Here is a 144,179-nt window from a genome sequence, read left to right as displayed (position 1 = left end):
GTCATAATCACCTTCCCGCACCCCTGGTGAACAACCCCTCCTTCCCTGCTTCCCGCACACAGTGAAATCTGGAGTGTTAATTAAATCCAGTGGTTCTTTTAAAAAAAGAAGTTTTTTACCCATTCAATCCGGGAACACATAGGCTATTGTGTCATTTTGCTATAACCATTATTTTGTACTTCAAAAATAGCAGATATACAAGCTCATAGTGCGGCACAGAGTGCCGCGCAACAAGCTTGTAGATCTACTATTCTTTTTAGAGAAATCGTGAAAATGTGTGCAAATATATTGTTCCAGGGACCTCCAGAAGCAAAGACTTGGGTTACAAAAGGATATATTTATGTATATTCAAAGATTTGCACAAATACTCGCGATTTTTCAAAAATAGCAGATCTACAAGCTCACAGCGTGGTACTCGGTGCCGCGATATAAGCTTGTAGATCTGCTATTTTAGAATAGCCAAAGAAATCTAAAATGACACAGATGCGTTCCCGGATTGAATGGGTTAAAGACCCGCATAACTCTCAGAGTTAGAGACCTATAAAGGTCCATTTGGAACCCTCTCAAGGAAGGGTTCCCGGACCCCACTTTGAGAAACCACTCACATGAATGAACCCTATAGCTTCCCATAACTCGTTATACTGTAAGGGTCCATCTGGAACCCCCTCAAGTAACACTGCAGGTCCCTGGACACCACTTTCAGAACCACCGGTGTAGAGGGAAAACATTAGGGGGCCTATTATAGACCCCTGGGGGACTCCGGTCAACTAAGAAAACAGGGTTTAAGTGGTTAAACTCTGAAAGTGTCAAACTGGACCTTTCTTACGGGTCCATTTTGACCCTGATTTGGCCGTGAATGGCAGAGAACAGTACATAATGGTATCTGCACTGGCTGTTTTTCTTTTCCACCGCTCAAGTCAAGTAGAGGAGACGGGCGGAGGAGGCGCTGGCCTCCAGACACACGCCATGGGAGCCCAGCCGCTCCTCAGCTATAGAGGCCCAGGAGCTGTGCTCTGGATGGAAGCCTCATCGGAAATTAACCTCATGGATCGCCGTCGATTTCAAAGGGGGGGGGGGGGTTATAATTTTAACCCATTAAGACCGGGAACGCATCTGTGTGTCATTTTTAGATTTCTGTGGGCTATTCAAAAATAGCAGATATACAAGCTATACAGATATACAAGATCTACGAGCTTGCAGATCTGCTCATTTTGAAAAATCGTGAAAATATGTGCACATTTTTGAATATATATATTTTTAAAGCAACATGTGTAACTCAAATCTTTGCTTCTGGGGGATTCTGTTAGGATTCTTTCAAATCCTAACAGTTTTTTGAAAAAAACTTTTCATGCCAAGGACCCCCAAAATTATATGTATTTGGCCTCGGACCCCCATCTCAAAATATGTTGTTCCAGGGACCCAAAAATTTGAGTTAAAAATGTTCGCCTTAAAAAATATATATATTCAAAGATTTGCAAAAAAATCCAGATAAAAAAAAATAGCAGATCTACAAGCTCATAGCACGGCATTCGGTGCCGGGCTATGAGCTTGTAGATCTGCTATTTTTGAATAGCCCAAAGAAATCTAAAAATGACACACAGACGCCTTCCCGGTCTGAATGGGATAAACCACATCAATGCGAATGAAGTCACAGTCTTTACTATGACGATGAATAGCATAATGTCACTTTGTGCGGACATAAAACAACACAGTGTAATAACAGGATAATAACAGCCTGCTTCCCTGTGGATCTATGACAATGTTGATGATGTCATATTGACGATGTCAGTCTTGCCCAAATATGGGGGGAAGGGGGGACGGCACATCTTAGATATTCATTGAAACAAAAACTAAAAGTATTTGCAATATGTGAAAAATATTCAGAGATTTACTTCCTTGGTCTACTGGCAGCATGCACAAGACATATCAGCCCAGTGGTTTGCAAGATTAGCCGCGGATAGAGACAGACAGACAGACAGACAGACAGACACACACACGCACACGCACACTGAGAGAGAGAGAGAACTCAGAGAGTGTCGGGTTCATTTGGTTGCATTTGTACACGCTCAGATTTAAGTAAACACTGACAATTTTACAGTGTAGATTAGGGTCCCAAAGATTTAAAAAAAATCTCATCAAATGGCAGTGTGGAGCCTAAGGCATATCAAACTGAGGGTCTTTGAAATGAAAAAGATTGAGAATCGCTGGTTTAGGACCCACGGCGTAAACATTTCAGCCGGTGCTTACGGTACACAGGATGTGTCAAAATATTGATCAAATATGGAGCTAGACTTTGGGGGCAATGCTTAGCGTGGCATTTTTCTGTTACTATAGGGACAGGGTCAATGCTTTTTTGTTTTCCTGTTTACGTAAGACTTTGGAAGCTCTTGCTTTGATTTCTAGACTGTAGACATTCCAGTCTTGGCAGAATACTCTCTCCATTGTTGGGAGTTTTTAAGGAAGATAAAACTGAGCCGTCTTTTGTGTGGACGAGGTTCCATTAAATATGAGAATGTGCTGTGGTGGATCTTTAGAAAGGAAAAATAGATCACCATGTCCTATCACTACCTCATTTGACCATATGTTCCAAACAGAAAAAAAAACACATTGATCCTATTCATATAAATTAAAACCTTGGATGCATTATTCCCATTTGGCCCCACTAAAACGTTCCTGTTCAGACTTGAATACTCTCCCGAGAACATAAGGCACCCACTGGCTCGTCCAAAAACCTCCCCGAGCCAAGATTTTGGATTAAGGTGAAACGGCTGTAATCTCAGCTCTAAAACATCAGCGGACCATCAACTCTCCCTCAGTCTGCTATCTCCATTCTGTCTGCCGCAGCTGTCCGGTGAGAAGAGTGCACCGCAATGCATGTCAGGTGCTGTTAGGATCAGGCATCTTCTCCGTACTCTCCTACTGTCTAACAGCCTGAAATAATTACGCTGTAGGGGAAAAGAAAAAAAACACACTAAATTGTCCATCTACTGACCCTCTGTGATTTATAATAGAGCACAACGCAGTTATAATGTGGTTCATATTACTGCCGGTGAGGCTGTAGCTATTGACAACTACATGATGGAACAAGTGAACATCATTAGTGTGAATGAGCTAAGACCCTAATAACAGTACTGGACTATTACAGTAGTTGCTGTACAGCAGGCCACGTCACATTACTGTAGTTGGTGACTTATTACTGTCAATCATTAGTCACTCCTAAAATTGCATGTACTTGTTGTAGGCTACTTGTACTGTATTTTATCCTTGTACATCATGTGTGAGGGAGTTTTTTATTCATTTTTTTATTCATTACAGAGCATAATTGTGAACTTACAGTACTTTTCCATATAGGCTAATATACGGGAATAAGGGCACTGTATCGGTAAGTGTTGCCCGGCTGCCAGTGTTTTTGTACGTTGCGATGTGGCGGGGCGGGGCGGGGCTCTGGGGTGTTATGAGAGGTGACGGCCCTGATCCCGTTGGTTATTTTATTAATGCAGAGAGTGTGAGACGCAGCAGGAGAAACGACACGGTTGTTGTTGTTGAACGAACGGGAGCCAGAGTTTGCTAACCACAGGAGGAACTGGCAGCGAGGCTCGCTGGACAAACCCCTCTAGATCCCTTGTCCAAATAAACGAGGCCGGTGGATTAGCCAGCTTAAACTGTGATGAAAACACAACAGGCGTGCATTGCCCCTGGGACAGGGGGACACTTTTATATGACTACTATGAGAAGTCAGGGGTTAGGGGATGGGGTTGGGCCTAACACAGGATGGAGGGCTTGGGGTTGAAATAATAATACAACATGGTTCGTGTTCTTTGAAATATTCTTATACTCACCTGACCTGGGTTTGACTTTGCTGTCTCCAAGGATGACGTCTTTTGGTTCAAGCAAAAGGACAAAGGAGGTGTAGGTTTCTATAGCAAGCAGACCTAAGCCAAGTGGTATTTGCATTTCTTTGGCCTGGCTATGGGTGGGGTATACACCACAGGACAATACAATTGTCATTGAAAAGAAATGGTTGTTGGAGGACAACTCTTAATGCAGTTAAACTCCAAACCACCGGTGCACCCTGCAGTTTAAGATAAATGTTAATAATTACTTGTAGTTTACCAATTGACCCACCTAATTTTGTAGCAAATACAGGTGTAGCAATTGTAAACTCTTACTTTTTTTGCCATTTGCTGCAATGCTGTTGCTCTCAGCTCCATTCTTGGGTATAAAGTAATGATCCAGACAGACTGACATCTAATAAGAAGAATAAGTAACGAGGATAAGAAGCTTTTCTTAAAAGCATTTTTATTGATAAAAGAAACATCTTTATCTCTCTCTTCCTTATTGCGGTTAGTATCCGTACATATGTGCAGATGTTCACAGAGTAAAAGAAAACAAAAGGACAATCCATAAGAAGGGGAGCAACATATAATATATAGTCATATTTCATGAGGGATTAGAGCTAATGCTGTGAAAAAAGGAGATGATTTAGTGGAGCTATTCCCCCTGCGAGGATTACCTGAAATCATTTTTATCCATCAATACGTGGGCGGCGAGATCCCTCCCATTATGAAAAGTAATCCAGCCATCTTATATCAGCGATGCAGAGATCTGGAGGACAACTCGACTTGCGTTTGTCTAGAAAAAACAGCTGTGAGTGCAGCATTGCAGCCAACTGAACATGTGGAATGGATAGAAAGGGCACTGTACCGTTTAATATTTCTACTCAACCTACACGCACACAAGCACAAGAACGCCTACGCACGTTCACACATTCACAGACACATGCACATACACATTGTCATGTGCAATGGTAGCAAAGGGAGAAGTCCCCCATGTTACATCTGGTGCTGTACTGTACTGCAGGACTTTCCAAACAATTCCTCCACTGGATGCAGTAACTAGGCAGTGTTGCAAGCAGGCGACAGTGCATGCATGCAGTGAAGTGGTGCGTGTGTGCTCTACATGAGCCTAGTGTTTCCATTGTTCATCTCTTCTCAAAGGGATAGTTCACCCCCAAAATGACTTTCTATTGATTAGTCACCCCATGGAGACTTGAATTCATATATATTTTTTAGTTTGTGTCGCATTCTTAAGCCAATAATTTGATGACCGGCAGCGGTGCCGGTAGGAGACACAAATAGTCTCCTTTGTATCTCCTACCGGAACCGCTGCCTACCGGTCTGCTGGTCATCAAATTATTGGTTTAGAAATGCGACAAAAACAAAAAATATCTAGGGATTGATAGAACAAAAGTATCTTTTTGGGTGAACTATCCCTTTAATATTTATCAAAAGGGCTTTTACGGTTTCTTAATGTTTTTATTTCACACTGAACCAATTTAACACGTTTCCTGTTGTTTCATTCGATACGATTGTGTCTTCAGTGTTACGTGAAGTAGTCTATAAATGTAGTTTTTTAAAGATAAAGATGAAGATAAAGAAAACTTTATTGTCCATTAAATTGACATAAAATGGAAATGTATTAATCTTTTAGACTTGAATGTACTGTATACCGTTCATGCTTGCAGAAGGACACACATACGTGTATGACTATGAAAAGTGTAACTTATACAATACTAATACTGCAGGCACACACACACACACACACACACACGCACCCACACATCCACACACATGCACACACGCACACACACACACACACACACACACACACACCCTCCAACCATGGATCAATCATACCTTGTAAGAGTTTAGGGCCATTTTACAGTACAAGAAGCCTTTTCCCATCAACCACCAGCAGATGCGCACTGAAAAACCAAACCAAACCAAACCAAACCAAACGTAACAAAGAAAGAAAGAAAGAAAGAAAGAAAAAAAAAGCAGGGAGGAATCTGAAATCCATCCAGAAGAAATGAGGCATAAACATCATGGCTTTATTCATCAGGGGAGTGCTGGGCTAATCAAGCCGGGGGGCGGGGGGGCTTAGCGGGTGAAGAGGGCACAGAGTCCAAGCAGGACTATGACCAGGCCATGTTGGTGTGTGTGTGTGTGTGTGTGTGTGTGTGTGTGTGTGTGTGTGTGTGTGTGTGTGTGTGTGTGTGTGTGTGCACATGCACATATAAAAAGAATTTACAGACAGTTGGGGAGGGTTTTGTCCTGCCGCGCTGAGGCAGTCAGAGGGATTTGGAAACTGGAGAAAGACAGCGGGTTGCTGCAGACGGTGCCCAGAAGCAGACCACCATGCCAGGGTCTTAAACCGTATATATATAAATCTGGGGCAGGAAGTAGTAAAAAAAAAGAAAACAACAACACAGGAAGCAAATTGGGAAATAGTAAAAAAAATAACAATGGTGTCTTGCAGGACACAATGCTCTGACACCGCCTCCTAGTGTATGATTGGTTGTTCAAAAAACAATATAAACAAATCATTGCATCCTACATGCTGTCAGTGCTGTGAGTTGAGTCCACCAGGCTCTCGTTGACAAGCATTCACAGTAAAATCCTCTGTGTTCATTTATCCATTTGCAACTCTGAGGGTTAACAAATGGAACCAAACGGACGGGTCCAATTTGGTTCCATCATGTGTACACCCTCAGAGGTAAAGAGTTATACAGTGTTGGCGGAGCAAAGTGAGTGGCTGACAGAGGGGTCTCTCTCTGACCAACTACACAGGGCCGGCTGAAGCGTTTGGTTGAGCGCTCGATTCGACCCACAAGATGTGGCCGGTGAATTCAAAGTGGCTGGAGCTCGCCTCCTGTTTGCACAGGACTGCTCCAAATAGAGAAGTACATAAAAGTGTAGTTTGACTCTGGCGCTGTGGACAGGACATGAGAGGAGAGTGAGAGCTGCCAAAACCCTAATCACTAGCGCAAACAAACAAACAGCACACAGCGTGGTGGAGGTCCTTCATAAATGGCATCCCTTCTATAAATCAATGTCCCCTGTGTGTGTGTGTGTGTGTGTGTGTGTGTGTGTGTGTGTGTGTGTGTGTGTGTGTGTGTGTGTGTGTGTGTGCTTGCGTATGCATGTGCATGCATGTTTCTTAATATATATTATGTGTGTCTATGTTTGTGTGTGTGAGCGTGCACATACGTACATTTGTATGTGCATGTGTGGAAACAGCCCCCAATACAGATAGATTACTTTGGCTGGCCATCAGTCAGACATGCAGGCTTGTTGAAGCACTGGTGGCACTGGAGGCGTTTGGAGTGCTGATAGGGCCGACTGGACAGACCACACACAGGTCACAGACTGCTGCGCTGACCCCCTGTGGGAGAACAATGCAATGACAGGAGACAATGGAAACAAGCAAGCGGTTCCCACCATTTCTCTGTCTCTAAACTGTGCGATTAGTGTTTTTTCACCTTGTTCTTGATAATGAAACAGAAAAAGCACAATTACACTTGACCAGAGGGTTGTGTACGAATACAAGAACGCTCGTCCCAAAACAAGAGTCAAATCCACCACCAGGTATTCCTAAACGTAACCTCAGTAAAACTATGCCTAAACCTAACCTTATTCCTAAACGTAACCTCAGTAAAACTATGCCTAAACCTAACCTTATTCCTAAACTGAACCTCTGTAAAACTATGCCTAACCCTAAACTTATTCCTAACCTTAAATTAACCTCAGTAAAACCAATACAAGAATACAAGAACCGCTGGGGGTGAGCGGTCCACGAAAAGTAAAACAATAGGGGTGAGTGTGTTTTGGGACGAGCGTTCCGATAATCATAAGCTGCCTACAATAGAATTTCTATTAAGAATTAGTAGGGGAGCAACTGTTTGGGAACTGTTTGGGATTCTGATACTCCAATTATTTTTTTCAGCATTTCACTGTCAGTGAATGAAATGTAGCAACTCAAATAGTCCCCCCAGCTCGTCAGTAAAATGGGGCCCGTCTCCCTTTTGGAATAGTATCATTTATACATTATACAATACGTTGTATCACTTGTGGCTGGAATAGCCTCTTTTATAGAGCAATACTTAAAACCCCGCGATGAGCAGTTTTTGTTTTACTAAGCTCTGTTTTTACGAGTGCTCTTTTCGTAAATGCAACCATATGCCCGACTGGAATGAGATCCAAGAGACGGAGAGAGAGAGAGAGCGCCCGGATGACAAGTGACTTCAAGGAAACACCCTACAGAAAATGCTTTGGCAAAACTAAAAACTCCAAACCTTAAAATGACTCCTCATCACACACTAGAGCTTGTTTTCCTTTTTTTATTTTTTTATTTCTGCTTTATTCTTGATAGTGACGGTGAGAGAGACAGACAGGAAAGGTGGGAGAAAAGATGACATGCAGCAAAGAGCTTTGGGTTGGATTTAAACCCAGGCCAGCTGCAGGAAGAACTATAGCCTTATTTACGGGGTATACACTCTTACCAGGTGAGCCACTGGGGCACCTGAGTTTGTTTTTTGTTTGCGTGAGAGGATGTGTGAGCAATTGCTTTGGCAATGCACTGCACGCAGTTGCAGCAGGAGGACAATAACACAAAACAGACCTATCAGATGACTAGCTGGGAAGAGCAGTGGAAATTAATTAATTCTGATTAGTATTTGGGCTTCAGGCCCCCCAAAAATGCAAACATGTTTTGAGGCCTGAGACAGGGAGGGAAAGAAATATTGAAACATACTGCACATGAACGACAAATGTGTGTAATGAAAAGGCTTGAAGGATACGACGTGTCCTAAATCTGAACCTAAGTCTTATTTATAGTGACTGTGTAATGTACCGCTCAGTTGTTTGTTTGTGGGCATGTTTTTGTAATATTTGTGTAGTTGTGGTTGTGCAGTGCACATACATATGTGTGTGCTTGCAAGCATGCAAGAGAGAGAGAGAGAGAGAGAGAGAGAGAGAGAGAGAGAGAGAGAGAGAGAGAGAGAGAGAGAGAGAGAGAGAGAGAGAGAGAGAGAGTGTGTGTGTGTGTGTGTGTGTGTGTGTGTGTGTGTGTGTGTGTGTGTGTGTGTGTGTGTGTGTGTGTGTGTGTGTGTGCGTGTGCGTGTGCGCGTGTGCGTGTGCATGTGTGTGCGTGTGCATGTTCAAAGCAGGACAGAGCTGCGTGAGTGACAGTGATAGTGGTTAGCAACAGAAACAGCCGAGAGAACAGAAAACATCCCCCTTAGTTCCGAGAACTTCCGATACTGACAAGCCTGGGAAACACTGTCCAATTAGGCCCCCTCTCAGTTGTCTTTGAAAGACAACTCACTGGACACCTCAGAGTAAACCTCCGGTTCCGCTTTCCGCTCAGAGTCCCCTCATCCCCGAAGTGACACCGCAAACCATGCTCGAACCTGGCTCTCTGTGAGCAAACAAAGTGATCTCTGACTGAAACTGTACTTGGCGGAGCCTGGGTCTTAGCAGCTGACACTTCCAGCAACCAACTCCCAGTTCAACGCAGGGCTCGGTCGGTGACGTTCTCCCCTGTGAGTGGTGTGAGGTGAGGGGTGAAGCGAGCGTATCTAAGACAAACAAGGGAAAGGCCTCTCAGAGCACATTCATAAAGCTGTCTGCCCGTGATGAGTTCCTGCAGCAACGAGTGTGAGAGGGGAAAGGGAGAGAGGTGGAGAGTGAAAGGGGAAAAGGAGAGAGGGGAAGAGTGAAAGGGGAAAGGGAGAGAGTGAGTAGAAAGGAAGAGAGGGGAGAGTGTGAGGGGTACGGTGGAGAGGGAGAGTGAGAGGGGAAAAGGAGATGGTGAGAGGGGAAAGGGAGAGAGTGAGAGAGCAAGAGAGGATGGAGAATTTATTCTCTACAGCTATAATAACCCATCTAGTATAATTTTCCTGTACAGTTTTTTGGGGGGATTTAATATAAACATTATAATACATGGCCAAATGCTGGAATATTGTCAATGTATGGCAGTCATACCAATGAATGCATTATTATGCACTATTACAGATATGGGCAGACATGGAAGTCCAACCCACGTCCTTACCATGACCGTAACCACATCAAACCCATAGGCTTTTGCATGAAGGCCAGTAGTGTTATATCTCCCTTGACCAAGGGGGGATTCCCCTTTGTGTGAGTGGTAGATCTCTGCTTACCAATGAGGGAGACCCAGGTTCAAATTCAGGTGGTTATACTGTACCTAAACATGTGTTTTTAACTACACTTAACCATCTGGTCTGGTGGGCCAATAACAGTGCTTCTGCCCACAACAATGGTGGGATCCACGATTCTATGTTGCAGCAGACAGGAGCCAGGAGGGGTCACACACAGTAAAGAGTCTGCTAGTGACAGTAGGAGGGTGAGAGAGAAGAGAAGGGAAAGAACACATTGTCCCACAAATGAGAAAGACATAATAACAAATTGGGGGAATGAGAGACGGGAAGAATGACGGACGAGGTAGGGAGACGTAATTGAGAGAGAGAGAGGTCAGAGAACATACAGAAGTCTGCAAGGACTCATCCCTGTTGCTGTTGTGATGTTTGGTGAAGGAGACAGAGAACTCTCATCACACTCGCACACTGATGCATGCACGCACGCGCATGCTCGCATAATCTTTACGCATGACAACATTTTCAAAAACTGTATGCAGACTTGACACAGATGCACATGCATATGCACACAGTCACCATTTCACACGTAAACTCTGACATGCGCCCCCCCCACACACACTCACGGTCACCCAATCTTACACACGCTGCCTAGATCTCAGTGGCTCATGACCATGAGGGTCCAATCAGGGAGTCAGCAAGCCTTTGTCTGTGCTGAAACCGGATCGTTGATCCTGGCCTTGTCCTGTCAGAGGGACATGTCTCCCTGCTAGAAACAAGTGGATACACCAGGATGTGTGGTTATAGCTAATGACAGCCAGAGGGACTGCAGATGTGCATAATGTGTCAGATCAATAAGCGTTACAGAATGAATAATGTTTTCATTTGGATTAGGTTAACTGTCAGCGTTTGGAAACTCTTACAGTAAACGAGACCATTCCTCATCACAAGTGGGTTTTTTTTTGTGGGGGGGGGGACGGTTTTAATCATATTATCAACAGATGTTTTTGGCTTGGTCAGCCCACTGCTGTCAGTGACCCTCTGTTTGTTTCTCCCTGACAACACATGCACGCTCAAACATGACAGAGTCAGAGACACATATGCAAACAGAACATACAAAACTATATATATAATCAAATTTGCAATCTTAATCACCTCCACACAGACAAGGGCAGAATTTCAGCCACTGAAATGTGCACGCACATGCATACACACGTGCGCGCACATGCACACGCGCAAACCCACATACAAGGAATGCCGACTGACTTTCATTGACCACACCGATTACCTTACCCCTAAACCCGAGCTACCCACACCCACACACATGCACCCACACACACCCACATGCACTCACACTGCCCCCAAAGCTGTCACTTTGACTTGCAGCTGCAGGCAGATAGGAGTGACAAGCCCAATGTGCTGCTCTGTTGTCCATGGCTTGAGTCCTGCTTCACTGCTATGTATACATGGTTTCTATAGCATCCACTCACCGCTCATTACATGGACAATTTACAGAAATCACAACATTCCAAACTGCTTGCAGTCGACCAGAATTGTGTTTAGATGTACGAAGGAGATGGGGTGAGTATTTCCTCCCTCGGCTATTATTGGTTCCCTTCATTTTCTGACAGACGGGGCTGATAATCATCTCTGAAGCATATCATTTTGTATTTCTGTTTCTTATAAACACCACAGCACAGTCAAAATCAGGCATGGAATCTAAATTAATTGCAACGGAGCCTTCATGTTTATCTGATTGGAACGGTAGATAATGATGACTGAGAGCATTTGCCATACTGACAGTTTTTTCTGGCTTCTCCCACAGTGGTGCTTGTGGCTGGAACAGGGAGTAAATTATGGGAGGTCCCCACAGCCTCTCACAGCTCTTCCTCCAACCGCAGTAGCAGCTCGCAGTGGGAGCCGTACTGTCAGTATCGCCACCTACAGGATGGGGTGAGGATCACAGCAGATATCCCACCCAGGCTGGAGGGTACCTGGGTGTCAACAAGGTGAATTTACTGCCGTATGAGAACGGCCTCTGCAACCTACTCTTCAATTCACAAACAAGAGTGGTCTATCCCAATGACGGAATCGTTCCTAAATTGCATGTTGTATAGAACCACCAGCACTGTACTTCTAAATGTGACAATGATATAATTGGTGGGTTGTATCTTTCAGTCTGGGCCATTACGATTAAGTGAATGGGACCATGGTAGAATGGTATAGACAATGATTGACTGCTCACAGGTGCCTAAAATCCCAAATTCAACATTTGTCAAAAACAATAAAGCCAGTAGCAGTCATTGCTGGCAATGAAATGCTTGGACTTTGAGCTTTTCTCAACAATGTAAAGTAAAGGATAAAGATGTGGTGGTTTTATGGCTTATGGGTGGAAGCTGTCTCTAAGACTGTATGTACCGGTACCGGTTGCCTGATGGTAGCAGATATCAGTCAGTTGCTCGGGTGGCTAAGGTCCCTGATGATCCTATGCGGCTTCTTCCTACACATTTGTGTACAGAGAGACTGCATGTCTGGCAACTCAGTCCTGGTGCACTGTTTTAACCACCCTGGCCTCTGTAGAGCCTTGCGGTTGAGCATGGTACTTCATGCAAGGAGGTGAAGGCGGCCATAATACACTCAGTGCACCTGTAGAAGTTGCAGAATATCCTGGAGTCCATGCCGATTGGAAACCAGAGGAACCTGAAGCTGCTCGCTATCTCCCCTGCAGTGCCATTGGTGTGAATGGGGCGTGTGCGCCCATGCAGCTTCCTGCTGTCCAGAATCATCTCCTGTGTCTTACTTATGTAGAGAAGGTTACCTATTCCACCTAATTTTAACCATATGCCTTTTCTCCCTCTGTGGTCAGGTGTGAGGTTCGGCCAGGGCCGGAGTTCCTCACCCGGTCCTACACCTTCCTCCCAAGCCGGCAGTTACGCGCCCTGCAGCACTATTATACAGACAGTGGCTGCGTGGATGCAGCCTACTCGCTGATGATCAGGGGGAAACTGCGTTTGCGGCAGGCGTCCTGGATCAGCCGCGGTGGCACCGAGGCAGAACACCACCTTAGCAAGGTGGGCATCGTGGTCCACAGCCCTGTGGCCATGCAGAAGCTTGCCTCTCGGCTACCTCCTGTCTGCGCGAGTCTGGGCCTGGTGCAAATGGTGCCGGGGAAGCTGTATGAGCTATACAATGTGCGGGCAGGCAGGGCCTGTCTGACGGCCCTGGGTTTCTCCATGATGGAAATGGGTCTGATCCGAGTGGAGAACCAGCACCACAACCATGGAAGGAAGATCCAAGAGCTGTTCCTGGGGGACATACACACTGACTGGATGCAGAGAACCCACTACAGACCCACAGGGTATCAGCAGCCACTGCAGAATGCTATGGTGAGACCCTTTTGTGAATAGATTCACAATTCACTTGCAAAGCTTCCAATCTCTCTACGTCTTTTAGAACTGCTAAATTATTGACTTGTCTTGTACCCTCTTCAGCATTTTGACACAGGCTGCAGGTAATCATGACAGGCTGACAAAAGTCCAAAACCAAGCCAACTATAAATGCTCCAGTTTTTCAGCATCTTTGTGTGCTTTAGACTTCAGATTTCTCTGATGACAAAGTGTTTGTAACATATAATAACATCATTCTTTATCCCCAGCATCACCTCCATCCCTGTGCTGTGTGTGCCCTGGTATACCGCTCCTCTGAACACAGAGCCCCACTGCTGCCTCGTACTCCTGTAGCCCCTCTGACCCTGCATGGCCACTGGGTCAGTCAGCGCTGTGAAGCCCGGCCCGCCGTCCTCTTCCTCACCCGAGACTTCACTTTCGACCCTGACACACATGCCTGGGTGGGCGTGTACCGCCATTACTCTGACCCTAATTGCTCACAGCCCACTTTCACGCTAAGAGCCTCAGGCCACTATGCCCAGGGAAATCCCTCCATCAAAATCCCAGGGGCAACGGAGTTCGTCTTCAAGGTGACCCAGGTCAATGTCACAGCCTTGGAGGAGGCCACGGCAAAGGTGCTGAACGGAACGAGGCCGGGCAACTGTGGTCAGGCGGGTGGCTGGGAGGTTGGCGTGGAGCAGGACTTGACCCCCACAGATGGGTGCACCACCCTGGGTATCAAACTGCCGCACAAGGAGTATGAACTCTTCAAGATGGAGCTGGACCATAGGAAGAACCCACTGCTGTTTACTGGAGAGAGGCCAACCGATGGCTCGAGCCCTGATCGGCCGCAAAAGAGGCCCACTTCCTTTCAGGCTCCCATGGTGCTTTGCAGCGGGGGTCAGATGATGCCCTCACATCGTTACAGATCAGGTTCAAACAGCAAGCAGCTCCAGTCGGCAGGCAGCGGGGCAGAAAGGTTGGCACACCTGCTGCTATTGGTAATGGGATCTTTGCTGTACAGCTGGCTCTGTGTGTATTAGAGACATGTTGAGAATCAATACAATCCTCAATGGACACCATCTTTTGGCAGCTTTCTTACACACTCTCTTTCTACGTAAAATGGACCTTATGACTTATTGTCAAGGCAGTTCACAAAAGTTAGAGGAGAGCTAAATGCTTTCTGATGTCATTATGTCTCCCTGATGTACCAAATGGTTTTGCATCTGGATGTTTCTATGATGCCTGTAGGTACATTTTTAATGACTCTTATTTCAGTGGAGCACGGCATATTCTATTTCTACTTAAAAGTGATATGTATATAAATTATCATTATCCACATGTGCCTTCACCTCAATATTTTTAAAGCCATGTTTTTTTTGGTTATTGAAATAGCTCTTATTGCTTTACAGAGATCATTTCCTTTATATTATCCTAAATGAAAGCTGTAGGCTTACTTTTGTTTCTCCCACTAAAACAAAATCACAGCATTTAGTGTAGACCAATTATTTCCACATCAAAATGCAAGCGATGGACATTCCAGAGGACTTCACATGTTGCTCTCTCCTGCAGCAAAAGCTGCAGTACAGGCTAAGCCCAATTTACTCTTCGCTGCACAATGGTGCTGCGCAGAAAACAGCCAATTTACAAGCTCACAACGCATCACAGTTGCAATGGGTTGTGAGTTTGTAAATCTGCTATTTTCCGCTATGGAGCATAAATCAAGCATTAAAGTGCTTTGCACTGAACATTGTTCTCTCACCATATGGAAAAGATGGAAACCACAAAGTACAAAATGTGTAATCAAAACCATAATGACTAACATCTCCATTGGTCCAATGCTGCTGTAACATAAAGTACAATGTTATGCTTGGAGGGTAGCAATATATGATTTATTCCTCTATCCTCCTCTAATTATGTACAGAACTTATTTCTTTTCATGCTTTACAACTTATTACTGCCAATCAACAGTTGATCTAAAATTGAAATCTGAGAGAATTCAAATAAATATTTATTTTAACCATTTACATCATTTTGATATGGAGAGGGAAGATTTTATTTTTCTTGATTGAAGTTTGTAATCTTATCATTTAAGTACCACAGTCCTTTTCTATTAAAATGTTCTTCCATAATGTACCATCCATGTTGTATTTAATAAAACTACTCGGGGAAGACGCAAGTCGGGAATTATATAAGTTGGGAACGATGCAAGTTGGGAATACTTTGCAACTAAATTTGTATAGAAAAGCCTAACCAGGGACAGGGTTCGCAAATTAGCCTCGACTAGAAACCCCACATGCAATGCAACGGTTTCATGTTTTGATAACTTGATACATTTTTTGTATTGTCCCTGTCAAATAAACATATATACACAACACAATAAAAAATTGTATCAAGTTATAAAAACATGAAACCGTTGCATTGCCCTGTAAAAGAGTGGAGTTCTACTGTACACTGCACGCTATCGCTTATATTGATGCAGCTGCTGCACAAACGTGGCACTAACGCAGCCAATCTGTGAAGCCGATGGGTTGTGTTGGCCAATCTGGAAAGCTGATGCCTAGTTGCCTACTACACCCCCCAACAGACAACTGATACAGACATATATGGTTTTTCGGCTCTGGACAACCACTGGTCTGACTCTATATTCCCATAGTAATCATTGCTATAGACTATAGAGTGTTTGTTCAGCAACAGTGGTCTCCCCTCTCTCCAGCTATTTAGTGAACAGAAAATATATTTTCAATAATAATAATAGCCTACATTTAACCCAAAACGTACAGCACCTTTAAACATTGCTTTACGAATACAGTATGTGGATGCTGTGTTCTGCTTTGTACAAGAACCAAAAAAAGGAGCAGTTTTAGTGGAAATCATTGAGAGGAACCCAGCGCTGGATTCTGTATCGGGGTCCCTGGCGTTCATTCCGTGGTTTGATTCAAAGCCCAGATAGTGGATTAGTCGTTTGATAAATAACTGTCATATAGCTCACACATTACAAGAGACATTCCAACACCACTCCGAGTGATTTGAATACATGCACAAAGGGATATCTGATTGTATTTCATAGTATTTCATTAGAATCCATCACCACCGGCCAACAAAGTTCACTTTGCTTTATGGCTGCACAGACAATAAATGAGCAGCGAGGACCTGTGGTTAGGAGACAGGCAGGGCCAGGAGAAAAATGCTCAGCTGTTCATTCTCAAATGTACACTGAGAGAAAATCCAGCTTTAACATCACTGTTATGACTGGAACCACTGAGGTGTATCGTTCCAAAATGAGATGTCCGGCCATTTGTATTCTGCGACAATTTCTCTTACAGAAGGCCTTCTGGCATTAAAGTTAAACAGGCTATGGAACATTGAAAACACTAACTGTTATGACCTTAATAAACACAACCTGTTATTTGGGGGAACAATGACAAATAAGCATCAGGTAACTGCTGATCATAGAACATTGAGAAATGAGAAACCTTTAAATGACATTACGCCATTCTTAATCCCCAGGTCTCATTTGTAGGGTTACATCTAAATGAGGAAATAAAGGGAAAATGTGTGCTTTCCGAGAAAAGAAAAAAATTGTTAGAGATGATGGTTTTTGGCTCTCTATTGTAGAAGTTGCTAGGACACGGAAGGGGGGGGGGCATGTAGAAAGAGAGAGAGAGGCACAAGTCCTTTCCAGAGCCTGCATGCTGTTCCTATTAACTCCTGTGAGAATGGCAATGGCAGCCGCCAGCGCTATTAGGTCATCCTTTAGGGTCTGAGCAAGTGTACTTCAGGCTTGGATGAATGAGGAGAACATGACCTTGGGGTTGGAGGAGGGGGAGGGGATGAATGGCATTTATCTGTACGCTAATGACGCAGATCTGTCATTAAACTTACTCTGAAGCAGTTGAAATCCAGCCGATAATAACATACGGATCCACCCAGGTTGTGCATCGGAGACGGCTGGGGTGGGTGATGACTGGGGGTAGTTTTTCATAGTCTGTTTGCGGTTTCTATTGCACGCCACATGCACAACCAGGCGGAGGGAAGCGCAGGGTCAACCTGTTTGCAATTAAGCCTACTGGCTCGTTAAAGGCATCCGTTCAACACCAAATTATAAAGTCCTGCTCCAGTTTTGTGAAACAATGGAAAAACCAAGCGTGACTGATTCCAGGACATGTTTCTGTGTGTTCACGCTGGGCTACTGATCGAATGCTTTATATCAGCATGAGGAACATTGGGACAAACCGAGTGCCAGGGCAGGCAGTTGAGATTCTACAGCCAAGGTGATCATTCCTCACCTATTTCAGGAGTTCAGACACATTATGAGAAAATATACACGTGATGGTGAGCAGAACAGTTTGAAACTTGAAGTTAAGTGAAGCTTACTGTTCTCACAGCAAGCCAAGAGCTTACCAACACTGATGCAAAAATGTAATGACTCTCTGGGGGCACATGTAGTCATGTCAGCAAATAGCCAAATTGTGAAGGGTTGAGACTAGTAGCATTGCTCTGAGTATTTGTCCTGTAGTCATTGTGCTGTTTCCTTAGGTGCAAAAGTGCCCTTTTCAGATAGTAAACCAAAACCGGTTCTTTTTTTCTTTTTGCCTCACATGTTGGCTGTGTCTATTAAATGGCTGAGGAAGGAATGCCCTAAAATTAAGGATTCCAATTTTGACAAAAGGTCATAACAGAAGACATTTGTGAGAGACCCTCACCCTGACCTTCACTTTTCCTTGAGTCTTCATAGGGTATGACTCTGAAGACCAGCGAGGTGACCCTGAACCTGAAAGAGTGTGTGTAGTTTAATACCACTCTGACAACAGAACACGGATACATGTCTGATTCAATGTAGCTCAATATATTTGTCTTCTAGCCAGTATAAAGTATTGTTCCTTATGTTTGTATCTAACCATGTTAACTGAAACAAATGATGGATTACATCGGTGGAACCAAGCGTGAACAAAAAAAAACACCAGTGGTTGCCTTGCCTTTAAGGAAAAGAATGCTTCTTTAAAGAAAAGAGAAAGAAAACAAAACAAGTCCTTAAGAATTTCCTTTCAGAGAAAGTGAGTTTCCAAACCACTAACAATGTGGAGGGTATGCCTGACAAATACCCTGGTAAAAAAAAAAGTGATTCTGGACTGAGGCCGAGGAAAACGGGATGGAGTCGAGGCAACAGAGGTATGTTTTTCTATCCACTGTTTCTACTTTACTATTTCCAGTCTCCTCATAAAAAGCTTACAGTACAATGCAGCCTACAGTATGAGCACCACAACACAAAACCACAGTACACACACGGCCGTTTGGAATGACATCACTGCAGTAGTAACAATAACATTCAAATCAGCTTGCCCTCTCTCTTCCTTTTCATTTAACAAGCTCTGTTAGGAAAATGCCATTATTTATATATGAATTTGAAAAGTATAAATAGGGAACATCATCCATAAGTGGGCTGGCTCGTTTGAATGAACGCCATTAAAGAATGCCTGGTCCCGTGAATCAAATGAACAAGGCAGTGTGTTGGAGAGCAGGACTGCAGCGTGGGGCAGTGCTTTCCTGCTTGATCTCGTGCCAAAGCCGAGCAGCCTCAATTCTGTCATGACCTCATACTCATCTGGAAAAATAGGGCACAATGTTTGGCTATTCTCAACAAATTACCAGATCCCACATATTGAGCAGCATGTTCAATAGTCCACTGTTGAATAGTCTTACAATGTTTGAGCTGACTCCTCATCCATCAGCATAATATACTGATGGGATGGGACATATTATGTCCCAGTTCCCAGGCAAATCACCAGCCGTAATCTATTCCGTTAGAGACTTAATATATAGACATTATTCATTTGCAAAATATCAGCAGATGAGGCAACCTCTAATATTCAATTAGTAAGCCCTTAATATTCAAGTGGCATGTAGGACATACTTGACAGAAGGAGATCACCATATACTGTAGCAATTATAGCAATTGATCAGGTTCTGGAGGCCTGTCGAATCTGGGTCATGTTTCTGTTCTAAGGTTAAGATCACACAGGATTGAAAATGCTATTGCTGGAGAGAGCTGCCACAGGGCTATTCTCCCAGTCCAGTGTCTGCCAGTTGACATGCCTCCAACCATTTTGGCACACTGACTGTCCTGTTCCCAGTAACAGTATGGACCCAAACATTTCACAACTCCCACACAGAGCTCTTTGCTTGACCATGCCCATGGGCTGCAAGTAGATTTTCAAGATGATTTGGCTTATCTAGTATGTGCCAAACAGGTCTGCCTTGATGGCCATACAGAGGTAAAACCAATCAAATGTCTGCATGTGCCAGTTTGATTTAAAAAACTGTTGATGAGGAGGAAGACGGATCGCTTTCTCTGCGGGCTTCTACGACAGTTTAAAACAATACACATCAGTTTGCCAAAAGTAATTACAGCATACAGTTAACACCAAGAAATCTATTCTTGGGGGAGAGTGTGTCGGCCTGATGCATAGCTGAATGCAGTGAACTCGGGGCTGCAATGTTTTATATGTTTTCCAACTTCGAAACACAGCCAGACATCAAGTTTATGGCGCAGACCTCAATGAGGACCAGATCCATAGAAATAGGGTGGGATAGAAGCAGAACGGTTAAACAGCAGTCACAATCTCTGGATAAGGGAGAGGAGAAGCCTGCAGCCATTGGAAGTCATCCAGTTTAAAGGTGAGAGATCAACATCTGATGTGGTTTCTCTTGTAGTCTCGGGTGACAATGAGAACCATCATTTAAAATGGATTCATAGAAAAAGTATAAACTTACACTTGCATTTGTTGCATGATCGTTTACATCCCTTTCAACAACATATTTCAACACAATCAAAAGGCATGGAAAACGCTACAGGGAAAGACCTAGTGGCACAATTCAGCATGCAGTAGAACCGGCTAGACATGTTTATTGGCTGTTAATATGAAAGGCAATGAAGCGATGCCTCATCAATCAGCCAGCTGCTGTCTGAGGTGCATGGGATTGCATCACACCTTTGGCATTTCAAACAGCTGCAATAATGTACTTTGAACATCCATAACTGACTCTCTGACCTTTGCTTCAGGTGAGGAGCAAACCCCAAGACCCCTTGAATAATTTGGATTCTCTCCGTATCCTGAAGCATTCCTCTGCGATTTACTTTGGATATGGAATATTTCCCAGCAGGACGTAAAAATATAAATGAATATTGGTTCTTTTCCACCACTGAGCATCCTCCAGCTGTATCTCACCTTGGCCAAGCCAAACAGCTGAGGCGCTACCGAGCCCAGGTGCACACTGGTTGCGTTTTCCAGAGAGCGTACTTGTCCAGTAGCACAGCTCTGCTGCCTCCACCATGAGGTGTAGACAAGCAAGGTCCCTGGCTGTTACAGATACAATAACATTGGACGAATCAACATGTTTTCATTCAACACCACAGCTACAGATGTCAAAGCCAAACGGGTAATTAATTACCTGCCAACAATATATTTTAACACGTTTTATCCCACTGCAAATATTACTTCAGCCAAATCAAGCAAGAGACGAAGGAACTAATGAGCAAACACGGCTGTGGATTTGAAGTTGTGGCTGTGTTTCTGCCTGTGATGTGAGTGCTAATTGCAGGCCGTGACAGCTTTCTGCCTCAAACTGCCAGTGGTTATTTGGTGACAGGGAGAGTGCTGTAATTACACTGTTGTTCTCCAGTGACGATAATGAGACTGACCAATGCAAAATGTCAGACAAATTACAAACTACGGTAATGTGATTGATAAAAAACCTGTTAGCTAGCACGGCCTGCTTCTGATGGGGAGATCAAAATTGTTTATACTGTTGTGCATGCGTCTCATTAAGCAAACAGGAAATAACTTCACACAGAGTTGGGTAGGGGCTTTATTAATTTAATTTATTAAGATGCTACATAGTCCAACAAGGTTGGGTTGTTTTTTTATACACCAGAGAGACTACTAGACTAGGAATATTAATCATCTCAGATAGACTTATTTATTTATTTATATACATACAAAACAGTTGCCTGACTGCTTACATTGATCACGGTGATGGTCAGAGACTCCAGGATAGGTCAATGTAGTGTGTTCACAAGCAGACCAGGATTCATACGTATGTAAAAAATAATTCTCCTTCGCGTTTCTTGTGACCTGCCCGAGTACAAACTGTTGTATTTATTTGTCAATCACAAAGTACATTTGTTTTTAGTTTGATTACTTTTCTGTCATTGCCTGTCTGAGTCTTTCTGGTACTCAGAAAGATGGGTCACATGAAACCCCATCTCCCTCTGGTGCTCCCAAGCAGGTTAATAAAACGGAAGTCTGAGATTTATTTTTCAAACAATAATGGACCCAGGTCTCTTCACAACCCAGGATGGGACTGTAGCTCAGGCCTAATCTGCCCTCCCTCTAAGCAGCAAGTCATCCTCAACCCAGCACGCTGACAGAGGTACAGTAGAAATATACAACGCCTGACTGTGGTTAGCTCCTAGCCTCCTACCCTCCAGCTCCATCTGTCCACCTCTACATAAACTGTAAGTGTTCCTTTAAGAGTAAAACTTTTCACACTCAAGTTAATCTGACGCTTGTGCTTAATTTATGCGACGGTATCACACGCCGAAAATAGTCGATCTACAAGCTCACAATGCATCGCATGTAGTTTGGCTATTTTCGATGAGGGACGCGGTTGTATGATTAAGTATAAGTCAGGCTTTAAGATTTTACACTTTACAGGTAGTGGTACAGTAGAATCAATTAATCACTTCTCTCTTTCAGAAATTGGGAGTGAATATACTCCTCCCTCTTCCCATACCCCACTTATCACATGTACATGTAGGTACAGCAAATTCTCCCCATTTCTCTCCTTCATCCAAAATAATACTCCTTATCACGGAACCGTTTATTGTCTTATCCACAATATGCAAATTGTGAGATGAAACATTTTGAGTGTATTGTCTTCCTTTTTTTATTAGTATTATTTTTGAAACAAAAACCCAAAACAAGAACATAATGCTTGAACAGTACAATGTGGTCCCTTGAGGACGGGTTATACGCTCTTCTCCCTCCCCCTCACGGGTCAGATACATGAACAAACAAAAAGCAGTCTAAAATACAGTATATGTTGCATTCTTTCAACCTTAGTGCATTAAAATGAGCAACTTCAAGTGGATATATTGGGAATAGTCAACTGATGAATGCAAATCAAACCAAGACTGTACACAGCAGTGGAATAAAACTTGGGACAGTGTGGAGAGCTGGAACAGGACAACACAAACTCTGCAGACAGACATATATTTGCCCTGTCATAACAATGCCAACAAATATATGGCTTAATAGGACAGTATGACAAAACAACAGGAAAAACAAACAGGAAAAGCACAATATGCTTGACATGGAACAAGATTTGAGATTATGTATTGCACCTCAGTGTAGTTAACGGCGTAAAATATTCATTTGACTCTACATGTACCTTCTTTCAACTTACTTAACTTTCGCTCACTCTCTCTCTCTGCCTAAGAATAACTTGCCCAAACAGGTCACAAGGCAAACGGCTTACATCCAGAAACCATTTAGAAAAATAACCCAATCCTACCAACCTGGAGCTGATTTTAGTTTTAGTAACAACAAAAATCATAAAAATGCGAGAAAAAAAACAAAGATAAATCAGAAGATTGAGTTGTGCAAACCTACAGCCAAAACAACATCATTATCACAATAATAAAAGCATTTAAATTAAATTCAAAAGTCCAAATCCAAACACGCTCTGTGGAGGCATGCAATCAAGTATCTCTTCTGTCAACTGGGAAAATGGTGATTGAGTTCTAGGGTAAAGGGAATCAACCAGACAGGTGGGTGGTTGGGGGGGATTATGGTGTTGTAGTATTGTGTACGATATAGTCGATCACATTTTGTCCAATCAAAGACAAGCCGGTCTATACAAAGCCTCTGATTGGAGGAGTCATCTTGATTGACAATAGCCCTGTGTTGACTAACGCCTAGCCTTTCTCTGGAACATCTCGCTGCAAATCCCACCTTCCTGTAAAGGGGGTTTTGCTGGAAGGAACACGGCAAACCTTGAAATACTGTATACTGTACAGTCGGGGTGGGGGGTTACGTATAGATATACGTAGGCTCAGGCCTTTGTCACTTAGAAAAAGAAACCACAATACGCTTATATGACATTCACACAATGCAAACTGACTCAGTCGCACCACTGCCATCAATACACCACCACTACCACAGCCGCCACCTGCTCGCCAGTGTTAGAAAATCCGTCTGAATCACTAGCAATAAGTCATGTTACCAACCCCCCCGTCCCACCCCAGCCCTACCTAACCGTTCCCCACCCCACCCTAGCCCCCAGAAATGGTTATCTGTATAACATGAAACTTCAGGAAGAGGGGCCAGAAAAGGATTATGTAATGTTTACGTAGAGGCAAGATCTGTAACAGTTTGGTTGGTTTGTTCATAACACAATGACTCGATTTGCAATTGTACATCTCACCTTGGAATTTGCGTTTGTTTGTTTCATAACCACCCGCCCCCCCCCACCCAACCCCCCCCCCACCCCCAAAAAAGCATGCTGTGGGCCGACTGGACCGAACCATACTGTGCTCTACAAGACCAACTTGCCCACGATGACGCCCACCACGAAGAACAGCACGATGAGGGCCACCGTGCGGGCACTCAGGCCCTCCTCCTTCACCATGGCAACTGAGGAGGAGTGCTGAGATGACATCACGTTGCTCTTCCTCATCCGCAAACCGTCATCCTCCTGAGGTCGGTGGGAACACAGAGGTGAGGAAGATGTCGGAGGGGAGATGGGGTGGAAGAGACATGGGGGGGGCGGGGTTGGTTAAGAAACGGCAAATCGGGGGGAGGAAGTTAGAAAGTGAAGAAGCAAGTAAAAAAAAAGGATGAAAGGAAGGAGGGAGGTGGAATATAGAAAGGGTGAATTGATGCAGGAAACGGAGCGAGACAGATAGACAGATGAGGAGATTAGGACAGCAGAGGGAGAGAGAGGGGTCAGTGTATCAATCAGTCACTAAGATAAAGTTATATTCATTCATTCATTCATTCATTCAAAGAAAAGGGATATGCTTAAATCTGCATTTGACCCAACCCTCCGAGGACCACAAAAAGGCGCCAGGCTTTAACACTCTTGATTTCCCAGCAGCGGGAGGGGAGGGGGGACGGGGGGTCTCTCTGTTAGTTTAATCTGAGCCGCAGGAGCGGCCAACAGTCGTTCTGCCTCTGGCAACACTTAAAGGGGAGGTAGTGGTGGTGTGTTGGGGTGTCTCTCACTTGGCTGTCAGTGGTGTGTGTGTGTGTGTGTGTGTGTGTGTGTGTGTGTGTGTGTGTGTGTGTGTGTGTGTGTGTGTGTGTGTGTGTGTGTGTGTGTGTGTGTGTGTGTGTGTCTGAGAGAGACACGCAAAGTGTATATGTGGGAGAGGGAATGTGAAGCGTGTATATGAGTGTGTGAGTGCATGTGCGTGTGTATGACTGTGCACACGCTTGTGTGTGTGCGACTCATCGCCAGCCAGATATTTAAAAGCACAAACTCTAAACCCTACTTCAATGATGGTTGTGATTGATGACATGCTCATCGACGGACCAAAAATGCCTTGGGAGCTTACAAGACTGAGGTCTGCCGCTGATTAAGGATCAATTCAAAGTATAAAGGACCAAAGGAGGGGTGGGGTGGTGCTGCAATAGCACTGGGGGTTTTCAACTTTGAATTAATCAGCCCTCCCTTCTATTCTACTTGTTTTAGGAGTGACTGTCTGACTCACTGCTCAGTTCTTCCGTTTAGAGCAGCCCAAGATGCCCTTTCGAAAGCTTATTCTCTTTAGAATGTAGGTTTAAGGGGCTTGGTTTAAAAACATCAAAGGGGGATATATATTTTACATGGACATCATGTGTTTGAGTCAGACTCACAACCCTTTGATACACGTGTCAAGCTTTTCTTTCTACCATCTATTACTGGGCTGACAAAGGACATGTGAGGTTTGATACAACCCTATGATAAATAGTGTACAATAAAACAAAAACAGAAATGCCATTGTATTAATATTAAAGTTACACTCCACTGTAAAAATGTATGCATGTTTTGTCACTTTCTTTCCCTACTGTGTGTACTGCTGCCAACTCCCATTGTTGACCCGGGAAGGGTGTGGAGTCTTTGGACAACCAACACACCTGGGGACAGTGAGGAGGTTCATGGGGAGAGCATACAGTAACTGGTAGGGCGGGGCGATATGGACAAAAAAGATTGCGCCATATCATGATATCCAAAGTCCTATACGATATATCCAGTCTCAAATCACAATATCAATACTATAATTTACAAAATCTGTTTGTGTGTAGTTGACTAGGCGACTACTATAACCAATAGTCGAACTCGTCGAGGATTTCTTTAGATTATAATTTTAAATGTTATTAACATTCCTTTTTTTAATTTATAAATCAGTGGACTTGCCTTGCATGGTTTTACCTATGTGAACTATGTGGATTTACCTTTCCTTGTTGCACAAACTGGTCTAGTGAACTGCACCTTAAGAACACTGCACCTTCTTTTTTATCTCGCCTCATGTATGTAAATGTTCATACTGTATCTTTTTGATTCTTTTACCTGTATCTATCCATTTTTTTCCTTTCCTGCTCTTAGCCTATTCTATCCTCTCCCTTCTCACAAAAAGCTACAAAATGATGGAACGTGCTTGAAAAAACGATTTTGATATTTTCTCCAGCTTTACTGACTGCATTCTGAACATGGCACATTGCTCTGCAGTAGATTTGAATAATAATATAATAATATGTTTTTTTGTTTGTTTTTTACCCAGGGTAGTAGCTGAGCACAAGTGCTCATTTTCAGCAACGCCCTGCACATAGAAACACACAGACAGACAGACACATTAAAACCTGGGAGCTGACTAGTACAACCAAAGTCTTATACTGTTGGCCACTACGCAGCTCCACTGGAGCAGTTGGGGTTCAGTATGTAATATGTGTTTCCTGTTCAAATCTGCTGCCGAGCCAAATAATGGGAAAATGATGGTATGAAACTGGTATGTCACCTTCTGGAAACCTGGGACTACACTTATGCACAGAGCCTATACTCAGAATTCATTGTGAAGGCTTTGTTCAAGAGTAGTTCAATACAATACAATTTGTTTGCTTTTGTTTTCTGTATAGGACTGTCTTTCCTATTTCATGGATCAGCTGTTAGTCACGTCCTTTTGTATTCACACCTGTATTTAATTTCAAGCTGGTCTGACTCGACATGATCGGTACTTTGACCGTCTTTAAGAAACTTTACACAGGGGAAAAAAAAAACTCTTGACTATGAAAGCCTTTCTCACCCACCCGGATCTGTTTGTTCTCTTCCCGTAGCCTCTGCGCCTCCATCTGCAGCCTCTTGCACTCCTCCATGATCTTCTTCACCTCCCCATCGTCCAGGGTGGAGCTCATGGACTTCATGGACAGCGTGGAGGACTCCGACTTCAGCAGGCCGGATGACATCATCTTGTTGGACTCCATGTCGTGCTGTTGGGTGTGTTTAAAGAGGAGGTGAGATGTCAGGTACGCATTGGGTGTCACTGATAAGCAGTTCCCTGAGCGACAGGGATGCGAGGGACTGTGATAATATTTTATTGCCCGTGGTGATGAGGGCGCCGGTACTAGGCACAGAGACACAGCGCCATAAGTACCGTGTACTTGCACATTCAAATACAAAACACATACACATGTGCAAACACAAATACATGTGCACGAACGCACACATACATACATACATGCACCCAGCACACACAAACATTCCAGCCTCCTATCATGTCAGTGGGAGAGTTCATCTGGGGTCGTCCCTTCATAAGTGGATCAAGCTGTTTCCTGCCTATCAGCTGTTATCTCTTGTCCAGCAGATATTGTGGTGCACTGCGCCGACTGGGAGCCATGTGGATGTATCTCACAGCTCTTAATGAATTGAAAACAGCAACAAGAGGCAATTTATCCCCTCCTGGTGTTTGTGGAACCTGCACAACTGGGTTCATCCAACAGGGAGCTAATGTCTGCAGCTGCATGTGGTTTGGGAGAAGTCAGAACTATAATAAACGGTGTGTGAGAAACGGAGAGAGAGGGAGAGAGAACGTGCAAGAGAGAGAGATAGAAAGAGAGTGCGTGTGGGAGTGTGCACGCACCCCCCTGATGGGTTGTTGATAACAATGCCTGGACAGAGAGAGCTCGCACTGGGGGTCGGGATGATAAGATGGAGGCAGAGATGGAGAGAGGGAGAGAATGAGGACAAACTAAAAGAGAGATAGAGAGAGATAATATGTGGGAGAGACGATATTGTGTGGGTGTGTGTGTGTGTGTGTGTATTTTTGTGAGAAAGGGAGAGAGAATAGAGGGAGTGAAAAGGAGAGAAAGATTGAGTGAGAAAAAGAAGGCAAAGGGCAGAGGTGTGTGTGTGTGTGTGTGTGTGTGTGTGTGTGTGTGTGTGTGTGTGTGTGTGTGTGTGTGTGTGTGTGTGTGTGTGTGTGTGTGTGTGTGTGTGTGTGTGTGTGTGTGTGTGTGTGTGTGTGTGTGTGTGAGTGAGAGAGAGAGACAGAGAAAAGTAAAGGAAGGTTGAGTAAGACAGGAAAGAGCGAGTAAGAGAGAAGGAGACAGAACTGGACTCAGCAGAGCGGTAAAAGACACAAGGATGCTGGGAGAGCAAAAAGAGGAGACAGAATGGAGAAGGGGGGGGGGTGAAGGAGGAAAGTAGAGAGGAGAGTGCGTGTGTGCTTACCGTTTTCTCATTTTCCACAGGCAGCTCAAACATACACCTCAGCTTGGAATCCATCAGTTCATCTGGCTTGGCCTCCTTCCACTAGATACAAGCAGTATAACATGACAGTCTCATTGTTATTGCGCCTAGGCAAGGCAGCACAGAATACTGCAATACCAACAGACAACGGAAATATTGAATGATTGGATTTCATGATGTATTTCACAATTTGTAATAATGTGCTTATGTACTGTTTTTATGTGTGTCATTTCCGACTATGGATGAATAAACCATGGATAGCATCTACATGATGCCCTTCAAAACACTGGTGTTGTTGAAAAACACTTCTGCTACACGCGTATGTACAAAGCATCAAACACATTTACATGGTATCAAGTTTTCACTGCCCCCCCCCCCAGATCCTGTCCAGTAACACAATGGTAAAATTTTCTTTGGGCTATTTTTGAAAAAAAAAATTGCAAGTGAATGTTTGTTACTAAAATCTTTGGTTCTGGGGATTCTACAAATGTCTTCTAAATCCTAACAGTTTAAAAAAAATGTATTTGGCCGTGGACCCCCATCTCAAAATATTTTGTTCCACGGACCCCCAGAAGTTGTAACAGAGTTAAAAATGTTTATTCAAATATATATTCAAAGATTTGCTATGCACTATTTTTGAATAGCCAAAGAATTCTTAAAATGACACAGATGCGTTCCCGGTCTTAAAGGGTTAAGAGCTGACAAAGTGTCTTTGTGCAAGTCCAAAGTAAACCTTATTAGCTCCATCAAAAGAATAAAAGAAAAAAATGGGAGTAAGACAGTATGAAGTTCAACTTCAATCAGTGGGAGAGAAACAAATAGAGGAGGTTATCTGTCAAACATTGTGGTACATTCAACCAAAACAGAGAGAGCTCAGAGAAGCCAAGAACCCCTCCTGCTGAGGCTGGGTGTCAAGATGACCGCACAGAGGGCTCATCCTCAGACATCTGATCAGATACAGATGAGACACTACAACAACAGAGAGCAGAAACCTCCTGTCGACATGGGTAAATTACTAGCAAAGTTGAATACTGCTTGACGAGTTTTGTCCAAAACTCTGCCCTCCTCCGTCAGCTGTGCTGGTGAGTCAGTGACACAGTGATAGTGGTACCAGTTTAAGAATGCATGGTAAGTTTGCAGACGTAAAAGCTAAAAAGAAAACAGCGGATATCTTACAAGTTACGAGATTGAGCTAACAGGGAAGTTTTGTTTTTCTAATCACGATCTCTATTTAGCTCATTAGCTCAAGTTGGCTGGCTCATGGCTGAGTCAACAGGTTCTAGTTCATGCCTCAGTCAGACTCCATGAATTTCCAGGGAAACAGACAAAACACTAGCTCTTTTGAGAGCGAATTGCCACACAATATGAATACGTTTTGAGTACATGTTTTATTTTGTTGGTAACCATTGTATAATCACAATACACTTGAGGGTGTCAGTGATGTCAGTGATGCTTAGAACTCAGAGTAAGCGCCTTGTTCCTGACTGCATCAATGTCCTGTCAATAATGACGGCAAAGCACGACCATGAGTGTATATTGCTTAATTTTCTTCTGATATCCAAACATATTATCAGTGCATCCCAAGTTCACCGGGGCATTGACAGCCTAAATTGTCTTATGGTTCAAATAAATGGATGGGGCTGGCCAAGGAAATGTGCTTGAATAATGCTCCAACGTCGAATAACAAGTGGTATTTGTTGCCTGTTTGTACACAGTCTAGACTCTAGTAAATCCTGTACAGTATGTGCATGTACTTAGATGGTCAGCAGTCCCTGTGTTCAGTGGCTTTGTTGGGTTGTCAGAGTACCACATGCAAAAGAAACATTCCTTGCACAAAACGTCATACTTGGCAATATTCTGACTCCGATTCTTCAAACTACCCTAGTGGATCCCCCTCCCCCCGCCAAGTGCTCCCAGAGGCCATTGGTGCAAATAACTGTGTTGTTAGTCAACCTGCCTATATGGAAAAAAAATCTGGTCTTGTGTATTACCAGTGGGAGTTCTGTTCATTGTGTTCTGGGTCTACAGTTGTTGGGCCGTGAAAGAGGGGAAACTACAGTGGGTAGAGATCGACCACAAGCAGGGCGCTGCAGGCTATTCCTTACACTCTCAATCTGCTCTCAAGTGTTGCGAGAACCTCACATTGGCTTACACAATAACCCACTGGGCTTCACTCTCTGCCTCTGTACAGTGTCTCCTTTGTAACTGTTCCACGGGATGTGTGTACTGTGTGCAATGTCTGTGTGTGGTATACGTAGGCCTACACGATTTTGTGTGTGTCACAACACAATACCAAATTCCCAAGTGTCACGCCAGCGTGTTGCAGTTAATTTACGACTGTATGTGAGCATGTGATAATGAGAGCGCCAACGGGACCACACACACAGTCGTCGAGATAGGTCCTCGCCCTGGCTGGGAGTTGCCCTAACTTGCGATGCGATGCGCTGTATGCTAGATTGTCTAATTTCCCTATTTTTGAAAAAGAAAAATGTAAGAATAAAATAAGGCTCAAGTGTTTCAAACAGGTCAAAGACAACACTTATGCCATATCATGACATCCAAAATCCCAGATGATATCTCGTCTCATATGACAATATCAATATAATATCTATATATTGCCTAGCCCTAACATGGAGAAGTGTGTACTTCTAATCATTTTTGTAATTGTTATAGCAGATTCAGAGTATATACTGTATGCCTATTCATGTTGCTGGACATCTATGTGTGTATATACGCGTGTGCATGTGTGCTTCTCAAATTCTGCCCGAATCCAACCCTGCCCGACCCGGGGCTGAAAAGGTATGCTAATTGAGCTGGGCTTGGGTTGCGTGAAAAGAAAAGATTTTTCTTTAAATATATTTTTTATTAATAATAGCAGATCTACAAGCTATATAAGAAACAAGTGCGCACACTTAGTTGTGGTAAAGAAGGATAACGAGAGCGGAACGGACAACGGAGGGTGGAATGTTTTGTGTGTGTTTTGTTCTGCGTCGAAGAAGATCGACGCTGTGCGCTGACTTCCAAGTACATGAACTCCAAAATAAAATCTACTGACAAGTCATCATTGCGAGTTTTATTCTGAAGTTCTGCTCCCAGCTCCAGGAATCTAGTTGAAGCTATTTGTTGATGCTTGTCGTGCAAGACGAACTGACAACCGATTAATTAAGTGGCCAAGTTTTTCTGTCAGAAAGCTTGGGGGGAGACTTCTCCCTGGGCAATGGATTATAAGTTGTTTGCTCGCTCTCAAATTAACCTTTTTACAAGAAGGAAAGTACAGACCTTTTTCGATCGTCTAGCCTAGCGATGACTGGTGAGTCTTTATCATGTCCATTCATGGATGTTTGTTTTCTGTGTGCGCATGCGTGTGTCCACTACACAGAGTCACAGCGAGGATATATTCACCTACTAGAAGTTGATTAGATGCGACCATATCACGTCTCTTTCTCTCTCTCTCCCTCTCTTTATCACTCGTTCTCTTCTCGTGTGAATTATGTGACTCACTCTCTCTTTCTCGCTCTCATCCCGTTACCCGTAGCCTACTGTGATTTGAGCCAGCACACGCAGCCATTTCAGGCATGAACTCGTTTTTTTTTTTTACTTTCAGGCGGCCGGTCTCAGGCCTAAAAGTATGGTAATTGCTCGGGCCGGGCTTCGTTCGAGCCGGACCAGACATTCATTTTCAGGCCTGTTTAGAACTATAGTTAGTGTGTGAGTGTGAGTGTGAGTGTGAGTGTGTGTGTGTGTGTGTGTGTGTGTGTGTGTGTGTGTGTGTGTGTGTGTGTGTGTGTGTGTGTGTGTGTGTGTGTGTATAGGATGTCAGGGTACTCACAACTCCCTCCATGTCGGTCATGTCTGGTGGTGCCAGCAGGGACTGGACCATAAACTTGTGTTTGCTCTTTTCATTGGGGTCATAGTCAAAAGGCTGCAGCATAACTGCAACACAACAAGACACACAAATAAAGTCAGCATTAACCACATGAACCTAAGCGTCCCTATCCTGGGCATGTCATGTGAACATTCGGCAGAAATAGCCGAGCTTGTAGATCGCCTATTTTCGGCTAACAGATATGGTGTAAACAGAATAAAGGAGGAGACCCAGTAGTATAAAACCCTGGGGGACCTGGTCAACAAAGTATTTAGGGTTTAAGTGGTTAAAATATTAAATATTAAGTTAAAATGAGCAAATCCTTGTCCTATCTACAGCAAGGAAACATTTATAGTTGTTGCTTTTAATTCAACTCTAACCAACAGCGACAAGTCAGGTAGATAATTGCATTAACATCATCCAAATCACAGTAGATAGGCAGGATTTGATTTGCAGGTGAAGTTAAGCAATAAAACTTGTCCCTCCTGAACGTGAACACTTATGGAATGTCAGCGATTAGGCCCTCAGCACTCTTCGTCAGCGACTTTCCCCACTCTTAACTCAGTGTTCCAGATCAGTCCAAAGTATTAAAAGGGGAATTAGTGAGCGTCAAGCGCCCGTATATTTGTCAAAACGGTAAACTAGGGGCCTAGGCAGCTCTGAGGCTCTGCGCTCACCCCTGCTGCTCGGAAATATGGCGGAGGTGATTTATTTCCATGTTAGTGTTACCATGACAGCGAAACACTGATGGATCTACAAATACCCTGGGGGGTAATCTTTCCAACAGCTTCTAACGCCGTTGTTTTTCATCTCAACGTTACATATCGCTCTAATAAAAAGCAGGTGTGGGCCTGGAATGGTACTTTTTAACCCATCACCACATCAGCGCACTTGAGTCGTGGTGTGTTATTTGATGTCATTCCAGTGGCCGAAAAGGTATTTTAAAGCTGTAACGATGATTTACAATGATCACTTTCATATGTCGGTTAAAAAAAAAAACATTCCAGTCAGAGCTTAGGGGAGCCTTGCAGTGGAGAGGGGATAAAAATGACTACTGATGCGTGATCTTTTTCTCTCGTTTGTTGCAGTTTAAAAAAAAAACTTTTTCTTAAAAAGAGCCAGGCTGGAACTCAAAAGGCAAATCTTAAATATCAGTGCCAACTCTGAGCAATGCGTGATTCTTTGGCTTTGGTTTGAAACAAATGACCTCTTAATTTCAAAGCCAGCAATGGTTGCTCTCAGATGTGGCTACCAGGATGGTTCTTGTATATGGCACATGCCAATTCTCCCCGGAGTGGAAAAACCTCAGAGTTGTAGTGCGCCATTACAGCAATCAAGGCAGTTCAATATAGCAAACCAGAACCAGACGGCGGGAACAGATTGAGAACGTCCTGTTTCAGTCAGGCCCAATTTGCACGGCCATCTACCTTGGGTCTGAGGGGACAGCACCGGAGAATGGAGGCAGGAAGGCGTGTGAAGCCTGATTTATACTTAGTTGCGTGCCTGTGTTGTGCATCAAAAATAGTAGATCTACAAGCTCACAACGTGTCGCCCTGTGCCATGTTGTGAGCTTGTAGATCGACTTTTTTTTTCGGTGCACGACACAATGCACAAGTATAAATCGGGCGCGAGTTCTTTCAGGAACACAAAGAGTAAGCTAAATGTCTTTGATCTGCAGTCTTTAAAGAGGAAACACTTCTTCTGCCAATAGCGTGATTTAGTATTCTGACTTCACACTGGGCATTCATTCATAAAACTGAGATTAATTGTAATCAACACGGTTGAGCAGGATTGTAATCTGCGTGTTTGCCTGCTTGTTGTTGATGAATGGAACTATCAGAAGGGGAGAGGTTGGGTTGTAAAGCGAAGTTTCCCTTTCCTGTCGCTAATTAATTGGGTCCCTTGAGAAGAGAAGTTAACTACAGAATTAATTAAATACCCATCTTTGAGTGTTTACAGCAGTCTCCCAATGCTTCTGTTCCATTCACAATACAGTGCTCTCCAGCCGTCTATAGACCATATTCATCCATCAGCATCCATTTTGCCGTTACGTCATACTCGCGGGTCATACTCGGTCATACTCGCGGCGACGACATTATCCAAAACAAGCTTCTCTATAATGGGAGCCTGTTTACAACGCCTTTTTGAGGAAGACAGCTTATCATCATGTCTTCCTTGCTCATTACCGTTTGTGAGGAAAAATTGGTCAAAGATCAGCAGACCTACTGAGGTGCTTGACACTGGGAAAGAAACGTGGGAAAGAAAAGTAAATAAGGGTCATAGGCCTAGCGGGAGAACTCACAAGGACCTACAAGCTATATTCATAAAGCCCCTTTATATTCAGGTTTCTCAGAGGAGCCATGCAGATCTCACACTACTACTGAGTGTGTTCTCCTGGGTCCATCTTATTCAATATAATTCAGAGGTTAGCAGACTTGTTCCAGTGTGGGAACTTACCACCTACTTCTGGCCTCCAGCCAAATGGTGGTAGACTTTGGCTTTTGGCAAGTATGTCTACTCTACAAGACAATGGCAGGCAACACATTTCTTTTTAAAGAAACGGCTGCTTAAATAATGACAGTATGCGGTGAATTCTGGATCAGCCGCTGAAGCCATTCAATAAAAAGGTTAGGCTTCCTGCTCTGCTAGTCTGAATGTTTTGTAAATATGGTACTAGACTTACATTTGGTAATTATATCACAAATCAGGAGATTATTATTTATTTATTAACATCGGGAGATGGGTGCCCACTTTAATCTGCTCATGATGACGATATTCCTATGCTGTCATAATGTGGGCAAACTGGAATTGTGCTCTATGGAAAGTTGTGGCTATTGCACTGTCAAGTTAATGATGATAATTGCAACAAAAGAATGTTATTTAACTTTTGGAATACCCTGAGAACATTGACATGTTCTGAGAGATTAGCAGGCCCACTTGAGACAATAAAGAACTTTTGACTTCCCCCCAAAAGCAGATCAATATTTGTTGAAACAGGGATTTTTGAGGCCAAAGATTTTTCCAATGGGTGCTGGATAACACCAATCAAGCTCAGCACCATTCCTGTGGTGTGGGCTACATTTAACATATAAAGTTTCGGCCGGGTTAAGCTTCAAAAGCACTGTTTGTATTCTCTGCTTAGCCAGCAAATGACACATCAGGGGTTTGTAGGTATCCTGTGGCAGAGCCTTCCCTCTCGTTCCGACAAGACGTAAATTTCCATGTAAATTTTATGCTGCTCTGTTTACAATTACTGACTAGAGACAGACTAGACGGGAAGAGGTTACTACTCCTGTACGGTGCTTGGCAACGTGGGAAATTACCACCAGCAAAATGCTGGTAAATTTTGGATTAAGGATTCTATAGCTGCTCTGATTCCAATTAGAGAGCTGGGGCTCTCACTCAAGACAGAAAGAGGTTTGAGTTCCTTAGGTCAATGGTGATTCAATGTGTGAACTACAATCCTGGTGGGACCAAAACATGATGTGACCTTTATCAGCCTAATGAGGGTGACAAATGACAGCAGTTAACAGAGTAGACTGGAGCTAGTTTGTTGCTCGCTACTGACCGCTGTCCCATGTGACACAGTGTGCAGACTGTGACACCAGATCTGGTGGGTTGTAAATGGCAGAGGTGATGTAGCCTGGAAACCCTAGCCCGTACTTCTGTCCTTCATAGAGCCCGGCTGGGGTTGGGGAGGGGGGAAGGGGAATAGGTCAACTAGCAAGGAGGAGGAGTAAGTTGAGGATGGAGGGGGGGGGGCAAATGTAGGCCTGGCTGATACTGTAGCTAAAATCATAATCAAAACAGACAGTTTAATTTATTTGACCAGCGTTACTGTTGAAATGCAGGATGATCAAATCCCTGTTCCTAAATTCCTCCCATTAAATGAAAATAAAATAACAAGGGTGAATGACAGCATGCATACAGGATTTAATAGTGTATTTTTCTATTCTCTCCTGCTACCTTGATCTTTATATAAATATATATATATTACGTTGTATTTTTTATTTATTTAGATGGACAATACTGAAAGCTGAGACAGAAACAGGCAGCGAAGGAAAGCAAAACAGGTACTGTACATATGGCTCTGGAGATGGCTGCTTTAACCACTTAAACCCTAGATACGCCCCTAGGGGTCTATACTCGGCCCCCTCCTTTTTTCCCTCTACACAATGTCTTTTCTGAAGAGATTTTTGATGAATGTTCACCCCAGATTAGGGACGCAAGGGTTCATGAGGTTAACTACATCGGCGTGACCTCTCACTCACTTATTACCTGAGACGTTGATGGAGGTGCCTGCATCGATGATGCCACTGTTCGGCCGGACACAGTACCGGCGCGGTGCTGTTGTCTTTACCTTGAAACACACATTCCTGTCTGTAGGGTTGGAGAGCTTGAGAGTCGTGGTGATCACGTCTGAGAACGGACCTGCGGGGAATGGGAGACAAAGTGGCCACTTTTTAAGAATGGGTCATCTGTTCGTTTTGTACAGATATTTTCTTTAGGCAAATTATTGCAACTTTTAGATTGATTGAAAATCCCAGTTTATGAATAGACAGAACGTGAGAACAGTGCAGTGAGACAAAGAGGTGTGCTTACTCCAGGAATTGAGTACCTACCAAGGAAAATTATGAGAGGACATAGAAAACAGAAAATCCATCAAAGACCATAGCATGTCAGACATAGTGCACTGTTTGAGACACATTTAAGTACTGTCAATACTTCAAATTAACACCTCGGCCTGTTGCCTCAACCAAGCACTGCTTGTAAACCTAACTTTGAGTTTAACCATCCCACTTAGCTGCTTAACATCATAAGCAACACTTCACCTCAAGAGACTGAAAGAGTGAATTGTGCACATGCAGTAATCCACTTCACAAGCTTATGACTTCTCCTTTATAAAGCAGCTGATTCTCTTAGGCCATAGCGAATTACAGCTAGCATTGTAAATACAGACCACATCTCTGAGGCACTGGAAGGCCAGATGCATTAATGTCTCAACAACACTCATTCATCAACAACACTGGAGCCCTCATAATATAAAAAAAAAGCAAGGGCGTTACAACAGTGATTTGTTTTATTTTACACCAAGTGCTGAGAGAGGTAAACTCAGGTTAAGTGGTGCTGTGGGCACTACACAGCTGACTGATGCTGGAGCATACAACACTGTCAAGATTCAAAATAAAATGTGTGGTAAAATGTGTGCAGCGATACATTTCGATGCACATGATGGTAAAAAGGTCAATATCAGGATACAGTAGATTGCGCATATCTGAGGACATAGGAAAACAGTACAATATTTGTAATATTGAAAGTAATTTTCTTGGACATAAAACAATGTGTGCAATCAAATATTGCATAAAACAGCCGAAATGGAAACATCAAGTTTAGATCAAATTCCGCAAGAGTCATAAGAACGATTTTACGTTTGTTGTTACCAACAACCGATGTGATAGTGTTACATAAACACATTTATCACATAAATGCACTGGCAATATGTTTGTTTCTTGGGACTGCAGTTCATTTTCGAGGCACAATCTGAATCTGCTCAACTAATGTCCCAAACATGTGGGCCAAAGGGATCAAATAAATATTTATATTAATAAATACGTATTAATAGTTTGGGATGGGGTTTTAACTTAATTAAAAGGTTTTACTTATAGCCTAGTCGATATTTGGAGAAGGTTGGTGAGCTGATAGGCCTCATATCGCCCAGTGGTCTGTCACTTACTTTGCCAGGGATAGAATGACATATGACAAGCAGTAGTTGGTTGGGATTACATTTGGCATTTGGCAAGCAGTCATTGGTAGACAGACATAAGTAAATGGCTAATCAGAGTAAAGCAAGAGGAGCGGTGGCACTGACTTCACATAGCACAATACCTACTCGACAACGCGTCTCTGTACTTTTTTGTGTCCGTTCAGGTGGACTTCCAACAGGTGACAAGTAACGCTGCTGACTTCCGATTACTCAGAGAATTCTCAACAGTGAAGCAGTGAGCAGAGACAAACGCATTGATCGATGGATGGACAAGTTAACAAGTTGTAAATTACAACCATCCGTTATTGTTTTATGTATGTATTTTTGATTTTCTTAGTGAGGATGTAATTGCTGGTGTAGACTGTAGAGTGTACGGATGTGATCAAATGGACCCTTATATGCCTTGCACAACAACAGTACTACAGTTTTCTAATCATTAATTACATTTAATATGCATTAATGACTAAACCACCAATCCATGGATGGATCCTGTGTGTTGTGCTGACCAGGTCTGCGAGCGGCCCTTGTTGTCTTTTCTTGTCTTGTCTTTGTCTAGCGAGTCTGTTTTTGCTTTATTGAAATAATCAAACTAATCGATTTAATCTATTTAAAACAATATTATCTGTATTCAACTTTGGGCGGGACGGTACAAAAACTGAAAAGAAAAAGCTAAAAGAAAAAAAAACAACAAAAAATGTACATGGTCAGCCTTCTCCAAATGAAATTTGATCTAAGTCTTGTTTTTTCATCTGATCATTACCTATTGGAATGTCTTAGATCAAAGTGCACTCTATTGCAATCTATTTATGTGATTATTTACCTCGTTGTTTATTGACTTGAGTTCATGCTTACTCTGCTTATTCCGACCTCCACTTGTAAGTCACTCTGGGATAAGAGCGTCTCCTAAATGCCAAAATTGTAAATTGTAAATTGTATTGTGTATTCCAACTACTAAGTATTGTATTTCTATCTAAATCTAAACAAGTCTAGAAATAAAGGCTGGTTGGCCCAAGTCAGGTTTCTTACAGGACAGCTAGGAGTTAGGACACTGAGGACAACTAGAAGTTAGGTGGAGTGGGGACATAGGACAATTTAGAGTTAGGATAAGTGGGGAGATTGAGGATAACTAAATTAAGTTACTATATTACTTAGATTTGTTTATTTAGACAGTACAATGCACATTAATACATGAACGTGAATTCAATCAACGGAACATGATCTCATGTAAACATGCCGGATTTAGCTAGAAGCTCATTTCCATCCGCAGTCTCCACACCACAATAACAACAAGACAAAAACAGAAGAGAAGATACAAGAGCCTAAAAATGTATTTTAAGAATACAAAACCTAGTTTAAACCTAACAAAAAACCTAAATACCTACTATAGGATAAGGATAATTCCTTTTAACAGGTCGTTCATGAAAGTCCTGGCGGTCTTGTTTCCAATGAGAACCTGTGAGCAATTAGGGGTTAAGAGTCTTGCTTACGGACAAATTTCATTTCATCGACACATATGCTGGCTGGCGTGGCCTGGAATCGAACCAGCGGCAACCAGGGCCTCTGGCTCCCTAGGCGCACTCACTAACCACTCAGCTATGGCCGCCCCTAAAAGTCTAATACCTAAACAATAAAATATCTAAGATTTAAGTTATAGTTGTGTATAGTTGTATAAGCCCTATATGGGTTTCCTTTCTCAGTCTCACCTGCAATTATTTCTGTTCTTTTAATAATTGTTACCCTATGTACTGTTTTTATTGTGTAAAGGAGGTAAGATGAGTGTGGACATTGAGGACAACTAAAATAAGTTAGGATGAGTGCTAACAACAATGAGGACAACTAGGAGTTAGAATGAGAGTGGAGACATTGAGGACAACTCGGAGGTAGGATGAGTGTGGGGTCATTGAGGACAACTAAGAAGTAGGAGTTTGGCCCTCTCTCTGCATAAACACTCTTAGCCCTGGTGAAGTTATCAAATGCACAGCGTCCCTAAATAGGAATACAACGTCCCGGTCCCCCATCACAACAAACTACACTTTTGGCCGATGACTTTAGGCTCTATTGATTAGCGAAGCCTGGGATGCACTTTTGACAAAGGCAATTCATAGATTTGAATTTGTTTGAAGGGAAACATGCTATTAATATGCAGATTTCAGTTCATTCTTGAAGATGACCTATAGAAATTATATTTATGATACATTCCATAATGACAGTATATTCCCCTTTCCCTCCATTATCTGTTCCTATAATTCCCATTATGCATTTTGCAGGCAGGCACTGGCATGGCACACCCATATAGTCTGTCTATGGCCTCCATTACATCAACATGATTATGTTTTCTTAAGTCAAGACAGATATCTTTCTACGAACAAGGACAACAGTCACTGATGTTAGCAGCTACATGTAAAAAGCAAGAAAGTAAGGGTTATAGTTTTTCCTATTCACAGATTTGACCCTAGTGACTACACTGGGGTAAACTTATCAGCACAACTACTTCTGTTTCAGAAAGAAAAATATAGAGATGTTATAAAATGTGTTGGTTTCCCTTTAGTTTAAATACATCATTGTCTAAGACAATATGACCAGATTAATACATATTATTGTGTATTATTTATTTGTCTATTATAAGTCTACTTTAACCCTGTCTGTCTGTCTGTCTGTCTGTCTGTCTGTCTGTCTGTCTGTCTGTCTGTCTGTCTGTCTGTCTGTCTGTCTGTCTGTCTGTCTGTCTGTCTGTCTGTCTGTCTGTCTGTCTGTCTGTCTGTCTGTCTGCGTGCGTGCGTGCGTGCGTGCGTGCGTGCGTGCGTGCGTGCGTGCGTGTGTGCGTGTGTGAATATGTGTGCATGCATGTGTGTGTGATGGGAGGTTGGGTGCGTCTGTGCAGAGACCTGACTATGCATGCATAGGAGACTGGTTAGGCTAATAGCCTATTTATTGCCGAGAAATAGTCACTTGCATCTTAATTTCAGGGGTTATGAAGCTGAACCACTGCATACCTTTCATAGCATTTGTGATGAGACTGGCCACCCTCAAATTTAAACCACAAATGTTGTTTCCCATCTTTGAATGGTGCCAGGCTGCCAGTGACCTCATACTAGTTTAATAAACTCCCATAACTCAGTAAGGCAATGTTATTTTTGTGAAAGCCATTTGACAAAATCCAAAAGGCTTTTAGACCAGGGCACCCTGCCTGCAACATAGCAATATTGGGCCTATACAGTACATGGCTGTACAAATGGCTTTAATATTGGGGCTTAAACATTCCATAGTAGGTACTCAAGATTAAATTATAGCTGAGATCGGTTAGACACTTAGGAAAACAATGATAAGATCTAAAGGTTGGGTATTTGTGTGGGTCTGGGAGATTTAGTTTAGTCTACCAATAAAATAACATATTACTATGCCACAGTAGCTAGTGTAGACAGGAGAAATAGTCTGCCTTTAAGGGACAGTGGTACTCTGTAAAAAGCTAATGTGGAAGTGAGCTGTTTCAGAATTAGCACATACACCAGATTCTAGATAAGGTTTCACCCCAGTAAATGTCCAGAGCAACTGACACTTCCCTTCCCCATTGAGCCAGCACAGAGAGGAAATTCAGACCCTCACAAACTTGGCTCAACATCTGAGAGGGCTTCAATCTTCAATGAAAGGACTCGCGCCAGTGACTACTGTACACCTGATCTACAACTTCCTGAAAGTACCTCGGGACAGTGTCCAACTCACAGAAACCACAAAATTCAGTTTAAAAAGAACTCTGTTGGGCAGACACTTGATGCCGTTGCTGTTATCTGTGAAGGACTTATAAATGGACTTATAAATAGCAGATCAAGTGTGGCGAGTTGGATGTGTGTTGAAAATATTAGTTAAAATTAGCCATGACAAAGTAGGATAAGCGATGCAAAGAAAATAATGAATGTGTGAACAAATCCAGTCCCTCCACATCTAACAGCCTTAAGTTCAAGGCTAAGTTTGCACCGAGAGCTTCTCTATGGCCTAGATAATGTGTTAATTTAACTCTGATAGTGTACAAGACAGGTTGTTACAAGACCCGCGTGCCTAAAGGTGAATCTCTATAGTGCACAAGGTATACTCACTCTCTTCTGTCCAGCTAAAATGTGTGTAATACCAGTTACACTGGCATTACTAAAGGACAAAAAAAACAAAATAAAAAGAACCTTACTAAACCTTAATTTGTGCATTAGATTTATGGTAGAGCCATTACAGCTGTTTTCTAGATATTTTCATTTGCTGTCTGCAGTCACTTACATTGCATACTTAGAGAACGATAAGTTTTAATCTGTCGCAAATAGCAACACACAGCCTAATGTGTGTGATATCTGGAGTATGGGCAATGTGCTCAGTGAATGCAACACACACAACAATGTTATTATAAGCTGTAAGTGAATGCAACACAACAATGTTATAAGCTGTATAAGTAAGCTATTCGGGGATGGATGGATGGATGTTGCAATCCTGTGACACCTGCTACTGCTCTCAACGCCCATTAGTTCCTCGGAAACATTAATAATCATTAGTTCCTCTGAGACATAAATCACGATGGTGGTGGTGATGTGGCCGTGATGAATGGATAGCATATAAAACGTGATCCCATCCTGGGATCACGTTTTATATTGCCATCATCACGACCACATCACCATCCTGTGTCAAGTTGTTTAATGACAGCTGGCCAGCAAGGCAGGCAGGCAGAGCGACACAGCCAATCAGAGAGCAGCAAAGCTAATGCTAGCTAGACAAACCCCAGTGCTAAGGATGTTGCAGCTAATGCGCACTGTTAACTCTAAGCTATCAGAAAGACAAGTGTCATTCATTCATTCATTCATTCGTCTGACTATTGTCCTGCCGAATACAGTTCCCTTTAGTCCATTTCCACATTGCTTTAGTGACTGACTGACTGTCAGCTGCTGCAGTGCCAAACGTCTCTCTGACAGACTGCCTGGGCCTGGCTGGCTAGCTTTAGCTAGCGCAAGCTAATCCGGGGCTAACTAAGCTAGCTGTCATGTTCCATGGCTGCTGCTGTGGAGCTGCTGTGGCGTTTGACCTGGCCAACTGTCCTTCTAGAATTCTCGTTATTCCTGGTGATACAGTCCGGGGACAGGTGGTGCAGGTTATGCCCGGGGTTCGTCTCAACCTGTCCCACCGGGCCTGCACCCTCCATCCATCCTCTCCCCCCTCCACCATGGGCCCTCCTCCCCTCTCCCCTCTCTTACCTCGGAATTTCAGCTCGTGCTGAGGCTCCAAGAGCAGAACCTGTTCTGGCCTGGCCATGTCCCAGCGGTTGGAACGAAAGGAAAGGAAAAGGAATCGGGGCTTTTTCTCAATGCAACCACTTGCTGGCGGTTGTTGGACTTGTTATGATGTTGTCGCTGGGTTGTTGCGATGTTCTTAATTGATGTTAATTGGGTTCTTAGATCCTGCCCCCCGGTACACTGGCTGGTGGTGCTGCTCGAGCTACTAGCGGCTGTTGTGATGCAGCAGGAAGGGAGTGAGAGCAGGCTGTATGGTGCGACGTCACTGGCCCTGTGCTGCATAGCCACTCATACAGCTAGAGGAGAGAGGGACCTGCACCTTACTGTACACACCTAGGCTGTTTGAGTTCAATAATAATAATATAATAATAATAAACCTCGTTTGTATAGCACCTTTCATGACATGAAATGCAGCTCAAAGTGCATTACAGAGCAAGAATCCAATTACAGAAAAATAACAAATAATTTAAAAATAAGGCAAAAAAAAGAAAAGAAAAAACCACATTAAAATAATAGCCAAAAAAAGGCAGTATTGTTTGATGTTCTTAATGTTTGATTTGTCAAAGCACTTTGTATTTTATAGATGTTACCCAGGTTTTTTATTCTAGTACTGATTATTTACAGTGGTGGGAAGTACAGTACTTAAGTACAATTTTGAGGTATTTGTACTTGTATTTGTAGGAGAGACCAAGATTTTAATACATTTTATACATTTGAAAACGTTCTACTTTTGGTACTTTAAGTACATTTTGATACCAATAATGTTGTACTTTTACTCAAGTACATTTTTAATTCCAGACTGTTACTTGTAACAGAGTGTTTCTACATTGCAGTATTAATACTTTTACTTAAGTAAAATAATTGGAGTACTTTTTCCACCATTGATTATTTATTCAGCATTATTGAAAGAACTTTGTTAGCTTGATTAAACTGCTTTATAAATAGGCCTATAATAATAGTAATAATAATATTAGTAGCAGTAGTATAGCTGAATTTATGGCATTATGAAATATATAACTACATAGAACACTATATAAATACAATTCCAGTGTGTAGGTATTGATTTAACTTTTCTGGTACCAGGCCCATGGCAGCTGTTGCTCAGGCTTTCACAACAGCACTCATTCACAGTTAATGAATTCCCATTATTTAGAGTAATTTTGTTTACTGAAAGCAAAAGGATTAAGTCGGGACCCTAATTAATCAAACTGCCACGAATTAGTACTATACAGTAAAAAGAAAAAATGCATATATGTATATTCACATACAAGCTAACAAAGGGATAGTGAATGAGCCTGGTGTTCAGAAATTGCCAAGTTAACTTTGTGCCCTCTCAGCACTATTGAAAGTGCAGTGAGACGCTCCATCCTTCTCAAACACATATCTCAAGTGTCATACAGTATTTATAGCTAGGGGGCTGGCTGCCAGTGAGGCAACACAACCAATTACTGTACCAACAACATTGCCACAGGATCTCCAAAGTGAGTTAGCGCACATGCTTCCCCACTTGGACCACTGAGAGAGAATGAGACTTAACTAGAGACACATACCAACAGGCTTGTCATATCATAGACAGAAACATATTTTTTGTCCATCTTTATTAGTAAACAGTTTGAGAGTTCCCTTTTCAGACATTCAGAAAACACAGCCAACAACCTTTTCCCCCCAGGCATTGTTTACAATCAATATGAAAGGTAATAAAAAGGTAAATACAACAACCATAGTGTCGGATGGATGGAATTACTACAAATAGTGTACAATGGTCTACTTTGGTCTTAAATCTTGGTAGACCAATAAAATATACTTGTATGTGTTATCTGGTGGCTAATAAGTCATTGATTTGTGTGCAATTTGATGGTATATACAATGAAAAAATACATAATTAATACATTTGTCACAATCACAGGACCAGCCCAAGATGTGGTATTTTTCCAGATTGCCCGCATGTAAAACTGGCAAACAATTTCTAAATGAGGGCAATAGTCACAAATCAGTCATTACTAGCGACATTCAGGCATTTGAAAAGTATTTAGTAATATCTTATGTTAAATCATTATATTACAGCAATGATAAAATAAAATAAAATAAAAAGGTAAATGATGTTTGGTGCAATAAAATGATCTTGACAAAATGAAATTGGCACCAAAAATCTGCTTGTAACTTAAAATAACAGGCAGGGACAGCATGAACTCTGACACCAATATAGTAGAACATTTTAACAAGTAAATTCACAGATAATGACAGAGTGCATATTACCAATGACAATGTATTTTCTAATCCAGTCAAGAAATCATTTGGAATAAATGCTGTCTCTCCACTTATCTGGAAAATGTTATAACAATTAAAGTTAGGTTAGGTACAGGGGCCAATTAATACAAAGTGCAGTCCTCAATGTACCAGAGTTATTCCCTTTTAAGTTTTAAATATAATGCACAGCTGAATCCACAGATTCAGTAATGCAAGGTACTGTAGTATGGGTTGACCTATTGGAAAGTGTGGAAAGAAGTGTGAATCCAAATCACATGCACATAAGTACTAAGGGGGTAATGCACAAACAAATCTGTGTAAGGAACACCTCTGTTTGACTTTCAAGGCAGTCAGTTCACCACATCACATTGCTCACTTTATCACCTATATCAATATCAACAACTGAAAATGTCCTAAAACTAAGTAGCTACTCAAAGAAGGTCAACATTGACCTATGTCTGTATAATCCTAAAGTAACATTGCATTAACAGTCTTTTTTTTCTTACACTGTAATTCATTTCTGGGATTTTAGTCAACATAGTTTAGGTCACATTTTACATATTGCTTGTTGTAATGACAACTATTGCACTCTGTAACAAAAATCCTGAATTAGGCAGCTTTGCTTTTTTTTCCACAACTCATCAATATCACCTTCAATTAAAATCACATGAAAGCAAATAAAACAAAAACAAAACGGTTTGTATTTAAGACCACAGAGAGTACCACCAACATTTCTCATCACTGCTTGTACAGTACCTGTATGCATTAGTGACAAATAACCCCCTCTTGATTCTTGAGTAGTCTATAGAGACTATATTGTTCATGTCTTGTCAGTTTTGAAAAAAGGCAACAGACAGGTAATAGACAAATTATTATCAAAATAAGATGTCCAGAAGGCCTACAGTGTCATGAATGAACCAATGTACTATGGCATATGAATCAAACATGACACCTGATGAGGAACAAAACACACACCCAAACCCAAATAAGGCAGGTGTTGAGCAGAAAACACAATGAAAGAACAGCTTGCACACTGTTGGGCTCCAGTTGAAAGCATGCCTTTTATAGCATCCACAAAGTGCATGCATGAGGTTTCGCACTACATGCTCTTCATCAGACTGTTTGATGAAGAGCATGTAGCTCGAAACATCACGCAGACACTTTGTGTGTGCGATGAAAGCCACCTCTTCAACTGGAGCTTCAAGCTGCTTTTCTTTCTTTTATAATCAAAGATGAAAATATTTTTCCATACATGTGCATAGAGATAACTGGGTCCGCCCACCCCGAATAGTATGATGTAAGAGCAAAACAGCGACTGTGTAAATATGGTCATTTGGAGTTGAGCTTAATTGATTATGTTAAGAGAGAGTAACAGTAGGGCTGGGCAATATGGACAGAAAATTCGTATATAAATATGTTGGACCAAATATGATATTGTGACAATATCGTTGGTATGCGTATTGGCGTTTTCACTAAATATTTACACAATACGATTTTTGATGAATACAATAATCATCCGTAATGTGTATAAAATAACTAAGCAGATAAAGGAAAATCAGCTAGAACTGTCAGGTAAGTTCTGAAAATGTTTTCATTTTACTGTAATGCAAGCCAGGATAAGACAACGCTTAGTTATGCCATATCACAATATTCAAAATCCCAGACGATTAAATCCCATATCATGATAACGAACGATCGAAATATTGCCCAGTCCTACAAGACAGATGGATGAGTAAAACAAATACAGAGCCGCAATGAGACCCCAGACCATCGGAGGGTCAGCATATCACCATATAAACCATGTCTGTTTCAGCACATAATGTTTTCCTTTCAATATAACGTCAAAGTTCTCCCTGGAACAAATCTAGTTTCCACTTTCCAGATATCTTTCTTTTCATCATAGGCCAGGTAGTAAAACTATGTTGGATGTGCTAGCCAGTGTGCGTTTTCTGCGAATAAAATGAGAAAAATGATGATAAATGTTTATGAGACAATTAAAGAATTTGGCAAGACCTCACAAAACCAGCTTCTCCTGTAAAACTGCTGTAAAATAACAGCAACGGATCAATGATAGACAAGCTTGCCAAAGAACACAAAGTTAAAATGAGATTACAGCAAAATTGAAGGACAATTAATACTGTACACAGCTGGCATAATATTCTCTGAGCATGGTGGGGCAAATCATAGAAAGAATTCTAGGTCTTGGCTCATATTTTTTCAAATGTAAAAAAAATTGCGGTCTGGAAAACATGCGAGTGCTTAGGAACGGTATCATGTGACGACTGCTGTTCTTGTTATCATTATATGGACAAATCTACAGTATTAGTACCGGCAGATGCTGATGCAACAGATGTAACTTTGCAAGACTATTTCTCTGTTTTTGCTGACAATGACAGCTAAAATGTTATTTACAAGTCCAACAGAGGAATAGCATGCATACAGCTGTCCTGTACTTTGTGGCATTGGGTACTATACAAGCCATTTACGATGAAAGAAAAAAGGTTCCCATGCGCACATAATCTTTCATTTGTTTCTGTCAGAGCACCTATTTGGTCTTTGACTTGTTTTCATAGATAATGAGGTGTTACATCATTATGGGAATCTTCCTCCTTAATAATTCAACCAGGCAACCATCCTTCTCAACCTCATTAGTGATCGTGACAGATGACAATCAAAATAAATGTGCAAGTGGAATGAAAAGGTGACAACAAAGGCATAACATCAAAGTGCTCTTCAAATCAGGAATTCAGGATAGAACGGGATCCTTCAAGAAGATTGGGTGGAAAACAGCATGTTTGAGGCAGAGCTCCTTATCAGAGGACAGAATAATTCAATAAGGCAATAACTTAGTTATAAATGGTTTGGCAAGGAGGACACATATCTACTAGCTCACAATGTGTTGCATCCACGACACGTTGTGAGCGTGGATATCAGCTATTTTCGGCCAGCAACACCAGGATTCAGTAGACAGTGCAGATATTGGTGCCCACTTGCTTTCTGAGTCTCCAGGGGAATGGGGAGATGGTGCCTTACTGCTTTCTACTGATATACAGAGTAGTAATGTGTGGGTATATTGGAGGACAGGATTCTCTGATTCTGGGAGGGCAATATTACATATACTTTGACACAAATAAATAGCATGTTAATGCCAGCATTTGGGTCTAAATCCTAGGAAACACTGTGCCGTTACTTTCAAATCAAACAGCTGCCGATTAAATCGATATCGGCCATGTATCAATTCATTAATACATAAATTGCATTTACAGATTTCTGTTTACACTTTCTTTTGTTGAAGTGCTTGCTTTCTGTGATGAAAATTCAGATAATACATATGGTTGTTATTGTTGGTACCGTTGCACCCAGATCTGACTGATGAAGGTGTGTATGGTAGTGTTGGAGTGTCTGTGGCAGGCGGCAGCTATAAAGTGAAGCAGGCCAGGGATACAGGGTCATCAAGGCCAGGCAGGAGTCACGTTGGGACAGTGACGGCCTGGCATCATCAGCAACACGTTCTGCGGGATTCCGATGCCTGTCGTCCCAGTTTAAAACTCTTTGCTGCTGCTCCGCCCGCTGCATCTAGAACCGGAATCCGCTGGCCTGTGACAACATTAAGTACGCATACACACATTCAGACAAAAGGCACAAACACAGACAGATAGATATGCCGGGGGGGGGGGGGGGGGAATTCCAACATTTTAAATAAATTAAGAATGGCATAATAGAATATTACTAGCAATTGCAGACCACACATTCAAGCTACTGTAACTCAAGCAAAGATAGACATCCATGTAAATGATAGCAGTAATGCTGAACTTGTTGTTCAGTGGCACTATGAGAATCAGTAGGGATCAGCAGATGTACAAGTCACTGACACCAACAAGTACACTCACTTATCTCTATGAAGACCTCATTGATGTTAATTGCATTCTTGGCACTGGCTTCCACAAAGATGGCATGGATAGAATCAGCATAATCCTTGGCATCTTTCTCTGACACTTCCCTGGGAACACGTAAGGTACAGAATGTCAAAGTTACACTACTGCAATAAGGTTTTGTAATTCCATCATGTTTGTTTTTATGCATTTTTTCATGTTTACGGGTTGTCCAACCGGCTGTGCGTCCCGACCTTGTGAACGTGAAATCTCAGGATGCCTTGAGGGAATTTAATTACAATTGGCACAAACCGTCCAATTGGACTCATGGATGAACTGAATACAAGGTGGTCAAAGGTCAAGGTCACTGTGACCTCACAAACGTCTTCATTAAATTCCTTCAATGTCTTCACTACATATTCTATGAGTCTAGACAGACATGGATGTAAACACAACTAATTGCAGGAGGCATACAACCGCAATGCGGTGTATATAGTTTTTACAGACCGGAAGATTTCCCAATTTCATGGATGATATAACCACCACAAGCACTTCACTAACTGTTATCTGGGATATTTATCAATTTTGTGGTTGATACAGGCTAACCACGAGATCAATTTCCACCAACAAAAATGGAAAGAGAGAAGAACAAAGGAGACTGTAAGAGACTTTCCATTGGTGTTGCACGTATTGTTTATCGTCCACTATGAATGACCACGGCATTCGCAGTACAGTACTACTGCCATACAATCCCCATAACAATCATCAAGTTCAACCACAAATGCTGAGTGGGGTGAGAGACTGTCAGCTGATATTACACAACAGCTTATTCAAATAACATTGAATATCAATCAGTATTGAAACCCAGATTCTTGCATGTGAAGTGGAATTTACTCCAGGGCTGCTTCAATTTCTGTGGTATTCCTTGGATGGAAATCAAATATCTTTCTGATGATGTAAGGTAATGACCTTTCAAGCACAATGACTCAAACTTTTATTAACAATCATATACTGCCACCATCCCACTCCATCATGTTGCACTCTACGTGGAGAAACTCAACTAGACAGCGTTTAATCTATTGGAGTTAACTCATCCTGAATATGTGCATCGATGTTCGGCAGCAGTGTTATAGCAGTGTTTAACACTTCAAATGGCCATACTGGCATACGGAGCATTGCTCTCAGGTTTGAGAGGCCGCGTAGCAGCCTGAAAATCTAGTATAAAATCCTCATGTGGGTGTGGGAGGATTTGGTGCAGTTATGTTAAGTTTTGTACTGCAGTTTCTACTGCAGCATTGTTTATTGTACAGACCAGTGGTTACCAAGCGGTGTGTGACAAATACAGATGTACCTTGGGATTTTGTGACAACTATACAAATGTATAACTTATTTTTTAATTTACTAGGGTTAGGGTTAGGGTTAGGGTACTCTAGTACACACTCATTTCCCAATCCCAATAATATAAACGTTTACAGAGTGATAAGACTGATGGCATTTCTTTTTGCACGTATATGAATACAGGTGTGCCTTGAGAGTTTGACTTACCCTTTGGTGTGCCTTGAGCACAAAACTTCTGAAAACCACTGGTATAGACAAGGAAGGTTTACCTGGAATCAGCTAGGTCACACTTGTTGCCAGCAATAGCCACCACTATGTTGGGTGGACCATGTTGACGCAGCTCCTTTACCCAATTTTTCAGGGTCTGGAAGGACTCCTGGTAACACAGATGGTATGTCACAGGCAATATTGAATGGGAAGTCAGCATACAACATGATTGAGGGAAAAATAACAAACCTGATATGCAGGTTTATTACTCGTTTAGCTGAACCATAAGGTGGAGTGCTATGACATCTCTGTTTAGTAGTAATTTGTGACAGTTTGATTAATTAGGGTCCAGACTTGATCCTTTTGCTTTGAGAAAACAAAATTACTCTAGATAATGGAAATTCATTTATGCTGTGAATGAGTGTTGTTGTGACAGTCAACTATTTACAGGTGCCTAGTAGTACTAGAAATCAATTAATTCAATACCTATGTAGTCCATGTAGTTGTATCTTTCATCTCACTCAATGATGATGATTAGTATTATTTATAAAGCACTTTAAACAAGGTAATAAAGTGCTTAGGAAACAAGAGACATACTAAAGTAACGATTAATAGATCAACAACAAATGTATTTAATTACTTTTTAGTGATAGAATAATTGGCTTAGTATCAAATATTTCTAAGATGAGCCATTTACAACTCCACCAAACTGTGAATTGTTATATTTTTGTCTGCTGCTGAGTTCAGATAACAGCATTCATTTACTGTACCATCATTTTGTAGTTTAGCACTTTTAGTCAGGTTCACTATGTAAAACAATATACTTTCGTTCAAAATTTGTGGAGATTAGCAAAACTATACATTTTTTTTATCTTCAGAACATGGGGAATCCAAAAATCTATGTTTGCATTTGCACAGACACCTGCATGTCCGCCATATTGGACGTTCAAAATGGCCGCCATAAAATATATAATTTGTGCTACCTTGGCTTCTAGACGACATAGACAGTTAATTAAATATGCTAATCCTATGTTTTCTGGGCCAAGGAATCCAATAGAGACCTAAAGGATAGTGCACAGGGACTTGCAGCAGCGCCCCCTAGGGGATGACCATGGAAATGCAGGTTGACTATGTTAGAAAATATACTTTTGTTACGAATTTTTGATTAGCAAAACTATAACACTTTTGGAATCTTCCGAGCATGGGGAATCCAAAAATCCTTGTTTGCATTTGCATACCTGCATGGCCGCCATATTGCATGTTCAATATGGACCACATAAAATATATAGTCTAATTTGTGCTACGTTGGATTCTAGACAACCAACCTTAATTAAATATATTTTCCAGGTCAAGGAGTCCAATACAGACCTCAATGTAGTTCTCAGGATTATAGAAAAGCAAGAAAACAAATGTAAATGTAAAACATAGTGTTTATAGTTGTGTAGTATCAACACATCATTGACTTTACAGGTTTACAGGTGTAAAGAAATGGGCGGAAAAACCCTTTGTTTCTGTTGTTTTCAAAGAGAAGAAAAGAAAAGAAGAAGGGGGGTCAGGGAGAGCAAGGAGATCTAACACTAATAGAACACATGTCAAGGATATACAAGTGGCGTAAACCAACAGATACAGTATGTACATGAGGTTAGACATAAGGCGAAATGGCCTACTCTGTGTGGAGTTTGCATGTTCTCCCGTGTCTCCTAGGGTAGTTAATACCCTCACAAAAACATGTAGTATCAGGTCACTATACTTCCTCCCCCTGGTCAGCCGGGGCGCCTGATGGAGGGGAAGGGAACTGGTTGGAATAACGTGTTCCTTCCACACGCTACGTCCAACCAGGGAAACTCCCCCCTGTCAGGTGACAAGAAGGTCAGTTGGCTCTCATGCATTGAAGGAGGCATGAGCTCGGCCTTGGCCTCCCTAGGCTGGTGGGGGGAGTGTAGTGCCCAGGATCACTTAGCTAATTGGCACCGGGTGAAAAAGGGGTTACAGAATCGAGCAATAAAAATTAGGGGGAAAACAGCCACAAGGTGCAAGGTGGTGACACTTTGGTAGGTCTACATTAGCAGCAGGTATGATATTAGACATTAAGGTGCAAAAACAGTATGAACGATTGAACTATATACATACAATATCTACTAGATCTATCATTCAGGAATATTCTTTTACAGCTCGTCATCACTGTCTGGGGTGTCATTTTCAGCATTACAGACAGTCTGTGTCGTTTTCGCAGTCACTTCCACACAAACAAAGTTCTGTGCAAACAAAGTTGTGTCCCCTGCATGACCTTCTCTGGGTTGTCCAATGGGTTTTGCACTGACATCTGACCACTAACAGAAACTAACAGAGGAAGGCGACCTAACACAGGAGGTGAATGATGCATTGGCCAACTTTGTATGATGTACTGCCCAAGGGGCATCCATATAACAAACATTCCTGACCTAAGGTGGTATCTGTTTTGCAAACATCTGGCATAAAGCAGCAAGTTGCCTCCTACCGTTGGTGCCCTTGAGGAGAACATTGAACGTGTGCATGATCAAAGTAGGGTGTGGTGCCAAGCCACTGTGACGTGGCAGAGTCTTTTTGACCCACTCAAACATGGAGCCATGGTGAGATACTACCTACTACCACAAAGGTTCCTCCTGCACCACAGGCCATTGTAGAGTTGGTCAGATGTCAGTGCAAAACCCATTGTACAACCCAGAGATGTTCATGCAGGAGACACAACTTGCACAGAACTTTGTTTGGAAGTGACTGAGAAAACGACGCAGACTGTAATGCTGAAAATGACCCTCCTAACAGTGATGAAGGGCCGTAAAAGAATGATAGATGATATTATTGTATATAGTTCAATCTTATAACTTGTCAATACTGTTTTTGCAAGTTAATGTGTAATCTCATGTATATATCTGCTGCTAGTGTAGACCTACCAAAGTGTCACCACCTTGCACCTTATGTCTAATCTCATGTACATACTGTATCTGTTGGTTTATGCCATTTGTATATCCTTGACATGTTTTCTATTACTGATAGATTGTTCTCCTTGCTCTCCCCGCCCTCTTCTTTTCTTTTCTTCTCTTTGAAAACAACAGACACAATGGAGTTTTTCACCCATTTCTTTACATTTGTAAACCTGTGGTGTAATAAAGTCAATGATGTGTTGATATTACACAAATATAAAGACTATATTTTCCATTTACATTTGTTTTCTTGCTTTTATATAATAACTACATTGAGGTCTTTATTGGACTCCTTGACCTGGAAACATATTAACTAAGGTTGGTTGTCTAGAATCCAAGATAGCACAAATTATGCTATATATTTTAGGCCATGCAGGTATCTGTGCAAATGCAAACAAGGATTTTTGGATTCCTCATGCTCTGAAGATTCCAAAAGTGTATATTTTTCTAATCCAAACTTTTTAACGAAAATATATTTTTTAACATAGTAAACCTGAATTTCACTGGCCATCCCCTATGTGGCGCTACTGCAAGTCCCTGTGCACAATCCTTTAGGTCTCTATTGGATTCCTTGACCCAGAAAACATTGGATTAGTATATTTAATTAACTTTCTATGTTGTTTAGAAGCCAAGATATCACAAATTATGTATTTTATGGCGGCCATTTTGAACGTCCAATATGGCGGACATGCAGGTGTCTGTGCAAATGCAAACATAGATTTTTGGATTCCCCATGTTCTGAAGATAAAAATAAAGTATTGTTTTGCTAATCTCCACAAATTTTGAACAAGAACACATAGTGAACCTGACTATTTAGTTGACATAGTTTTATGGTTTAAATGAACTGAATTAACAGATTAATTAATTGAAAATAATTGTTAGTCACTCACAGCCCTATACTAATGGACCGGTGAGAGTAAGAGGCTGTTGTGTGGGTGACTGTACCTCTTTAGTGATGTCATAAACAATGATGGCTGCCGCAGAGCCTCTGTAGTACATTGGCGCCAGAGCACGAAACTATGGGAAGACAAAGGAAGATTAAGGATGAGATAAATAATGGTGAGTAATGTCCTATAGTCATTCTTCAAAGAAAGGGGGCTGTCTGCTGGACCAAGAGGAGACTGGCCATCTAAACCCTCCGACAAAGTTTTATCTCTGACTAGACCAGGTCCTCTAAACTGACTGAGGCGAGGCGACATAAGGTCTGCTTATTAGCTTTAGTCCATGTGAAACTGTACATTACATTTAAAATAACAGCAGAGACCGAGACTTTAGAACTTAATAGCCAATGCTCGGCTTCACTTTGAAGACTATTTATCTGGACGTCCTCCCAAATATTTGTACTTTGACATGCATGGAGAAAAAGAAGGTTATCCAAATAGCATTATGGTACAACAATACTGCCATAAAGCATCACGTTTCAATATGCTATAAATAGTCTGTCACATAGTAAAACATCAAGTATGGTCACTATGGTGACAACATCACTGGGTGCTTCATCAAACCAAATTATTATATAAAACACTGACTTGAAACAGAGCGTAAAAGTAAGCAACAAAGAAACCAAAGCATGACGTTAAGAAACCAAAAGGCCCCATGTTCCGAGCCCTTAAGCCAAGTGGGCTTTATTTAAATGGGGTATGGCAAGCCTTTCCACCAAGAACTCACACATGTGTTAGCCATCAGGAGAAAGATGAGCAGAATGTGTCAAAGACACTTAGCATTTTGATATTTATGGACGACTGTACATTTGGTCTTAGCCCAATACATCACAAAGCCCTGTATAATCAAAACAATCTGCGCATAATTTCCAAATCCATAGTTGGAAGAGGGGATGGGGCAACGGGGATTCTGATGTTTGCCACGTCTTGGCATTTCCATGTCAAATATTTTCCAATGCTTAGTAAGACCTCACATTCAACAATTAGCCTATTATCATAATATTTCAAACGGAATTTAGGTTATTCTCATGTAGAGCATGGCAAACTCCATTTTGGACCACTAATGGTTGTAAGATGAGGCTGGGTCAACATCCAACAGTTGAAACAGCTCACAGATGTAACAGCATCTGACTTGGCCGAATTTGTCAATAGACAGGCCTTAATGACATCCCCAAACTAACAGAAGACAGCTCTACACAGTAAAATCCAGAGTGTTAATTTAACTCTGAAAGTGTAAAAATGGACCATAGAGTTGGCCTAAATCGTGTTGAGAATTCAGAATTTTGCTGTGTAGACCTAGCAAGAAACTTTAAACCAAAATAGGAAGTAAGGCCAACTTTGGAGCAACCTTTTCCCCAAAACTGTCTTTGTTTTATGTCATTGCATTCAAGACCAACCCCCCCCCCATTTGATATGATTGAACTGTAAAGTACATTACATTAATTTGCTAAAACGTTGATGTGTAAATTATTAATAAATGAAATTAATCTTAAAACAAGCATGTTTAATCTCCAAAAAGTTCAGCTCACATGGAATGACCCTGCCTTTCCCGCCAATTTCATTTTCCCTTACAATAAGAAGGAATAAATGATCCATCTTAGAGTGACACAGTTACCTCAGGAAAGCACACATTCCACATAATTATAGTTGTTACTGGCCCTGAGTCCACCGAGCTGAGTCCAACTCTGGATATTTGGCAGAGGCAGTGAAGAGAATGCTGTCTGTCTCGCTGGCTAGTGCCGGTGCTGCAGCTAAGCTACGCTACGCTACAGCCAGTCCTGTGTGGTCTCTCTCCGCCTTCACCCAGGGAGCATTTCACAGCGAGGCCAGACCAGACATCTGGCCACACGGCAGCCCTGAAAACAGCTCTAACGCTACCCAGTGCATGCTGATTAATTACTGAAACCAGGAGTCTGGCACTCAATGAAAGAAGCCCTTCCATGCCAGGGGATGCAAGTTCGCCTTGCTTGTTTTCTATGACGAGGAATGGTCAAGAGAGGAAAGAAGGCCCAGATAAAGTGTTGACAGCGGAGCTGAGATGTACCACTGAGGTCCCATATGGTCTGGGGGTGGATTGGGGGGTTGGGAGGTTGTGGACTGTGGAAATCACAGAGCTCTCTTCCTGTGCCTTTCCTTCCATGTGCATTGGCTGGCTCAGTGCTACTTGCTCTCTCAACTCAACAGGCTTTGATAAGCAAAGGCTCAATCAAGGTTAAAAAACAGCAATGAAAGGCTATGAAAAAAAGCAATGAAAAAAATACCCAAAACAGCAGAATGTATCTATACTTTTTCAGTCACAGCTGCGAGCCACTTGTTAAACTAGGCGAGTGAAGGCCACATGGAGAGAGGAAAAGAACAGTGGGAATGGAAATCAAATCAGGCAGGGAAGGAATCTTAAATGAAGAGTTAGTATGAAACTGAAAGAAATAACTCAGCAGAAAAGAGAGAGAGCAAGAAGTGACCAAGTGCTTAGGCAACGAAACAAGAGAGAATGTCCACTTTGACACAGGGACTTGCAGATAGGACATGGCAGCCGCAGGGACCACTGATCTGAGACAGCTCAGGTTTCATCCTCTCTTCTTATCTTAAACGGAGCTTCACTTAATATGTGTAAAGCCGTGGCACAGTAGAGCAAAAGGAGGATGAGGACAAAACATACAAGTGGTTGTTTTGTCTCACCCTTCAGCGGGGGACACAGTGACAGGGAATGAAACCATTGTTAAAAGCAGAGGACTGCATCTGGAAAATAAAGGGAAAGGGGAAATAAAAGGGGAAAGGGAACTAATGCTTGTTCATACAGTCAGTGAAATGTAGGATGTGGGATGTCCAGCTGAGTCAAAAGAGAAAACGGTTCCCTTTTCCTCCTGTCTAGGTCTGGGTCTTGTCTGCACAGGCGGAACTGCTGATGTGATAACATACCAAGACTCATCATAGCCTCATATAGTTTTTCTCAAATCCGGTATAAAATGAAAGTGTATATTTCATACACTCTCCTTGTGTGGTCTACAAGGCATTTCTATTTCGCATCATATAATAACGTCGTAGGCAAACAGTGGTGTTGATTACGTGTCAAGTATCTCAATACTGACTGACTATCGTGTTCTGACTGCTGACAAACGCCTCCACTTAAGGAATTCACAGCACAGCATGCATGAAAACGGATAACATACTGTGAAGTAATCAGAGTATAGGCTACACATGCACCTTTTTTTCCAGGTGCTGCTGAGTCAAAGAAAGCTAGTCCATATGGAAACAGATTCGCAGCATTGTGGATGGATGCTCCCAATCAATACCCCCATCTAAAGAAAGAAAGTTGTGGAATTGATTTGGAGCATCCACAGTGTTGCAGTCTGTTTCAACTAAATGGAAAGACACAGTGTATCTGGGTGCTAGTGTCGCAAGTTGTTACCAGTCCTAACATGCATGTATGTGAACACGGAGATGCACGGATGGATGGATGGACAGACAGTCAGATAAGACAAAGGCAAAGAGAGGACACAAGAGAGAGCTAAATAGCAAAAGAGACATAATCATGACAATGATACCATCTGCAAGATTAAACAGACAACCCTGACTGAGCTAGACTAAACTCATCACACCATTCTCTCCCATTCAAGCAGTGGAAAATGGGCCTAAAGTGAAAGCACTAAAGAGTGGGCTATCATTAACTTCGACCTATAGAAAGTTAAATACTGCCCCCTATCAGAAATGATGTATTACTGCAGCAACTAATGCTTTCCCCCAGACTGAGTCAGTTCATTAATCAATTAATAGTACTTTTGTCCCATTCTAAGAACCAAGGAATTGGAAGGAGCAGAATACCTTTCAACCATGAGCAAGCACCTTATAACACCTTATTACACCACTACTTATCAACTAATTACAATACATGGTTTATAGAGGTTTTCAAAAGTCCAACTCAAACACACTTTAAAGTACTTTCAAGGTGAATGGACATTTCTTTCCAGGACCTCTTCACCCAATGAATGTACTATCCAACTCACAAGCCACACCTCTCTCTGGATATAGCTATGGCAATATTACTATGCCAACAAATCTTAGCCCATGTTATGTGAGAGCATGTTATATGACGCTCTCACTTTTCTTAAAGGACCATACAGGTGGTCTAGCATGTTTAGCGAATTGACTACGGTATACTTTACATTACCTATGTTCCAAGGATCCTAAGTAATAAAATAATAATAATAAATGTGTCCCCTTTAGTTGTTGTTGGGGTATTGGCCAAGTAGATTTGCACATAACCAGAATTTGTATTTAAACCAGACTAACTATTAGGAGCAGTGGGCAACTGTAAAAGCACACCCGGGGAGCAGTTGGGGTTCAGTATCATGCTCAAGAACATGTTAGGCACTAAGCCAGGAGGAGCTGGGGATTGACATTTCTGGTTCCCAATGGCACTCGGGTGGGGCAGTGCTAAAGTGCCTGCCAACCACCATGGAGGTTGTGGGTTTGAATCCACCGTGGTGCATCCGGCTTTGTCAGGCGTCTATACGAACACAATTGGCCAGTGTTCGGGGGAAGGAAGCCGGCGATATTTGTTACTGCACGTAATCCTATGGGCTGGGGCGGCACCTATCAGCAGAGAGTGTTGGGCGACCACAATACCTCCTGAACCACAGCCGCATAGCTCAGTGGGTCTTTGAAACAGAAGATCCCGAGTTTGAGCCCTGGCCCCAGTATAGAGTATGATATTAACTCATATACTGCCTAGAACGACTAAAACGACTTCTGTCCATAAGCCATGCCTGCCAAGAACGACTAAAACGACTTTTTAAAAAAAATTAAAAATTAAAAATATTTTTTTAAATTTTTTTTTTTTTTTGACCCAAAGACCAAGGAGATATGATTTTTCGAAGATATAGACTCCCATCCACTTCCTTGTTAACTTAAAACTTAAAAATTCTGTATCTCGGCTCCTGAGTACTTTTTTCAATGAAAAATATGGCAGTGTTCAAACGCGGCCAGAAATAATTCTGGCAGTGAATGAGTTAAATGTCAAAGTGTCCCTAAGCAAGACAATTAACCCCTAAATGCTCCCCAAATAGCTTACTTACTTAATTTAAGTATGCTATTCAAATGCTGTATTAACAGCTCTCACTGTTCCTAATAGTTAGGATGGGTGAATGCAGACAACACATTTCACTTATGTGCAAATATACAGTGACAAAAACACCCCAAAGGAGTGGGGACCAAATTATTAAAGAGTCTGGGCGGTTCTGTTGATACAATTTTACGTAAACTTGACTGAAACTCTTGTTTCGGGTTGGGTTTGATCCACAGAGCAAACCATAATGTTTTATTGCTGCATGCCATACAATGAAAAACCAACAATTCTATCCTATTTTTGATTATTTGATCACCCCTGCCACATGAAAGTATGTGCATGGTACTGTAATTTAGTTACTGACAATATAACTGCATTGATATTATTACATTTCAGCAGTGAAATGTCAGTCACATCTTAAAATAGAAAATGGAAAAAGGTGTTCAAACTCAACTAAAGATAATGCATACAAAATAAACAAAACTAGCATGCAGGAGGCAAAAACAAGCTAGCTTAAATTAGATACTTAAGTCATGACGTCATGTTTTTATAATAGTGAGAAGACAGATGTGCGAGAGTTAGATTCAAAAACATGTACTGTGTATACTAAGCTAGTTTTCACCTATGGAAGAATGACCTTTAATAAGTTCCCTCAATTGTATACCTATTACATTGAGAGCTATATGACAGTGACACATGTCAGACAGTCATATATTAAGTGAATACAGAGATGGCATGCTCTGTTATGTGCGTATAAAGCTGGAAGATAGGACCCTGAGAACATAGGAATGTTAATACATGTATTACTTATTAACTATGCATTGACGTACAGCCAACACAGACTCAATAAATCAGGTACATTCTGAAACTTTTGAATAACATTAGAATTATAAACAATTCAAACACGAAATCTAGAAATAAAGCCATGGTGGCATGGTCTATCTTTAGGACTTTTCTATACCAATTTGATCTGATACCAATGCATTCTAACTAAAATAAAATAACATGACGATATAAATCTTTAGCGGCCCGAGCTAACTCAGTAATGTTAGCACAAAGTGCACATCCACTGAGCCGCATAGCGAGTCAATCAATCATACACAGAAATGTACTGACATGGCATTTTTTGATACTTGACCATATCGAAGCAATTTGTTCTGTGCCATAAAAGTCTCATAGGTCGGTACTCTGTACCCAGTCCTATGTTTTATTTTAGACATGAGCATTAACCAATCTAAGGAGGACTAACCAGCACTTAGTTGCAAATGTAAGCACCTACCTGACCTTAAAAACAAAGCAGTCGAATGTGAGCATATTGAAGGATTTCAGCACAAACCATATTAATGCAACAGTATAGAGCCAGTTGTGCCATTATGGTTATGCTAGCTCTTTAATGTCAAGTTTTATAATCACTTCCTCAAAAGAAAAGAAAATGTATCAGAAATGTATTGAAATATATATTACTGACCCGCTCTTGCCCTGCTGTATCCCAGATCAGGAACTTGTGCAGTTCATTTTGGTATTGCACTGTCTTGGTCATGAAGGATGCCCTACAAGATAAACACTCATATAAATAGATACCGTAGGCTGTAGTGGACACAGATTGAATCTGATATCTGTATCCTCAGGCAGTGGTTCTCAAAGTGGGGTCCAGGGAAGCTAAATTAGTTAGCATAGCGTGAGTTTAACCACTTTAACACTACCGGTATATACATCAGCAATTTGAAAATAGTCGATCTACAAGCTCCCACGTGTCGATACCACGCGTTGGTGAGCTTGTAGATCAGCTATTTTCAAACTATCTTGAAAAAAAAAAAGAAGTGAAAAAGAAATGTAAACATTTTAACAACGCAAATCTTGTATGGGGGTCATTTTAACAACAGAAATCTTGTATGGGGGTCCCTGGCACAAAATATTTTCTGATGGGGGTCTAAGGACAAATGCATTCATTTGGGGGTCCTTGACATGAAAAGGTTTGAGAACCACTGTCCTAAGAAGGTTTTACCACTAGTATTTTGTATATACTGTATTTTTTTTTTAAAGAACTGAAAAAAGCTGACGAGAAACTCACAAGAATGAAGCAGAGTATAGACCAGGGTTCTCAAGTGAACAACAGCAGGAACTTCAACTTACCCAATTGTAGGGTTGATATTTGGGTCAAAGCTGTCCTCTACAAATCTCCAAACAATACTTGATTTTCCAACCCCAGTGTCCTGAAGAGAAATAATTAGAAATCATGCTTACCTAATCTGGCCATAAATAAGACCCAGCACTGTTCAGTCCTGGAATGTGATTGCAACAATGCAGATGGTCTTATTGTGGGAATAACACATTCTCTGGGATCATGTTAGACAGAAGATTCAGAAATGTGTGGATTATTCTTCCCATCTTCCTACAAACTGTTAATACAGAGAACGGTAAAGAGCAAGCAAATTACCTTAGGAAAGGCTCACACTTTGCTACAGTTTTTGTTTTATGGTGGATGATGAACTGTGTTCCCTCCATCATCCACCATAAAACTAAAACTGTATAAACTGAGAGGCTATGGAGAAGTTACTCCTAGGTTATTGTGATGCTGCTGTTGCTGAATTAGCTGGAGCCTTTGCGTCCCATGTAAGTGAAGGGATATCATCATTCTAATTATTGGCTAATAACCTATAACTGATAAAAGTATTGGCTGGACAAGATCAATAACGTTTCTGGAGACAGTATTGTGTGCCTTGTTGTCACCCACTAGTTCAGAAGGCCATCACATTCATCTCATGTAAGTTAATACAGTAAAGTCAGTATCAGTGGTGGAAAGTAACTAAGTAAATTTCAACTCAAGTACTGTACTGTACTCAAAGGCAGATATTGTACTTTTTACTCCACTACAATTACTTGAAAACTTCAGTTACTACCGTAGTTACTTAGTAGATTGTGATTATTACTACGAAACCACTTCAGATCTATATACTTTAGCAATTTGAAAATATCCGATCTACAATGTGAGCTTGTAGATCTGCTATTTTCAAAGGATTTTTATACATTTGAAAACTTGTTAAATGGGACCTTCTGCATAATGAGCACTTTCACTTTTGGCACTTACAGTATATTTTGATGACAATACTTTTGTAATTTTACCCGAGAACATTTATTAGTTAATACCCGGACTACAATAGGGTATTGATACGTTTACTTAAAGGTAGGGTAAGTGATTTTCTTTGGTTAAAATAAGTGTTAAATAGCGACTATATTGTGATAGTACTCATTGCTATAGAGTGTTTGTTCAGTATTAGGAGTCTCCTTGTCTCTCCACCTCTTTATTAAACAGAAAATGCATTTTCGTTTCAGTTTCATTTCCAATTTTATCCAATCAGGACAGAGAACTCAATCAGGATACAGATTAAACAAGTGAAATTGGAAGTGATGACACTAAGAAATGAGCAGACAAAATTGGAACTGGAATACTATACAAATTAAGCTTAAAAATGGGTACTTTCTCCTGATTGGCTGAGATTTTGACACCTACCGAAAAATTTATTTTCTGTTTATTAAAGAGCTGGAGAGACAGGGAGACATCTGTTACTGAACAACCTTTTAACAAAATACTTTTTGTTTTAACCAAAAAATATCACTTACCCTACCTTTAAGTAAAACATGTGAGTACTTTCTTCCATCACTGGTCAGTATATAGCATCTTTAAGGAAGAGCAGCCTAGCTTCACATGGGGGTTCGATTATACAGGCTCCAGTTGGGGGGGCTTTCTTTCACTCAAAACAAACAGTGAGCAGTGACTGATCAACAACAATCCTAACTTACCTCATTCTAATTATTGACTAATAACCGATAACTGATAAAAGTATTGGCTGGACAAGATCAATAACGTTTCTGGAGACATTATTGTGTACCTTGTTGTCAGCCACTAGTTCAGAAGGCCATCACATTCATCTCATGAAAGTAAATAATACAGTTAAGTAAGTATAGCATCTTTAAGGAAGAGCAGCATAGTAGCTTCACATGGGGGTTCGATTATACAGGCTACAGCTACAGCTGGGGGGACTTTCAGTGAAAGCCCTAGCTGTAGCCTGTATAATAAATGTGAAAGCCTTTCACTCAAAACAAACATGGAACAGATCACAGTGAGCAGCCAGTGGCTGATCAAAAACAACCCTAACTTACCCCAAGAAGGCAAACTTTTAACTCTCTCAGTGCCATATCGGTCCCTCTAAAAATTAATATGTGATGTTGATGATGATGATGATCATTGAAAGATTTTCTTGCTGATTCTTCGGGGGTGGTCAGTGTTGTTTATCAATCACTTCCCTTTTCATCAAGCCAAACTGTAGGAAAACACTGTATAAGCACATTTCCGCCAGTTGATGGAATGTATCAGTGTTCGTTAAGTATCATGTTTGGATTGTTGTAAACAGCTAAACTGCTAACCAGAGAGGGATACAGTCTACGTCCCATAGCCTAGAGGGGCGGTCGCGCTGTGATTGGACCATGGATTGGACGCGTGCACGATGGGTGCGCTTGAATTAGGCCAGTGGTTCTCAAACCTTTTGGTGCCAAGGGCCCATGATGGCCCCATCCATCTGTGAATATTTTGTGCCAGGGACCCCCTGAATAAAATATTCTTCAAACATTTTAAAGATTTTTTGAAAATGTTCCAAAACAGCAGATGTACAAGCTCGCAGCACGCCTATGCGGCTGGCAGCGCAGCACGATATCTGCTTGTAGAGCTGCTATTCTTTCAGAATACCATAAAACGTGGACAGCATTTTTACGTAAAATACAGGTCTGTTGCAACTCTGTTCGTTTCTTCAAGTTACAATAATTTGCTAAAATTACATATTGAAACGAGGTGTTACCACGTTTTGATTGATTGATTGATTGATGTACTTTATTTAGTAAGACATGAGAACAACAGTACATGGAAGTACAAATTCACTATACAAGGTCTACTAAACTGGAAGACTCATTAAGCACTGAGCTTGTTTAAGATGAGATCCCCATGCACACAAATCATGATGACATATAAGAGACAGACAGACAGACAGACAGACAGACAGACAGACAGACAGACAGACAGACAGACAGATAAACAGCTACTATACAGAATGTCATACAATCAGCTTACAGGTTACTGGTATGAAGAGTGAAAAATATGTACAAGAGAAGAAAGAGAAAGGGGGGTGGGGGGTAGGTTAAGACTTAGACAGGGGCCATTTTCGAATTGCAGCCTCCTGAAGGTGTATCTTTAGGGCAGTTTTGAAAGTGAGTAGGGTTTTACACTCCTTTACTCCTTTTGGTAGGGCATTCCACATGCCCTACCAAAACGTGATGTTTACTCCTAATATCCCACAAGGAAACTAAGAAAAATATTTCTTGTGTTATTAACAGACAGACTACTTCATTTTATCTGCTGCTGTGGAAGTAAAAAAATATATATGTATTTTGTTATTATTAATTTTGTTTTTTTGACAATCTTAGCTCGAAGTAAAATAATTTGAACAATATTGTCTGGTTGCGTCGGCAACTAATAAGTAGCCAATCACAGTTTGATAGTCCATTCCGGCTATGGGGTCTAATAAGGCTCTGTCTCCATCTTGAACTACAGTAGTGGTCACATGACAACACTCTTTTTTTTCTTCTTTTTTTTGTTTGAAGAACCACAAAACCGACAATAAGCTGTGTGTATGGTTAATGCACGTATATTTATGCCTATGTATGACACAGTTTTGTCTTTAGTATTATTGTTGTTCTTATTATGTAAAGATAAATAAAGCAGCATCAGGAAGTTGGTTTGAGGAAGTGGTCGTTGAGTGACAGCTGTGTGGAGGTGACATAGTGTTGCCATGTCTGCTTATTGTAAGCGACGTTGGGCTTGTTTTTCTGTAAAGTTTCTTGTAAATATTGATAGTTTGCGGGTTGCAGTTTTTTGGGGCTTGTTTCCAAAGTGTAGTTATTGCTTATTTGGGCTTGTTTCCTAATGTCGTTTAAACCAGTGGTTCTCAAACATTTTCATGTGAGGACCCACCAAATTTATATGTATTTGTCTGTGGACCCCCCCCCCCCCCCATCTGAAAACATTTTATACCAGGGTCGAGGGACCCACCCAAGATTTGTATTGTTAAAATGTCAAATTGTTTCAAGATTAAAATTAAATAAATAGCAGATCTACAAACTCACAACGAGCTTGTAGATCGGCTATTTTCAAATAGCCAATATATATGTTTAAAGTGCAAAGGGCTCGCTTCTTTTGGCCTTGTTTTCATAGACTTGTTTTTTTTAATGTATTTATTAGATCCCCATGAGCTTACTGTACAGGTACAGCAGCTCTTCTCCTGGGGTCTCAACAACAACAAGACCTGGTTGCTTGTTTCTCTCTCTCAAAACCTGGCAACGCTGAGGTGACAGCCCACACGGCACCACAGCAGCAGACAGAGCTAGAGAATCAAGATGGCAGGTAAATGGCACTTTAATAACACCCCTCTGCTCCACACACTTCCACACAGTGTTGTTTTGCAACAGCAGTTTGTGGCTATCTGTGTAAAAACGCTTACATGGAGACTCGTAGTTTACTGTCGTTTGTTTGTTTTGAAGCTAAACTGCTCAAAGCGAGCAAGTCGAGCTAAAAAGGGCTGGACAAGCTATGTTAGCTTAGCGTGGCTAGCGGGCGAGCTAACGCCAAGACCCTCGATTTTATACTTAAATATGCCGTTTAGACATCTGCTATCCATGTAGGAGACTTTACATTACCATGGTGCGACATTACTGGCCTTGTTTGTTTGCATACAGCCCGTGTAACGATGTCGAATTGTTGTTATAGCGACGCTTAGCCATGTTGACCTGACGTTATGCTAACGTTAGCCACATTGCTAACGTCATATTGTGAGCCATGGCTTGAGCAACAAACCACCCTCTGCTGCTTCGAACCATAACAAAGGAAGACGTTGCTCCCAGGCAGCTCATTGCATATAAACATCCACATCCACTGCGCGTAGCAACAACATGTAAAACTAGCCTGCATGTCCCTTTAAAGATTTGCAATTAAATACAGTTTTGGTGTGGGCATTATAGCTCTGGTTTATACGATTGCATGGCAATAACATTCATTCCATCAGCTATACATGATGTACCAACTGTCTTGAATTCACCTGTTGTTGTTACTAAATTGGCTCGTGTAATCTGACTTGGAAAATGTAAACCAATTAATCCAGTTGTATGTCATCATACTCAAGTAAACGTGATTTTGTTATCTAGCTAGCTGATATTGATTAGCTTACAACTGTCCATTTGATAAACAACAACCTGGACTGTGACCTCCACCTTCCTTCTAAATTTAAATGTGTTAATGTCAGTCTGCGTGGGATGGGATTCCCTGGGATTCCGGGGAAAACCCTGGTGTTTCCCCATAATATCTCACAGCAGGCAACTTTGTCTACATATCACGTGAATCTGCATGATGTCTCTATGTTCTAGCGAGATTAATTGGGTAGAAAGATGATAAGATGGACTGTTGTGAGATCATGCCAGTATAACTACTTTTATGTTGTTAAGGGGGAGTGACATTCTGTGTAGAGGGGTATGTTTATGTAATGTTGATTACATGTTTGCCACGATGCCTTTCCCCTCTTATTGCCTTATTGTTTCAGGTCTGTCTTTATACTTTGAAGATGGTCATGATGATTTGGATGACTGTGAGTATTCTAATATTCTATAACTTCTAGAAATCACAAAACCATACAGCCAATAAGGTTTTTATTAAATGGTGTTAATCATTTCAGATTCAACTTTATATTGTCACAATACAGGTTTACAGGTATAAAAAATTGGGTGAAATTCTCTTACAAGCAGCCATCCTTTGTAATTTCAATTAAGGGGTAAAGAATAGTATTAGAGAATAAAATGAACAAGGGAAAACAAGTCAAATTTGTTTAAACATTACTAATATAATACTTCAAATATATACATAAGATGCCATGTTATTCACAAGTCCTTCCTTTCCCCTGCACATGTGTATAGGCAGAATGATATTTCTGGGAATCCTTGTTCGCTCATTTGAAATTTAAAGCTGTCAGTTGCCTCCACTCCCCCACCCCAACATTATGTTAGGTGATTCCTTCAGGGTACACACCAAGCTATTATTAGCAGTAATAGGGATCCATGTTGCCTGCATCGATCATGGTGTTAAAAACATTCTAATTAAAGACATTATACATTCACGGATGAAACCTTAATCTGTACAATGAGACCCTAGCCTTTTAAATTATTTGCACATTTGGAGGGGAGGGGTGAACCATAATGTTACTCCTATATTTAGCACAGCTATGTACAGTCAGTATATCATTTTGTCTACTGCAGTTCCATAATCACATGTATCCTTGTTTGAGTGTTCTTACGTAAAAACAAAAAAATCACATGCTTGGATATTTTGTTTTGGTACGTGTTCTGACATGCTTCGTCATGGTCTGCGTGCATTTGACATTGTGTCTCCTCTCTCTGGCCACAGTTGGTTTCGATGACTATGGATCAGAGTGCGATGGAATCCGCATCACAGCCTTCCTGGACGCAGGGCAGGACAACCTCACTCCTCTAGGGAGGCTAGAGAAGTATGCCTTCAGTGAGAACGTTTTCAATAGGTAAGCAGGAGGACACAGTCGGAGGACACAGTTCTGTTGATTCTCAACAGAAGTAAAACCAATAATTTTACTCTAACACAAAATCCTCAGTGTTACTCTATCCATTTGTAACTCCAGGAGTGTTCAAATCTAATGAATCTTAAAGCAAAGCCAGAATATCAGATAATTGGATGTCCATGACTGGCACAGTGGTAATGGCATGTTCTGTCACCCACTCAGAACAATATACTTTTTTATGACCATCCGCATTCCTGTTTATTTGCTAAGCACATACCTGGGCTAACGCCATAGAGCAGGAATGCAACAAGTCTTGATGCAGGGCATTGGGCAGGCTGCAGGGCATCCAACTCCTCTGTTTCAGGTCATGAACTTGTCACCCAACCTCAGTGTTTTTTCACACTGAGGACATGTTTTGTTTACTGTATGCATGCATTTTCTGATGTGGTTCTTTCAGCTTTCTGCCCGGTGAAAGATGAAAGCGTGCCCTCCATGGTTTATAAAGACCTCAGGGTGTGCTTTTGGCTTAGTTCAAACGTAGTGCCTCTGTAAATATTTAACAGTGCTCTGTTGCCCCCACGCAAAGCCATTTTAGGTCTGCTTTCCCTGCTCAGTTTGCAGGGTTCAAACCCTCCTGTCATGACCAAGTACATGAAATAATGTACTTGGCAGCTCCAACAGGGCCCTGTTATGCAGCATGCACTTGTAGGTATTGGCAGGCAGGCAACTAACCTGGAGCTTGTGTTGCTTTCTAGGCAAATCGTGGCACGTGGTCTGCTTGATGTGCTTCGAGAGTTCAGTGACAATGAGAATGACTTTATCAGTGTGATGGAGACAGTTGCCAGAATGTCAGAAGATGGAGGTAGATGCTTCTTTTACTTCTTTTTGCCTGTCAATTGGTATCTTATGCGTCTACAGTATATGCTAAGAGTAGAATGGTGGAACCAGTTAATTTCTCATTTAACAAAATATGACTTGACCATAACACTGTTGATCACACTAAAATTACACTTGTATGTGTTCAGAGCCCACAGTGCGAGCTGAACTCATGGAGCAGGTCCCCAACATTGCTATGTTCTTACATGAAAGTCGGCCTAACTTCCCAGCTGCTTTCTCAAGATACTTGGTTCCGATTGTGGTGCGGTATCTCACAGACCCAAATAATCAGGTGGGCACTGACAAAGTAAACTGGTTTAGTTGTTGTTAATATAATTAACCTAAATCTTTGTAACATGGCTCGTCTCTGTTTGATCTATAAAAAGTCGTTTTTGCATTTTGTTTTTTGCAGGTGCGAAAGACCAGCCAGGCAGCCTTACTTGTTCTACTGGAGCAAGGCCTCATCTCCAAGGCCGACATGGAGACCAAAGTCTGTCCTGTTCTACTGGACCTCACAGAACCCAGCAGTGACGACGACTACAAAATAGAAGCTGTTGCTGTAAGATAATCCTCTGATTTATCAAAATGAATAGAAGGTATTTAGGGGGTTATACATTACAATAAAAGTGTGCTATATGTATCAGTAGGGGCAGGTGTAGGTCAAGTGATTCTGTCTGAGTTTTTAGTTCAAAATAGAAATAAACGGCCTCAAACGGTTAGATTATAAACAGAAAACTCAGTTGGTTAAGTACAGCAGCAGAATCAATACAAGATCCATGGGATCACTGAAGCACTTCCTCTCTTGCGCTTTCCCATTAACCCAGGCACCTTGAATCCATCCTGTAATACACAGTGCCCTCTCTTCCCCCTTACAGATAATGTGTAAGCTGGTAACCATGCTGAACAAAGACACAGTGGAGCACCTGCTGCTGCCACGCTTCTGTGAACTGTGTAGTGATGCCAGGCTCTTCCAAGTCCGCAAGGTAACCAACAAATCTCCATGACTATATTCACCACCACCTCCTTACCCAACTGTTTTCTGGTGTCTTACCACTAAAAAGCAAAAACATTTGACTAAAAATATTGTCACAAAAAACTGTCACTGAAAATAATAGTGACCAGACCACCTATAGCTTGTTGAGGAGTATTTATGATAAACAGCTTGCGGTGCTGTGTGTGTGCTTTGGATACATAACATGCACCAAATTGGATACAGTACTTTTTAGAGTGCTTTTAAATGTAGTATTCAACGTGTATGGATTTTATGACTGTTTCCTGTCTCTTTACTCTCTCCTTACAACTTCACTGGTTCGATTCCAGCTGGAGATCTGTCTTGCATGCATTTTCCGTTCTCTGCCCTCAGCTTCCTGTTTCTCTATACTTTTCCATCTAAATAAAGAAAAATCTGCCTAGAAAGTAAAAAAAGAAGACTTAATATTGAATCACTAAATTGGGCTTGTGTATGTGTATTCAGGGTGGTAGGGCTCAATGCAGAGTTCTGATCAGCAGCATTATTTCAATTTCAGGCCAGCCTACATTATGCTTTTGTTTTCTGTTTGGAATGTTAATTTTCCAGTGTACATGGTGCCAGTTGGGTATTTAGGAGAAATACAAATTATCAAAACCCATGGGGATTTTCTTGAGAGCCTTTTCTAATTGTAAAAAGGGTCCATTTGGTTGTATTTATACAATCCCTGAGTTACAAATGGATAAATTAACCTTGATGATTTTACGGTAGTATTTACTTAGGCCATTCTGTGACCTCGGCTTATACCTCTGAAACAAGTGTTTCAGAGGTATAAGCGTGCGTCCAACATGGGACCCAAAGGATGAGGAAATTATTAATTAGATTTGGTTTTGTTTGACCACAAATGTTAAGAATGTTATTTAGATAGCATGTTGTTTACTTTGATGTTTACCTAGTATCCTTAACTAGCAATTTCTTTGCCTTTAACATTTCCCAACACCCTCTTTTATCCTGTTACAGGTCTGTGCAGCTAACTTTGGCGAGTTCTGTTCTATTGTTGGCCAGGATGCCACAGAGAAACTACTGGTAAGAGACTTTAAGACTCCTCTGTTGCTTAGCTTGCAAACTTCAAAAGCCATGTGTCTCTGTACATATCTGTGATTATGTAACACTAATCTTTCACAGCCGTTCAATAATTTCTCATGGCAAGTCATATAAGATAACAAACAGTAGGATAGCCTTATTGCTGTCATGAGACTTAGTTGTTTATTGCTTTCCATCTGTGAGCCACCCCTTCATCTGCACAGCACTTTTGTTTTTCAGATGCTGGATATTGCATACAAGTTGTAACGTGCCCCACTTTATTTTTATTTGTATGCAGATGTCAAAGTTCTTTGACCTGTGCTCAGACAGCCTGTGGGGCATCAGGAAAGCCTGTGCAGAGTGTTTCATGATAGTCTCCAATTCAACCTCCCCAGAGGTGCGACGCACTAAATTGTCCCCACTCTTCATCAGCCTCATTAGTGACCAGTCCCGTTGGGTAAGTACATCCTACACAGTAAACATAACACTGAGAGATGAACAATTGTCAATTTTTAAATGTAAAAAAAAAGGCATGAGGAGTGTGCTGTATATGGAGACTACACATTCTTCTGTAATCAGCGAAGATACAGGTGATCTTTGAGGTCATTGCATTGTTCATTATGGATTTATTGGCAGTTGGCAGTATGCAAAAAATGTTTTAAACGCACACCAAAGTGAAAAAGATATGTTTCATCTAGTTTCCTACGTCACTGTCAGAAATTGCTAAGAAATAAGCCATTTATCCATCTTCTCTTCTATCTAGGTGCGCCAAGCTGCCTTCCAGTCCCTGGGACGTTTCATCTCCACCTTTGCCAACCCCTCCAGCACAGGCCTTCTCTTCAGGGACGATGGAACTTTATTGGAAGTCCCTAGGTGTACCTCAGACAGGTAGGAACCACCTTGTTTCATGCACCCTTTGGCAGTGGCACGAATAGTAGGCTGTTGATGTTTAGAAGCAAATCTGATTGGGTGTGCTTCATCTGACGACATACAGAGTTTAGGTCAGTCGGGATCCCTTGATGCCTAAGCAGCCGCCTGGGTGTCATTGTATGTGCTTTCTTTAGGAGTGCATGATGCTCTGAAATCTCTGTAGCTAAAACGCCACGCTGCAAAATAGTGATGTTTAGCGACAAACCTCAGTCATAGAATATTTTCACATTTTTAGCCTAGATTTGTAAAGCTCCTACCCCGTTTTAGTTATTTTGTGCCCCAAAATGTTAAGCAGGGCTGCGCTCAAATACAGATGGAAAAACTCTTTTCCATCAGTATTTTTAGACACAAATTACGTTACGTACAATTTGCCCTGGATGTCATTGCAGTGACTCCTCCCTCAACTCCCTAAACTGCTCTGAAATCAGCGGGTGCCACACAGAGAGAACCATCACGCACACACCTCCCAACCAGGACGGCCGTGCCACACCTTCCCCAGAGCACTTGTCGATGGTTGACAATGAGGATATCCACTCCTTTGACGACACCCCTGCACAAACACCCGCAGTGAAGCATGGAGGCCACCTTAACACCACACGCAGCAACAACAACAATAACAACATCCCCATGGTCTTAGAGAGCAATAGGAACCATAACGAAATGGAGCAGGCGGACGAGAACTTTAACTCTTTCCACTATTGGAGGCCTCCTTTACCAGACATCAGCGGGGAGCTGGAAATGCTAAATAGGCAAACGTCAGAAAAGGAGGATAAGAAAGATGAAGATGAGGAGGAGAAAGAGGAGGAATGTCCTACCTCAAAGTCCAGCTCTGGTAAAGCCACCACTGACCAGATCCAGAAGGTTTTAGACTGCCTGCAGCCACATATGGATGACCCTGACGTGCAAGGTGAGACAGACTTTCAATATAATTACCTCTACAGTATATATGTGTTGTAGGACTAGTGGCTGATTTATACTTTGTGTTGCGCACCTAAAATTGACGATCTAAGATCTTGTAGATCTTCTATTGTAGACTCACGACACTAGCGCACTGCACAACTAAGAGTAGATCAGGTCTAATGCACCATTAGCTGCAACAAAACTGTCTTTTGTTCATGCTGTGCTGAAAAGTTTACTCCAGTGATGTCACTCACTGGGATAAAAAAAACATGAATGTGAAAACTACAACAACACTTACTTTCTGTTTTGTTATTTTAGACGATAATAATAAAGAAAAAAATTATAATAATAATCAGGTTGATGTAATAGTTGCCGTAGACTAGATGGGTGTGACTAGGTGGGGGTGGCAAATGTCTGCCTTTGAAATGCATTATGCCAGGGGTTCTCACGCGTTTTTATGCCACAACCCCATTTTATGAGGCAAGATTTTGGGGACTCCATGCTTTATTTATAGAGCAATTTCAAAGTGGAATTAAAGAATATCTTAAAATAAAATCATACATTGTTGGCCTTTTATACATGAATATTTATTAGACAATAAAATTAAAGCAGTGATTCCTGCTGATTTGTAGGCATATTAATTAAATTAATGAATAATATTGTAGCGCGGCGCGCCGCCAAAAAACACTTGGTTGCGACTTGTTCCTCACGTGAGCTAGTTTTCTTGGCCCAGCTTGTTGAAGCATAAGAACCCCCAGAGTTTTTTCCTCTCAAATTATTTTTTTTCGAGAGCAAGAGTTTTTCTCCATCACGGCCGGTCAGCTGCAGGCTGCTGGTCGGGTTGTCTGTGACCAGGACCTCCCCGCACGGCAATGTCACGTCATGATCCGTATTGAACGCAGTTTTTTGACTAAAATACAGATTATGGGGCTTATTTTCCTTGCTGGCACACACAACAGATACAATTTACCGGTGTTGATTTAACTCTGAGAGGGTACAAATGGAACCAAATGGACCTGTAAGCGTCCATTTTACCATCTCGGAGTAACAAACACACCCAAAACAACGCCACTTGAACATAATTCCTACTTAATAACTAGGCTATATAGTTTATGAGCAGTAAAATCAGTTCTTGTATCATGCCTCTACAAGGGCGTCCTCTTCACGTTTGTCGTTTCTTGCCAATGCGCGACCCAACGGCACCTGCCTGCAACTCCACTTTGGGACGCGCCCCATAGTTTGAGAACCGCTGCATTACGGGAATGGTAGGATACCAGAAAGTAATTTTCTCTCCGTGTAATCATCAATATTCATGAAAAGAATGAAATGAAAACCAGCCAACCAGCCAAATGCTGTTAACATTTTGGCTATGACTGATGAGGTTTCTCACCAGTTCTGTTGTAGCACTCGTTCAACAGTCAGCAGTCATGACTAGGGATGTCAAAAGCAGATACCGGTAGTTTTGGAAATGGTTAGCAGACATGATTAATCGGTTAATGTGAACGGCGGGGTCCAATGTGGATCTCTGACTTCTTGTGACCAGCCTGTGACATCATTTGTCTGACGTATGGGTTTCAGCACAATCGAAGCCCCTTGACATCATCCATTATTGAATTTAAAGTTTAAATATGGTTAAATTGAAAAAAGTGTAAACATGTGAAAAACATTAGTGAAGGCACTTCTGTGGCCTACTACCATTGTGAACAAGAAATCTGGTGCTGATTGGTCCAGTGGTATGCTATATTAGCTTCAGACAGACACCATTAAATATACATTAATGGTGTAGCCAAAGGCTGAAATGCATGTTATGATGACCCACATACCCAACTTGAATTTTTTTTTTTAAATGCATCTGCACATGAATGTTATATCAGAATGGTAGACATTTATTTAAGCTCCTCTAATAATAATAATTGCGTTGTAATCTGCACAGCTCAAATGTAATGGAAGCAACCTACACAGATCGACTCGACCCGGGCTTGTTGGCTAGTGTACATGTTTTTAAGGAAGATTAACATGACAATGTGTTCTGGTATCACTCGTGCAGTCTGTTGAGTTCACTGCCGAGAACCCTGGACTCACGGATGTCCTGGGTACACACAGATGGCATCTGGCTACGGTAGCCAGTCTGGGGAAATGGAGGCTGGCTGTGTAACTTTCCACCAATGTAATGGATTTAGAACATCTCTGAAGTAGCTCTCCACTTCATTTTACTGGCCCATTTCCTTCTGTAGTAACTAGTAGTTATGTCCGAGAAGCAGAATCTTGTTTTTATTTGTGTCCCATCTGTGCATGTGTTCTTGTATTTTAAGCTATTTAGCATGTTGCTTGTGCTGCTTGTATTCTAGCACCATGCAACTTTGTCATCATCATTCTCTGTGAAATGGTCCCAAACCATTTCCTTTTCCTTTGCTCTCTCTCTGATGTAGACCTCCTGGTGTGGAAATGCATCTTATGCAGCACATGTATTTATTTTGCAAATAAACCAATAAGCATATTCAGATATGTTTTAATAAATGGCTGTGAATTAGAATTTCAAATAAAATGTTTTGTTTGTGTGTTCACCTCCAGCTCAAGTCCAGGTTTTGTCAGCAGCGCTTAAGGCAGCCCAGCTAGATAGTCCGACTGATGCCAGCCCCACTGAACCTGAGCCACCCAGCCAACAAGAGAGCCAGATCGATAGCCAATCGGCGGAGAGCGACTCCTCCGAGGTCCAATCGCAGACTGACACGAGTCCCACAGAAGAGGAAGAGCCGGCAGAGCCTGTCCCGGCGTTGGAGACCTGCCCCGTCCAGGAGCAGGGGGAGAGGGAAACCCAGACGGAGACCCAGGAGGGCCAGGAAGAATCACCTCCAGATTCACCTGTTCTAGTACGAGACGACTCGGACCACAGCAGCGCGGTGAGTCGTGGTTCATTTACCACATTCTGAGCTCTTAGTGTAGGCCTGGGTGTAATCAAAAGAATAAAGCTAGAGCCTCTCTGACCGATTTAAGAGGAGTGTAATCAAAAGGATAAACCTAGAGATACTGGTTCCTTGCTCACTCGCTGAGCAGCATGTGAAGGCCGGTTCAGACTACACTGATTCAGCACGAATTTGCCATCTCCAACTTAATTCCTGCGTCGGGCCCAATTATGAATTTTGAGTAATCATTTTACAGTTACTTTTCCCCAAAAGTAATTAGTTACAATTTTCTCGTGCCTTGGTGAAACTGTGGGTCGAGACGTTGAGCGTGTTACATGTGTTTACACCCTTTTTAGCCTTGTGCTCGCTTTGAAAACATTCAAAACATAGGCTAAAATGCGCCGTATCTGGTCATTTGCAAACACGCATACATGCATGCTCCATTTCCGTATCTGCTCTAGACCCGGACCGGATCAGTAACCTGCAAATCGATGTGACGAAAAGTTAGTTTAACTGACAACTTGCTTTTGGCAGGGAGTAATAAGTAAAGTAATATTACTTTTGAAAAGATTCATGAGTAATGTATTAGCTTTTTTAAGTAACGAGCCCAACACTGGTTTTAAACCCTTTAGACTAGTGTGACAACTCCTACAAACAACCCTTTCATTGCGTTGATCAATTATGACCATAGAATCAGTGTGCACTGCCCAGGTGCACATTGTAATGAGCATGGCTGTAGCAATGCTACTGTACATAATGTTTATTTACTTAATTATATACCAAAGCATTATGTTTCAAATTAATTCATTTTTAATGCAATCCTTTATATGTAAAGCCCTACTGTGTGTGTATAATGTTTCCTTTTATATTGTATATTTTTCCGTGTTCGGGTATATTGATTTGATGGGACATTGATTGACGTGGAGATGTCGTGCACAAGGGGAAAAAACAGATACAAAACTTCAGGGAGTCTTTGTGAGACCTGTGTTGTTTGATCGCTTATATGGAATATATGCAATCTCTTTATGCTTTTTGTGGAATACAGCTGAATACCAAAACACACGCACCAAGTTAGTTATTATGGGGCAATTCATTTCAGTGAGATGTTTATTTTTCTTTGCGGTTGGGATTCTAATTGTCTGTTGGATTATTGACTGGACTAGGCTATTTGCATTGGTATTTAGTAGCCTGCTTTAGTAGCCTACTTTTCCCTTGTGGATCTTGTTTGGATTGACTTCATTTGAGTGTTGTGTTTGGTTTCATTTTGATCAGTGTGTTTGATTTCATTTTGATCATTGTTTTAATTCAGTGGTTGTGTTGTCTTCTTTCCTTCTCGCTGTGTTGGGAAACTACAGTGTACTGTAGGTACAGAGCGCAACAATAAACAAAGAATTATGATTCTCTGAATGCACTATGATTGACAATATTACAATATTTCTTGACTGGCTCGCACAACGTTGTGGAAGCTGGCAAGCGATGATTGATCAGCGTCATACTTCCAGTTCTTGGCCAGTCTCCTGACCAAGAATTTATTGCACTATAATCGCATAATCTGATATGGTGAACATCGTGAAAGATTGCACCAAAATGTCGTGCAGTCTAATCCTGGCTTTAAAGCTGAGTTTACATCTTCCTCAGGAGTCTGAACTGATTGAGAGCGTGGAGGAAGAGGGGAAGGACGATTCTCTCCCCTGCCTAGCGTCTGAGGAGAAGCCCAAGATCCAGGTTGGTGTTGCAAGTCCTGCTCTGTCCTCAAGGAAATGTTCAGCTAATCCCCACTGTCACTGTTTGGAGCGGGATAGGAATGTATTATTCATCACCTCCTCACCTAGCAACAGAAATATACAGGCTCAGGTGGCAAAAATCTCAAAATGGAAATGAAATGAGTTGGTAAAAAGTATTTTCTGTTACTGTTACAAACTACTAGTTTGTGTTAATACCTTGCCATTGAATTACAATTCAACCCCCCTCCCCCTTCATTTCTCCATTCCTTTCCCTCTTCTTTCTTAGCACTCTAATTTACTTGTTGGTTGACTAGGGTCATGGCGATTATCCCGACCTTGCACTTTGTAAGTCTCTCTGGATGAGAGCGTTGTCTAAATGCCTTAATTGTAAATTTCTCCCTGAGTGTTGTACATTCCTTTGCCTCTCTTTTTTCCCTCATCTCACTGCACTGTTTCATAACATCCATGTATCTACCCTCCCCTTACATCCTCTCCTTTTTTTTGTCTGTGTCTGCAGAATGTCATCCCACAGCAGCTGTTGGATCAGTACCTGTCTATGACGGACCCTGCACGCGCCCAGACTGTAGACACAGAGATAGCCAAACACTGTGCTTTCAGCCTTCCCGGGGTGGCCCTCACTTTGGGACGGCAGAACTGGCACTGCCTCAAGGATACGTATGAGACCCTGGCTACCGATGTGCAGGTAAGCAGGGAGACTGATGTTGAGTTTCATTCTAAGATGGCATATCCACTGTTGCTGGAGCTAATGGAAAATTCAATTTGTTAGTAGCTATTTTGAGCACTTTGTAGGATTAATGGGGCTTTGACTGACATTTTAACACTGCTAGAGGTTGGGGCCACTATGCAGGCCCCATATCTAGAGTTCAGGCGACCCTCACACCTACGCCGCACCGTTGATCCGACTGATATGCTCCTATATGGAGATCACTGTATCTGTCAGCCCTTGTCCCTTTTATGCCCATTTATGGAGATCCTTGATACCATCAGTATATGCCCATATATGGGCATGCCCCCTTTTGTGCCCTTATATGGAGCTGATTTCTTTGCGCCTGATGCCATGACACATTGAGTTAAGACAACACACTCCATATTTGGGTGTAACTGTATTGGGAACGCCTTATATGGTTATGGCTGAGTCATTGTGACATTAATCTGAGTTCCCAGAAGTTTTCGCCAGCTCTGGCGAGGAACTTCTGGGCCAGAGCCCTGGTATTTGTGGGCGGGATGTATCTTACGCTCTGAATCTGAGCGGACACGCCTCTTACCGGTCTGAGAGCTGTGCAACTCGTCTAAAAAGTCCGACGAGAGGCAAACAGCAGTACACAACAATGGCGGACGAAATTTCTCAAGGGGAAATTGCTTCCCGTCGATCCTATTTAGATGCAACACCTACTGCATGTGGATCCTGCCCCCTTTTCTTCATTGGCTGTTGATTTGAATCACAACGCAGTGGCCGCGCCCCTGCTCTCCAAGCTCCGACGCTAACCCTCCCAGACTATTGTGACATGAGCTTGACAACGTGGTCCGCCCGCCCGCTGGTCCTCCCTTAAGCCAATTTTAATATAGGATAAATTATGTAAAGAAAGGAGGACAGAACTGGGTTTATGTTTTAATTCATTTTACTCTGAGAACTTGGATCAAACAACGCTATGCAAAGAATATTAGCCCAGAATACACACACACACACACACACACACACACACACACACACACACACACACACACACACACACACACACACACACACACACACACTCACGTTTGTTGACAGTTGTTTCCTTTTTTGTTTTTTTTATTCTGCAAACGCTGCTTATTTCAACAGATCTAAATATTTTGTTCTTCTCTCTCCTACCTACTTCACTCTCAATCCACTCTCAGTGGAAGGTTCGTCGTACGCTGGCCTTCTCCATCCATGAGCTGGCGGTGATCCTGGGTGATCAGCTGACGGCAGCCGACCTGGTGCCCATCTTCAATGGCTTCCTCAAAGACCTGGACGAGGTCCGCATCGGTGTTCTCAAACACCTCTACGACTTCCTCAAGGTTGGCCTCTATATAGATCATGGATTAGAAATAATGGTTATGTTTAATTATAGTTGACATGAGGTCCTAAATATCTAAACACAAACCACATAAGCCAACATCTAATTATTTATTTTAAATTCTTGAATAATATACTGTAACTCAATGCTAATGTTTCTCGAGTAGAGTATATGTTGGATAAATTGTCATGGTGTCATTGGGAACAGTACATGCCAAAAACAATAGATAAAGAATTATCATTCCAATACCAACGCTTATTCATATACCTCTGTGTGTTGCAGCTGCTCCATGCAGATAAGCGGAGGGAGTATCTGTACCAGCTACAAGAGTTCATGGTAACAGACAACAGCCGCAACTGGAGGTTCAGATACGAGCTTGCAGAGTAAGTTTCCTTGACAAGGACTTAAAATAATGATCAGAACATGTTTACAGAGTAAGTCTCCTTGATGAGGACTTAAAATAATGATCAGAACATGGAACTCATTCAGAACACGGAACTCATTCAAAGTGTAATTCTATAAGTCATTAACGCTGTATTGCCAAGCATGACATTCATACATTGGAACTGTTGTTACTTGGCACTTGTAACAGGATTAACAGGATGTTGCATAACACGTTTAAGACATAGTAGAAGACAAGTAGAAATTATCCAGAGCTGACAATGATGTAAACAAAAAAGGCTTGTCGATGGTACTTGTGGTTCACTTACCCATGCGCCAGATCTGTTTGCTCTGCATTCTATGCAATGTTGTGTTTTATTTATTTATAAAAAGACATTTTCACTGTAGAATTATTTTTCAATCTTAAATGTTTTTATATAGTTTTTGCTTGTTTACGTTTTCATTCAATATTAAATCCGGCACATGCGCCAAATTATTTAAAAGTGAAGTTTCCTGAAGCTCTCTCTGTCCCCTTCAGGCAGCTAATCCTGATCATCGAGCTGTACAGTCACTACGATGTCTACGACTACCTCAGGCAGATAGCACTCACTCTCTGCTCAGACAAAGTCTCAGAAGTCAGGTGGATCTCCTACAAACTGGTGAGTCAGTTGTGATGCATTCTAATGTTGTGTGGAGCATCTAAAACGTGGTTGGGAAAAGCCCTTCGGTGGTGTATGCAATGGTAGTTGTAGAACATGCGAAAAAGCATGGATAATCAATATTGATGGACCATGTCATGACCGTTAGTGAGCAATAGATACTTTAAATCTAGGGATATGCATTCTGACCTAAATCAGATGAAAGAAATCTGCTATTCTGGCTAAGATTCTTCGAAGAATCTTATGAAACAGTATTGTCCCAAAAGATGCATATCAGAATAATCGATGTCGATTGGCTCGGCTGGCCGACATCGTATCAAAATATACTCTCTTCAGTGGTAAGTGGCATCCATGGGTATGTGGTTAGATCCAGCTTTGGGACAGTTGATAAAGCTTTTGTGGAGATCTCGTTCAGTCCCCTCATAGAGCTTTTCAATTCGAGTGTGTTTTCAGGTTCCACAAATGCCATGAGTGCTCATAATCCCTCTCCTTTCCACAAAACTAAGTGGCAGCATTTAGCATGTAATACAATGCACCATACTATCGTTTTATCCACCACTCTCTTGCCATTGGCCTCATAATTCACAGGGAAATATCTGGTCTCAGCGTGTCTCACTGGAGTGTGTTTATCTTTGGGAGTGGGAGGAGCCGGAGGGACAGGCAGGCAGTACTTGCTTGTCTGCGTCGTATAGGCTTCTTTGTAGACTACAGAGCCACTGACCGACAGGGCTCTTTCAGCAGGTCTAGTTGAGTGCAGATGTGGATTAAAAAAATCAAATAAAACAAGGTTTATTGTTCAGTTTGCAGTGCGTACCGACCCAAAAGCCGAACGGTTCAATATCAATACGTTTGTTTCTCCCTTAAAATAAAGATAGATGGATGGATAGATGTGTATAATAATAATAATAATAATAATAATATTTCAATCTTGAATCATTGGGAGACTGGTACATACATTCTACTCAATCACTATATAACCCTGATCGTTTGTTTTGATATACTTATCTTTGTTAAGAAATATTTGCGTTGAGGTTTTATGGCTGTAATCAAGACCATTGAGTTGGAAGTTTGGCTATGAAGAGTGAACGACGAGTGAAGTCCACATGGATGTTGATGTAGACACTCGTGTTGAACTTTGTATTCTCTGAAGATTGCCTTAATTGAGGGGACAACACTAAACCATACACTACCACTAGATCAGTGGTTCTCTAAGTGGGGTCCGGTGACCCCCAGGGGTCCTTGAGGGGGGGTTCCAGGGGGTCCCCAGCTTTCCCACTTGAACCCTATATACATCGGCTATTTTCAACAAATGTCAATAAAACATATTTTGAACATTTTAACAACCCAAATTTTGTATGGGGGTCTCTGGCACAAAATCTTTTCAGCTGTCCATTCCCAAATACATATTAATTCGGGGTTCCTTGACATGAAAATGTTTGAGAACCACTACCCTAAATAGTTTTGTCTTCAAGAGTTTCAAGGTGTGAAAGTTTTGGACACATAAATTACATTCATTTCTAACTAAGATTCCCAATTCCTTGCAAATTCTACCTGATTAGTTCCTGTTCTACATCCCCTGGCATAAGTTCCAAAGAAAGTCTAAAAATCATCCCATCTTGGCCGCATATTACATGTCTGTGGAGCCCAGTTTGTTTTTCCTTTCTCTTTTTGTCTTGATCAAAGTTCATTGTTGTTTCCTGTGTTGTGATCAGGTGGTGGAAATCCTCCAAAAGCTGTACGCTTGCGGAGCTCATGACCTCGGTCTGAACTTCATCAACGAGCTCATTGTAAGGTTCTGCCACTGTCCCAAGTGGGTTGGGAGGCAAGCCTTTGCCTTCATCTGCCAGGTCAGTGGAGTTATCAGGTTACCTACAACTATATGGAGAAGAACTGATTTCCCTGTGTCTTTCTGCCCGTTTTGAGTTTTTTAGTTATTTGAGTTGAGTTTATCTACTTGCTTGCATGTTTATCTCAAATGTGTATTTTTAAATGCAGTGTTGTTTGCAAAATATAATGGGGCACACACATCTGTTGAATACTTGACATTTAACAAAAGCGGTGCTTTGGTACATGCCCTGAAATTCATCAGCTCAAGGGGATAAAAAATGTCTGCCAAAGTAGGGTGATAGGTTTTTTGTTGTTGTTCCCCAGTAGGAGTCCAACAAATTGATTATGTTTTTTGTGAATGTATTCATTTTTGTGAATTTATTAATGCTGCAATATACAAGGTGTTTAAAGACTTGCGTGTGAATACATGCATCTGGATATGACCTGTAGTAGTATAAAAGCCAAATGTAAACATGACTGAACCGTTTGTTTTATGGTCTTCTACTTCCCCTCAGGCTATAGTGGAGGAGGACTGTATGCCCATGGACCAGTTTGCCCAACATCTCTTGCCCAGCTTGCTCAGCCTCTCCTCTGACCCTGTGGCCAACGTCCGCGTACTGGTGGCCAAGGCACTACGGCAGAGCATCATGGAGAAAGGTAGAGTTGGACAGTTGAAATTTACCAACTCACACCCTGTGCTTCTTCCTTTCCTTTCTCTCACACACTAATTCAGTAAAAAAAAAGAAAGAAAAACATAATTACTGTGGCAGTCCAGGCTCCTTAGTATTTTTCTCACTTGGTACAAAACAGACGGTAGGAAAACTGGAGAGGGAGATGAAGGGCATCCCTTGTCCAACAGGGGCACCAGGGGGTCTTGGACTGAGTCGCATCTTATTTGACCAACAGTACCAGGGTTAGGTACCACTGCACGTGTCGGCCTGTGAGCTTTGTTTGTGGGTGTCCTTCTGTCCTTGTTTTAAATGGTGACTGTGTTGTGTCTGCAGCGTACTTCAAGGAACCGGGCTGTGCCTATTCAGACGAGCTGGAGGAGACGGTGATGACTCTGCAGGCTGACAAGGACCGTGATGTGCGTTTCTTTGCCACCTTGGACCCCAACAAAGCCCTGATGGACACTGCTCCTTTAATTTAGCCCCAACTCCCGACTTCCACCGTACCACCCACCTGCCTGTCTACTTGTCTGTCTGACTGTCTACCTGTCTGACTGAGCCACAGTCAGCTAACTGCCATCACCAGTACCTGACCGGACCACACACCACGCACTTGCAGGACAGACCTGTACCGCGGCACTGATGACCACTTGGCAAAGCCACACACAAACATGAGCCGTTATCATGTCACACAACAAGATACTGGGAGTGCTGCAAAATGCGACATTACATCCATGCACATCGCAACCCAAAAGGCGTACTTGTGGCGAGAAACAAGCATCCCATGTCTTTGGCCACCGATTGAGTTTTCCCAGATGATAATGAGCAGGACTCAGCAGTTAGCTGGACCCCCCACTGTGGTAGCAACATATACTTCCAGCTGGACTCCTAACTACCAAGCCCCCGCCCCAAGACTGACTCTTGGCTTTGTCTAATTGCGGACTTGTAAAACTGAGCGAAGTGTCGCTCACCAAAGCTAACTAAGAGCTTGTGATATAAAATAGATTTTTTTTCCCCGGGCGATTTTTCTTACTGCTTCTTTTTGTGGATTTCTTAACGAACAAAGCAGATGAGGCCTGTCTGACTCTGACATGTGCACACTAACTCAGGGCGACTGATCTGAACCCAAGCAGCATTAGCTTAAATAATTGCAGCAGCAGTCACCGCCATGGCAATGGTGGGTGACTCAATCCCAGGTGAAACCTCCTGCAGTCTGACCAGCCACACCACCGAGTAGCTCTGCTGGTGTCCCTCACCTCAAACGCCTCATGTTTTCCTCAGGCTTCTGAGATGTCCTCTGGGTTAATGTCTCTTTTTTCTCTCTCACTCTTTCTTTGCTGTCTTTCACTGTTTTGTCTTCATCGGCCACTGAAACCACTACTACTACACAGGAAAATGGACATGAGACTCCCATCATTCAGTGGACCTCTTGAATTTAAATCCATATCATGACAATTCTCTAAAGAACAGTTTATTGCTTCCCTCTGTGTATTAATGTGTTTACCAATAATGTGACACAGCATGTCTCCCCCAAGTGGCAGGAGACCAATGAAAATACCTCTATATGGACATGACTCTGGCCAGTGTGTCATATATAGAGGGGACGTCCAGGTTTTAACAGTTTCAACAGGCTTTGAATGTCCTTGATTGGTGATTCTAGAGGTGAGGTCTCTCTGGTGTGGATGGATTGGAAAAGAGAGACATTTAAAAAAGGGCTTATGATGAAATGGCACAGGGTGATGATGTAAACCTCAATGGGTGACGTGAAACCTTGGAAAGAGGAGGATTGCAAGCACACTGTTGGAATATGCATGTTCCCTCACATTAAAACCCCATCTATTTCCTTCTCTCTTAAGCCTGATTTACTTAGTTGCACGCTGATGTTGCGTGCCAAAAATGGCAGATCTACACACTTGCATTGTGAAGCGCTGAGCTTGTAGATCAGTTATTTTCGGCACGCAACACTGCGTGCAACGAACTATAAATCTAGCCTTACCCTCTTGTGTATAGTCTGTTCCACTTTTTCTTTTTAAGTTGACTACCTGATTATGTGGCCACGGTAGCTTTTCATTGGCTCTGACTGACCATGGTTGTACAGTAGGAAAAGGAATTGGGTTGTCGTTTAGCTCCATGGTCAAAGAGTTTAAGCGACTGAAAGACAACCGACCGTATTATTTCACCTGTAGTGGCGAAATGCATTAAGTATGAGGTTTCTCAATTTGAAACTCTTTGAACATTGTACAGCTTAAAAGAAAAACCTGTGGAACCAGTATGTTTATGGAACCAAGGCCAGTGTAGTAGGGTGTTTTTTTTTTTAATCTAACATGATACGTGTGAATATTATGGGAGCAGTCACCAAGTCACTTTTGTAGTCTTTTTTTTTTCCTTTGGAACTTTTTTCCCTGTGTATAAATGGTAACTTTTTTTTTAATCATAGACAGGACTTGAGAACTTAAGCTGATTTGTGGTGTGCTGTGCATCTCAAGTCTTTCTTCTTTCAAAAGGAGAGCTCACTGTGGTAATGCAGTGTCTACTCATCTCATCTGTCTGCAATTTGTGCCCATCTGTTTTTTTTATGTGGTAGAACTGTTAATATATGCATTTTATGAAATTTATTTTTCTTTTCAATTATGCACCATTGTTCAAAGATTTTATATCCTAACTTTGCAAAATTTACGACCTTTGTAATATTCAATGGTTTCTTTTAAGATTACATTTTATGTAATGTTATTTTTAGTATTCTGTAATTAAACTGATAATGAAAATTAGATCATGTGTAAAGGTTTCCATTTTGTTTTGCAGTGTTGCATTTTCTCAGGCATAATGAGCAGTAATCCAGCTTTGAATTATGGAGAAAAATATATAGCCTACTCATTCCACTGCTTAACAAAAAAGCTGCACAATCGCTCAATGAGAAATATTGCACATACTGTATCATACAGTATGTGCAATATTTCTCATTTGACCACTTAAAGACTCTGGCTAATCACTGTATTTAACTGTCATATGTGACATATGACAGTTAAATACAGTGATTAGCCAGACCGCTGGATACATATATTGTATCAATATGACTGAAGATGTAATACAACCAGGACTTTTCTAGTATCAATGGCTTCCTTAAAATTCAAGTAGCATTTTAAAGTTAAATGTTTTGTTTTCACCACAAGATTTCATTGATTAATCTAAAATGTCCAGCTTTCTTTCAGTGATTCTCCACTTTTATTTGTAAAATCTTTGATAGCACAAAAGTAGATATTAACATTATCATGTTACACTCCATCGCTAGAGGATCATCAAGCAACAGCTGCCCACAAAAGGTTCGGAAACAAAGAGTGTGTGTGCCCCAAGCAGCAACACTGCCCCCATGGAAAGATGCCACGTTTGTCCCTTCAGGATAAGGCCCGTGCAATAGGGCAAGTGGAAGCTGATGTTCCGTCATGCAGATTACGCATTATTTGGAGTCAGCCCTGGTTCCATTTGCTGGCAGGTGTGTGACTGGCACCTAAGCATGGGTCCTGCAACTTTGACATCTGTCTTTGGTACCGTTGTGCAAATCTTGCCTATAAATCTCTGGAAGAAAACCTATGGTTCCTCAGTGAAGCAAGGTTGAGGAACTCTTCTTGGGGTGTTGTCTTCCTTTGACTTGACCAGTCTCACAGAACTTGGTCCTAAGTTTGGAAATGGTACCAGGGCTGAAACCAAATAATGCTGCCACTCTGCGTAACGGAAAACCAGCTTCCTATTGCAATGTTTGCACGACAAACGTGGCATCTTTCCATAGGGGCAGTGTTGCTGCTTGAAGCATAAAAAACAAAGTTGCTAGACCCATAGACCCATGCTCAGGTGGCAGTCACACACCTGTGACTGGCACCTGAGTGACTGGCAGGTCACTCAAAACAAGAGCGATTATCAACAGAAGCATATTGGGGGATTTTGGGGCATTTATTGGGGGTGCTATCCACGCATTTACTGTAGCTGTGCTGCTCACTCCACGATTGCACAATCCTTACAAGCTGCACCTTGTTGTAAAGGTAACTTTTCGACGATAAAAATGATATAAAATACAATTCCAATTGGTATTATTAAAGGGGAGAAATAATCAGTAAAGCAGTATATTAAATGGGCTTTACTTCCGTTTGAATAGCAATAGCCTTCTGTCCCATGTGGTGTTGCCAAAGCTCTGCATTAGCTCCATGCCACAGTGCCTCTCTAAATGCGTGCGGGCGTGTTCTGCCATGTCCCCGCGGATCTTCAGTGTCTTGAAGTGGTCAAATTGTGAGCGACCCAACTTCCTGAGCCGCCGGGCCGCAGAGCGGTAGCACTTCCAGGGCTGAGCCTCCAGAAGGAGATGCTCACTGATGGAAGCAAGGCGAGACAACAACTCCAGCAGGGCTTCGTCGCCGTGGTTCAGGTGGACCCACATGGTGACAGCCAGGCACAGGCACAAGTGGAAGCAGGAGCATCCATGCTGTTCAGCGTAGGACAGTAGATGGCTCTGGCTGTTGTCCTTGGTGATATCCAGGTGGATGAAGGAGATGATCTGAGGGAGCGGATTGGTTTGTTGAGCCCGTTGAATGAGCTTCTCATCTAAATCGAAGCCCAAGATGTGAAGAAGACTGCCCTCTGCTTTTTTCTCTCCTCCTTCAGACGAGGCCTTCAGCAGATGTTCGTATAAAGCCACACTCAGTTCCTGTTGTACAATGGAGAGAATAGAGTAAAGTAAGAAACATAAAAAGAAAAGAATAATCCTTCTGGTACTTTTTAAATTAAGGCACGGGCAAACACAGACGCATTTCGGTGTCAAGCCTTCCTCAGCGTGTGTTAGACTAACTGCTCATTTTTGTATCTAAAAAGTGACCACTTAAGTCTGATTTGCTGTATTTTGAGTTTAAATGTGAAAGCTAGTGGGTGGCAATTGCCATCCCGGAAGCCCAAATGACACCCCTGGAGTAAAGCTCAATTCACCATGCAAAATAGTGAAAACTTCACTGACCATGACTAACCGTGATACTGGCATGACACTGACATGATACTGACCATGATACTAACTATGATACTGACGACCATAATACTGACATGATACTGACCATGATACTGACCATGACTAACCGTGATACTGGCATGACACTGACATGATACTGACCATGATACTGTCTGACATGATACTGCAGAGTTAAAAAAGGAAAAAGAAAAAAAAAGAAGGTATATGAACTGATCATCTGATTTGATTTGATCTGTACAGCCCAATAATAACAGGCCACCTTGGGAGTTCCATTATACATACCCCTGAATTACATCCCACGTCGAGGATCAGTGTGGGCTGATGGCTGGCGTTGTCGTAGCCCAGATCCTGAAGAAGTGTCGTGGGAATAAGATTCAGACGGTTCTCGGGTGGATTAAACGTGTAATAGTTGATGAAGTTGCCATAAGGTGCAGCACCTGGATCATTTATTTCATCATCAAGTTCTAAACGGTCCAATCTATTAACTAATCTATTTTCTAGTTCTTCTTGACATGAATCCTCTGTTCCACATGCTGCTGCCATCGCCGCGTGCGTCATCAAAATAATTCCGTGTAGGAACAAACGCTCGGTTAAATACTCGACTGGTTGTTTAGACCTCACCCAAGACCATGTGATGGGATCCAAACCAATAACCCATGGCAGTAGAGGGAGAAGGAGAAACAGTTGGGGGTAAACCTGGGACCTGATCCAACTCTGAGATTCCCCTTGCCCTTATATCAATCGCTACGGTGCGTGTGTCATCCTGGTGACGTCAATAACAAGACAGTCATATGCCAAGGATGGATGCCGTGATGTACGTCGGACGTACGTCATACGTCAGTTAGCTCGATCCATATGCCCAGTAAAAGTACGGAATTCAATATTTACTTGAGTAAAAGTACAAGGTATTGGTATGTACTTAAAGTACCAAAAGTAGAAAGTATGTCTACTCATTATGCAGAATGTCCTGTTTCACAAGTTATCATAATGTCTAAAATGTATAATGCGACACATTGTATGCTTGTAGATCTGCTATTTTCAAAAAGCCACAGTTTAAATTGGGCTGAAGTGGTTAATGTATGTTTTGTAATAATAATCAAAATCTTCAAAGTAACTAGTAAAGTTTTCAATGAATTGTAGTAAAGGTGGTACTATATTTTCCTCTGAGATGTAGTGGAGTAGAAGTATAAGTATAACTATTGTAAATTGTAAATACTGAAGAAAGTAAAAATACCTCAAAATAGTGCTTGAGTATTAAATGTACTTTGTTACTTTCCGTTATGATGAACCATGAATATGTATGTGTATTGTGTAGTACCCCTGCTTTGTCACAAGATGGGGCACTTTCCTAACATTCCGCTTATCTGAAATGATATGTCTGAAATTAAAGGTATTAATGCGTACTGTATGCATTCAAAAGCAGGTTGAAAAAAAAGCATAGTGGATTAGTAGCCTGGGATCAATACCATTTTTGGGTTTCTGATCCGGTCTGGACGGAAATAACTTTACGTCATCAGGTGGCCGGAACCCATGACCGGAACCTCTGGTTCCGTGCACCTACAAAATGATTCCCCTAGTTTAAAATGTGTTTAGTTTGGTATAATCGTTTCGTTTCTTTTGGTATAATAATCGTATGGTATGTTCATATTTAACTCGTAGCGCGACTAGCGAGACTAAACTAATTGATTCTCATTATGGGGGAAACAAAAACAATGTGACGCCAACCACGAATTATTTAACAATGTTGCCGTGTTGCCTGCATGTGAACAAAACTGTAACCTCGTGTGCATCTTCAAAATATGTCCGGGTAGAAACGGGCTGTAGTGCGTAACAGTCTGTAAGGAAACGCGCTGCAGTGGATTGTCCTCTGTAGCTTTCCGTAATACACCAAACGGCTGGTTAGCTAATAATTCACATTGCAGCGTTTGACATTGGGGGTGAATTAAATAATCAGCGGTTATCAACCTAAACAAAACAAAAACAAAGGTAAGCAAATGGAAACAAAAGCATCCGAATATAAAGGGACGAGTCTTTATTTTCTTGAGGTTGATAAATGTGCACATAATACCCTTTCTGTTGTTGCAGGTAGCGTGTTGTCATCTAGCTAACCTGACAGTGGAAGAGGGCTACACTTTGAGCCTGGAAACATCGACTTTTACCACAGTGTAAGTTAAACAGTTTTTAAATGAGTTATGACATTTGCCTCACTATAGCACGGCGAACAGCCATAGGTGTAAATAAGGTTCCTTAGTTTGGACATAATCATTGGTGTGTAGAGTTCAAAAACATTTACTCAAGTACAGTACAATTGAGATATTTTTTACTTTACTGGAGTATTTCTAATTTTCAATACTTTTACTTGATTACATCTCCGAGGAAAATATTGTACTTTTACTACACTACAATTATTGGACAACTTTAGTTACTAGTTACTTTGTAGATTTTAAATATTACAACAAAATATGCTTTATAACCACTTAAGCCCTATAGACTTCGGGTATATTTGAAGCTATCTACAAGCCCAGCTTGTAGATCTGCTATTTTAAAATGATTTTATACATTTTGAAAACATGAAATGGAAGATTTCTGCATAATGAGTACTTTATCTTTTGGTACTTTAAGTACATTTTGATGCCAATACGTTTGTACTTTTACTCAAGTAAATTCTGAATAACAGAGTATTTCTGCATTGTAGTATTGGCACTTTTACTTAAGTAAAAAATGTGAGTACTTCTTCCACCACTGGACATACTTTGGACATGATGGATGTTGTCCAAATATGGCAGAAGAAAACACGGTATAAAAGTGCCTCCTCAGTCATTGGTCAAGAAAAGACAGAGCTACACCTATAGCCGCAAGCAATTCAGATACTAGCTATGGCATCTAGAGTTGCAATACCAACCCTTGGCACCCCGTTCATCAAAACAGAAAAGTCGTATCTGTTTGTATTAAACAACGTTAAACTCACCAAGATTGCAGGCAGCTGTACGGAAATCTTGGATTATCCTCTTTGTATCTGTCAAGTCTTTGTTTCATAAAAGTCAACCAGACATGTTATGAACTACTTTGTGTTAATACATTCCGTGCAGGTGATTATTCTTCTAAGTGTTCGAGTTTGGAAGCGCTCGTTGGAAATCACTCAACGGTCCTGTGTATCACCCGTTTCTAAATTGCACATATTGCAGGAGGCAGCAGGACGTTGCAATATTGAAAATGAGTGCTTCCAAACTCCAGCAGAATTATCACCTGCACAGAATTTATCAACAGAAAGTAGCTAATAACATGTCTACGGTGGATTTTTATGAAACAAAAACTTGGCAGATACAAAGAGGATAATGCAAGCTTTCCGTACAGCTGCAATCTTGGTGAGTTTAACGTTGTTTAATACAATCAGATGGGACTTTTCTGTGGATGAATCTTGGATGAATGGGCTGTCAACGTATCGACAATCGCACATCCCTGAGCTTCAAGACTTTCCAACGCTGCTCGTATGATTGCTGTGGTCACTAACATAGGCGCCGATCCTGTGGGTGCTCGGGAGCTCATGCACCCACGGGAGACAGCGGGCACCCACTGGGAATGCGCTGGTCTGTCTTGACGATTTATATCAGGGTTGTTCACCTGTGTCTTTGAAATCTCTATTATGATACATAATAGAGATTACAATATTCATGTAACAAAGATCACAGGAGCAATATGTAAACTGACATGTTAACTCTTCTCACCTACAGCGACCTTCTCCTGGATCACCATGGCTTTTGGAAAGCGCATAGCTGACATTGGGTATCGGGCTTTCTCTACCTCCATGATGGCGTTGACACTCTATGGGGGCTTCCTGTGTGTAATGCGAGGATACCGCTACATGGAGAAGCAAAAACAGCTGCAAATCGCAGCAGAAAACCAGGACCCAGATCTGCTGAAGGACTAAATGTATTGTTATCTTACATGGAAAAGGAGATTTAAATTTCTCCTTTTACCTATATTTCCATGGTAAAATATATTTATTCTATTCATGGACTTTTGTGTGGTGGTTACCTTATGAGTGAGTGACGTGTGTTTCTCTCATAAGGAAAATGTCTTGCGTATTAAGTTGTTAATTATCCAGGCAAGATTAACAAAGAAAATGTTAATTTTAACCACTCAAACCCCACTGACTACGTATTCATATGGCAGTGTGGCACGGCAAAAATAGCCAATCTAAAAGCTCACAGCGCATGTTGTGAGCTTGTAGATCTGATATTTTCGAAAGATTAACATTTTCGCCAGTTATGACAAGCCCAAAATAGGACCGGCAGGTTGAAAGTGGTCAACAGCTTTGTCCTAGTAGAGAAATACTGTACAGATGGAAGGCATAAGGACTTAAGTGCTATTGTATCACTTTGTAAAATATTAAAAAGCCTATTCGAAGCCCATTCATAGTGCAATGTGATGTTTCTTTGTAGGATTCAAATAGAGAAAGCAAGCTGTCAACAAATTAATATATTTGGAAATACATTTTTTACAAGGCACTCAACTGAGAACCAGTCAGACTGTCAGACATAGCATAGTCTTCAAACCCGATTCCTCAGTATTAGATGGGTAGTGAAATCCAAAGTACAAGCAACATTAGTGTACATACAATTCATACATTTGGTCTCAGAAGTAGTAAAAATACAGTAAAACAGAACAGACCAATTTAAGTTGCAGAACAATGCAGTAAAAAAAAGACGGTTCATCTGACCAATAAAACTGGGAGAGAACATTCAAACCAAACATCTGCAGCAAAACTCAGGACAAACAAAACAAACAGGTTTCACTACAGGACTCTGTAATGTATCGCCTTAGTCGGTGTCAGTCTGCATATCCATTGCCTGTTCAAACACATCTGTGCACACTCACCGTCACCGACAGAGAGACTGACTCGTAAGTCGAGTGCGGTAGGAGATGATGTGTGTGATTGCGGACCCAGAACCATGAATGTCCAGGCAATAGCATAAGACATGATAGTGTTCTGTGAGACATGATGGACAAACTGCAGGGCCCGGGTTGCAGTCGGAGCAGGGTGGGGGTCCCATCTGTGTGTCACCAGCTGCTATTGTGGTTCTGTGCCCTGGCTTTGATAGTGGCACAGATGCCATTAGTTCCGTTCTCACCCTTAGGAGAGGTGGTGGTGAGAGGGGAGGCTTTGAGCTGCTCTTTGGGTACGTCAGTTTCTTCTTCAGAGCTGCTCTCGATATCGCTGCGGACATCGTTACACACCTGGCAAACAAACAGAGAAAAGTTTTAGGTGAATTGTTAGGCCGCACTGAAGAGAAATTAACAAAGACTATGGTTTGTGTAGAATGGCCATTAATTCATGTAGTTCATCTGTAGACTGGTGTGTGTGTGTACGTACGGGCCAATTCATACTTTGTTGCACAACCCTTTCAATAAATGTCACAGACAGGAAAAAGTTCTATTTGCATTGCAATGTTATCCTCATTTCCCCCACAGGGAGGCAGTGTGGGCTACTTCAACTGTCTGCTGCCAAATGAGAAACTGTTGGACATACCTGACATCAATAGAAGCCATTACCACATTATGACATACATAATGCACACCTCCCCCCAATTATGGGTGGAGGTGTGCTTTTGCTGATTTATTTTTGTATTTGTAATTTGTTTTACAAGGGTAGCGCACATGAATAAATAAATTAGTAATCACTGTAAATGAGCCAGTGTTAGCTTAGAGGCAACCGTAGTCCCTGGATGCACGTCTAGGAATAAACCTCGATCTGATACAATGGCAGCCTTGTTTGTTTCAGTGCAATTTAAGTGCAATACAAATCCTTTTGGGATTGGTAAATGAATGATGAGAGCCGCAATCCCTAAAGAGCGACCGAACTAACACTTACAGCAAAGAACAGAGAAGGTATAGTTGTGAAGCACACAGCGAAAGGAGAGAGAAGCGAGAAGGGCTCAGTGGAGAAAAAGGGACAGAAAGACAGGATCCCTCCCTCTCATTCCCGAGGGATAGGAAATGAACTGCGTCTGCAGAAAGAATGAGACACTGTCAGGAACAACAGATTGAAACAAAAAGGAGAGCCAGTTCAGGACAAACAGCTGCTGTGTTGTTGTCAAACTTTCTCACATGCAGATGGTACATACTGCATATCAATACGCACTTTTCTTTGCTTTCATTCTAGTAGTTCACTAGTTCGTTTTAATATATTTAATGTATTATTTTTGTATATGACAAAAAAAATACATGACTTTCATGTGCTTAATTTTGCAGGTAGTTTTTAGATGATGCTGAACAGTTCTTCCTCTTTAAAAGTGTTTTTAATTGTTTTTAGCCAATTATTTTTGCCCCTTCTCCCCTTATGCCAATTAATTCCTCCCTGCACATTTTCTGTGTGTTGTCAGTACTTGCACCCTACTGGCTCACCTGCCAGTGAGGAGCCCCCACCGGGAGGACGCAGTGCCTCTGTCCTACTCCTCCTGCCCACCACTCCCTGCTGACAGGTGCTGCCTCAGCCCGTAGGACATGCTGTGAGAAACATCACCTGCCCCGCCTGCCTTACCTCCCCTGAACACGGGCCAATTGTGTTGGTATAGACGCTTGACTAATCTCTCAAGACAGATTCAGAGCTCCGCAGCTGAATCTGTCGGCAACTCCCATTACAACGTGTAGAGTTGTTGTTATTAGGAATGAAAACAAAGGACCATCACCGGAAGAGGGCTGAAGGAGAGTGAACGTGCCGACATCCGGTCTCTACACAGGGAATTGGGCAGTGCCCCTAGAGGCAAATTCAAAGGAATTCTTTTTTTCCCCGGTTTGATTTGCCAATGGGTTCCTAGATTGACGCTTGACAAAGCCGGATGGAATGCGGAGTGGATTCGATCCCTTAGACTTCCCGGTGGTCGGCAGGTACTTTTACCACTGCGCCACCCGAGCGCCTGCTATTCTTCCTCTATGTAGTTATAAGCACCATCAGGTCAAAGCCTTTTAAAGCTGCATTATGTGATAATTTGATAGTCACAAGGCTTGATGTGCAGTATGACGGTTTCATTGAGGCATAACGCCACCGACCAATCTTCAGGCTACCCTCCCTCAGCTCCTGTCAAATGTGTTGAAATACCTTGGCAGCACCATGCTTTAAGACCTGCTCACCCCCTTCCCATACATGTGCTTTTCACGACTAAGATTACTTCAAACTGCATTTTGGCTGAATGGCCATTGCAACAATGTATTTCCGTGAAAAAAGTAATCTGAATATTATGCCGTGAAAGTGCAGTAAAGAACAGGATTTTTATGACAGCTAGCTGCCTTTAGTTGTATAATCTGTCAGTAATCCAACAATCCATATCATCTACGCACCTTGCCACGTAGCATGGCTTTGATAGCTATGCGGGATATGAGGTAAAACCAGATGATGTGCAGCACTTGAAGGACCAGCAGTAAAGAGTTGAAGAGCCACCAGGAAGGATATGGTCCGATTATGGCCCAGCTCTCAAAATAGGTAGAGTTGAGGATCCTGGAGAGGGAAAAACCACAAGAACATCATAACATGCATGCATGACCACACAGATGCACATAATAGCCTTAGTTGTGCTTGAGTTCACTCACGCTATCACTCACACACATGAACAAACTCCAACACAATCATATAGCTAATATCAGCATACCTACACCGATGTGCAAACTGTACATGTGCAAACCCGTCTTCCACACACACAGGCATGTAGACAAAATATTTAATCGTAGCATGAACAAGTTGGCAAGCTGCACTTTAATTATATCACTAGTCACGTCTACTGGTGTAGTGTTCACACAAAAACAGAGCATGGCCAAATTCACATTTGGGTGCCGGTGAGAGCAACGCAGCCAATTTGCCAGAGGCGACAGCCATCATGGGTCTATTCACTCTGTTGCAACATTACGGTATGGCCACATGTTCCCCAGAGCTGGATGAGTGGCAGGTGTTTGTCATCAGGTCCTACCCCCCTCGACGAGGTATGGATTTCAGTCCTGGGTGGTTGTTCTAGCAGCAGCAGCTCTAGCATTATCCCTCAACCACACCAAGACATTGAATATAGCTGCTCAGGTTACATTCACCAATGATAGGTCTCTCTATTGTCTGCCACAATGCCTCTGGAGAGAGAGCTTTAGCGTTCAGCTGTCTGTCGAGAAATAAGCTCTGCCTAAATAAATTAGCTCACAGAAAGTGCTAAAACCAAGACATTTGTCCATATCCCAGAACAGCGGATAAGACAAAGAAAAATTGTTGATGATTTGTGTCGACGGTAATGAATCTTCAGACCAAATAGGCTACATAAGTGTGGGAGGGCATGCCATCTTGAATACTGTTCCTAGTTACAATTAAACTGATTCATCTGTCTATTATCTATCTATTAATTCATGAAATCTGTGTCTGTCTGTGTATCTGTCCCGGGCATAACTCGGGCCGGACCAATGGACGGCAAACTTGGTCTGCGTGTCGCAGATGACCAGTTGTGAGGAGTGGGAATTCGGTCGGACTGGTGGGGTAACCGGGTTGTCCAGAACCGAGATTCCCAAAACCTCCGTCTGTCTGTCTGCTGGTCTGTGGAGGACACACTGAATCGGTGTGTGTGGCTAGCCTTATTGGCTATCCCAACCTATCGGTTTCCCGGATTGGCTAAGCTTTGCATTACGTTTGTGCTGCTGCAACAATACAGGTGGTAGCGTGCACAATAGATATCAGTTCTTTAACAGAGTGATGCAAAACATGTCTGTTTCTGTTTCCTACTGTCTGTCTGTCTGTCTGTCTGTCTGTCTGTCTAGTAGGGGTGTGGCATGCATTACCAAATGGCATCGTTACCGACTTGCATCGTTCCCAAGTAGTTCAAATAATGAACATAAAATTGATATAATTTATTTACTTGCTTTACAGTATATTTATCATTTAACCTTAGCGTCATTTAAAAATGAGAATATTTATTCTAGTTCGGTGGATGGCATGATGGCACTTACCATATTGGAAATATGACAAGCCGTGTTATGAAGAATGCAACACTAAAAACAATGAACAGGAAGTCACACAAGCGCTGGGACTTGGCATAGTTGGCCAGCTTGGCTGCCTGTAGAGAAAAAAACACATTAGATTAAATTACAGCAGCGGTTCTCAACCTGTGGGCCGGGGCCCACTGGTGTGCTGCGAGGGTATTGCAAGTGGGCCTCCAAATAATTGGCAAAACACTAAGATTTAATGATTATATCATTAATATCAAAAAAGTGACAACCGATAAATTAGAACTTAAAGTATTGATTGATTGAATCCTATATTAACATGATTATTAACAGTACAGGTAGTACAGTCAAAGATAATGCTAAAAGGATAACAAGCCCCAGGGGCTTGTTTTCATTGTGGTCCATTGTACCCAATTCATCATTAATACATATAATATTAATTCATACTTATAATATGTTACAAAACATATTTATAGTACGTTAGTTCCATTGATCCAAGGTGATCCAAGGTGGAACACAATCAATCATTAATATAAACATGCTCTGAAAAGGCACGCGGCCGTTACTGCCATCCCATTATCCCATTATTAAGTGGTCAGATGGGTGGGCCGCGAACACTCTAGATTATCAAGATTTTCAAACAGCCTTGGCTGCCACTGCTTTATGTTTATCATATACAACGCGTTGCAATGCGACCCGTTGTGATCTTATAGATCTGTTTTTTTTGGTTATTTTTGTCTAACGCTAAGTTAACAAAATTAATTAAGTGTTTGTGACTAAATAATAATTGGCCAGGGAACTTTTGATCCCCCAACCTTTTCAATGATTACGGTCATTTGAATTATTATTACACCGACTGGCCGTGTCTATAGAGTCGTAGCCATAACATAGGCTACATGTGAGATTTGAAGAAGTCCAAATGAAGCAGCATGGTAAATATTGTGTCCCATGAAAACGTAACGTTATGTCATTGCAAGCAGTAAGCACACTGTGTGTGTGTGTGTGTGTGTGTGTGTGTGTGTGTGTGTGTGTGTGTGTGTGTGTGTGTGTGTGTGTGTGTGTGTGTGTGTGTGTGTGAGAGAGAGACAGAGAGAGAGAGAGAGAGAGAGAGAGAGAGAGAAATACGGAGAGGGATATGAAAAGAGGGAGAGATATGGAGAGAGCACACGCGTGAGAGAAAGAGAGATAACGTTCAAGCATATTTAAACAATCATAGCAGATATAGTTTTGGGTTTTCTAAAATAATTTGGGAAAGTCAAGAAATGTCAATTCATTCCACATATTTTGCAGTGCAGGGTGACTACAAGTCAAACAGTGTTGTATTGTGTAACTATATTTACTGTAACTGACCTCTAGCAGGAAGTCAGACGAATCGTGGACACACATGACCAGGCTGCCGACTCGCAGCATGTTGTTGGCGTAGGAGAAACTGATGAGGCTTATGGTAGCCAGGTGATGGATAAACATGATCAGGAAGTCCTGTGGTTAAAAAACAAAACAAAGCAGAGGGCAGATCTGCATGTGGTGTGGTTGTCATTTTAACTTGTGTGTTGTGGGTTTTTAAAACCGCAACACATACTCACCAACACAAGAGACAAATTCAACACAGTTAACATCTAAGACCCATTAATGATGAACAGCGTAGAGCACATAAAACGACCAAAAGAGACGGCTGTTATGGTTGAACAGTTTTATGGTGAATATTTTAAGTAACTCCTTGCGGCAAATGAGTTTCCCCATCAGGCATATTAACTGAACTCGCTTGAGTTGTGCTTGTGGCGTTAATGTGGGGAATATGGGAGCAATATGGTATTCACAATGACCTTTTATTCCCTCACAGAGCAGCAGCAGAACACACATAATTAAATAATGCCATTATTTATACATCAGTGTAGTGGGCATTCTTGTTTTTACAGGCTATCACATATAGACATTAAGGGTTTCCAATGACTTAAACGTACATTACAGAATGGAAATGGCTGTTTTATGTTTATTATTGAACAGGGCAAAACCAGATGGAAACGGTCTCTAAAGTATTGCTGCTTTGTGAGTAAATGGCTTCAGAAAGACAGCATGTTGTATACTATAGTGCATTCAACCATGTTAGTAGTACCGAATTTGTTTTCAGTCCAAGTGGCAAGTAGTTTAAAATTTACATTTGAGTTCAAGTGCAGAGAGGAGACGCACAACAACCATATCATGAATCATGAGATAAATCTCTCACACACAGAATTTCTAAACAAGACGATGTTCAAGCCTTTATAGGAAACGACCAGCAGTGTCACACAGACTCTTGATTTGACACATCTAGATGGTTATGGTCGGTTAGGTTTATATTATGTTATATTTTGTACATGACTGTAGGGCCTTGAACAGACTGACTTGATCTTTCCAGACAACCACAAAAGGGGTGACAGGGAGACTGTCTTGTTTTCACACTTAAAAACATGGTCCACTTTAGTCATTCCCTGCTGCACAGCAAGACCATAATATCATATAAAACAACTACAGCTGAGCCGGATAGCTACAGTACAATCATATAGTTACCGTTTGTCATCATGGCCTTTTTCAGGGGACATGCCAAACTGCAGCCTGTACAGGCTTTTACACTTTACATCTTACATCAGGCCTTTACTTTTACATCATTAGCCTAATGATAATAGCAAAAAGGCTTTTCTATTAAGTTACAACCAGCAACTTTGGAAAGTGTTTTTGCCATGCATGAGTAGGACCCATGTTCTTGCTACTCATTCCAAGGTCGTAAAACTTGGCCACCTCATTAGTGTTAGCTAATTAAAATTTAAATAGGAGTGATTACTCAACAGACCTTCGTTTATGGCCGAAGCTCGGTTAAGAATTGGCACCTTTATGGTTAGTACAAATCTTATTTTTATGTTTAATGCATTGGCATTTCTTATGTAAACTTCCAAACGCCCTTCACAGCCAAGATTCACTTGTGTGTCCCAATGTTACTATCATTGTCGAGCATACTGTACTGTATGTTAGATAATATAGCACCGAAGTGCTGACGTCACTCCCAGTACCCCTGGGTCACAGCGTTATTTTTTGTATTTGTATGGAATCTCTATGGGCACATCTTAGATTGCGTCATATAAGAACTGTGTTCCAAAAATAAACAAATCACCATGCCGATTTTGTCAGGTATGTGACTCTGTGTTGTTTATCATATTGAGTTACATTTGATAACGTCTGTGTTTGGAGAAGAAAATAAAAAAGTCTTACTCTTTGGATAAATTACTACTTTTTCACAGTCAGTTCATATCCATATGAGTAAAATCGCCGGGGTGGTTTGTTTATTTTTGGAACACAGTTCTATGATGCGATCTAAGATTCCCTTATGGGAATTCCATTATGAATAAATAATGCTGTGACCCAGGGGGATAGCGCCCTCTAGCGGCAGTGATGTCAGACTTTGGCACTCTATACAAATAAGGCTGGGCTTGTTTGGAGGCTTTGGCCACTAAAGCCTTAGTGTAATAGAAAGGCATCTACAGAAGCATTCAGTTGAGTAAGAGCTAGCTACTTCATCTCTACGTCACACCATGAATAACATAATTAAATCAAAGGCACTAGGTGGCACAAAGGCACTCAGCTATGGCTGATATGGCTCCAAACCTCCAACACAATGACTAATAAAAAAAGGTTTACTAACCTATTTATCTTTATCAAACACTACAAATTCGCTGTGAGGAAATAAATGAACCAATAAAGTCAGGACAGTGTCTGTGGCACTATGTGAACACCAGCTCCAACCCCCTGGTACTTGGTGGAAGTTCCATAATTCTATTAGAGTTAGGCTTGCTCCACTGTCACATGATAGTAAGTGCTGAGTCTATCTGACATTCAGAGATTGAGCACGTTTTCTTCTCCAGCAGAAGATCACATGACATGACCCCCTCCACAAAGGAGCACAGTTACAACAGCTTGTGACAAAGCAAAACCACAAATCTCTCTTTTAGATTTTAGATGTACAAATACAGACAGTCATTCTGAAAGACACCCACAGACACACTCAGAGACACACAGTTAAATGAGGAACAATACGTGTATTTGCAAATGTGAAACAGGGAGTGGCAACACTGAGCAACCACAGCAGTGCCCCTTCAACCCATCTCTTCATCTCTCTCTCTCTCTCTCTCTCTCTCTCTCTCTCTCTCTCTCTCTCTTTGACAGTACTTTCCATGGTACTACTCACCTTTCTTTTGATGTCAGTGAATTGCGAGAACATGAGCGACCAGTAGAAGGCCAGTTCTGTTACATAGTAGTAATAAATCCCTGGAGTCAGGACCTAGACATTGATAGAAAAAGGTGGATTGGGTCATATTTCCGATGCAAAACAGTTGTTAGTTACTCAAGAGTGTAAAACGTAATGTTAAACTAACTTTCAGGATTTAGCTGCCTCTGAATTGAGCCCACCTCACCACAAGTACAAAACTCACTACTTTTCAACAGTTAAATTGTTTTGTTTGTTTTGAGGCGAAATGGATAGGTATAGATAGATAGATAGATAGATAGATAGATAGATAGATAGATAGATACATAGATAGATAGATAGATAGATAGATAGATAGATAGATAGATAGATAGATAGATAGATAGATAGATAGATAGATAGATAGATAGATAGATAGATAGATAGATAGATAGATAGATAGATACTGTAGATAGATAGATAGATACTAGATAGATAGATAGATAGATAGATAGATAGATAGATAGATAGATAGATACTTTATTAATCACGAAGGAAATTTGTTCTGTTCAACAGCATCCAGTATGGATAATGCCTTAGCCAAAGTCCTCTTCTCTGCCATTGACACCACAGAGTCAAGCTCAGTCCCTATCACCTCAGTCTTGTATATGTTGTACACAAGACAGAGGTTTACATTTTATCTATGCATATTTACATATGGGATCCGGTTTCTGTGGCAGGTGAGCCTGGCACAGCCCTGCAAAGAGCAGTGTACCTGTCAGATATATAGTATGTTTCGGCTGCTGCTGTCATCATGCAAATCTACCTAACCTTTAAATATAACTACAACAATAAAGGGTCTGGAACTCATGTGACTCTATATCAGGAATATGAATATATAAAACCATATATAAGTATATACGGTACATCAACATTGCTCACACCTTTTTCTTGGCTGGGTCAGACCTAAGGGTGACTTTGATGGTAAATGAGTGACACGACCAAATGACACCATTGGTCAAGTTACAGGTGACCAGGTGACCAAGTTACAGCATTGGTCATGTTACAGCACTTTAACAATACATATTACTGGGACCACAACAGAGAATTGGAGATGAACATTTCATATCGAGAAATGCACATGATAGACACCATCACTGACTATCACTCTAGGAAAATGCCCACAATTCCACACAAAAGCCCAGCCTAATAATACTGTGTTTTTCACTGAGTCTTGTTGTGACATAATGTCATCTATACAAGGACGCAGATGAGGGCAGCAAAGTAAAAGTAAACAGACATTAACGTTTGCTTTCAGGTAGGTTGAGTATGAGGATGATTAGAGGTTTCTGTGTCATTGGTGATACTATAAAATTGTAATAAGTTGAAGCTCCTTAAAATGGGCCTGGAAGATGGGCCTGTGAATTCAAGGAAAGAACAATAATAAACAAACAACATGCACAGCAAAGTCATACACCAATCAGTTTCTCACCTGATAAGGGTAATTGTACCAGCAATGACGTGTATTCCACATCCAGGGACACTGTACAACAACACAATATTAGGTCAGCAAACAAATGCTATTGTTATTACTGTATGTATGGAAAATAAACACAAGCCTATTGATTACAATTTGTCTGAGCAAACAGTAAATCTCTCTCCCCTGACAGGTACACTGCTCTTTGCAGAGCTGTGCCAGGCTCACCTGCCACAGAAACTGGATCCCATATGTAAATATACATAGATAAAATGTAAACCTCCACCTAGAAAATTAATGAAAAACAAAATAGTTGCAATAAGATATGATGTCATTATTGATGTAGCCATGACAACATTATATACAAACCAAATAATACAACCTTGAAAATGACAATACTCTCACTGAATGATAATGTGTGAAACTCAAACATATCATGCGCATAAACTTGACCCCCCCCCCCCCCACACACACACACACACACACACACACACACACACATAACACAATATCCTCACAGAAAGCACTGTGCTATAGCCTATGCTGTGTGCTCAAACCCACAGAGAGGTCAAAGATGAGAGCAGAGCATTCGGGAAAAAAACCTACATGCTCTCACAGAACTTGGTGTGGGTGCTGGGTTTGTCCTGGTTTCGCCGGTGCCGGAACCAACGCTGGACCTTGCGTACCTCCCAGTCCAGCTGCTTGGATAGGCCATCCAGATGCCGTGAGTCTGGGCTCTACAGGAGAGACGGAGAGACAGGGACAGAGAGAGTTGGGGTTGGGATTCTTATCATAACAAAAATAATGTTTTTAAGAGAAGGAAGCAGAGACATTTGCTGCACAACCATGTCAGAATTTCAGTGAATGACACATTGCAAATGTTCATGAGCATGACACATTGCAAATGTTCATGAGTCTCTGCTATTGTAGGTAGAAACATAGTCTTGCATAATTGTTTCCTTGTACACAGCTTTACATAGTTCCTCCAATGGAAATAACCCCTACAGAATTCCTGTAACTTGAATACTGTTGCAGACAGAAGTGGTTTCACTAGTTTAATCTGGCTGTCTGAATCACACTTTAGCCTCACTTTCTTAGCTAAATGAAATGCATTATATTCAGATCTACTGTAGAACCAGTCAAATACTTTCAAAAATATTACTGCCTTCGATCTTGTGATGAATAAAACAGAGTAGGCCCCGCTTAGCTCCTGCTGTGTTGCCTGCATTCACTAGGCCTCTTGAAGCAAAAAAGAAAAAAGATAAACCTTTTTGGACAACGCTGTTGGTGATACTATGCCTATGGGCATGCACTGCAATGTGAACAGTGAGCCAAGCCAACCTTGGCTATCCTTCCTTTGTTTACTTTATGTGCAGTAAAGGTAATGTGTAGCCTGCAAGAAATAAGAGGGATAAAAGGAAAAGTTGAAAGGCTAGTTGAGCTTGGAGTAGTGTAAGTGTGTCAGTGCACAGTCAAATTCTAAGTGTTAATTTAACTCAAGAGTGAAAGAATGGACTGGGTCCATTTACACTTGATCAGGATGTTACCATACCGAGATTTACAGGGTACAAAGACTTTTGCCTAACGATTGATTTTATTAGTATGAATAGAAGCACATAATGTAAGCGAAATTTAACATTAGGCAATATATACAGCTTATATTTTCCTGATGGCTTGCACTGTTGGGGATCAATTTAACAGCAGATATAGGCTAAATAACATACAGTAAGTGAACATGTACCTAACTATAGGCTCAAAGTCACAATCCAGAAACCTTTAAGACTAAAGTGTATGCGGCTAACTGAAGGAAAATAATGTATTCTCAACTGTCGGATTTAACCGCAACCCAATTCATAACATAAAAAGAACATACAGTCTCCAGAGATTTTTTTTTTCGAGAGCAAATGGCATGTGACAAGATGTAAGTTTCAAATAAACTGACATACACCTGTGTAAACTCAAAACATGTCAGCCCGCCATCCATGAATGCATGAACGAAACCACATAGTAAACAATTTTTTTTTTAAGTAAATGGGCAAATAAGACAAAAAACAAATACAGACTAAAAAACTAGTAATAGCGTGTTTACCTTTGTGATGGATGTAAACACTTTCTCCAACACAGCATTGGGCTGACCTCGCCGCCCCACATCTGCCTGTATGTGGAGACTATGGGCACACACGCCAGCAATAAACCTGTCAACGCAGAGGACAGGATGTCTCACTACAGACCATAAGGTACACATTCTGTCAGTATGGATGTAAATATAACTTACTGGGCCTGTTTCGCTAAAGTGTCACCAAAGACAAAATCTGGTACCAGACGAGACGAAGAGAGAGAGAGAGAGAGAAAGAGAAAGAGAGAAAGAAGAGAAGAGTTTTTTATGAGTCAATGTTTATTAAGTTTTTCAAAGAGAGAGGAGATTAAGTAGTATATCTATGTTAGTGCATGAGCTTCAATTGATATACAGTTTGTATTTTGTCTGGTATGTAAATATCTTGATCTGGGGTTCTTTCACACATTCAGACATAAAAGTCAAGAACTTTTCCATAACTTTCTGAGGTTGTTTTGTTAGGTGAAACTATGTCAACTAACATTACTAAAAGAAAATTAAACAGTGAGGTTTAAAGTCATGTAAATAATGTATCAGGTGTGCTTTTTATACTAACACTGAGGATTTCACTGTGCACTGTGCTTAATAACATGCTTAATAATAATCCCATAAACGGTCCGTTCTAATCTAGATTTCATAAAGTGAAAAAGACTCTGAAAGCCAGAAAATACAACTGATTTTGATTCTCTGCTGGACAGCAGATCATAAGATCTTGTACACACAGCCAAGAGCACAGAGACCGATTTCACAATAATGACACTATTATAATATGTTATCACTGCAATACAATAAGTTATATGCATATAAAAGTAATAGAAGCCCACAAGGTCAGTATGCAGTTTATCATCACAGGAGGTTAAGCTAAAGATAAACCTTCATTGATCCCAGGAGAGATATGCAGGTGTCATAGCAGCAACAGCAGTGAGAATGAAATACAGGAAACACAGGAGAGTTAAAGCTCCTAAAGCTGAACATAAAAAAGCAGAAGTGCAGCAGGATTAGCTTTTTTATATACAGTAAAAAAAAAGAAGAAAAGCTAATCCTACTGCGTTCAGCTTTATTTGGTGTGAACGAGGCATTAGAGTCAAGAAACAAAACCAATAAAATTTGAATACAAATAATCTGGGATGATTACGTTTACATTTGTCAGCACCGATAGTAGTAGTACATCAGCAGGGTGCGTGGGTTACCTAGGTTACATTACATGACTGACATCAGCAACGTGCTTAATAAAAGAAGATCAGAAACAGCTAGTCCATGGCTAAGTCTTAGTGGGGAAGGCACAACCACAAGCAGCGGACATTAATGCAAGGTTTGGACTTCATCCTGTTCCACTCTTCTGTGTGGAATTGTTCAGTTGGAGGAAAGCTTGCTCCAGGGGAAATTAACATTTAGCACAACGTTTAACCTGCTTCTGGCAATGCTAACCGGTTATACTGACAATGTTACCTGCCAAAGGTGCTGGCTACTGCACCTACTCAGCGTCGAGACTATACAAATTGTTAATAATCAATTATTTTTTGAGTAGCCAAAATAGTTTTACCCCCTTTTTCCAAATTTAGTCGTTATGCCAATTAATTACTCCCCCCACACATGTCTGTGTTGTAACTGCTGTTTGTATCCTACTGACTCACCTGCCAGTAAGGGGCCCCTACCAATGACCAACATCACCCTCCCCACATGGCTTCCAAACCCCCGAACACGGGCCAATTGAGTTAGCATAGACGCCCTACAAAGCTGGATGCACCATGGTGGATTTGAACCCACAACCTCCGTGGTGGTAGGCAGGGACTTTACGCTAATAATCAAATTTCACTTGGTCAACTCAACTTCAATTAATTAAAAGCAAAACAACCAAAAACAAAAAGACTATTTAAACACCTTTCTTATTTTGTTAGTAATGCTGTGGGTTTAATGTGCTGCTCAGTTGTTTGGTGGTGGAAACTGGGCATGTATTTGTAGCTGTGATTGTGCACATGCATGAGTGTGTGTGTGTGTATGCGTACAGTACATGCTTGTTTTTTTGCGTACATCCGTTAAAGCTGGCCCCAAATATTCAAATGGGTGTGTGACAGGTCGCTATTCAAACATTAAAATATTCTGATGGTTAATTTTCTACATTTCTTTTTGCCATTTTATGCTTTATTTCAGACAGAGACAGTGAACAGAGAGACAGGAATGGTGGGAGAGGGAGGGGGGATGACATGCAGTAAAGAGCCTCGGGTCAGATTTTGAACCCGTGCCAGCTGCGGGAAGGACTATAGCCTAATTTATGTGGTATGCATTCTTATTTGGTGAGACTAGTGTTGTGTGGGAGTGACTGGGGTTATTGTACCCTCTGGCTAAATGGCCATAACTTTATCAATGTTTCACTTATATGAATGAAATGGCTTCATAGGAATGTTGGTGTAACTAAGAGATTTGCTCAAATAAATATATTGTTCACAAGCATTGCTAACAATAGTCTTAAGTACTATACGAGTAGACCATCACATGCAGTGTACATGGATTAAAGCAAAAATAAGCCCCCACACACTACAGCTGTGTTTCCTAAACAATTGGCACAATATGTAGAATTATCATGTTTAGGTTTTAAATGTATGTTCTCGCTGTTATGTTATGCTACATACAGCCAACCTGTTGAAGAAATCACAGATTGAATTTGAGGCTTTGCACCATGTATTGTGCCATGTATAACACTGAAAATAGCCGATCTACAAGCTCACAACGCTATTTTCAGTGCGTGGCACGCAACAGAGTATAATCATCCTTTTAGAGAAAGCAAAGAACAGACATGCTGGCTTCTATGGAATCCAAATGACTGAAATCAGTGGTGGCGACTGAGAACTTTAATCCAAGAGTGTATAAGTAAACCTTGCCGAGCCATGTGGCCCATAGGACAGAAGTACACCCCCCCCACCCATGATGTACTTCTGTCCTAGACACCCCCTAGACATGACCCTAGCATGTCGCAAGGACTTAATTACCCCCAATCCACCCCTTGATGCTGAGTGCCAAGCAGGGAGGCATTGGCTGCCCTCAACATGATTTCACAGAAGGATCTGATCCATGATGTGGTGACCCGATGGGGATCTACACAAGAGATGCTTCATCGTTTGCTCAGCCATTAGTTGCTAGTTTACACGGCACTGGCTGGAGAAAGAGGAATATGGCATCTGATGCCCAGGGATGCGACATTTAAGTGTCATAGAGCAACTGTGTCAGCTCCTTGAACCTCTGAGCAAGTCAATGCTTTTTTGACAGTAATTTTAATGTCAACACCTCCACATGCATGAAACAGTGAAATTGTCCTTATGAGGTCAGGCATAAGCAGTGCTCCAAAATATATTAAATAAATAAATAAATCTCATCAATTGAGCATAGAATGTGACATCATTTTTAAAAAAAAAGGGATTTCATTGTGTAAAATGTCACACACTTTAAGTGTCTGAAATTAAAAAATGTTTTAAATCAAATGAATATCACTAGCTGAGTGATTAGTGAGCCCGCCTGGGGAGCCAGAGCCCCTGGTTGTCCCAGGTACGATTCCAGGCCACGCCAGCAACGTGTCGATGTGTGTCCCTGAGCAAGACTCTTAACCCCTAATTGCTCCCTGAACGCCACACAATGGCTGCTTACTGCTCCTAGTGATTACAGGATGGGTAAATGCAGGGGACATATTTCACGTATGCCGTGCAAATATACAGTGACATAAAACACCCCAAGGAGTGGGGACCAATATTATTATTTATTGTGGCATTTCCAGCATGCAGTATTTTGCTTTGGATAACATCTCTGGTTAACACCACAGTGGGTGCATTAGGCACCAGCCCAGGCTTAATCGTGTTTTAAAATTACACTATCACATTTTCTACACAGACAATTCTGGCATGTTAATTTAACTCTAAAAGTGTTAAATTAGCACTCTATATTTTACCGTGTACAACAATAATTTGAACTTTTTACATATCTTCCCCTGCAGAACATTTATCATCAGTGCAGTAGCTTAAATTAGTGCCTTCAATCTTTTTAAGCTAAATCCGGAAAGAAAATGCCCATTGAACGTAGAAAAAAACACCTTTAAGCTAAATCTGGAAAGAAAATGCCCATTGAACGTAGAACAAAAACACTTGCAGTTGATAACCAGAGGACTATAATGTACTGATTCAGAAGGTGTTAAACAATCTGTGCCAAACAATACCAGTAAGATTTGCGGTAAACTGATTAAATACCTCCATGCATTACTGAGAATATTGAAATTCCTTGGTTCCTCGAATACACCACCCAAAAGCCCATGCCTTCATGCTTCATCATTGTCCAACCTGACCTCTGGCTTAACAAATGCTTTCAGTAAAGAATTTGAACAATTCGAACAAGCCTACGGGGGAACTCGAGTAGAAATGACAAAAACTTAAATTTTCAAAAAGGGTTTCCCTCTTGCTTACTATAGGCATTACGGTGAGATTATCAGTAATCTCAGTGTAAATATTTTGTGAACGCAGCAATAGTTATCCCCACAATATTGTAACCATATGGATATTCGGTCCAAAATATTGTGATTGTGTCCATATCGCTTAGCCCTGATGTCATCACTAGAGTTCTCCCCACATCGTGATATGCTGATTCTATAATAAGGGGAGTCCCCTGTAACAGCTGGAATTCCCTGGGACTTACCCATTTCCTATCATGGCATTTCCATTTAATATGAGTTCATCTTTATAAGTAGTAAGTACCAGTTCTTTTTCTTTTTCTTTTTGGAATTTAGCCTAGCTGATGCTTTGAACTGCAGAATAAACATACATTTGTAGCTCGCCTTCATTTCAAGCAAGGGGTAAAACAAAGATCTAACCCTTATCCCCTATGGTGTCGCACAGCGAAGATAGCAGATCTACAATCTCGAACTTCAAGATGGTGTGGTAGATTGTGTGAGCTCGTACATCGGCTATTTTTGCTATTCGTTGCTCGCAGAAGTACACAGGGCTTAAGTGCTTAAGGTAACATAAAATATTCTAGTGATCACAGAAGGTCAGATAATGGGAGAGTGAGAACATAATAAGAACAGGGCGAGAGCTGATAAAAGACTGGTGTGGCAAGGGGATCTAATTAGGCGGCGTGAGGTACATTTTTAAGAGATAGCTTTTCAATTTGTTCTTGATGACAGAGAGCAAGTCTGCTGAGTCACTGAAAAAAGATACTCACACTACAGGCGATCCCTACATGGATTTATTTCAAGAGATCATGCTTCTACAACATGTAGAAGCATGATAGAGCTCTTATTTTTCATAAAAATTCAATATGGTTTTTCGAGGCCTAGGTGTAACTTATTTGGAGTGCACAACCTTCTAATCTGAATCAAAATTGTTTTTTTTCTTTTCTTTTTTTAAAATATATATATACACAGCACTGTTCTAATAATTAATTCATAATACCGGTAATTCCATTCCATTGTGCCAATGCCGTACATAGGAGATGGTTCTCAGTGGTGGGAATCTGACACTTACTGCCCAATAACCTGAGCCATTGTGATGCATTACATGTGAAGGAGTGAAAAAAAGAAAACCCAGCTTGTGTCGCTAACAAAAAACCTCCCACTTGTTCTTCCTCCCTGTTCTTATTGTCTTGCAACATGAACCAGCTTCGCCTCCTGATACCTGGCCCATCCAGTTCTGAAATGGCACCTGAAAAACCATACAGTAAACTATGTGGATCACAATCTATATGGATTGCAAACTATGTGGTGCCATTACTTACTACTGTACATTTACAAAGCAACCAATTTAGGCTTTCCCTTAATAATATAATTCCCTATAAAATACGTTGTTCAATACCTCTGGTCTGTTGAACGATTGAAGTTGCATGTTTGATCATTAACATAGCAATAGCCATTACACTTCACATTGTTAAATTGATTTAGCTGAAATGTGAATTCTGGCGGAGGGATTTATACGACTGGCATTGGGTTAAAAACAAACAAACAAAAAACTAAGTGGCATTAATCAACCATACAAGCATAGGAGTATTAGTCTAAATAATAAATAAAGTTAGTCTAGTAGTTGGTGACAATATCACACCACAGAATAAATATATTGCACTGCTATTCTGTAAAATAAAACAATAATCCAGGCAGAGGCGTCTACCTATTTGGGGATAAGCCTGTCACCTGGTAGAACTGCCCAGCCCTGGGCTACAAAGTTCAGCTTCATGTGACATCATGGTAAACATTACTCCAGGCAATGCATATTATGCCTCTCTCGTCACAGTCTGCTGTGTAGGCTACCTTGAACAATACATAACCACAAGTTAAAAAGTGAGTCAGGGACATTAATATGCAGGCTCCAGGACAACAATGCCATTGTCACTGGTCTCTTTTGAATAAAGCTCTTTAATCTACTTGTAGGTTGCGTTGCAAGTCTAATTCAACTGTCCTCTGTTAGCCCCTGGGAGCCTCTTAGTAATGAGTATAATTTTACAATTTGTCAGTGATTAAGATGTTCATAAAGGTTAGCTATTTCGCCTTATGCCACACTTATGGGATATGTTCTCTTAAGCATAGGCCCAGTGATCAGCGGTGAGGATTAATGTGTCAAAATAGCCCATTGTTAGTATGAACCTGCAGAGTAACCTCAGGAGGGGAATGGGATGAACAAAAGTGATAAGGACAGGAGAAAAGAGGGACAAACCAATATATTTTAGTATGTCATGTGTCAAAACATCCCTGTTCATCCTCAGAACCTGACCACTCCAACATACACAAAGCCTGTTGCCAGGAGACAGGCTCGGCATGGTCTGTGTACGCTCACAGCGGTGACGCTTCGGAGGGGGGCAGCACAATCTGTGACTGAGAAAGAAAACCTTTCCCTGGCACTCACATAAGGATGGGACCGTTCAGAATGCAGCACTGAATGCAATCCCTGAGCTCGCTATGATTTACTACAAGTTAGAAGCTGACAAAAGCAGACTGCACTGTTAGTTTAACCACCCTGTATACTTCATCGTACAATGACTAGTTAAAACAACCAATCTACAAGCTCACACGTTAGAAATGACTGACACTAGCCGTTACCAATAATCAATTATGCAAATTCATTGTGATTATATCAACTAACTGTGATTAGGCAATTATGTAATAATTGTGACAAACCTAAACATGTTGCATCACAACATGTGAGCTTGTAGGTTTTCCATTTTCACTGTTGTTGTTCTTTTTTTAGGCACCAGGGTGAAAGTGGTTAACTAACGGAGGGAAAACGACACATCAGGAAGAAACAATAATGTCAGTTTTCAGGGCAACAAATGGCAGAATAGGAGGATGTGTCGACATGACATGAGACATCCATCATTTGTTCCCTCGCTTCCTCAAAAACTATTCCCAGGCAGTGGTGTTCCTTGTACGATGAGTCCAACAGGTGACATACCCACTACTTACAACTTAGATGGCGCTAGATAAGAAAAACTGGTTAACAGCGGATTGCACGGCATGTCTGGCTGATCATAATCCCTCACACATTATTGTTTCCATTCTTAACACTATTCAACCCATGACAGGGCTTAGTGAAAGGCCTCAGCCTGCACACACCAACAACCCTGACTGTTCCAACCGCAAAGTAATGATGATTATGATCAAACAAGAAACGAGTCTAACAAAGAACACCTGTTTCACTTCTGTAATAATAAACGTCAACCTGACTAAAGTAACCACTGCCTGTAGGTAAAAGAGAAAAGAGGATCTTGCAGATAAGCATCCTTGTTCATGCATTAAGGTATGGCTTGACAGGGACAAATGACATGTTTGGAGGGATGGGCACTGCTCAGCAGTACTGGTAATTGGTAAACAAGACCAAGCTAGTTGCCCCTAGAGGCAAGTTTATGGCTACATACTGTACAGTGTAGGAAATAAAGGATCATAGTTTTTGATCACCTTTCTAAAATGCCAGCGTTAACATGGCTTGGGTTTTGAACACAGTTATGATATGCACTATGCAGGCCTGTTATTCTAGGCCCAGTTTAGGTTACACTGGCTTATTTTCCATTGTTCTGCCACTAGCCGTGCAGCAAACAAACCTTGGCACAGGCCATGGCTGGCAGCTGGCAAAGAGAGGGGATCATCAACGTTTTGCTATCGTATGTGATTGTGTGTGTATGCACAAATGAAGTATGACACTGTGCAGAATATACGTGTACAGTATGTGTACAAGGTTTGTGTGAGTACATTTGCTGTACTTTTTTTTTACTCGAAATAAGAGCCGGTTGAGAATATTTGAATAATATTCTAGTTTACATGCAATTGACACATTTTTAGATTGTAGATCTATTTTTTGAAAAATCATAAAAATTAGTGCAAATCTTCAAATATTATATTTTTTTAAGCAAACATTTGTAACTAAAATCTTTGCTCTGGGAGGGGGGGGTCCCTGGCTGGAACAAAATATTTTCACGGCCAAATACATATCATTTTGGGTGGTCCTTGACATGAAAAGGTTTGGGCACCAATGACATAACAACATATATTTTTCAGAAACCAGTTAGGATTTAGAAGACATTTGTGGATGTGATCCCGGATTGAATGGGTTAAAACCACGCTGTGTTTGAGCTGTGGAAAGCAGGTGTTGGAAACCAAGCCCAGGTCCGCCGGTTTTCTGATGAATAAATGAATGAGTCAGCCACGCCAGAGTGACAGACAGTGCTAGAGTTAATGGTATCTGATAATATCGCCCCAGGCACTCCACTCCCCTGGAGGCTAAGAGCCTCAGGTGAGAGCGGAAAAGCCAGAAGCTGTTGGCACATGATAGCTTCCCCGGTTACCATTGTGCCCGATAGAGAGACAGCCCAAACACCTCGGCTATGGTTTCTGATAACCTTTTGTATCCGACTGCTCTTTATTCACAGGCACTTTACTCACTTGCTACCGAGACCAGATTCACAAGATGACATCTAACATCTAATCGTATCCTGAAAATCTACTTACTGTAGGCTGCATAAACTCTAACCATTTTATCTTGCTCAAAATGTAGCCTAATAATTCCTCCCTCCCTATGTTGTGAGTGACCATGTAGCTACCTTGTGGCTATTTTCAGCACGTGGCAATGTTGTTCAACAAAGTATAACGGTGCTTTAGAAGATGACATGCATAAACTTATCAATTAAGACTTTTTTCCTAATGTTTCACAGTGTCAATGCAAATAATCCTGCTAAGCCTTGACAGGCCTGTGATTTTGAAAAACGTTATCAAACAGTTGGATCATCATCACACTCTCCATGCTTGTTCAGTTTGTGGTTTTGGTTGGTTTAGTCACTAGCAGTGCCTGGAAGTAGGCGTGATTCAGATTCACCAACGAATGCCATACTTCAGTCATCTGTTATTATTTACCACTACCAGTATTTCTCTAAAAAACCTTACCAAAGCCATCAGACCAAAGATTAAACCCCCATGAAGAGAGGACATTTGGTGGGAGGAAATGTGAATAATCACGTTTGTCACAGCATAATAGCCCACAAGAAATCAACTAGGCCTACTGTGGAAGTGGAATTCCAATGTTTTTTCCAGTGTTATCAGTATTATAATAGCAATCTGGCCTGGGCCTGCCTTATCTTTTTTAAGGATAAAAATATAACTTCCCTCCTGTGTAACAGTCAAATGAATAACCAAATCCCGTTTGCTTCTGGACCGGTTACCAAAGTAAACGCCTCTGTGACATGTCTGCACTTGGTTAGACAGCTAGAACTGCCTGCAGCTTGGCATGATGCGTGCATTTAAAGTTAGGGTGTGCTTCAATGCCATATGTCATCACATCAATACCTTCTCTACTGTGCAATTCCCATAGCCCTTGCCATAGAAACTTTTTGCAGAATTTAAAGTTTACAACTAAGTTCATCCACACTTTGGTTTACAGTGGTGGAAAGTAACTAAGTACATTTGCTCAAGTACTGTACTTAAGTACAATTTTGAGGTATTTGTACTTTACTTGAGTATTTCCAATTTCCAATACTTTTACTTATACTCCACTACATCTCAGAGGCAAATATTGTGAGCTTGTAGATCTGCTATTTTCAAAAGATTTGTATACATTTGAAAACTTGAAATGGGACATTCTACATAATGAGTACTTTTACTTTTGGTACTTTAAGTACATTTTGATGCCAATACATTTGTACTTTTACTCAAGTACATTTTGAATTCCGGACTTTTACTTGTATTTCTATATTGCAGTAGGCTATTTATACTTTTACTCAAGTAAAAAATGTGAGTACTTTTTCCACCACTGATAATAACCATCACCATGCCTACAGACACAAGATGTTACAATGGCAGTTTCACAGCAGCAGCATACCAGACTGCCCTAGCATCATGCAGGGTCTTGATTTGAGTGAACGACAGGAAACCGCCAGCTACAGCGGTTAGCCACGAAAAGTTCAAGATTTTTAGCAGAGTGCTATTACACAGTTATTACACAGCCCAACAGCAGTGGGGTATCATGTGAAGTTGCCCCGCAACCCCCTAACCGTTATATGTTCAACTTCTTCAACCTGTAAGTAAAGCTACATTTTGGGGGGTAGGAGTAGCGCATTATACACACCTCTCGAAGAAGATCCTAAGGATAAAAACCCCAGCCGCCAGCGGCAAGGCAGAGAGCAAGTGTCCGGCTTTAGGGTACTCTACCCCGGGCGCTGGGTCTGCGAGGTCCGCCCAAGTTACATTGTGTGGCAGCCAAAACCTCTCGTTCCAGAACCAGGCTGAGAGAGCAGCCATTCTTCACAGTTTTGTGTCTTGAGCCCGTTTTGTTTTTAAGAGGTTGCCGTATCCACCAAAAGAAGAATTTATAGTAGAAGTATTATAGAGATTAAAGGATCTCCTTCTTGAGAGTTTTGTTGATGAGTTGTTGCCCCCCACTTCACTAACGTTACCGCCCTGGGGAGATGCTACGGAGGTAGAGGCTGCATCCCATCGCTCAGAGGGACAGTCGTGCTGCGATTGGTAGATGCGAAACGGAAAAAAAATTCCAGAGCTCGATGAATGTTAGGGACCAAAAAAAAAGTCACTACCAATCAACTTTAAATTGCCTGAAACGTACTCCTAACAGGTTTTTGGGGGAACAATTTTTTTTTTCGTTTCGGTAGTGACACCATTGTGTCACTACCGAAACGGAAAAAAAAATACTAAGTCCAGAGCTCGATGAATGTTAGGGACCAAAAAAAAAGTCACTACCAATCAACTTTAAATTGCCTGAAACGTACTCCTAACAGGTATTTGGGGGAACAATTTTTTTTTCGTTTCGGTAGTCACACCATTGTGTCACTACTGAAACGGAAAAAAAATTACTAAGTCCAGAGCTCGATGAATGTTAGGGACCAAAAAAAAAGTCACTACCAATCAACTTTAAATTGCCTGAAACGTACTCCTAACAGGTTTTTGGGGGAACATTTTTTTTTTCGTTTCGGTAAACGGAAAAAAAATTACTAAGTCCAGAGCTCGATGAATGTTAGGGACCAAAAAAAAAGTCACTACCAATCAACTTTAAATTGCCTGAAACGTACTCCTAACAGGTTTTTGGGGGAACAATTATTTTTTCGTTTTGGTAGTGTCACTACCGAAACGGAAAAAAAATTTACTAAGTCCAGAGCTCGATGAATGTTAGGGACCAAAAAAAAAGTCACTACCAATCAACTTTAAATTGCCTGAAACGTACTCCTAACAGGTTTTTGGGGGAACAAATTTTTTTTCGTTTCGGTAGTGACACCATTGTGTCACTACCGAAACGGGGAAAAAATTACTAAGTCCAGAGCTCGATGAATGTTAGGGACCAAAAAAAAAGTCACTACCAATCAACTTTAAATTGCCTGAAACGTACTCCTACCAGGTTTTTGGGGGAACAATTTTTTTTTCGTTTCGGTAGTGACACCATTGTGTCACTACCGAAACGGAAAAAAAATGACCAAGTCCAGAGCTCGATGAATGTTAGGGACCAAAAGAAAAGTCACTACCAATCAACTTTAAATTGCCTGAAACGTACTCCTAACAGGTTTTTGGGGGAACAATTTTTTTTCCGTTTCGGTAGTGTCACTACCGAAACGGAAAAAAAATTACTAAGTCCAGAGCTCGATGAATTATAGGGACCAAAAAAAAAGTCACTACCAATCAACTTTAAATTGCCTGAAACGTACTCCTAACAGGTTTTTGGGGGAACAATTTTTTTTTCGTTTCGGTAGTGACACAATGGTGTCACTACCGAAACGAAAAAAAATTTGCCAAGTCCAGAGCTCGATGAATGTTAGGGACCAAAAAAAAAGTCACTACCAATCAACTTTAAATTGCCTGAAACGTACTCCTAACAGGTTTTTGGGGGAACATTTTTTTTTTCGTTTCGGTAGTGTCACTACCGAAACGGAAAAAAAATTACTAAGTCCAGAGCTCGATGAATGTTAGGGACCAAAAAAAAAGTCACTACCAATCAACTTTAAATTGCCTGAAACGTACTCCTAACAGGTTTTTGGGGGAACAATTTTTTTTTCGTTTCGGTAGTGACACCATTGTGTCACTACCGAAACGGAAAAAAAATTACTAAGTCCAGAGCTCGATGAATGTTAGGGACCAAAAAAAAAGTCACTACCAATCAACTTTAAATTGCCTGAAACGTACTCCTAACAGGTTTTTGGGGGAACCATTTTTGGTAGCGCTTTACAATAATGACCCGTTATAAAGCATTTATAAACGTTTATAAGTAGTTTGTAGACTATTAACAAATCATTAACAACCTGTTTGTTGACATTCGTAAATGATTACTAAAACCTTTATAGCTACAGTTATAAATCATTTGTAAAGTATTAGTAAGTAGTGAACTATTCATGAATAAGCCATTTATATACATCTGTAAAAGATTATTAAATCATTTGTAACGACCCATTCTAAAGCATTTATAAACGTTTATAAGCAGTTTGTCGACTATTAACAAATCATTAACAACCTGTTTATTTACATTCGTAAATGATTACTAAAACCTTTATAACTACGGTTACAAATCATCTATAAAGGTATTAGTAACTATTCATGAATAAGCCATGTATAATACATCTGTAAATGATTATTAAATCATTTGTAACTGATGTTACATAATATATACAAGCTATTGGTAGCTTGTTCATGTTTAACATATGCTTTGTTAAACATTCCTAAAGTATCTATAAATCCTTAGTACATGTTATTATGTGCCCTATAGTAAAGTGAAGACAGTTCATCATTTACAACTGTCTGTTAATGTGTTTGTTCATGTTTAACATGCTTTGTAAAACATTCCTAAAATATCTATAAATCCTTTGTAAATGTTATTATGTGCCCTACAGTAAAGTGAAGACAGTTCATCATTTATGACTGTCTGTTAATGCAAACTACCTGGCTTTCATGAATGCAGACACCAAACAATTACTAGAATTATCATTCATGTTAAGCAAATGATGCGTAGGACATTCGTAAAGAGTATGTAAACCATTTGTGGTGTTAGGGACCAAAAAGGTCACTACAAAGTACTACCAATCAACTCTAAATTGCCTGAAATGTACTCCTAACAGGTTTTTGGGGGGACGATTTTGGCCTCCACACTTAGTGATTATTTCGGATTTAACTTTCGTTTCGGTGTTGACCAACTTTCGTTTCGGTAGTTTGATTACAAAATGTAAGTTGTGTAAAAAATAATCTGACTATACTAAGTTGTTATTTGTTTGTTTAAGTCAGGCTATACTCTACTCAGAGTCATAAGTTTACAAAATGTACTAAAGTACAGTGAACGTCTGTGCGGTTTGTCTTCATCACTGAAAATAACGTACATGTAAACTGATGTCATGTGCAGTTGGGGTGAAGAAACAACCATTTCACTCCTAATAATACCTATTTGATTTGACATCCTGACTTGCTGCTGTAGCTGAGGCTTGAACCTATTACCTGCGGCTCACTAGTCAGTGACTCTATCCATTCACCTACAGCTGTTTCCTTGGAATCTATGGTTCTGAAATGTTTTGTTGTCAACCCCCCAAATTGACATGTATTTGGGCAGTGGACCCCAATGTGAAAAGATGTAGTGTCAGGGCCCCCCATGAAAAAGATTTATATTTATGCTGTAAGTTATTTGTCTTGTTTGTTGTTCAAGTCAAAGCACCAGGAAGGCTGTACTTGTCAGCCATCTGTTAGCTCAATGGGTTGAGACGCAGTATTCATGATCCAGAGGCCATGAGTTCAAATCCCATTGATGTCTTTCCTATGATTCTTTCCTTTGCAGACTGGCTTCCAGAAGATCAACTGAAAACTACCAGGAAGGCTAAATTTGTCATCCAACTGTTAGCTCAATGGGTTGAGACGCAGTATACATGATCCAGAGGCCATGAGTTCAAATCCCATTGATGTCTTTCCTATGATTCTTTCCTTTGCAGACTGGCTTCCAGAAGATCAACTGAAAACTACCAGGAAGGCTGTACTTGTCAGCCATCTGTTAGCTCAATGGGTTGAGACGCAGTATTCATGATCCAGAGGCCATGAGTTCAAATCCCATTGATGTCTTTCCTATGATTCTTTCCTTTGCAGACTGGCTTCCAGAAGATCAACTGAAAACTACCAGGAAGGCTATATTTGTCATCCAACTGTTAGCTCAATGGGTTGAGACGCAGTATACATGATCCAGAGGCCATGAGTTCAAATCCCATTGATGTCTCTCCTATGATTCATTCCTTTGCAGACTGGCTTCCAGAAGATCAAGTGAAAACTACCAGGAAGGCTGTACTTGTCAGCCATCTGTTAGCTCAATGGGTTGAGACGCAGTATTCATGATCCAGAGGCCATGAGTTCAAATCCCATTGATGTCTTTCATATGATTCTTTCCTTTGCAGACTGGCTTCCAGAAGATCAACTGAAAACTACCAGGAAGGCTGTACTTGTCAGCCATCTGTTAGCTCAATGGGTTGAGACGCAGTATTCATGATCCAGAGGCCATGAGTTCAAATCCCATTGATGTCTTTCCTATGATTCTTTCCTTTGCAGAATGGCTTCCAGAAGATCAACTGAAAACTACCAGGAAGGCTGTACTTGTCAGCCATCTGTTAGCTCAATGGGTTGAGACGCAGTATACATGATCCAGAGGCCATGAGTTCAAATCCCACTGGTGTCTTTACTGTGATGCTTTCCTTTGCAGACTAACTTCTAGAAAAACAAGTTAAAACCACCAGGAAACCTGTAACTCTCAGCCAACAGCTTAGCTCAACTGGTAGAGCGTCTGTCCAATAACATGACTTGACTTGACTTGAGTGGGTTCGATTCCCACTCGAGTCACGTGTCCCCGGTAACTTGAGGCAACGGATAAATTGACTGATATCCTTAGTGATGCTTCCCTTTGCAGACTAACTTCTAGAAAAACAAGTTAAAACCACCAGGAAACCTGTAACTCTCAGCCAACAGCATAGCTCAACTGGTAGAGCGTCTGTCCAATAACATGACTTGACTTGAGTGGGTTCGATTCCCACTCGAGTCAAGTGTCCCCGGTAACTTGGGGCAACGGATAAATTGACTGATATCCTTAGTGATGCTTCCCTTTGCAGACTAACTTCTAGAAAAACAAGTTAAAACCACCAGGAAACCTGTAACTCTCAGCCTACAGCATAGCTCAACTGGTAGAGCGTCTGTCCAATAACATGACTTGACTTGACTTGACTTGAGTGGGTTCGAGTCCCACTCGAGTCAAGTGTCCCCGGTATCTTGGGGCAACGGATAAATTGACTGATATCCTTAGTGATGCTTCCCTTTGCAGACTAACTTCTAGAAAACAAGTTAAAACCACCAGGAAACCTGTAACTCTCAGCCAACAGCATAGCTCGACTGGTAGAGCGTCTGTCCAATAACATGACTTGACTTGAGTGGGTTCGATTCCCACTCGAGTCAAGTGTCCCAGGTAACTTGGGGCAACGGATAAATTGACTGATATCCGTAGAATAACTTGTAGGAGTGTCCTGGTTCAAATCCAGTCACCACCTTAGTAACTGAAACCGAATCTGGCCAATTCGGTCTCAGTTACTGAGATAGATAGAGGGTGTGTAGAGTAGGCGGAGTAGAGTATGACCTACTCATACTCCTACTCCCCGACTATATTCCCTCTTTACTCTACCCCTACTCTACTAACTCAGTCAATTTATCCGTTGCCTCAAGTTACCGGGGACACTTGACTCAAGTGGGAATCGAACCCACTCAAGTCAAGTCAAGTCATGTTATTGGACAGACACTCTACCAGTTGAGCTAAGCTGTTGGCTGAGAGTTACAGGTTTCCTGGTGGTTTTAACTTGTTTTTCTAGAAGTTAGTCTGCAAAGGAAAGCATCACAGTAAAGACACCATTGGGATTTGAACTCATGGCCTCTGGATCATGTATACTGCGTCTCAACCCATTGAGCTAACAGTTGGATGACAAATATAGCCTTCCTGGTAGTTTTCAGTTGATCTTCTGGAAGCCAGTCTGCAAAGGAAAGAATCATAGGAAAGACATCAATGGGATTTGAACTCATGGCCTCTGGATCATGAATACTGCGTCTCAACCCATTGAGCTAACAGATGGCTGACAAGTACAGCCTTCCTGGTGCTTTGACTTGAACAACAAACAAGACAAATAACTTTAAAAAAAAATGTGTTACAGCATAAATATAAATCTTTTTCATGGGGGGCCCTGACACTACATCTTTTCACATTGGGGTCCACTGCCCAAATACATGTCAATTTGGGGGGTTGACAACAAAACGTTTCAGAACCACAGATCCCAAGGAAACAGCTGTAGGTGAATGGATCGAGTCACTGACTAGTGAGCCGCAGGTAACAGGTTCAAGCCTCAGCTACAGCAGCAAGTCAGGATGTCAAATCAAATAGGTATTATTAGGAATGAAATGGTTGTGTTTCTTCACCCCAACTGCACATGACATCAGTTTACATGTACGTTATTTTCAGTGATGAAGACAAACCGCACAGACGTTCACTGTACTTTAGTACATTTTGTAAACTTATGACTCTGAGTAGAGAATAGCCTGACTTAAACAAATAAATAACAACTTAGTATAGTCAGATTATTTTTTACACAACTTACATTTTGTAATCAAACTACCGAAACGAAAGTTGGTCACCACCGAAACGAAAGTTAAATCCGAAATAATCACTAAGTGTGGAGGCCAAAATCGTCCCCCCAAAAACCTGTAAGGAGTACGTTTCAGGCAATTTAGAGTTGATTGGTAGTACTTTGTAGTGACCTTTTTGGTCCCTAACACCATAAATGGTTTACATACTCTTTACGAATGTCTTACGCATCATTTGCTTAACATGAATGATAATTCTAGTAATTGTTTGGTGTCTGCATTCATGAAAGCCAGGTAGTTTGCAACAGGTAAGGAGAAAGTCCACATTAACAGACATGACATAACATAAATGATGAACTGTCTTCACTTTACTGTAGGGCACATAATAACATTTACAAAGGATTTATAGATATTTTAGGAATGTTTTACAAAGCATGTTAAACATGAACAAACACATTAACAGACAGTTGTAAATGATGAACTGTCTTCACTTTACTATAGGGCACATAATAACATGTACTAAGGATTTATAGATACTTTAGGAATGTTTAACAAAGCATATGTTAAACATGAACAAGCTACCAATAGCTTGTATATATTATGTAACATCAGTTACAAATGATTTAATAATCATTTACAGATGTATTATACATGGCTTATTCATGAATAGTTACTAATACCTTTATAGATGATTTGTAACCGTAGTTATAAAGGTTTTAGTAATCATTTACGAATGTCAATAAACAGGTTGTTAATGATTTGTTAATAGACTACAAACTGCTTATAAACGTTTATAAATGCTTTAGAATGGGTCGTTACAAATGATTTAATAATCTTTTACAGATGTATATAAATGGCTTATTCATGAATAGTTCACTACTTACTAATACTTTACAAATGATTTGTAACTGTAGTTATAAAGGTTTTAGTAATCATTTACGAATGTCAACAAACAGGTTGTTAATGATTTGTTAACAGTCTACAAACTACTTATAAACGTTTATAAATGCTTTATAACGGGTCATTATTGTAAAGTGCTACCATCATTTCAATGTAAAACATCTCAAGGATGCATGCCCACAGTAAGGTGGAATTTTTGAACTATGAATGGAGTTTCTAGGTGAAAGTATTTTTTTGAGGTCCCAAAATCTTCCATCGACCTCCATTATAAATCTCGGAACTTTTAAAGGAGTACTATTCTAAAACAATGAAACATTTCAAAGATCCCTTGTCAGACAAACATGTCCATATTAGGATGAACATTTTAAAGTTTGAATGGGGTTTCTATTCTATATATGACATTTTGAATCATTACAGTCAGTTCACCTTCTTTTGGGTCTTGAGTCGAACGAATTACTCCCGCGGAGACATCAAATTTCTCTTTTGGGCCTTAAGTCAGGGCAACTTCAAAGTGTGGTTGCGCCGACGCCAGTCGCGGCCGCCGGGACTCGAGGAATACGCCTGGAGGAATACCGTCGGAGGCCGCGCGATTCAAATTTGGTGCCGATCGGATCCCGCGTTAGTGACGCGTGCCGTTTTGATTTTAGGAAATAGGCCCCTCCCACTAAAGAAAAAGACCTCTCCCACAAATGTAGCGGGCCAATGACATCGTCATGTCACTCCTGAGATCACTTGCTATTCTTTTTGAGAGAACTGATCCCTCCAAAAATCATGTTTTTGTGTCAAACGGTTACATTTTGCTAATTTGTGGCGCCCCCTATGGGTCAAAGTGGAAATGCTTTTGGGGATGAGTTGAGTAAACCACCCTCGACATGTGATTCAAATTTGGGATTGACTGGACGTTTCGTTCGCGTTTTGTGGCATTTTTTGTAAAACGACCTTTTTTATTCTACGACCTATGGTTCAAGAGTTATAGGCCAAAAGGTAAAGTGGGCTGTTATAGCGCCACCATGTGGCCGACTGATGTGATTCTTTTTTTAGTAATTTTGCAATAAACTATTAACCTCCCCTCCAAGTCTTGTAACTGTAGCCCTTACGGTTTCCGAGAAAAAATACTTGAATGGGTGTTTTTGCAATTCCCATTAAAGTGGATGGGGAAATTTAATGCACTAATAAATCAATATCAAAAAATCTATCCAGACGCAAATGGGCGTGGCCTATATGGGGGGATGCGTCGTGACCCAATGAATCCATGGAAAATTATTTTTTGATTTTACGACCTACGGTTCAAGAGTTATAGGCCAAAAGGTAAAGTGGGCTGTTATAGCGCCACCATGAGGCCAAATGGTGTAATATTTCTTTCAATAATTTGGCAATAAACTATGAACCTCCCCTCCAAATCTGGTAACTTACGGTTTCTGAGAAAAAAATACTTGAATTTGAGTTTTTTCACTTTTCCATTAAAGTGGATGGGGAAATTTAATGCACTAATAAATCAATATCAATAAAACTATGCAACCAATCTCTTAGCAAGGTACAAGCAGTCTATTCCCGGTGAAGCCGGTCATTATGACATATGGCACGAAATTGGGAAAAATAAACTGTGGGAGAAATAGCGAATAACAAAAAAGTTGATCTAGAAACAATAATAAAGTGTAGAGTTCCGGTTGCCCATTCGGGCAACCACACTAATAAAGTCGGTAGAGTACTTGTATTGAACTGTACTTTCTGTGCATTTTTTTGCAAACTGCTAATAATTTATTCAATCAATCAATCAATCAATCAATCAAAGATCAGAAGAAGGTTACGTCATGGTCAAACCAGATACAACTGCTGCACATGCGTATTAACACACAGAGGAAAACATATCACACATTGATGACATACTACAGAAATTTGACAGAATTTCTTTTTTTTTCCTCCTCCCAACTCAAGGATATATGAAACATTGTCTTCTCCAGATAGACAGACTGCCCATGACAGCTGAGACAGAACAGTATTTACCCAACTGTTTTGCATTTGACTTTTGCAATCCTCCCAGAGGCAGGCCACGGAGCACAAGTTTGTGAACATGGCCTAGACTCCCAAACACAAGGACAATAAGTTGACAGTTATATCCCAAGGCCACAATACGTTCCACAAAAGGCTGATATTTCATAAGTTTGGACACACACACACACACACACACACACACACACACACACACACACACACACACACACACACACACACACACACACACACACACACACACACACACACACTTTTAAGGATGTTCTTGTTTACACACAAGAATGTTCTTTATACATCACTGGATGTCAACTGCCCAGTTTGGAGGAGCTGTACTGCCTCAGGATATCCCTGAGGAGGGTCATAAAATACCCCACACATCCCCCATAACAATCTGTTCAAACCGGTTCAAACTGTTGCCGTCAGGGCAGTGGTGGAAAACGTTTTTTTTTACTTCAGTTAACGTATCAATACGGCAATGTAGATGTACGCTACTCTGTTACAAGTAAAAGTCCGGAATTCAAAATTGACTTGAGTAAAAGTACCAAAGTATTGGTATCAAAATGTACTTAATGTACCAAAAGTAGAAAGTACTATGAAGCAGAATGTACCATTTCCCAAGTTTTCAAATGTATAAAATGATAAAAATCTTTGGAAAATAGCAGATCTACAAGCCTTGTAGATCGAAATTTATATAGGGCTGAAGTGGGTAATGTATGTTTTGTAATAATTAATCAAAATCTATAAAGTAACTAGTAACTAAAGTTTTCAAATAATTGTAGTGGAGTAAAAGTATAATGTTTGCCTCTGAGATGTAATGGAGTAGAAGTAAAAGTACTGAAAATTGGAAATACCTGTATGTACTTAGTTACTACACCACTGCAGGGAAGATGTATCAAGAGTCTCAAAGCAAGCACAAGCAGACTGAAGAACAGTTTCCTCCCCCAGGCTGTAATACTGCTAAATAGGAACAAAAAAATGAACATCTTTTGTGGTATTACGGCCTTGTATGCTGATCTGGGTTTTTCTAAACAGTTTTTTAACCTTTTTAGATAAGTTTAGTTTTATGTACTGTTTTTATTTATGTGTATTATGGAGCACCCCCACAACCCAAACCCAAAAAGTTTTTCACATTGCATGTACTTGTACAGCCTTGAGACAATAAACATCTTGAATCTACCTTAAAGAGGTAGTCAACTATCACTTTAAATCCTTAAAAACGTCATCACTTTACCCCTTCAAATACTTTTAACAAAGTCTATTTTATGTCAGTGTCACTGCAGTTACTGTTCCATAGAGCTTCTTCCATAGAGCAGTGGTTCTCAACCTTTTCAGGCCGCAACCCCCCAAAATAATCATATTTGAACTGGGGACAAGCACTTGGAATGTAGGAGTTGACTTGAGGCATTTGATTTTGTTTGATGCTGTTCCACAGATGAATATTGTGAAAATAGCAAATCTACAAGCTCACAACGCCTCGCAGCGCAAGGCGTTGTGAGCATAGGCTACCTGCCAACATCAGACCGTCCGATAACAGGAGATTTTTTTCCAGGGGGTGTGGGGGCTCTTGACCACGTTGGGGGTCCCCCCCCAGGATTTTTTTAACAGAGTAGATGTAGTAGCCTAATGGTATTTTTCTTTTCTTTCTATCTTTTATTTTTGAGGTATTAAGAAGGTCTTAAAAGTCCTTAAATTGTCACTGATCACTGTCATCTGGGGATGACCCCAAAATCATGTGGGGGCCCCCCATGGGGTTTCCGACCCACAGGTTGAGAACCACTGCCATAAAGTATAGTAGAGATAGAAGAATTGGGCAATTTTGTCTCCTTGCATTAGCCTGAAAATCCACTGGCCAATCACAGCACTGCTGTCAGTCCGAGCTATGGGATGTAGACTCTACCGATGAGAAGTGGAATTTGAGGAAGTAAGGCAGCCCCTCCTCCTCTCCTCCCACGCTACTCAGTGAAGGGATGGATGGATGGATGGATGGATAAATATAGGCCTATGGTATCCTATTGTCACAACTTCACAGTGGTGGAAAAAGTATACTCAAATGTTTTACTTAATTAAAAGTATCAATACTGCAATAGGCTACTTGAGTAAAAGTACAAAAGTATTGGCATCAAAATGTACCAACAGTAAAAGTACTCATTATGCAGAATGTCCCATTTCAAGTCAAATATACAAAATTATTTTGAAAATAGCAGATCTACAAGCTCACAATGCGTCGCATCACGACGCATTGTGAGCTTGTAGATTGGCTATTTTCAAATGGCCGAAATGTATATCGGCTGAAGTGGTTAATGTATGTTTTGTAATCAAAATCTACAAAGTAACTCAAATTAAATTGGAAATACTCAAGTAAACTACAAATACCTCAAAATTGTACTTAAGTACAGTACTTGAGTAAATGTTACTTTCCACCACTGCAACTTGAATGGTGTTAGCTGCAGTTGTAACCTTTGATTGAGCTAAAAAGTCATTTTATGATTTATTTTATTTACCAGTTCTGTTAATCAAACACATCTGTTTTGTCAAACACAATGTACAATACTTTACCAGAGTTTGTTTTATTATGTTTTTGACACTCGCTTTGGCTATGTAAACATATATTTTCTCATGCCAATAAAGCAAGTTGAGTTGAATTGAATTGAATTGAATTGAATTGAATTGAATTGAATTGAATTGAATTGAATTGAATTGAATTGAATTGAATTGAATTGAATTGAATTGAATTGAATTGAATTGAATTGAATTGAATTGAATTGAATTGAACTGAATTGAGTTGAACTGAATTGAATGGGACAAAATGGAATTAACGCTGACCTGAAATGACATCCCAATGACCTGGGTGATGGCACCACCATGTGGTCATTGATAACATTACAACTACAAAGCCTTAAAAATATAATGAAATATAATAAAATATAAATACAATAAACTGATACATATTACATAATATTTTGGTTGATTTACAACAAATGCAACACCTTTCTTTTTTTCAAGGGTCTCACACAGAATCTACACCTTGGCCAAGTATTATACATATTAATTATCACCAAAAGCGACATATTTGGAAGTAACTGAAATACTGGAGATTATTTTCATAATTTAGTAATTTTCCACTCACATACAGTATAAATCTCCCAAAACACATAGGCCTACATAATCACCTCCCATGAAAATGATATTACCATAATCATTATTCTTTGAGCGTATCTCCCCATCTCTGTCATTAATCTCGGGTGAGGCAGCTGCAGTGGTTTAATGCTACTTAGTCTGCTCCTGTCCCCCACAAATCTACACTCGGCTCTCTAATTATAGATCCACCTTTGACCGTTGGAGCACGTTATTATTAGAAGTCTTATAGGGCAGTTGACTCAATAACTATGTGAGGGATTTTTCAGCCAGGGAATCCGGTTATAAACAGCAAATGAGGTAAGTTTGCTTACTAATTCACAACCGGTCAATGGTGATGACAACAATACAAAAACATTTGCATAACCCAGTGAAATATAAATAAATAAATCCACTCAGGCTGCACAGGAATATAGGCTATTGGTTCTCAGCACAAGAGATGAATGAGATTATGGTTCTGTTTTTGGACAATGTCTGTTTCACCTTTACTGCAGTTCCTGCTATGACCCCTGCATTTCCCCACAGTGATCAAGGGTTTAGGCTATGTTATCTTACCTTGTCATCATATCTTATACTACTACAGTATTTCTTTTCCTCTCCCACCAGTAATTATGCACAGTACGTAACATTAATCTTTTTGGCATTTAGCTCACCCAGAGTAAGTTACAATGTCTTAGCACTCATGGGTTCATGTGGGACATATGAATGCTGATGCACACACTCTCTGCACTGTGGTGCTCTCTGTATACTATAGCCCCCTCTGCTGCTAACATATCCACTACAATTAAATGGTAACAGAAAGAAGACATACATTGACGTTTGAAGACATTTAAAAAGCACCTTTTGTTTTGGGGAAATTAAACTAAAAGAAAATATTATTTCATATTGATAATATTACCAAAACAATATTAAACTCCATGATCCAAATGTATCAGCGGTACGCGTCTCTACCCCATCACTTATAAGCACGCTGACTGAGCGAGACAAGATGTGCCCTTAGAGAAAGGTTGCAGTAGATACTCTAGGAAATGGTAAAGGTGAAGAGTTTAGAGTGGCAGACTAGTTCAGCCCAGGTCAAGTTACAGTGTGTGGCTAGCCAGGGTGGTCGTGCATGTGTTGGGATCGTCCTCTGCCATGTAGCACCAGAATTGTCTCTGCTCATGAGTCCAATCAACACTGAATACGGAACAAGGAACAGACCGAAACGATAGTTGTTAAATCATTTGAGTTGTTACATTTATTCCACTTTAAGTGGGCAACCGCTTCAGGACGAAAGGAGACAACAGTGGGGACCAGAGCGAAGCAACGACTGACTGTTATTTGTTTAACATATCATTACACAACTGGGTGCAAAACACATACCGGGTCAAAAGGCATGTTATAGTACTTTGATGTGGAGCTCATAAACCCTGAAGCCATTCCACGTTGTCACTCTCAATGCTCTTAAGGCAGTCAGGGAAAAGCGAATACCTTTCTGTTCACTTTTGACTTGTGACCAAAAACATCAAACAGTACTGTAAATAAAAAAAGCCCCGTCGGACACACAGTGCATTTATAATAAGTATCAAAGTCGGAGAGTGAAGCCATGCTTTCCCCAGTACAGTAACAATGGAGGGTCATTGACGTGACTCCGCTTAAAAGGTCCTCACCGCTCCAGTACGACAGAAGAAGGGTTAGATGAGGCACAATCGTCATTTAACCCATTCCTCTAGTAATCCCCTGAGCTCATTTTAGTGGACAAGTCCATTACAGGCGTCCATCACTCAGTCCGTTAGTGAGTAAGTCCATTACATGTGTTCCGGGTGGTTCTGCAAACAATGGATGAACTCTGTGACTGGATGGCCATTGAAGCAGATCTGGTACACCTCATTGAACAGTGGGAACCTGGATAGGTGAAAGATGGGGAATGACACAGAGGTCGGAAAACATGACCCCGATCTACACTGGCTGCCAGTCATTTTAATAATTGACTTTAAGATTTTATTGTTAACGTTTAAAGCTCTTTATGGTTCTAGTTACCTTGCAGAGTTGTTAAACCCCTATGTTCCTGAACATAGCCTGAAGTCCTCTGACTCGGCTCTGCTGGTTGTTCCTAAGCCTAGGTTGGTAACCAAAGATGACAGGGCCTTTGCCATCAAGGCCCCTAGACTCTGGAACAACCTACCATTGGACCTCAGGCTTGCTATCTTAACAACCATTTTTACCTATTTGAATATATATATATAGATTTGTTATAGCAAAGCCTTTTTAACCCATTAATGACAATAATTTGGTCCATCAAACCTAGTTGGTGATTGCTTAATTTAGTTGTTGCTGTCTTGTTAAATCCTACAAAAGCTTGTTGTACAATTTATTATTTATTATTATTTCAATACCATGCCATGTTCAAAGATGTGTCAATTAAATGTAAACAGAAAAATATTCTCAGGACAAACAAAGGCAAGAAGGAATATTTTGCGAAATAGCATTTGAAGAACCCAGCCTATATATCGGTAATCGGTGGGCTAGGACTCTCCAAAATCAAGATTGGCATCGGATCCAAAAATCTGGCATTGGGCGGGCTTTACTTACTTCTCCACCATGTTTTTGTGTTTGAGGATGTGGTTGACTTCAGCGGCAGTGGCTGGACCCTGAAGCTTCTGACCATTGAGCATCTCCTTCTCCAACTCCTCAATGGACTGAACAAAGAAAGATGCAAAAATAAAACTGTTGTGATATTAAATGGTAAATGGGCTATTTATGTAGAGTTTTTGGAGAGACATTAAACAGGGACATGACAGATCTTAACTTAAAACAAAACTGCAGATGGAGGTACGGTAAGAAAATCCTATGTCTGTATCCATTCTTTTTGTCATACCTTTCCCGTTTTGGCAAAGGCTTCCCCGATCTTGCGGTTGCGTCCACCGTAACAGGTTGTGATGAGGTCGGCGATGCCGCAGCTCTCCAGGAAAGTGGCGGGGGACACAGTGGTCTTGCAGAAAAATTTGGCAAAGGCGATCATCTCCATCAGGCCCAGACGAATGACTGCAGCCTTGGTGTTATCCCCAAATCCAAGGCCATCACAGAAACCAGCCCCCACTGCCACAATGTTCTACAATAATAGTAAAGGAGAAGTAGGCCTGGTTGGTTGGGACTGTAATTATGCTTTCTGAAAGCATAGCAGTGCATTTGAATGATTTGTTTGTCTGCTTGAGACAGGAGTGTCATATTTTGAGTAAAATCTGCATTCACGGTGTAAGACTTTTTCCAAACATATTATTGTCAAGTGAATGACGATCAGTATTCCATTATTTATCCCTCGCTGATGCCTTTGATACCTCATTTATTCCCTTGAAAAGATTTTGAAAGCACTATGTCACGGTAATCTAGAAAACCCTGGACCAAATAAACAATCTTAGGGCCTATTAAGAGCGGCAGTCGTATTTATTTATTAGATTTATCCAGTTCAAAAAATAAATTGGCCACACATGGCAAAACAAAGATGGTAGATCTTTTTAAACACTATAAACTTCATTGACCGGGACCCCCCAGGGTTGTATACTTGGCCACCCTCTTTTTCCCTCTACACACAATTTGTTTGCAAGCTTGTAGATTGGCTATTTTTCGTGGAATATTCTCCCCCAGACTAGGGACGCTAGCCTAGGATTCAAGTGTGGAAGTCGGATGCTGACCTTGAGAGCTCCACAGATCTCCACAACATCAGCCTCTTCCACCACAGTCACACGGAAGTTTGTGGTCTGCATCAGCTCCTTCAATATGGGCCCGTTTGCTTTGTCTTTGCACCCTGCATGGTATATAATTATTACCTTAGTGTATAGTACTTGGTGTGTTATAGCTTTATAATATTTCAGCTTTTCATTATCTAAATTGGTCTGTATGAAGGGGGATGTTTTGACTCAGTCCTGTAGACTGAGTCAATATATAATATGCTATAATTGTTTATAATGGGTATGTACACAACAATATGATATATGCATATTATGTCTTCTTGTATGATATACAAAGTCTTCATGTCTGTCAAGTCCAGGCTACTTACCAATAGTTGTTTCACAGAACTTCTCTTCAGCAACCTCATTGGCGATGTTGGCTCCCATGAGAACGGTCATGGTGATGCCCAGCTTCTCATGAATGACGTCTGAGATCAGCTTCAGCCCATCTGGGCCCTCATCCACACCCTGGGGGACACACGCGCACACGCACACACACACACGCGCACGCGCACACACACACACACACACACACACACACACACACACACACACACACACACACACACACACACACACACACACACACACACACACACACACACACACACACACACACGTACGTTTATATCATACACCTAGTTAAAACATACTTCATACCAGGGGTAATTTGTAGTCCCAGGGGATGGCAATTGCCACACCCTAGCTTCAGCATTTAACCTCAAATTCAATAATTGTATGCATTTTTTCTCCACCTATCATATTTTTTATTTTTATTTTTTTTGCGATGAATCTGATTTTAGATCAGCACTGAGTATCTTGCGTGGATTGCATCTCAATCCACGCCCATCCATCTACAGCACATCATGTGACATGTGACACACATGTTTCTTGTCTGCAACAATACTTTCATGAACCACTTTCAACCTGGCCATCCTATTTTGGGCATGTCACCATAGGTGAATTTCTTCACAAATAGTGGAAATTGCACATCTACAAAAGTATAACGTGTCGCAATGAGACACTTTGTGAGCTTTTATAGCCTTTTTTTAATGACTTCTCTGCTTCATAATCTTTCTGGTGAGAGAAGGCTGGCCCATCTAGGCCAAATCTCTCCATGACTTTCTTCAGATGTTTTCAACACTACAAAGACTCTACCTTGATGAGAGACATGCCAACGGAGTCCTTCTTAATGACGTCTTTGATGGTGTCACACACTCTCCCGATGAACTGGTGAGGGATCACAAAGATCAGGATGTCGGCTCCCTTCGCAGCCTCAGCCAAGTCTGGGACAGCCAGCTGAGGGAGGAAGTTTCCAAAAGCCTATTAGATATTCACTCATTTTGGAGCTAAAGGATCAGTTGTGTGTCTATGGCCATCGCCAGATCTATGGATAACAAAGTGATGGAGGAAGGGCAACTAAGATTTTGTTCCAAAACACAAATACTCCTATGAAGACAATAATAATTTTATTGTGCACATAACCTACTCCTTATGATGTAGCCTACTAGCCTACATAATAAATAAGATGTTTCAGAATCTTTTCATTACATAAAATGATTTTGCAGATGATTTGCCAAGTTTAATTTAATTACATGAGTAGCCTATAATTCATTATACCTTTGAATTGGTATTTAAAGCCATCAAAAGCATAGGCTGAATATGTTGAATTAACAACTTCATGTAACCACTTAAAGCCCAGCATAATTGTGGGGAAAGCTTTCGCTGAAAACAGCAGATCGATCTTGTCGATCTGCTATTTTCAGCGAAAGCTTTCCCCACATTAACAGTGAACAGCATGTGGGCGGGGCTTCTTACCACATTGACTGGCAGCTTGTGACCAGGCAAGTACTTGACGTTCTCATGGTCTGTGTTGATGATTTCTGAGAGTTTACGATTATTAACCGTCTCTTCAAACACCCACATGTTCACCGTTGTGTCAAAGCCGTCATACTTGGCTGCATTGGCACCAACAATCTTGGCAATAGCAGAGCCCCTGGACATTGGACATAACGTTATTATTATTGACAATGCTGCTGATCGGTATGTAGATAAGAAGACCAAACAAGGTTCAGGGCTCGATCCGCTTGGGGAGAAACTGACATTTACAAAACGCTTGAGGGGGTATTCTGGAAAAGTAGCCTAATGGACTTTGACATTACCACGCATGCATTTCGCAAACTATGATAACAGCAATTAGCTAACTTTTAATTAAAGTTATAGTAGATAAAAAGCAGCCAAAGTTAGGACAAACGGCGATCAATAACGCCTGATGATTCACTACAAGTACAATGCCCACTGTTAAATAATTGCCAATGTTCAGCGCTATCAACGACCTTTTGAATTATTTGGCAAGCTGAATGACATCAAATCCTGGGTGTGTGAGACAGATGATCCCAGGGTAACCGGAAGACTCGCCCCAAAACACGCTCACCCCCATTTGTTTCGCGGACCACCCGCCCCCAGCGGTTAATACTAAGGATAAGGTTAGAACAGTAAGTTTAGGTTTTAGGCATAGTTTACTGAGGTTACGTTTAGGAATAAGGTTAGGTTTTGGCATAGTTTATTGAGGTTATGTTTAGGAATAAGGTTAGGTTTTAGGCATATTTTAGTGAGTTTACTTTTAGAAATAAGGTTAGGCTTTAGGCAGTTTACTTTTACGTGAGGTTACGTATATGAATAAGGGTAGGGTTTAGGCATAGTTTACTGACTTTACGTTTAGGAACAAGGTTATGTTTAATTAGGCATAGTTTACTTTACTGAGGTTATGCTAGGAATACCAGGTGGCAACCATTCCGAGATCGCCGGATTTGCCTCGGGGCGACTGTGTTTTGGGGCGAAGGTTTTGGTATTCGGTCCCAGCTGTTGAATGACACAGCTCAACAGCATTCACCCAAACGTCACAGCAAGCTGCAATAGGCCACGCAACAAGTGAAGCTTAATAAAATTGCAGCGATTACAAATAATTGTTTCCCATTATTAGCCTACATACAGGCAACTTGTTTTGTGCTTTGCAAAACAACCACTATTTGATCCTGCAATATTGCGGTGCGCATCAGACATTTTAGTTTGACTTTATTCAGTGTAAAATCGCTCACCAGTTACCAGAGCCGATGACGCAGACTTTCTTTGGTGCCATGATAATAACACTGTGTGACCCGACCCTCCCAGACTGTGGAGCTTCTCCTCGGTTCCCGGTGCGAAGAAAGAAGACTGGCTCAACTTGAAGAGAAAATGTATTTATACTTAAGCATGCGAGACAAGAGGCACGCCCCTTTCCCATTGGTTGGGATGTCGTCTCTCAGGGTTCAAGTTCAATGCGGACCCCCCTCTGGGACCCGGGCCCTTGATCCACATGGTGAAATCCTCTGTTTGTTTAACTGAGAGTGAACACATGGAACCGTTAAAGGTTCCATTTGGTTCCATTCAGGCAATACACTCATACTCAGAGACAATAAGTCACAGACCAGGGTCCAATTTGGTTTCCATAACTATTAATCATTTAGCTGGGGCACTCGTGGAACCAGTGGTGGAACAAGTACTCACATTTATTACTTAAGTATAAGTATCAATACTGCAATGTAGATATACTCTGTTACAAGTTGAAGTCCGGTATTCAAAATTTAGCCACTTGAGTAAAAGTACTCAAGTATTGGCATCAAAATATACTTTAAAGTACCAAAAGTAAAAGTACTCATTGTGCAGAATGTCCCATTTCGCAAGTTCAAAATGTATAAAAATGTTTAGCCAATCTACAAGCTCACAATGCGTTGCATCGCGAGCTTGTAGATCTGCCATTTTCAAATATGGCTGAAGTGGTTAGTGTTTTTTAATAATAATTAAAATCTACAAAGTAACTAAAGTTTTCATATAATTGTAGTGGAGTTAAAGTACAATATTTTCCTTTGAGACGTAGTGGGGAAGAAAATAAAAATACTTCAAAATTGAAGTTTAGTACAGTACTTGAGTACATGTACTTAATTACTTTACACCACTGCCTGAAACCCAGGGGGTCCTCCTACCCCATGTTGAGCACCGCTGGTCTGGAGAATGTTTTACTTTTATTTATTAGGCTACCTCTACTGACACCATTTTATTGCATTTTATAATTACCTTGTGTACTTTGGTCTTGGGTTCATCGTTAAACTTTAAAGCATGTTGGATTTGAAACATGCCTACACACATCAAATGTGAGCCTAACCTAAACATGGTAGGCAATTCCAGAGAAAATACAGTAGTGGTTCTCAAACCTTTTCTTGTCAGGGACTCCCAAATTGATATTTGGCTGCAGACTCCCATCAGAAAATATTTTGTGCCAGGGACCCTCATACAAGATTGGTAAAATGTTGCAGACATTTTACATTTTTCTCCAGACCCCATTTTGAGAAACAAATCCTTCAACCCACATGCATAATTGTTTCCATCAGAAATACAGATTCAAAAGTTACTTTAAGATATCCTTTATTTTATTATAACGTAAGATTAGAACATACAGAAAAATAGGTTTGGTCCATGAAAAAGTCTTAAGATCATAATAATACTATAGTCCCAAGTGTTGTCTATTTTAACACTAGTGGTTCTGAAAATGTATTGAACTTGAACTATTTTACTAATCAGCCCTGAAAATTAGTGTATTCTTGGAATTCATAGAGTGAATGAAACCAACTCTTTAAATGAGGGCATCCAACTTGACTTTAGTAGGGAAACAAAGTTTTACACCCACCAGCCTTATAAGAGCCAATATCTATAGCTCTTGAGTCAGACAACAAAAAAAGCAGAAATTCTTTAAATAGGGTAGGCCACATTCAATGACCAATGCACCACGCTTGTTCAAGTGTATATGGCTTCTCTGCAAATAATTAAAATACACAAATCTAAAAAGCATATTATGGAGCATTGGTTCATCAAATGCAACTGCTACGGTCATGTTATAAAGAAGAAAGTCATTGGGCTCACTGAGCGAGGACCGATAATATAAATATTGGGTAAACTATCCGAGCATAGACAGAGTTAAGAGAACCATCTGCCTGGAAAACAGATACAATTTTACTTCACATCAATCATCAGTTTTTTCCTTGCTCAGTATTTACAAAACTATATAGACTAGAGGTACTTATACTAGCTAAATCCTTGATATTCTGTACTAGCTAACAAGACAAATATTGATATATTTGTTTTACAAAACAAACAGGATCATTAACAAAAAAGTGGAACAATATGAAGCTTAATTTATATTTAGTTGCATGACCCTTTCAACAAGCGTTGCTAGACGATGTTGCTAAATTATGTACTTTGAGAGAAAGGCTCAGGCAAATAAGTACAAATTAACCTTTAAACAACTCTGTCAGATTTGTCCCAACAGTGTACGTTCTGCCATAGTCAAGCTGTAATCTTCAATTTCAGACAGAGGACTGTGCCACAAACCATCAACACAGACCAATGAAATTGTATGACAGACTGACATGTATATCAACGCACTGTAGGATAAATGATTACAAACACGTTCACCATCTATACCAAACTTATGACTAACGATTTGGGGGCCAAAAATGGGAGTGTATTTTATGAATTCTGTTCCAAAAAAACAGAAAACAAAGACCCATGGCAAAATCAACACTTGATACTCGAATCAAATGAGTTTTTTTGGCTGGTGCAACTGCCCGCTGTTCATCATGGGTGTACAATCAGTACTGTGTGGGCCAGGGGGCACAATCTATCCAAATGAAAGGAATGCTTCCAGGTAAGGCTTAGGCAATCAAGAGAAAATACATTGTGCTCAGGGAGCTGTGGTGTCACAAAAAATAAAATCTAAGAAACAACCAAACTGCAATACACACTGAGCTGCAGGGTGGTGATGAAGCTTGAAAATATCCAATATAACAGTAACGCCGTCTATTATCTATATCTGTCTAGGTTTGTGAAAACATTTTGGACATCCCTCAAGCTCACAAACACTCTGAAAGCACAGCACGTCTTCTCATTTGCCTGGCGCCTCTGAATAAACTTTAGGTATTCCTGATTCCGAGAGCCTGCTCCAGCTCCTGACGACGCTGCTGCACCTGAAAAAATGATCATGGATATGTGATTAATAGGCTCCCCATTGAGGTGGGGAGAATCATTATATCGTTGCGGTCGGGCAGAAACCTTGCATCTCCATATTTCAATATTGTTTTATGTAAATGGTGCATTTATATAGCGCTTCTATCCGAAGTGCTTTACATTGATTGTGCCATTAACCCATTCACACACACATTCATACACCGATGGCGGAGGAAACCATGCAAGGCACCAACCTGCTCATCGGGAGCAATTAGGGCTTCAGCGTCTTGCTCAAGGACACTTCGACGCTAACTCTAGGGGAGCGCCCCAGCCCGGGATCGAACTGGGAACCTTGCGGTTTTCCAGTTCACTCTACCCGGCCACTCTATCCCTGAGCCACTGCCGCCCCTATGTTATTCTTTGGTAAATTAATGTGCCATTTCGTCGTACAAGACAGTCGTGCAAAAGTACTGAAAAAAGCTGATCAACTAGCTCACAATGTGACACATTGTGAGCATGTAGATCTGCTTTTTTCGCCATTAACACATTGTGTGCCAAAAACGGTCCGGACCGTTTTTGAGAATCCAAACGAGGAGTGCCGAAAACGGTCCGGACCGTTTTTGACCCAATTTTATTTTTATACGTGGGGCGCTCTAACGAAACTTTGGGATCATCCAAGGAGTTTCTGAGAAGGAGAGGCCGGATGTGGCTCCGTGTCAAAAATCCTTCCGGTCGGCCTCTCCAATGTTAACTCCTTGACTAAAAGCTTAATATCTCCATTTCTTTTTAACGTGGTGGAAGCGAGCCGTTTTCGATCGGCGATCACTCTGCAATGGAGGATCGCGTTGGAAATATTATTGTTCCAGGTAGGGTTGTCCGATATTGGCTTTTTTACCGATAACCGATATACCGATATTGTCCAACTCTTAATTACCGATACCGATATCAACCGATACCGATATATGCGGGGATTATTGTGATTAGGGTAAGCTCAAATTTCATATCACACACACCATATACAGTAAAAACTCCTGTAACTTACTTATAAAGCAAAAAAAAAAAAAAAAAAAAAAAAAATGTTTTTTTTTTTTCAAAAACCGATACCGATATTTTCCCGATATCAATTTTTATGCTAATATCGGCCGATAATATCGGGAGGCCGATAAAATCGGACATCCCTAGTTCCAGGTGTTAGTCGGGACCCTCCGCCGTCTCGCACGCACGCACGCTTGTTTACATGCACTTCCATGTCGGGGCTTCTACAGCACGAAACGTATCAACGTAAGTGGATGGAAGAATAGCAGGCCCTGAACGTATAATATTTTAATAAACCTCTGGCACCTGATGTGTTAAATATATATTTCTAAGTAAACATGAAAGTGTCTGTGGGTTTTATAAATATTAAACCAATGAAAAGTATTAACATGCGCCTGTGAATACATAACTACGTATTATCCACATCCTGAAAAGTCACCGTTTTGGACAAGGTTTTCGGCTGACAATATGCACTGTATTTATGTGTCTGTATGCATGTCTTTTCTTCGCATATCTTAAGAAACATTCATCCAATCGACTGAATCGATGAGCATTTTTTCAGAACCGGCTAACTCTTAACGGGCACACGTTCTAAATGGTGGCTATGCCCCAAACACAATAGCCGTAGAAACATTCACCCAAAACAGATGAGGATGAAAGAGACAAAGAAAGAGGGAAAAGGACAGGAGGTGCTAGGAATGAAAAAAATAATCAAACCTCTCGCATATTGGCACAGCAGCCATTTTGAGCATGACTTGCCATTGTATTATGGCCATTGTATTAACTGTTAATACGGTGACTTGAGGTGAAGGGAAGACAGATTACCTTGGAGTAGAAGTAGCGGCACACCGCCTCCTGGGCCCAGGGCTGGAAATAGAACTCAGCCCTTCGTTCTTCTTCCGGGTTTCCGACCACATCCGTCATGGTCTGATTGCAGTGAAAAACACAGAATTAGACATTTGCACTTTTGAAAGTCATCTCCCAACTAGACTTGTAATAAATCCAGACAGTGACAGTAGCAGGGAACAAATATTGATACGGTCAACAGGATAATTCAGTTGAAACAAAACAATTTTCTCTGGGGAAATTCAGTTGCAACTGCAGCCGGGTGCAGAATAAAAATGTTGATAGACCACAACAGAAAAGCCTCACAAAGTAAACAACATTTTCTGGGGAAATTCAGTTGTAACAGCAGGCGGCTTCAGAATCGATAAGACCACAACTGAACATCATCACTAAAGTAAACAATTATATTAATAGATATATTTTATTTAGAAATATTCATAATCACATAGCTATGACAAAAAAGCTGTTGAGTACGAGTGTAGTCAATTAATTTCTTTGTAGCATTTTCACACCCATGTTAACCTTACCATTGGACCCTAACCTTTTGGTTACATCTTTATACCGGACTTGCAGGTGAACATAATCAGAAAGTTTTAAAACAGTAAAACAGTCCAACTCTTCCGGCAGCTAAACAGTGGACCCCATGCAACGTCACCATGGCAAGCACAACATTATAAGTTCCTGACAGAGTATTATTTACTTCATACACATCTAATCATGAAAATATGAAATCTAAGACATATTTGAGCCTGGGAAAAACATGAAATATAAGACATATTTGAGCCTGGGAATGCCAAAGTCAGTTTGGCAGGCAAACGTCAGACATTGAGGTATCATGGACATGGCCAATAAATGTGGGGCATTTTAGAAGAACATAATGAATGCTGAGCATTTTCCAAGACAGCCGTTATGGAGGTCAATATTATAGTAGTATTACAAGCTTGTGCTTGGGTGGTTTTAAAAGAAGTGGAAGCTATATGGTGCACAGAGAGGTACCTCTTTCCTTCAGTCCATAACTTTGATTGGGACTATATAAAACCCTCTAGACTTTTTAATGTCCTAGCGACACTGTTCCACTGTTTAACGCTTGCTTGGCTTATGACTGACAAGCCTTACCTTGAGGTCTCTGCACTGCGACTGCAACCAGTCGTTGATAAAGCCCTGAGGATCTCTGGCAAAGCTCAGCATAAACTCTCTCTGGGTCTTCAGCTGGTTGATGGTCTCAATGGTCTCATGGATCTGTGGAGAAAAACATCACCAATTCAGTTATTGTCTCCATAGAATTAGTCATGTCACTAGCATAGAATTATATGCTAATTCTATGCTATAATTAGGATAGAATTAGATTTAATGGATTACATTCCATTAAATCAAATAATCAAATGGAAATAATATATTGAATGCAGGAACTGGATCAACTGGATGAGCACAGAATGAGAATTGCAAAGCCTGTTCTTATGTGGGTGATTTGGTTCTTGTTATTAATGACTGGTGTGGATTTGCCCAAGTTGTTTCCAACCCTGGTCCCAGGGTGACCCCTGGTACAGCTGGATTTCTGTCCTACTACCAGGCAATTCAGTAATTTCACCTAACACGCAAGATCTAACAAGTCCAACGTCCCAATAACAGCTAGAATGAGAAATTAATATCCTGCAGCCTAGCCTTAATTGTTTTCCAAGACATTTTGTATTAATTAAAATGGCCTTATATAGCTTGCCTCAAAGGCTTTATGGATCTGTAGCGATTCAAAAAAAGATAGAGAAAATGAAACTATTTTAGAGAACTATCTTCTATTAGAATTAATTATAACATTTTCCCCATCCAATTAATTATTAAAAGAGCTAAAGTGCTACATGATGGACCCATTTCCATGGAATAAACATCATCGTTCATGAAAGTGAGTCTTTAACATTAATGTAGTAATTACAAGACAAAGCAGGCTGAATGACCGGTTTCTAGATTTTTGAATCGGCACAATCAGTGTCTGAGATTAGTTAGTGTGTGTAGCTGTGGTGGTTGTGTACATGAAGCATACTTTATGTAGATCTAACTATACTTTAAGATTAAAATAACTTCTCAGAAAAGCTTTTGATATACAGCAAGCAGGAAAAGCATGTCCACTGACGATTATCACTCAAACAAAAAAAACACAATACGAACGGGACATCGCCCATGAACTATAAACAAATATAATTTACATGTTGACTCAGTCTCAGAACAAAGACCCCACAGGAAGAATTCTGTCAGTAGGGGAGGTTTGGCTCCATGCCATTATCAATGTGATTACAGCCACAGTAATGGCTGCTGGCGGGGAGCTCACCAAGACCCAGCTGACCTCAACGTTGGACAGTTAAAAAGCGACAGACAAATGTAGTTGGTCGTAAATCGCCTGGAAAAGACATCCATTTTCATTTGCTCAAAATAGTGTCTGTGTGCTGTGCGTCATGGTTTTAGCATTGCTACAAAAGATGGAGAATGTTATCACACAGCCAATTGACGAGATTTAAAAAACTGAGCAACAATCACTTTTTGGAAATCTGTGAAGAACCAGAGGTTTTATTTAAGCACCACCTCTGTCGGTCATTCAGGATTCATATAACCGTAATTACATTAGTAACTTTCGATTTTTTAAAGGCCCAGACACACCAAGCCAAAGTCGAGACGTCGTTGAGTGTCTGTGGCCGACAATCAGCCGCAAGAGTTCACATTGTGTCCTGCGCCATTGGCAGCAGTCAGCCGGGGTTTAATTACCTAAATGAGCATGTTGAATCAGCGCCGGAGCTCGTCGGAGAGGGAGAACTCAGTTTGGCTGTTCAGCCAGAGCAAATCAGATCACGCATAGAAGTGAGCAATAAGCCAACGACAGATAGAGGGCACACAGACGCAATATTGATGCGAGTGGCATGAAAATGCAACATATGTTTTTTTCTTTGATTATATGATTGTCTTTCTCTTGCGCTGATCACATTGATTATTTGATTTTGATACCGTTCCTAAACCGATTTTTTAAATCCATTTTAAAAACCTAAACTACATTGCACATTGAAATTACTTGAACAAATGAAAGACTTGCTTAATACTAAGGCAAGGCTTGACTCAACAGTTCATGTCACTTTTCTCAGGCAGGCCTGCTTCTGGCTTAGCATAAAGGAAATCAAAATAGCGTATTTAACACAATATGAACTCGTCTGTAACTGCACCAACAAAAATCTCTCTCTCTCTCTCTCTCTCTCATATGATGTCGCCGTGTTTCTGTTGTGCATTTGGTGTGCTGCGGTGAACGGAACGCAGTGAATGGAATCATGTGTCTCGGTGTTGCCATGTTCGCTTATTGTAAGCGGTTTGGGGGCAACATTGGTGGTAGTGTGTTTTTGGCGTTGTTTGTGAAAGTGCAGGTGGGTGTGGGTACGCGTTGTGAGCTTGTAGATCGGCTGTTTTGCAAGAGGCAATGTATCTGTGTGAAGGCGCTTTGTTTGGCCTTCTTTTCATAGACCTTGTTGCTTGTAGGGCTTGCTTCGTTTGGCGTTGTTTTCATAGACCTTGCTGCTTGTTTCACGCACGAAACCTGGCAACGTTATCTCCTATTGTTGACACATAAACGCTAATAAGAAGCTGAGATTTGATGAAATCGAAAGTATTGATGCTTTCATTTCGATGCAAAGAAAGTATCTAAATTCGATACCAAGCCCTTCCCATACCCCACTTTGAGAACCTGTGGTATATATTACCTTGTTGTCCAGGCCAGCTATTTCTTGCTGACTGGCTGTGGAGAGGAGGAAGGAGTTCATCTGAGTCTTCAGGGTGTCGTCAACCTCTACATCAATGTCGTAGCAGGCCGTTTTCTTTTGGTCATTAGGGTCGACACTGCAAAGCAACACACAGCTCCATAATTAGTTTCACAGTGACTAGCTATAGTCATGTCACATTAAAGTGAGATTGTGTTAACACAAAATTGAAAGCAGGGATGCAAGATGCTTATGTGTGTGTTGGTCTGAAGTGATCGGTTGTAAGTTATTTTTGTTTACAGTTATGTTGGATTGTTTGTGGCTGTAAGAGTGCACAAATCAATACACTAGAGAGCTTTAGATGTGAAAGACACCTTAATTTAACTCTTGAGCTCTCTCTCTCTGTCTCTCTCTCTGATGTTTAGTAAGATGCAAGTCATGACTGTCATATTATACCAGCTTGTGCCAAAGTAAAACCGTTAAAGTACTGTCATTCTTGTTTATATTTTAAGAAGGGGTTATTATTTCAGCTACAAAGTGAGGCTAAACTATTGCAATGAGGCTATCTGTGTATGTATGTTTCTGTCTGAAACACTGTCTAACAAAGGGTGTTGAAAACGCCAAAACACACACCTGAACAACTACCAGACACTGCAATTGAGAGT

General features: G+C 41.1%; 8 protein-coding genes across 11 annotated transcripts in view; 2 read left to right on the top strand and 6 right to left on the bottom strand.

The window, feature by feature from the left end:
- The window catches only part of apcdd1l (adenomatosis polyposis coli down-regulated 1-like), a 17,107-nt gene extending 1,630 nt beyond the window's left edge, over positions 1-15,477 (top strand). Inside the window, exons 2-4 of the mRNA XM_084062028.1 lie at positions 11,781-11,964; positions 12,822-13,341; positions 13,611-15,477. Of these exons, the coding sequence (XP_083918154.1) occupies positions 11,781-11,964; positions 12,822-13,341; positions 13,611-14,384 (1,478 nt within the window). The 3' untranslated portion in view covers positions 14,385-15,477. The remainder of the gene's footprint in view (positions 1-11,780; positions 11,965-12,821; positions 13,342-13,610) is intronic.
- Positions 15,478-23,898: 8,421 nt separating this feature from the next.
- Positions 23,899-43,236, bottom strand: vapb (VAMP (vesicle-associated membrane protein)-associated protein B and C). The gene is made up of 6 exons (XM_084062930.1): positions 42,983-43,236; positions 36,272-36,424; positions 31,958-32,061; positions 28,111-28,191; positions 26,691-26,870; positions 23,899-24,099 (listed from the first exon to the last, which is right to left on the bottom strand). The coding sequence occupies exons 1-6, from the start codon at positions 43,038-43,040 to the stop codon at positions 23,941-23,943; spliced, it is 735 nt and encodes a 244-aa protein (XP_083919056.1). The 5' UTR covers positions 43,041-43,236; the 3' UTR covers positions 23,899-23,940.
- Positions 43,237-44,602: 1,366 nt separating this feature from the next.
- On the bottom strand, positions 44,603-64,098 carry rab22a (RAB22A, member RAS oncogene family). 2 transcript variants are annotated; one of them, XR_014601072.1, is made up of 8 exons: positions 63,813-64,098; positions 61,785-61,864; positions 61,120-61,201; positions 54,591-54,662; positions 50,748-50,854; positions 49,159-49,268; positions 45,653-48,865; positions 44,603-45,598 (listed from the first exon to the last, which is right to left on the bottom strand). XR_014601072.1 is itself a non-coding variant. In XM_084061325.1 (7 exons), exons 1-7 carry the CDS (start codon positions 63,846-63,848, stop codon positions 48,768-48,770), a joined length of 585 nt encoding a protein of 194 aa, XP_083917451.1. In that variant the 5' UTR covers positions 63,849-64,098; the 3' UTR covers positions 44,603-48,767. The 2 variants fall into 2 exon arrangements, 1 of the variants encoding a protein (XP_083917451.1); XM_084061325.1 differs by having other exon boundaries at positions 44,603-48,865.
- Positions 64,099-66,063: 1,965 nt separating this feature from the next.
- On the top strand, positions 66,064-86,021 carry ppp4r1l (protein phosphatase 4, regulatory subunit 1-like). 3 transcript variants are annotated; one of them, XM_084061453.1, is made up of 20 exons: positions 66,064-66,102; positions 67,313-67,336; positions 68,149-68,278; positions 69,031-69,137; positions 69,301-69,443; positions 69,564-69,710; positions 70,027-70,134; positions 71,139-71,204; positions 71,500-71,658; positions 71,965-72,089; positions 72,521-73,038; positions 75,603-75,931; positions 77,573-77,659; positions 78,176-78,361; positions 79,558-79,719; positions 80,001-80,101; positions 80,638-80,758; positions 82,471-82,605; positions 83,101-83,242; positions 83,590-86,021. In XM_084061453.1, exons 1-20 carry the CDS (start codon positions 66,096-66,098, stop codon positions 83,733-83,735), a joined length of 2,943 nt encoding a protein of 980 aa, XP_083917579.1. In that variant the 5' UTR covers positions 66,064-66,095; the 3' UTR covers positions 83,736-86,021. The 3 variants fall into 3 exon arrangements, with proteins under 3 accessions (XP_083917579.1, XP_083917578.1, XP_083917577.1); XM_084061452.1 differs by having other exon boundaries at positions 66,066-66,102; positions 67,292-67,336; XM_084061451.1 differs by lacking the exon at positions 66,064-66,102 and having other exon boundaries at positions 67,231-67,336.
- Positions 86,022-86,538: 517 nt separating this feature from the next.
- On the bottom strand, positions 86,539-88,801 carry bcdin3d (BCDIN3 domain containing; the record flags this gene model as incomplete). The annotated part of the gene is made up of 2 exons (XM_084061770.1): positions 86,539-87,946; positions 88,541-88,801. The coding sequence occupies 2 exons, from the start codon at positions 88,799-88,801 to the stop codon at positions 87,383-87,385; spliced, it is 825 nt and encodes a 274-aa protein (XP_083917896.1). The 3' UTR covers positions 86,539-87,382.
- A 3,384-nt stretch (positions 88,802-92,185) lies between these two features.
- Positions 92,186-115,945, bottom strand: cers5 (ceramide synthase 5). Its single transcript, XM_084063205.1, has 10 exons — positions 115,606-115,945; positions 105,008-105,113; positions 103,525-103,655; positions 103,147-103,204; positions 102,934-102,984; positions 101,445-101,537; positions 98,579-98,707; positions 97,232-97,338; positions 95,597-95,753; positions 92,186-93,496 (listed from the first exon to the last, which is right to left on the bottom strand). Exons 1-10 carry the CDS (start codon positions 115,776-115,778, stop codon positions 93,320-93,322), a joined length of 1,182 nt encoding a protein of 393 aa, XP_083919331.1. The 5' UTR covers positions 115,779-115,945; the 3' UTR covers positions 92,186-93,319.
- Positions 115,946-129,373: 13,428 nt separating this feature from the next.
- Positions 129,374-135,086, bottom strand: gpd1b (glycerol-3-phosphate dehydrogenase 1b). The gene is made up of 8 exons (XM_084062866.1): positions 134,968-135,086; positions 133,688-133,865; positions 133,028-133,168; positions 132,199-132,337; positions 131,834-131,946; positions 131,020-131,253; positions 130,734-130,840; positions 129,374-130,046 (listed from the first exon to the last, which is right to left on the bottom strand). Exons 1-8 carry the CDS (start codon positions 135,006-135,008, stop codon positions 129,950-129,952), a joined length of 1,050 nt encoding a protein of 349 aa, XP_083918992.1. The 5' UTR covers positions 135,009-135,086; the 3' UTR covers positions 129,374-129,949.
- Positions 135,087-136,313: 1,227 nt separating this feature from the next.
- Positions 136,314-144,179, bottom strand: part of smarcd1 (SWI/SNF related BAF chromatin remodeling complex subunit D1) — a 26,119-nt gene continuing 18,253 nt past the window's right edge. The window contains exons 10-13 of the mRNA XM_084063457.1: positions 143,518-143,653; positions 140,906-141,028; positions 139,769-139,870; positions 136,314-137,928 (exon numbers count right to left, since the gene is read on the bottom strand). Of these exons, the coding sequence (XP_083919583.1) occupies positions 137,875-137,928; positions 139,769-139,870; positions 140,906-141,028; positions 143,518-143,653 (415 nt within the window). The 3' untranslated portion in view covers positions 136,314-137,874. The remainder of the gene's footprint in view (positions 137,929-139,768; positions 139,871-140,905; positions 141,029-143,517; positions 143,654-144,179) is intronic.

Source organism: Gymnoscopelus microlampas (genome assembly GCF_963454915.1).
Source record: "Gymnoscopelus microlampas genome assembly, chromosome: 7".
NCBI lineage: Eukaryota > Metazoa > Chordata > Actinopteri > Myctophiformes > Myctophidae > Gymnoscopelus > Gymnoscopelus microlampas.
This window is presented reverse-complemented; position numbering and strand designations above follow the sequence as displayed.

What these genes read in the sequence shown, in the direction of transcription:
- rab22a (XM_084061325.1), bottom strand. Translation starts at nt 63,848, where the DNA reads ATGGCACTGAGAGAGTTAAAAGTTTGCCTTCTTGGG. An exon ending in AATATCAACCCTACAATTGG is followed by an intron (nt 61,202 to 61,784) that starts GTAAGTTGAAGT and finishes TTTATCTTGTAG; the next exon opens with GGCATCCTTCATGACCAAGA. An exon ending in TGAGGTCTTCATAGAGATAA is followed by an intron (nt 48,866 to 49,158) that starts GTGAGTGTACTT and finishes ATGTTGTCACAG; the next exon opens with GCCAGCGGATTCCGGTTCTA.
- ppp4r1l (XM_084061451.1), top strand. Translation starts at nt 67,246, where the DNA reads ATGTTTGCCACGATGCCTTTCCCCTCTTATTGCCTTATTGTTTCAGGT. An exon ending in GGATGACCCTGACGTGCAAG is followed by an intron (nt 73,039 to 75,602) that starts GTGAGACAGACT and finishes GTTCACCTCCAG; the next exon opens with CTCAAGTCCAGGTTTTGTCA. An exon ending in CCTTTGCCTTCATCTGCCAG is followed by an intron (nt 82,606 to 83,100) that starts GTCAGTGGAGTT and finishes ACTTCCCCTCAG; the next exon opens with GCTATAGTGGAGGAGGACTG.
- vapb (XM_084062930.1), bottom strand. Translation starts at nt 43,040, where the DNA reads ATGGCCAGGCCAGAACAGGTTCTGCTCTTGGAGCCTCAGCACGAGCTG. An exon ending in GCACGAGCTGAAATTCCGAG is followed by an intron (nt 36,425 to 42,982) that starts GTAAGAGAGGGG and finishes CATTCCCCGCAG; the next exon opens with GTCCGTTCTCAGACGTGATC. An exon ending in CTGTGGAAAATGAGAAAACG is followed by an intron (nt 26,871 to 28,110) that starts GTAAGCACACAC and finishes CACACCCAACAG; the next exon opens with CACGACATGGAGTCCAACAA.
- gpd1b (XM_084062866.1), bottom strand. Translation starts at nt 135,008, where the DNA reads ATGGCACCAAAGAAAGTCTGCGTCATCGGCTCTGGTAACTG. An exon ending in GTCATCGGCTCTGGTAACTG is followed by an intron (nt 133,866 to 134,967) that starts GTGAGCGATTTT and finishes TCCAATGTCCAG; the next exon opens with GGGCTCTGCTATTGCCAAGA. An exon ending in CACAAAAACATGGTGGAGAA is followed by an intron (nt 130,047 to 130,733) that starts GTAAGTAAAGCC and finishes TCACCTATCCAG; the next exon opens with GTTCCCACTGTTCAATGAGG.
- cers5 (XM_084063205.1), bottom strand. Translation starts at nt 115,778, where the DNA reads ATGGCTGCTCTCTCAGCCTGGTTCTGGAACGAGAGGTTTTGGCTGCCA. An exon ending in ACCAAGTTCTGTGAGAGCAT is followed by an intron (nt 103,205 to 103,524) that starts GTAGGTTTTTTT and finishes TTAATTTTCTAG; the next exon opens with GTGGAGGTTTACATTTTATC. An exon ending in CTTGTCATATTTCCAATATG is followed by an intron (nt 95,754 to 97,231) that starts GTAAGTGCCATC and finishes TTCCCTCTCCAG; the next exon opens with GATCCTCAACTCTACCTATT.